Raw genomic sequence first — 144,179 nt, 5'->3', positions numbered from 1 at the left:
TAGTTTTGCTCTCCTCTACCAGCAAGTGTTTGTTGTGATTGCTTTAAGCTGTTCTAGGCTTGGCAGGCTGCTAGTCTGGCTCCGTCCCCCCTATTTCTAGTGGGTGGAGGGGTTAGATAGGCAGTTTGAATATGCATGCCACCCCAGCCAATCCCTGGAGAGGTGTGTCCAGATGGTCGCTGGGGAGTGTATGAATATTCTGGAGCCCACAGCCCAGGGTTCTTTTCAAGAAGGAGTCATTCCAAGCCAGGGAGGGCTGTCTGCCTTCCTGGCTAAATTGCTGAAGGCCCACCCTAATCTTCAGGATCCCAGCCATTGCTGAGAGGGTCTGTTCAGTCACAAAAATTATTTTAGGGATCAAGAGGGGGGAGAACCTCTTTGCTATAATCAGAGGGTAATATTCCAAGCTGGAAGGACACTGTAAATGCTGACCCAGAGATGGAGAGAATCGAATTCCCTTTTTGCTTTTATCAGCTCTGCTGCTCAAAGTACATGGCTTGTCTGACCCGAGACATTTTTATAGGTACCCCAATGCTGTCCAGATCCCAATGCAGAGCTACTACAAGGAAGAGTGTCCTCATTGTCCCAGTTTGTGTGGAGTATCCCACAGCTCCTTGAACCCATCCAAGTTAATGCTGCAATAAAATGTCCAAAAAGGATACAATTTTGGACTGTGTCCCTGAATCGGCGTGTGAAGTTGCTGTTTGCCTGGCTCCTGCAACAGTAGAAACAGAACCTGTGACTTTTAACTAGTGGTCCCAGTTTTGGGGTTCGCTACACTTGCATGAATAAGGTTTAACAAAAAAGGAAGTCTAATCATTGGTAATGGGAAGCACCATTTATGGATGATCCATTCAGAAAAACTACTGCTCTAAAAGTCTAAAGCGAAAGTGTATTTGCATACAAAGTTTAGGCTATATAAGAAGTGCACACAATGCTTTTCCCAAAAGTGAAAGTGTAGAGTACATTTTAGGGATCAACAAGTATTTGGGAACCCTAGAAACTCAGTGGAGGAATTAATAAAAAGTGTCCAAGTTCTATCCAAAAGCAGAGTTCCACCCAAAAGTTGAACTTACACTTTAAGGATTCCTGACCCCACATTTGGCGTGTCATTTTTTTTTTGGGGGGGGGGGGCGAGTACCTAGTTTTGACAGGTACCCAGCTCCCACTTCTGCTCGGGCCACCTAGGCAGCTCGAGCGGAAGTTCTCCTCTCCACCTCCCTGAAATCTTCTGGTACACGTCACAGGTCCCAGAAAATTGCCCGGCCATTTAGGACGCACATTGCGACTCACATATGGGCAGCGCGTACCTGGCTGTGAAGCCGCAAGCTGTCACAGCTGGGTGCTCACATTAGTGGTGCCGGCCCTGGGGAGAGAAAAGGGAGAGAAGCGAGGCTTCAGTCGGCCTCATCAATGGATCGTAGAATAGGTGAGTGTGGGTTTATTAAAAGTCAGCATCTACACTTTTTGTAGCTGCTCACTTTTAATAGATACACAAACGGCTGGAATTCTGCTTTCACTGGGACTGCAGTCCATAGCAGCCAGTTGGCTTCTATCTTTTCCTTATTCCAGACCGCATAGAAAATGAACATTTAAAGCTGATTGGCTGAGCTCCAGTTGAGACAAAGCTGAGACATAGTTTGTCTCGTACTCTATTTATTAATTGTTCCCATTTTGTCCAACTGTCATAAGCAATTGATTGCATAATAACACTGATCAGTGTGTTAAGTTGTTTAGAGAAAGTATAAACCCAAATATAAGATTGCAAAAGTGCAGTTTGAATATTTGCACAAATGTGTTTAAAAAAAATTGTCATTCAGTGCCCATAGTAACAATTCATTAGATATTTTGCCGTGTTTTGTTGGTGTTTTGCAAACCTGTGTAAGGGGATCTTCCATAGATTTTCGAGTAATTGGCTGTTGACAGTGGCATAGCGTGGGGGGTGCAGGGGGGGGGCGGCCGCACCGGGTGCAACATCTGGGGGGGGCGCATTCGGAGTGTCACTCTGTCTGTCTGACTCTGACATACACAGTTCACGCACTGTCTGCGGCTGCCTCCATCTTTAGGCTGGGAGATGTCCAGCGTGGCCGCCCTATGGCTGAAAATGTCGGGTCGGGGCGGGGCTGGACTGTGCCTCACCTGTCCATTGGTGTAGGGTGGGGTGGCATTGCAAGCCAAGCCCCGTCTATGCCGCCTCTCCTCACTGCTCAGTCAGTTTAGCAGCGAGTGAGTCAGCAGTCTGGCGCTGTCACAGAGTGGGGTTTTTTTTTTTAATCACCTAATTAGAGCCAGGGGCTCTAATAGGCTTCAAAAAAGGGTGGACCCGGGGCGCAGAGCAGTGCGCCTGAGCCCACCCATTGTGTGACAATAGCGAATGATTGGCTCAAAGGCGAACGCATGCCACTGGCCGAGGAGGAGGCGGGAGGACTCGAGGAGACGCGGGGAACTGAGGAGAAGCCACCGCTACAGGTAAGTCTCTCTGCATTGAAGGGGGCACGATGATCTCTATGCATTGAAGGGGGGCACGGCACGCTGGTCACTCTGCATTGAAAGGGGGCACGATGATCTCTCTGCATTGAAGGGGGGCACGCTGGTCATTCTGCATTGAAGGGGGGCACGCTGGTCATTCTGCATTGAAAGGGGGCACACTGGTCATTCTGCATTGAAAGGGGGCACGCTGGTCATTCTGCATTGGAAGGGGGCACGCTGGTCATTCTGTATTGAAAGGGGGCACGCTGGTCACTCTGCATTGAAAGGGGGCACGCTGGTCATTCTGCACTGAAAGGGGGCACGCTGGTCATTCTGTATTGAAAGGGGGCACGCTGGTCTCTCTACATTGAAAGGGGGCACGCTGGTCTCTCTCCACTGAATGGGGGCACGCTGGTCATTCTGCATTGAAAGGGGGCACGCTGGTCATTCTGCATTGAAAGGGGGCACGCTGGTCTCTCTGCATTGAAAGGGGGCACGCTGGTCTCTCTGCATTGAAAGGGGGCACGCTGGTCATTCTGCATTGAAAGGGGGCACGCATGTCTCTATGCATTGAAAGGGGGCACGCTGGTCATTCAAACTTGTATTTAGAAGCATTTTACTTTAATTACATCAGTATTTTCATACCAAACAATACATGTGCTTAGGGGGTAAGGGTTTCTTTAACTAATCTAGTGGAAGAGACTCGAGTGCTAAAATCCTGCAGGTTAGGGGGCACAAATTACTTGCCTTGCCCCGGGTGCTGACAACCCACGCTACGCCACTGGCTGTTGAAGAATTTATAGAAGATGGAGAGCATGTGGGGTCAGTGTCATTAGTTGTAAGCTTAAGAGTTCAGTTAAAAAAGAAGTATGGGAATTGGGGTTTTTCCAGAATCATACTTACTAGGTGAATGCAGCATTGGTCGGATTCTGCATCTTTCCCCCGCCGACTCTAAGACTGAAAACAGAGTGATCAAACACTGTTGATCGCTCGGTTCTCAGGGCTCCCTGAGCAGACAGCTGGTGACTGTTAGTCACCGACCCTCTGCTCTGCCCCCCCTCCCCCCAATGGGAGTGCTGGAACAGCTCTGTGATGTCAGCTCTGCTAAGAACGGGTCACAGGAGTGCAGATCAAACTGCACTCCTATGATCCACAGGAGATGTACAGCCAAAGGAGCTTTACCGGAACTTCTCCTTTAAGACCATTTAGGGATTAAAGTGTAACTAAACCCACAACAGTGAAATCAGTATGTATATGCAATAAATGATGCTTGTTACACTCACTTTGGAACCTAAATAGTTAATCCCCTGCATTGTGTAAAAAGGTTGTTTGATCCTCCCCTTCATAAACAGTCCCCAAACCATCTCCTGATAGAACAGAGCCTTGGGGGCAAGCTTAATATGCTCAGTTTGGTGTGTACTACAATTTTATTTATTTTTTCTTGGGAGAGTGCATGTGATCAGCACAGTGCCAATCAGCACTGTCCAGACAGAGGGTCAGGGATCATGCAGACTCATAGGACAATCAGGGGAGAATGAAAACTCCTCCTACAAGCTTTAAGCAGATATTGATAGAAGTCACAAGACTACTCTAACTTATGATGGGAAAAGGTATTTAGCTGTTTATATTTACTAAACCTATTGCATTTCCATTTTCTGTGTACTGTGGGAGACCAGATATAGTGAATGCAGGGTCCTGGGTCTTGTAACACTTTAACCTATTGCCGACCGCCCACCGTAGTATTATTGCGGCAGGGCGGCTCGGCTGCGCAAAATCACAAAGTACTACGTGATTTCGTGCAGGAAGTCTCAGAGGCACGCGCCGGCCTCTGGTGATCGTCAGAGAAACTGACAGAAGACCCACCTGCTTATGTAAACAAAGCAGGCGAGTCTTCTGTCAGACAGGCAGGGAGAGATCAGAAGTTTCAGCCGAACTGAAACCCCGATCTCTCTGTCCCTGTCACAACCATTCCCCTACACAGTCAGTAAGCATTTTAGGCACACATTAACCCCTTTGATCACCCCCAGTGTTAACCCCTTCCCTGCCAGTGTAATTTATACAGTAACAGTGCATTTTATTTAGCACTGATTAATGTATTAATGTCACTGGTCCCCAAAAAGAGTCAAAAATGTCAATTAGGGGTCCGATCTGTCCGCCGCAATGTCACAGTACCACTAAAAAAACGCTGATCGCCACCATTACTAATAAAAACAAAAAAATAAATGAAAAACCTCTTCTTTCCTCCTTTGCTAGTGAAATGTTGCACTGCCGGCTGCACATATTCAATACAGTGTACACTCCTGGCATCTGTGAGATAGTGAATAGTCAAATCTAGTGCTGTGGGGGGGGGGGGGCATTACACCAGTGTTAATTTAGTCAACGAAAATATTTTCATCGACTAAATTACCCTATTTTAGTTGACTAAAATACGACTAAAACAATTCAGATGACTAAAATATGACTAAAACTAAAATTACATTTTACTCAAAAGACTATGACTAAAACTAAATCGAAAATTGACACCAAAATTAACACTCCTCTGCTAGCCATTTCTAAATCGGCAATACAATTCCATCCAGAGCCTGTAATAATAACACATCAAAGTTTAAACATGTATTGCACTACCGCATAAGTAAGGGGCATCTACTAAGCTGCTGAAAGAGAAAAAATTAAGAAAAAGGCTTTTCTTATATTTTTTTCTTAATATTTAATGTTGGTATTATATTCAGGTAATATGTGCAGTGACAGTACAGCCAATAGAATTTACAGTTTTTGAGTTTTTGTAATTTAAAGTTGCACTTCTGTTTGTCAAAAAGCAATATTTTTGTTTGTTTATGAAACTTGGTTTTATTTATAAAGACGTTTGATATCACAATGGCTAAATCTGTGTCTGTAGTTCATGTTCAGCCCCTAATACCATAAATAATAACATGTTGTTAGATTTTTACTCCAGGAGTATATATATATATATATATATATATATATATATATATATATATATATATATAATTAGTTTGAAAATTCTAGAGAAATGTTTAAAAATACATTACAATCGACCTAAACCCATTTGATTTATAGTTGACTAAAATGTATAAGATTTTAGTCCACTAAAATGTACGTGGGATTTTAGTAGACTAAAATATGACTAAAACTAAAACAATTCAGATGACTAAAATACGACTAAAACTAAAATAGCATTTTAGTCAAAAGACTATGACTAAAACTAAATCGAAATTTGCTGCCAAAATTACCACTGCACTACTCCTTCAAACGGGATAGTTGAGTCATGATGGGCCAACCAATAAGTAAAAGAAAAAGATTCCAAGAGCAAGCGAAGCTTCAGAGAAGATGTTGATGACAGCTGTGGAGCAGTAGGAGTGAGTATGAAGCTGTACAAGGGGAACAAGACAAAGCCAGATGTAGGTATACCATTGTGCTACAAGCAGCATTATTGCAAGTGTCTTCCACCCCAACTCCTTTAAATCTGCTTTTTAAATAGTCTAGGAGCTCTACCCAAAGCCTACCATGAATGGCCACCCACAGGGCTGCTGTTAGAAATCACAGGACCCCATACAGACAACCTGATATGGGGCCCCATACAACCAACGCTCAGTTATGAATGAACACAGTGAGTGTTTGGTACTGATCACTCATTGTGTTCATTCAGGAAGGGAGGGGGTTGGCAAATATGACATATTTTCCTAACCCTTGCCCCACTCTCAATCTTGAAGGATCCTATTGTGTGCTGCCAGTGGGAAGAAGAGGAGGGAAGCCAGAAGCACTGTGGGGGTAGGGGGCGGACACAGGGGAGTCGGGGCAGAAGGGGAAAATGTATGGTTATGACTAAGCGAATGTAATTTCGTGAAACGCGTCAACTGTGTTTGTCCCCTGTCTCTGATTTTTGTCACTATGGATTATTTGGATCTTCAATAAATGGATTTTATTCATTTCAAACTTTCAAGTTGGAGTGTGATTGCCTACTTCTATTTTGTAAAGGGGAAAATGTATGGTGCACAGGGAGGGTGATTGGTGTGTTGGGGGGGGGGGGCAATTACTGGAACCAATCCTTTGTATAGCTCTCTGTGCAGCAGCTGAAAGCCAACGGGAGGGAGAGGAGAAGAAGCTGGCTTTCAGCTGCTGCAGAGAGAGCCATACAAAGGATTGGTTCCAGTAATTGCCCCCCTGCCGCACTGATCAACCTCCCTAACCACATCTGATTCACTCTGCTGCCTGGGCCCCCCTGCTGACCAGAAAGACTGGTGCTACCCCCTTATCTACAGCCCTGGCCACCCATCAGCTTTGAGAATTTTCAGCACCTGCATTTAACTTACTTCCCTGCCATCATCCTCAACAGAACTTGTGGAATACTCTACTGAGCACAGGGAATACTCCGAATCCTCCGAATCCCAATTATCTCCCAATATGCACACTCGGTTTTGGGTAGCGTTCATTTTAAACCTATCTCCAACAGTCCAAAGTTCTGATCAGCACAATCAGAAAGAGATCATTCCGGCTTATGTATGACAAGTATATTACTGCTCTTGTAACTATCACATTTTAAGTTTGAGAGTGGCCTCCTAGCTCCTCATTACAAGAATAAGTATTTCTTAATAGACAAATAGGAAAACAAACCACTTCCATTACAAAACATTGGTTAAAAACATCTTTCAGTGAACAATAACCTCTAAATATCTTTTAACCACATGAGTGTATTTTACATATGTTTTCTACATAGTTTCCCACACTGTTTCCAACCATCAATTACAAGGCAATTCTCAAGATACCGTTTGAATGTCTTTTAATTTCAGCATATGTCACTATTACATTTCCTGATTATTCCCTGTATTTGCTTTCTCTACTATTTGGAGAATATGATGATTCAGAGTCTATTTTTCTTTGGCTTTTTTAAAATGATTTAGAAGAAAATGTATCATTCTTACAAAATTGTATCCAAGAGTGGTAATGCTCAAACCTTCTGCTTGGTATTATCTGTTTTGTATTCACCTCTAAAGACTCCTACACAAGGGTCCTCATTAACCACTTTACCACCGGAGGATTTTGCTGTCTTACGTCCAGGCCATTTTTTGCGATTCGGCGATGTGCAACTTTAACTGACAATTGCGCGGTCTTGCGTCGCCACACCCAAACTAAATTGACGTCCTTTTTTTCCCACAAACAGAGCTTTCTTTTGGTGGTATTTGATCACCTGTGCGATTTTTACTTTTTGCGCTATAAACAAAAAAAATAGCGTAAATTTTGAAAAAATAACAATATTTTTCACATTTTTTTTATATGAAATTCCCCCCAAAAAAATGTAAAAATCTAATTTTTTTAAAATTTTTGGCCAATTTGTTTTCTGTAACATATGTTTGGTAAAATAAAATCACAATAAGCGTATTTTGATTGGTTTACGCAAAAGTTATTGCGTTTACTAACTAAGGGAAAGATTTCTGTCATTTTTGGTGTTTTTTTTTGTAATGGCGGCGATCTGCGTTTTTATTTGCGGGACTGCGACATTGCGGCGGACAGATCGGACCCTTGACTGACATTTTTGACACTTTTTGGGGGTACCAGTGACATTACTACAGTAATCAGTGCTATAAATATGCACTGTTACTGTAAAAATGACACTGGCAGGGAAGGGGTTAATTTTATTGGAGAGGGAGGGGTTAATGTATGCCTGGTGCTTACTAACGTGTGTAGGGGGAGGTGACTGAGGGACACAGGGACAGATCGCATGTTCAGCTATGCTGAACCCTGCAATCTGTCACTGTTTGTCACTTAGGAGATCCGCCCGCTTTGTTTACACAAGCGGGCGGATCTCCATACTCGATTCCCCGACGATCGGGGAAGAGCAGCGGCAATCGCCACTGCTCCTCCCCTGGCCCGACTCCCACTGTGACTGAATACAGCGGGAGCGAGCCTCCGGCGGCGCGCGAGCGCCGCCCACAAGGGGAGGAGTCCAGCGACGTAGGTCTACGTCGCTAAATGGGAACGAGCCACTGTGCCGCAGTAGAGGCACAGTGAGTGGGGGTAAAGTGGTTAAAAGCACCTCCAGGCAACAAAAAAATAATAATAATTTACTGACATGCAATTACTACCAAAAAACACTCCTACAATGCTAACTCGCTTTTTCTTTTCAAATTCTCTATAATTCATATTCCATCCATCCAATAGCAGCCAAATTCAGCAGACTTGTTACACTGCTTTTACTTGGGACTGAGGCCTCTTGTTACATGATTCTGAACTGTCATTGACCTGTAATTACTACCGAAAACACTTCTACAATGCTAACTCTGAAAGTGACTTACTTTTTTCTTTCAAGTTCTCTTTGATCTATATTCCATCTATTCAAAAGCAGCCAAATTCAACATATTTATTAACCTGCTTTTGCTTGGGGTTGTAGCCTCTTGTTACATGATTCTGAACTGAGCCACCTCTCCTTCTTTAATGTGTGTGTGCAATGCTGCAATGGGCTTACTGAGATGATGGTGCTGTAGGCTTGGAATAGACTGTGCTGCATTTTTTTTTTCAGGTTTTAGGATCTACATTTTAGCAACTGTATGGATTATGCTGGTATGGCAGCTGGACACACTAAAGAAATGTAAAAATGTATTTCTGAAAAAAGAAATCCTGCCTTGTGCCTATAATACTTGGGAGGTACCATGAGTAGCCTGTACTTTCCTTTCCATTCAAGTTTCAACTTTCTGAAAGTAAAATCTTACACAGGGCTATGCACACACACCATCACCAACCTTTTGTGGCAATGATCCAGCCCAGTATTTCTCAACCTTTTTTCCAGTAAAGGCACCCTTTTAAAATTAGAGACAATCTCAAGGCACCCTTTAAAATTATGGACAGTCTCGAGGCACCCCATTCTAAAACTTAAAAAACGATTCTAATAGTTTTACATAATGCAGCAACATTCACACGTAGGACACCCAACATTAGAGGTGATTTATGGGGCAGTAGGCAGGATAGTTCCACACAGGTCCCCAGATTAACATTAAAGATGTCCAAACCAATGTAGGACAAATGGGTGTCGTCAAAACGGTACAGACCTTTGGTACCACCTTCTAACTCCCTATGCCTAAACGAGAGAACACCCGCCGTGCGCAGCAGCTTCACCAGAGCCCTGTTAACTCTTTTACGGATTCTTTCCAGCGGTTTTAAAAAACAATGCTTGAACCAGGCAAGCCTGGGAATTATCTCAGAAAAAACCACAATCATGCGTGGATAAGATAATTTCAATAGCTGCAAATCGTCCCGAATAGCGAAAATGAGATCGAGCGTCTTTGCCCTACCCACGTCATTCCCCCCAAGATGAACGACTAATACACCCGGGGGGGGAAGAAACTGCAGCAACCTAAACACTTCAGGTCGGAACTCGGACCAGAGCATCCCTCGCTTGCTAAACCACTGGACACTAAAGTGAGCAGGATTCAGGCCAAGATTCTCCCCATAAGGTCTTCTCCTGGCGCATGACCCTGGAAGCAAATGCCAGGAAATCTAGCAGAGATTGCATCTCCTTCAAGGTAACCTTACGTTTACGAATCAAGCTCAAAAGACATACCTTAAGCTTGGCAATCTTCTCCATGGGAAGTTTGAACTCCATAGCTGCGGAATCAATCGTTTTACCTAGAAATTGGACGCAAGAATCGGCTTTACCTAGGGATAAGAAGTCGTCCAGGTAACGGACGATGTCATTAGATGAACAACAATCTGAGATGACCCATTCTAAAAAAGTGGCAAAACACTCAAAATAAAAACATGACAGTGAGCAGCCCATAGGGAGGCATCTGTCAAAATAAAACTTACCTGCGAATAAAAATCCCAGGGAATTGAACGCGTCCAGATGCACTGGCAACAAACGGAAAGCCGATTTTATGTCCGTCTTGGCCATCAGGACTCCCCTACCAAGCTTCCGTAACTTACCCAAAGCATCATCGAACGAGGCATACTGGACGGTGGCCAAATCCTGACTAATCTCATCATTCAGCGACTCCCCAAAAGGAAACGACAAATGATGGATGAGCCTGTAAGTATTAGGCTCCTTTTTTTGGACAATGCCCAAAGGAGAGATCCTAAAGTCACAAAAAGGTGGGAAATCAAAAGGGCCTGCAAACCTTCCTAATTCCAGCTCCTTACTTACCTTTTCCGCTACTACTGATTCAAGGCCATAAACCGACTTCAAATTATCAACCAATGTGCAACCGTGGCCGAAAAATCTAGGCAAAGGAAAGCCATCCCGGAAACCCTCAATTAGGAGGGTGGCCTTCACCCTGTCTGGATAACGTCGGAGCCACGGGAGCATGGCGGTGAGCTTCACTGGGGTTACCGCCTTTCTGCACAGCACCTGTAGGCAAGTTGCCCTGCCTTTTGAAACATTTTGCAATGGGGTGAAACCCAGAGCAAAAGGCGCATTCGTGCCTATATTTGCACGACCCAGGCCACCTACACACGGATTCGTTGTAGTTAAAACAGACGCCCTTGCGAAGTTGAAAACCTGCGTTAGATGGCTGCTGGGTCTGCTGGCTGGGAAAGGGCTGTCTGGAGAATATCGACCTTTGTGGAAGAAAAAGATCCAACCAAAGGCCGACATCTTTAAAGCTTCACTGGGGTTACCGCCTTTCTGCACAGCACCTGTAGGCAAGTTGCCCTGCCTTTTGAAACATTTTGCAATGGGGTGAAACCCAGAGCAAAAGGCGCATTCGTGCCTATATTTGCACGACCCAGGCCACCTACACATGGATTCGTTGAAGTTAAAACAGACGCCCTTGCGAAGTTGAAAACCTGCGTTAGATGGCTGCTGGGTCTGCTGGCTGGGAAAGGGCTGTCTGGAGAATATCGACCTTTGTGGAAGAAAAAAATCCAACCAAAGGCCGACATCTTTAACTCCCCACTTCATTGCTGGCTGAACTGCCAACTTCTGGCGGAACGCCACGTCATATTGGAACCATGAGGTTCCCCCAAAACTTTTATAAGCCTCCAGAATCATGTCGGCATGTCTGAAAAGCCCAATGCTTCTCTCAGGGTACTTTTCACAAAGTACAGAAGCAAAAATGAAAAATCCCTGAAGCCAATTGTTAATTGACCTGGAGATAGGACGTCTCCTCTCATCCTCATCCTTTTTATCTGTCTTGACCATAAAGTCTTTAGCTGAAGGCAAAAGAGACAATAAATCAACGAAATTGCCTTGCCAAATCCTTTCTTTGACAGTTTCAGACAAATGAAATCCCAAAGGAGAGACTTCACAAGTGATCGCCTCCCGCAATGATGTTTCAGGAAGATTCTGTGATTTCGCCAAGAGGTAGGCATTGGACCCCTCAGAGTGCAAGCTCTGTGGCCTAGTAATAGCCCCATAAACAAAATGGGCTATTGAGCCCATTTTATCTTTATTCTTCCAAAGCAAATACACCTTTGCACACTGGTACTGACTAGTATTCTAATGTTTCTCTTCTCCCTCAATTTCTCTCCATCAGTCAACTAATGTCACCCCAGTGTTGATGAATAGGGGCAGAGGTGGGTTAAACACGGATGCTGTGAAGGCAACTGACATCCTCCTTATTAACTGATGACGTAATTTGTTGTTAGGATGCCAGTGTCTAGAAGGTTGTAATGGTGCATAATGAAAACCCGTGGCTTTGTGTAGGCTTCAACCACCTGCTGGCTTGTATACAATTTTTGATACATTTTTAGGCATTTTGCCAAGGCACCCCTGAAGAAGCCTCAAGGCACTCCTGAAGAAGCCTCAAGGCACTCCTGAAGAAGCCTCAAGGCACCCCAGGATACCTGGTCACCCTGGTTGAAATAGGCTGATCAAGCCTGCTAGTTAACCACTCAAAAACCAAATGCTGTAATGTGGGAAGGACGAGAGGACTGTAATGTGCACCCCCTACCTAGAAGTATTTCTCGGGGTTCTGGGCAGGTGTGCAGAGACAAGCATCTTATGGCGCCTCCTAGTCAGCAAATCTGTTACTCTGGATCACTTTTTTGGTAATGAACTGCCACCAGAATACAGGACATGCCTGCACTTTGATTGAATTATTTACTAGAGCACTCAGGAAGCAGAGGGGGTTGTACATATTAGACCAGCATATCTCAGGGTGCTGAATTGGGCAAATACTCTACCTGGCCTGAAAAGGCTAAGCTCAGAAGCACCTTCTTTAGCCACTTACCACTCCCTATTGCCTGTTAAAAATAATTGGCAATGGTAATACTGACTAATATTTTGTAGGTGTGAGGGCAGGCGAGATATATTCCAGGTTTTAAGCTCACAGTGTGCACTGAAAATATAATCTTAAGGTGGTTGTAAAGCCTCAGTGCCTACTAAGAAAAAAGAAAGGGATGTAGCCATAGACTTTTTATAAATGTAACCTTTAACAAAATAATAAAATTGTCATTTATATATCTTTTTTTTCTTTTTTCAAAGTTTAACCATAGCTCATGTGATCACATTTTCCTCCACAAGCCTAATATGGAGCAGCTGGTAGACATGACTCTATGTTCTGTACTGCTGCTGCGTTTGACAGCGAGGCTCAGGTTGTAAGCTGCTGTCAATGAACAGTACAAGCCAAGTGGGGGTGCGGGGAAGAGGAGGATGCAGATCAGACTATGGAATATAAAGGCACTCTGTGCACTTGCAGAGTCCTGTACCTCTGAACAGTAAGCAATGTGATGTAAAATGACCATGGAAGCACGGATCGGCTTCAATGCTTTGTGTAGGAAGTTTGGAGCAAGGAAGAAGGGGGACTGGCAGGATCATCCTAAGTAAGGATAATTAAAGTGACACAAAAAATATATATTAAGGTATCAAACGCTTTACATTAAATATGTTTTTCCCTTGTTTTCATGTGGCAGTTTACAAACCTTAGGATATGTAGAAGAACCTTAAGTCCCGGTTCACACTACCGCAACTTGTCAGGCGACTTGTCAGCCTGACAAGTCACGGTCCATTCTGTGCTACGGGAACCGTTCTAATAGGAGCGACTCAAGTCGCTTCTCAAGTTCCTGTACTACTTCGGGGCGACATCGGAGCGACTTGCATTGACTTCCATTATGTGAAGTCCGTGCAAGTCGCGCCGAAGTCGCGGTGCACGCGACTTCACAGGTCGCCCCCGAAGTCGGATCGCCATAGTGTGAACCGACACTTAAAGCTACAATAAGCAAAGTCAAACAAGGTTAGGATGCCTTGGTACTGAGCAGTGTGACTAGTACACAATGATATTAAGCTCAACCTGTACCTGTATATGGACATACAGTATATAACAAACTGTTAGCTGTTAACATAACAAGATCACTATACAGGCATGCGGCTGCTTAACTGCTCTGCGACCGCCCCCCACACGTATACAGCAGCAGGGAGGCCGCTCTGTGCCAGATCACGTACTAGACACTTCTGGGTCTTGAGTGCACATGAGCCCCACCAGCGACACTCTCCTGCTGCGATAAGACACAACGGGAGCTGATCTGTGGGTACCATGGACACAATGTCCGCCGGCAACCCTCCTTCCCCTGGTAAAAGCACCTCCCACACAGTGAGAAAACATTGGTTAGGCAGACATTTAACCCTTTGATCGCCCCTGATGTAAACCCATTCCCTGCCAGAGTTAGTACAGTGACAGTGCATATTTTTAGCACTGATCACTGTATTAGTGTCACCGGTCCCTAAAAAGTGTCCAAAGTGTCAGTTAGCATTTCCGACCATCCCCTGCAATATCGCAGTCCTTCGATAAGCCGCTGATTGCCATCATTACTAGTAAAAAATAAATAAATAAAAATATCATAAAGCTTATGGACACTATAACTTTTGCGCAAACCAATTAGTATACGCTTATTGCGATTTTTGTTACCAAAATATGTAGCAGAAAACATATTGGCCTAAATTGATGAAGAAACTCGATTTTTACAATTTTTTTTATAGGATATGTTTTATAGCAGAAAGTAAATATTGTTTTTTTTTTTTTTTTTAAATTGTCATTTTTTTCTGTTTATAGCGCACAAAAAAAAAAAAAACACAGTGATGATCAAATACCACCAAAAGAAAGCTCTACTTGTAGGGAAAAAAAAGGACACACATTTTGTCTGGATAGTGTCGCACAACCACGCAATTGCCATTTAAAGTAACACGTGACGTATCACAAAAAAGGGCCTGGTCATGAAGGGGGGTAATTCTTTTGGAGGGTGAGTGGTTTTAACCACTTGCCGACCGGGCCATAGCCAAAATAGGGCTACAGCGCGGTCGTCTAGTTCTGGGAGGGTGTACATGGAGGTCCTCCCAGAATTGCACTCCTGCGCGCCCCCTGGGGCGTGCACACGGGAGTGTCCGTGCTCGCCAAGTCCCGGGGACCCGACGCATCATGGATCTTGGTAAAGGGCCAATGAGAGCGGTCCTTTACCACAATGACGGAGCGATCACTTCACAACAAACCGGCGCATGCCCGCTTCATTTCTCTCCTCTCCTCGCACGCTGTACATAGCGATCGGTACAGCGTGCAAGGAGAGGAGAGAAACTGCAGCTGCACGCCTCCTCTGCCTCAACCATGCCCCATCCATGTGTAATCTGTGCCCCATCAGTGCCTCATCCGTGCCCCATCCATGCATCATCTGTGCCCCATCCATGCATCATCTGTGCCCCATCCATGCATCATCCGTGCCTGATCCATGCATCATCTGTGTCACATCCGTGCCCACCGATGCCACCTCAGTGCTCATCAATGCCACATCCATGCCCATCCATGCCACATCCGTGCTCATCCATGCCTCATTCGTGCCACATCAATGCCATGTCAGTGCTCATCTGTGCCACATTCATGCCACATCAGTGCTCATCCGTGCGAAATCCATGCCACGTCAGTGCCACATCAATGCCACGTCAGTGCTCATCTGTGCCACATCCATGCCACGTCAGTTCTCATCCATGCCACGTCAGTGCTCATCTGTGCCACACCCATGCCACTTCAGTGCTCATCCGTGCCGCGTCAGTGCTCATCCATGCCACATCCATGCCATGTCAGTGCTCATCCATGCCACATCAATGCCACGTCAGTGCTCATCCGTGTCACATCCATGCCACATCAGTGCTCATCCATGCCACATCCATGCCACGTCAGTGCCAAATCCGTGCCACATTCATGCCACGTCAGTGCCATATCCGTGCCACATCAATGCCACGTCAGTGCTCATCCGTGCCACATCCATGCCACGTCAGTGCTCATCCGTGCCACATCCATGCGATGTCAGTGCTCATCTGTGCAACATCCATGCCCCGTCAGGGTGCTCATCTGTGCCTCATCCATGCCATGTCAGCGCTCATCCGTACCACATCCATGCCACGTCAGGGCTAATCCACGCCACATCAGTGCTCATCAGTGCCACATCCATCCCACGTCAGTGCTCATCAGTGCCACATCCATGCCACGTCAGTGCTCATCAGTGCCACAGCCATGCCACATCAGTGCTCATCAGTGCCACATCCATGCCACGTCAGTGATCAATAGAGCCACATCCATGCCACGTCAGTGCTCATCCGGGCCATATCCATGCCACATCAGTGCCGCTACAATGCTTATCAGTGCCCTACAGTGCCTCACAAAATTGTAATGGGAAGTCAGGAAATGACGGTGCTCCTTGCATGTTGGGCATCTGTATGTGGTAAGGCTGTTAAAAAGTCTCACACATGTGGTATCGTCATACTCAGGAGGAGTAGCAGAATGTATTTTGGGGTGTCATTTTTTGCTATGTACATGCTATGTGTTAGAAATGTCTTATAAATGGACAACTTTGTGTAAAAAAAAAATGCGTTTTGATTTTCTTTCCACATTTTCCAAAAACTTTTGGAAAAACATGACATGTTTAAAAGACTCATTATGCCTCCTAGATTATGTGTTGGGGTGTTTTCTTTCCAAAATGGGGTCATTTTGTGGGCGTTTCCATTGTCCTGGTGCTCCAGGACTTTCAAAATTGTGATAGGTCATCAGAAAATTATATGTGTAATTTTTGCTTCTGGAATGCCTGACGGTGCTCCTTGGATGTTGGGCCTCTGTATGTGGTCAGGCTGTGGAAAAGTGTCACACATGTGGTATCCCCATACTCAGGAGGAGTAGCAGAATGTATTTTGGGGTGTAATTGCAAGTATGCCTATACAGTGTGTAAGAAATAACTTCGTAATATGACCATTTTGTTAAAAAAAATTATTTTTTTTTAAATCTTAAGTTTGCAAAGAATTGTGGGAAAAAATTACAACTTCAAAAACTCACCATGCCTCTTACTAAATACCTTGGAATGTCTACTTTCCAAAAAGGGGTCATTTGGGGGTATTTGTACTGTCCTGACATTTCAGGGTCTCAAGAAATGAGATAGGCCGTCAGTACATCAGGTGTGATCAATTTTCAATGATTGGTACCATAGCTTGTAGACTCTATAACCTTCACAAAGACCAAAAAATGTATACTTATTTGGGTTATTTTTACTAAAGATATGTAGCAGTATAAATTTTGGCCAGAATTTATGAAGAAAAATTACTAAATTTGCAAAATTTAGAACCGAAACGAAGAAAAATGCATTTTTTTACATTTTTGGTCTTTTTTCATTTATAGCGCAAAAAAATAAAAAACCCAATTATGATTAAATACCACCAAAAGAAAGCTCTGTTTGTGTGGAAATAAGGATGAAAATTTCATATGGGGACAGTGTTGCATGACTGAGTAATTGTCATTTAAAATGTGAGAGCACTGAAAGCTGAAAATTGGTCTGGTTAGGAAGGGGGTTTAAGTGCCCAGCGGGCAAGTGGTTAAACATCCAGTTAGCTTTAGTGATATTGATGTGCATCTCATGCAGTCTTGTTTCAGAATGAATTGGCCATTCAAAATAGCTAATAGATGGCACGTGACAGAAAAAAATCTCAGAGAATAGGATTGGTATACTGTATGTGTGCATGGTCTATATCGGGCCCAGCAAGTCAACTAGTTATGGTGAGCAACACGACAATTCATATGTGCGCTTAAACGTATAATTAGTGAATTGTTTTTAGTGTACCTTCGCATTAATATGTAATACCTGTTTAATGCATACTGACACCTTTGTAGTTTTGCACATTGCAGATTACCCTCTCTTTGCAGCCAACATCATAAAACTCATTTTTTATGACATTTTTTTCTATTGATTAGATTCTAGTATCCTCTTGAGTAGGTTATGATGACAGGTATGATACAGCAGAGCCTGATTTGTTATAGTGTATCCTGAATTTCTTTGGAAGAGTGCTGGCACTACAGGGAATAAATGATTGCGCCATGACATCCCTCATATTTAATATCTCCTTGATGATAATGACTTTTGCTGCACACTAATCAAAAAAAATAAATCCTTGCCAAAGGACACCTAGGTTCTTATGACACTTAAATGGTGAATATTTATTGCATTTGTCCTTGGATTTTATGGCCAATAAAAAAATGGCCCAAATGGAAGAAATTCAATTTTTTTTTTTTTAACAACTTTTTTATTTGACTTTTGTCTGTTTTTAAATCTTTAGTGTAAGTAAATTATTAGCTATGAAATACAGTATATTTTACTTTATGAATCAAGCTGGTAAATAGAGTCAAAAACACTGAATGCTGCAAAACAGTATACACATAAACCCTTTTTATTTTACAGTATGTATGCATACATATAGCAATAAGAAAAAAAAAGTTTGTTCACCTTCTATTAGATGAGTTATCAAGTAAGTAGATCCCCGACCAGCTTTGGATGGTTTTGTTACCTGCTGGGTCTTTATGACTTTCCACGACCCCCAGCATACTCTCAAAAATCATATTCAAACAGAAAGGGGCAGTGCATACAGAAACCAGCCATAGCAACCTATTAGATTTCAGTTTATTGTAGTCTGATCAGTGAAAGGTATATTTTTAGTTGATGCTTTGGTATTATAATTCCTATTTGATGCTTTGGTAACTCTTTTGTATTTCTTGGATTTTTGAACTGGTCCAATAATACAATGAGACTATTGCAGGTCGCTTACTTATTGTAGACTTCTGATTGGATAGGTTGAATTAAGATCAGCAGGTGGACTAAAGATTTTAGCGGAGGTAGAAGCTTACTGGCTTTTAGTAATACAGGCTCCATCTGAGTTGGGACTAATGCTGGCCATACACTAGTCGAAAAATCGTTCAAAAAATCTATCATTTGGTCCGTTCGTTCATTTTTCATCTAGTTAATGGGCACAAATAGGAAATCAGTTTTAACTTTTCAGAGCGGAAAAATCGAAGGAACAGTTTGGAAAATTCTGCCGAACGAACGATAAATTGAAAGGTTAAAGTGGAGTTCCACCCTCATTTTATACTTACCTCCATCTTCTCGCTCCCGGTCACCTGAAAAACAAATGGCTAATCGCATTTTTTTTTTTTTTTACTTACCTCGTAGCGAAGAAAATATACTTACCTTACTTCCATCTTCCTCCTTTCTCGGCCGCGGCCCGTCGTCACTTCCTGGCTCTGCAATGATTCCTGGGAGCTGAACGTCATCCCTCCCAGGAATCATTGCGCCTGCACCGGCCCCGACGTCAGTTCCGGGGCGCGCGCGTCACCCCCTTCTAAACAGCTTCTGGGCATGCCCAGAAGCTGCGGAGGGATGACGCGCGCGCCCCGGAAGTGACAGCGGGGCCGGCGCAGGGCATTGTGGGACCGAAGAAGGCGGAAGAGGACGCAGAAGAGGACGAGCTGGCTTCAAGCTGCCCACATCTGAGATGGCAGCGCTGGACAAGACTTTTTCAAGGTAAGTATTTGTCATAACAGGTAAGTGCAACCCGGGACAGATCAGAGGCTAGCCATTGTGGAATGCACTAGCCCTGACTGTCCCGGGGGTATTTAAAAAAAAAAAAAATTCCAGGGTGGAACTCCGCTTTAATGTGTTTCTCGTCCGAACTGTTTGCACTAGGCATATGTGACAAAACAAACGAAAAACTGATTAATTTATGTCCATTGAACGATTTTTCAAAATGCGGTCATTACATGATGGCACGATCGTCTGCTCTCACGGACGAGTAATCGTTTTTCGTATAGTGTATGGCCAGCATAATACAACCCTTGTTCCAACAATACTAGTCTTCAGTGGAAACACATCAAAAAAGTGCTTTTTATATCATTATTATTATATAACAAACTGCAAACTCCAAGAAGTAAAAGTTTTAAAATGGTCTCCTGAAAAAATAAACGAGACATTTAATTTACAGGTCAGTTTAGCAGTTCACATAACATAAGAAAACATATCATCATAATTCAAGCCATGTGTTTACTAGACAGTAGAAAGTTCAAATTACGGGGCTGTTATATTTATGGATCCTGTCACTGGATCCTCTTCTGACCAGTTAGTCGTGGAAAGAATCACATCATAATATTAACGCACGCCGTGAATATAGATTAAGGGGAGGATATTTCCTATATGTTGGCATCTCAGGGACAGCTCGGAGCTCCTGCAAAAGACCAGAGGTGATTTCCCATCGGGCTCATAAAATGTCATACGCCCTCAGTTGCTCGTAGACTATGAAGTTTGCTGGTGGTTTTATGGCTCGTTAGGCCTCTCACTAAACTTTTATATCCACTCTACTCTATAGATCGAAAGTAAATTTGTTTTCATGTAATATAATTATCTATCAATATTATGCACATGTACAGTATGCAGCTTACCATATGCCACTTTTCTACGTGTGAATGGCTAACGTAGATGCATTGTGAACATTGTGCGTAAAGAAAAATAATAAGATCATTAAAGTCATGAGTTTACCTGTTCGCTCCTTTCTGCTTGTAATTGTATTTAAATGTTATAGGGCCTGAGTGCTGTCTTTGCATGTCTGTCCACCATTACCCTACACATAGGACAGCATGTACACTGGAGATCAAAATTAGAGAACAACGTACAATTTCCTAAATTTCAAGGACACTGCTTATTTGAGTTTATCTAAACAGGAGTAAAAAAGCAGTTTTGTTAAGCATATTTCATGAGTTGCATATATTTTGAAGCACAGAAAAAAAAAAACTTCAAAAGAACATTGTTCAAAATTAGAGAACACTTTCAGATACCTCCCAGTTATTAGTGTTAATCTGGCACTTTGTGCTAATTTCTTGAATTATCTGACAAACCCTATTAAAAGCGGAGTTCCGCCTCCCCCTCCAAAAATTAAAAGTCAGCAGCTACACATACTGTAGCTGCTGACTTTTAATATTAGAACACTTACCTGTCCTGGAGTCCAGCGATGTCGGCAACGCAGCCGATGTTTCCATCGGCTGTCGGGTGCTGCCGCTGCTATTGCCGGTAAGGGGACCCGGCAGTGAAGCCTTGCGGCCTCACGGGCGGGTCCTTACTGTGCATGCACGAAGCGCGCTACCCATTCCTACTGGCTCGTCGGCGAAGGAGGGAGGGGGCCAAGCTTCTGAGGGACGGCGCCGCATCCCGGAAGTGTTTTTGACAGGTACCCGTTCCCCAATCCCACCTGAAAGGTGCCAAATGTGGCACCGGAGGGGGGGAGGAAACAAAAGAAAAACTTTTGGGTGGAACTCCGCTTTAACTGGCAGCCTAACTTTCCAGTTTCCACTGACTTTACAAGATGGGGAGCCATTCTAAAGTGACTGAAACCCTCTAGCAGCAGGTTGTCCAGATGAAGGCCAAAGGGATGGCCCTTACAGCCATAGCAAGAGAAGTTTGTGTATGTGTAAGGAAAAATGCCTAGTTACGTATACTCCAATTTATAACAATATAAGGAAAGTAGTGCCTTCATAGTAAAAACCTCAACACCAATTTATTAGTTAAAGCATATGCAAAACTTTTCCTGAAACCTTTTCAGTTTTGAAAAGAATAGGGATGTATTAAACCAGTAAATAATGTAAAAAACGTGCAGCACTAGTAAACAATCAATGTGAAGTCAATAAAGAAAACCACGTGAAAGTGAATAGTCCAAATGATAATAAAGTCAGCATAAATCAACAAATCCCAAATGGTGTAGATGACATGAGTGTCCAGTATGGCGATGGTCACAGTGCTAAGCAGATCCCGACACCAAACAGAAAATGGAGATGTATTATGCTCACCACAACAGTAGGACACAGAGTGCCATATAGGACCTGGGTCAAAAACAGCTTGATAAGATGTGTGTTCCAAACCAGTAGAAGGAAACCATGGATGCTTAAGTATGATCTTGTAGCAGATGTCTCGTCACACAGAAAGCTCCCATTCGGCCAGGTATAACAAGTGAAAGCTGTAGAACACCTCCCCCTAAGAATGCCTGCTACTGTGAAAAAAAAATGTATTAAACCAGTGTTTCTCAACTCCGGTCCTCAGGGTACACTTATGGGCCAGGTTTGCAAGAAAACTGAAATACATCACAGGTGATATAATTTGCTGCTCAGTGATTGCAGTATTCTAGTCTGCATTTCCCCAAGGTAATACTCAAAATCTGGCCTGTTAGGGTGCCCTGAGGACCAGAGTTGAGAAACACTGTATTAAACATCTTTCAATGTTCTATTGCTGTCCATTTCACAATTGGTGAGATCTACATTATATGTCTTTCTACTCATTGTCACCGGAACAGAAAGTGATGGGAAATCCAAATGTTTACAGTTCACTGGAACAGGAGGTGAAAGGATTGGGACTCCTTTTTGGGTGATGATTCTCTAATCGGATTGGAACACCTTTTTCGGTGATAACTGTAAGACAGGATATCCTCTCAATGTTGTATTTTTGGGATAGGAAGTGAAGCAAAATTTCTTTTGCAAGTGAATACAGACAACAATAAAAAAAAAAACTGACAAAGGATTTCCTACTATATTCAAAGAAACGGTTTGGCTATTGATACGCTTCAAAGTAAAATACGCCTCAATATTTAACTCCCAATGTACATGGATACTCCAATGTGTATTAAGGGGTTTACATATGCCTGTATATGTAGATATACAGTGTGTGTGTGTTTTTTTGTGTGTGTTTGTGTGTGTGTGTGTGTGTGGTACATACTGTATGTATTTTACTATCTAGGCCAGGGATGTTTAACTCAATGTCCTTGAGGGGTTGATGAAGCTGCAGGAGAGGTGCAAGGGCCACATAAAATGGCCTGGAGGGCCAGATTCGGCCCACGGACCTTGTGTTTGACAAATGTGATATAGGCAGAAACTACACATTAGACAGTAGTCAAACACAGTATGTGCTAAATGATCTTTTTTTATTACAATAGTACAAAGACATTCTACCTCAATTTTTCCACATGCATTTCTGTTTGGACGGCCCACACTCTAAGTTCAATTATTGGGTCTTTTTCACATGGGCATACTTAAGCACATACACCCGTGTAAGGGCCATTCTTTGCCTGTGTGGGATGTAAATATGTTCCAGGCATCCCCATGCAGGCAGTCTCAGACACAACGGCTGCACGGATACATGGGTGTAGGTGCGTGACCCCACGGATATGTGGCTTTGGGTGTGACTGCGGGACCCCAAATGCAAATGTGTGAGTTTGGGGTCCTGCACCCACTTGGATATCAAATTGGGGGAAACAGCTGTGTCCACGCAGCTGCTGCATCCCAATAGACATGAATGGAACTGCCTGCATAGGGATGCAGGGAACACTTATGCACCTGTAGGCAAAACATGGCCCTCACATAGGTGTATACTTAAGTATGCCAGTGTGAAGAGGACTGTACTGGGAAGGAGTCAATTTCTTGCCTTTGTTCTCCAGGGCACCATATCACAACATCATATGTACAATGGAATCCATCATATTTGTATATCTCTGAATCAAGTTAAAAGGAGGTCTTTTGGTAGCTGAATTATTTGCCAACAATTAGTATCGTCTAATGACTGCCCTTACTCCATTTGTTTCTCAAGAGGGATCTCACAGTATGACACGAAGTGTAAATAAGGCCCACCCTAGTCTACATTGTTGACTAAAGTTAACTGAACATTGTAACAATACAATGAATTATAATGTATGTGGGTTTTAATCTTACTATCCTTTTAGTCAAGGTTCACACCTGAGCTGCTGTTTAGAAGACACGTGGGAACTGGGAACCGCACAGCACTATGCGGTTTCCCTGCGGCTACATTTTTGGAAATGACGCAGGGACCTTTTTCCTGCATTTCCATACGTATAGCATCCCATTTAAATGAAAGACTGCTGTGCCCACACATATGCGGCCTCCAGGAAACCGGCATAGTGTATATCTAGGCTAAGACACTTGTCATTTTTTGCTTTAGAACATTGTATACATTATTTGAGGTTTGTCTTTAATGTGTTTATTTGTACTCCAGCACAGGAAGTGGGTGCCTGGATCTGCCACATGTGTGAGATGCTTCTTTTATTCCAGTGTACCATCAACTTAAATATATTACTATATGACTTGTCAACAGTGCCGAATATGCTAATAAAAAACACTACCCAACTGTGAGACGTGTCCTGACATGACTTCTCTCAGCTTCCAGGACATACATATGATATTGATACATCCAGGCCTTAAATAAATGCTTTGTTTAAAGAAATACAATATCTTCTTGGTGTAAAGGTTTTTACTTTGAACCGTTTTTGGCACAGGCTTTTAGCTTCTCTTCAATGGGAACTTTTAGTTTTCACATTGTTTTAGTTGTACCTATAATAGTATGTTGTTCCAAACCAATCCATTTATATAAATTTTTCTTTGCTCATGTTTACGGATAATTTTGTGGTTTAGCATAGGACACTATTATTCTCACACGTCTTCAGTCTTTGGCACACTATGAAATGTCAGCTGTATTTATATATTTTTTCTGCTATACGAGTTTGGGTGTCTTTTGCGGTACTAAATGCACATCAATATAATTCAGGTGGTGATGACATTGTACAGAAACCTACACATTTTTGAGGTTTCTAAAGTAAGAACAAGGCGGTCTCAGGGGTACACATGCTCAGTTTAACAATATATTTGCCAGTTAAGTAGATCTGAAAGACCTCTGTGCTCAAGACATTTCTTCCATTAAGTTATGACCTAAAGATGGGTATTGTTACCTGTCATTGCACCGCGCTTCCCCTCACTACAGTTTTTAGGGGATCTGCTGACCTCTACTGTGTGTGTTTGTAAATGCCTGGGCTGCTGATATATTATGTATGCACTTCCTGTCTCTGGGTTGTTGGGTTGAAAACCCCAGAAGGAGGAAGTGGAGAGAGAAAGAGAAAGTGTGAGACACATTTACTGTCCATGGGAGAGCTGTTGCTGAACCCAGACCAAAATACAGGGATTACTAGGCAAGTGCTTTACTATTGTTGCCACAAAAAATAATCCAACCCAGAGAGTCATTCGGACTTTACTTGCTCAACATAGGAGACAACACATATTATTAAAATATAAACAACTTTATTGTACATGTTAAAAAAACACAGATATAAAAATGGGATAAAAAAGACAAGTTGTGAAGGTCAAGGTGAGTCAATGCGTTTTGCCAATTATCGTCTTCGTCAGGACGCAATGACGGTGGTATCACTGTATACAAACATAATACATTTTTAATAATAACATATATAATGTACATAATAAAAAAATAGTTATATCATAAGCATTGTCCTCCCACAGATGTAACAGGTCAAGGGGTGTACCTGGGGGCCCCGGGGGCGGACACGGTGGCACCAGGGCCACAATGAATCAAGGACAAGCGGAAGATGGTATGGCAGTGGCAAAGACCTGAATTGGCATGAAGTAGGCACTAAGAAACTATTAATGTAGGTATGTATAATACCAATACCGATCATTAATATATGTACCCAGTGGATTCAGAGAACAGGTGAAAGGTCTTGAAATGTATGGAGACCAAGTAGCCAAAAAATATACAATATTGCCAAATTTACACCGATTTACAATAAAAGTGTAAACCCACAACTAATTGACCAAACCAAGGATATTATATGCAAAGCATAAGTTTAATACTAGTCTCTACTGAACTTATTTAAAACCAAAGGTACTAACATGGAACAGTGACTAGTGTCCAGCATATATCAGAGCATCCAACACATTGAGGGGAAGGGGAAGTACCATCTTATCTAGAAATAGAAAAATAGTCCCACACTGCATGTGTCCACACCTGGGGTATGGGACTTTTAGGGCTAACACATTGAATTATAGCTTGAATATAATAAAATGTATTTGAAATATTGTGTAACATACAAGGTTGATGAATATATTCTGTTGAATTGACAAGGGGTATAATACATAAGGTGTATGGGTTATAGACCCATGGGTGGTAGTGAGAAAAAGTAAGGAAGAAGTGACATGGTGGTAGGGTGACAATAGTATATCTCTCTATTTGTCCACGCTTCTTGTATGGCGTCGGATCTATAGGGAGAGTATTCAAGTTTTCCTACGCGTTTCGGCGAAAAGCCTTTATCAAGGAAGTTATGTCAACCATCTTTGTTAGTGGGAATATTTTGCTCCTGGACCTTGCTTCTGGTCCTTATGTCCCCATAAGAATCAAGTGGACACTGCTATAGCCATACAGTATTATTTGGGCCAAGGAGGGGGGTGAGTACCGTCCCAGGTCTGGTCCAATTTTTGGGTATACAGTATGTGATTCCAGGGGCCTCCACTAGGGGGTCTTGGTTACAGGCTGATCCCCTTCCTTTGTTGTGCAGATATCCAAAGTGTCCAAGGAGAAGAATCTGAAGTAGTGGGCCCGGGCGTCCTCACAGTCCCTCAGCATTTCAAATAAATTTTATTGTATTCAAACTATGATTCAATGTGTTAGCCCTAAAAGTCCCATAGCTTGACCTGAGGCACCAAACTCCCTTTTCAAAATACCTTCTTGGTATGATGGCTAAACCGAACTAAATATTTCTTTGGGAATCACATACCTACACATTATATATGTTATTATTAATAATGTATTGTTTGTATACAGTGATACCATTTCTTGTCACTGGGCCCTGAAAAGCCAATAATTGGCGAAACACGTTAACTCATCTGGACCTTCTCACCGGAGATCTATAATACTGCATTTACATTATTACTACTACCTAGGATACATTTAAGTATATGTGATGTACGTGACGGTACTAACCCTCACTATGAGTGAAAGACAGATAATTAATGGTTTGGATTGCTTCAAGTGGGACAGTAATATTTTTCAACCATATCTTCTTATAGAAATATGAAGATTTAATACCAACTTGAACCTTCGTACTCCCTTGGATAATCACTAAGCTCTTGTAAGAGCTTGTGTAAGAGCTTGTTCCTGTTACTGCTGCACTCTGGGGAAAGAGAGGTTCACCCACTGGAACCTGGAGCCTTGTCTTAGGTCCAGGGTGGGTAGGAGATGGCAAGAACCTAACCAAGCTGTGGCGGTTCGTGAGGTCTGAGGTGTTTATGGTGTCTGGTGGAGTGCTTGGAGCCCTCTGGAAGCACTAAAAGCATCCGTCAACGGAGGTACCCAGTCGGGGTGTCGGTTGATCCATTACAATATAGTTCTGATTTCCATGTATCTATATATTTATGGTTAATGTTATATGCTGGTTTCATTAGTTCCTCTGCTCCCTATTACTTTTATTATATTACTGGTTAGTTTCCCAGAAAGGGAATCCCCTCTGTTCACAGAGGCCCTGACCCGGGTGGAGGCATTATAAACTTTATTATCAAACCCACTGTTCCACTTAGCGAAGTGGAAGTGTACTATCCTGTTTGGGGAGGGACATTTCTTGCCCCCCCCCCCAAGAGGGCTACTGTTAGGAACGCTTCCTCTGCTGTCAGGCTGCCACCTGAGCCCTAACAGCTAAAAGTTCATTTTCAAACTCCCTCAGTCATGGTGCCCATACCAGCTCTTAATACAGTGCATCTAAGTATTGCACAGATGCGTCTAAACTCTCTAACTGCTTAAGTAATAAGAGATTCATTTTATAGAACGATTTGCCCTACGTGAAGAGGTTAAAATACTGCTTGAATAGAAATTCACACCTGTGCAGAATATATAGAGGTTTGCCATGTATTTACCCTTTTAAAGATACGCTGTCAGGGAACTTCCCACAAGAGAGCTGGATCTTCCGCCCACACTAATGCAGCGACGCCCAGTGGCCTATTTAAACCAGCCTGCTCCAGCCATTAGTTGCTGGATGATCTTCAGCTTCCTGTTTCCTGCTTCCTGTGTTCCTGTTCCAATTTACTTGGATTACCTGATACCGACCCGGCTTGCCTCATCTGTCTTGTCTCTCCTCCTGGCTCCGACCACTGGCTTGTTTACCTACTCTGCTCCAGTCTGCTGTTCCTGTGTATGACCCCTGGCTTGCTCCTTCAGACTCCTCTTCTGCTTTATGAACTGTGTTTGACCCCTTGGCTTGACCTTGCTTCCTGTGTTCCTGTTCCTGTTCCAATTAACTTGGATTACCTGATACCGACCCGGCTTGCCTCACCTGTCTTGTCTCTCCTCCTGGCTCCAACCATCGGCTTGTTTACCTACTCTGCTCCAGTCTGCTGTTCCTGTGTATGACCCCTGGCTTGCTCTTTCGGACTCCTCTTCTGCTTAATGAACTGTGTTTGACCCCTTGGCTTGACCTTGACCTCGCTCTTGTCGCACGCCTGGCTACCTCCTCCAGTCACCTTCAAGGCAACCTGCATTTCAGCACGCACTTCGTGTCTACTACCATAGCAGTCACCTCCTCACCGGAGCTTGCCGCAGCCGGCAACCCCTGTTCCTTTGGGCACAGTATTCCCTGTCTCAACCTCCAGGGGTGCCTTGCACTTAGCCACAAGGGAAGCCCTCTCAGCACCTCGGCCTCTGATCAGGTACGTGATATACGCTCTGCATATTGAAAGATTGGAGAGAGTTTATCTGCAGTACTGCATTTATTGCATCACAGTATAAATAACCTATCATAAGATAAAATAATAAATAATATAATAATAAAATCTGAGAATTAAAACAACAAAAAAAAAAAAAACACCAAAAGTGACACCAATCACCAGCCTTCGCCCACATGCAATGCGCCCTCACCATAAAGCTTATGGGGATGGAAAATGTAGTCATTAATGTAGACATTATTCTGAAATAACCTTTATTTTCCTTTGAAGATCCTCCAGGGGGCAAATCCGCCATATGCCATAGGCAATAAATAGAAAGGTGCCATATAGTGTAGTATTTATTATATAGTGAAGGTGTCCAGATAAAACATTTTAACATGAGATAAAAGTAAACCATCAACACTCACATCTAGAGCTGCCACCCGGGTAATGGAGTAAAGGTTTTTCCAGGTTGATGTCTATATTTTCCCTATTTTCCATCCCCATGAGCTCTATTGCTGCACAGACACCTTGAAAACATTTATGGCAGTGAGTGCACATTGCATGTGGGCGGAGGCTGGTGATTGGTGGTCACATTTTGTCACTTTGAGTGGCACTAGATGCACGGGTAAAATCGAGTATACAGCAGCGCTCAAAATAATTCCAAACAATCCTCCAGTGACGTAAGGCATAAAAGATAGTGGAAAGGAAAACAGTTGATCCACCACCAAGAGGGAGAAACACTGTCTCTTACCAGATTCCAATGACTACTGGGTTGAGCAGCATTCAGAGTCAGCTCTTGGAAAGTCACTTGGTCAGTGAATCCAGATTCCTTAACAGCATGAAGACAGGCTCCAAAACGTATAAGTGAGGAAAAAAAAGGCAATCATTGCGTAGATATCTCTAAAAACGATTTATTAAACATGTAGAAACTACACACAGGGTACTCACACTCTCTCCATATGAATAAGCATGTAAACACAAAGGTGGTGATGTAGATCCGTTTCAAACCAAAAGTATGGCCGACCACCAGTGGTATGCAGTACCAGCATCACATGGCTAAGATCTTTCCGGCGTGTTTCATCATAGGTGACATCATCAGGGGATGCACGGGTGTTGTGTTCTTACAGCAGATGTGTAGCAATATTACACTATATGGTCTTCTTTCGTTTTGATACATCCTGAGTTTAATCTAAAATCTCTTGGGGTTTGGAAGTTACTAGAGGAGATATGAGTTGTCTCCAGGAGTTGTGGTTTACATGCGTTGTTGCTGCACTTCATTGAGCAGCCTGGAGTTCCGGTGAGTGAGATATCTAGCTGATTGATATGTTTAAAGATCTTACAAAATTTTTTTCATAGAAAGCTGTTGCACAATTTGACAGGCCAGCCACATAAAATAAGTGATTCTTTTACAAACAATGCCAGCATATGAAATATACAGAACATAGCTTTCTAACCCTTTCCACCGCAATTGTGCGTCACTGTCCTGTATTCATGGCTGATATTAGTAAGAGTGAAGCTATGTATCAGTAAGTACAGTAATCATATGATATATTGTAGAGTGGAGATTTTACAATATTTCAGAGATTCTCACAGTGGAGACTGCAGAGCACAGAATAATTTATAGGAGCAAAGAATTTACAATGTGATGACACTGGTCACACTATCAGATGGAATAGATAATAACAAATGAATAAGGGCCAGAGGTCTAGTTCATGCCTTTGGCTGTTCCCACTGTTTCATCCTGGTAAAAGAATGACTTACTAATGACTTTCAGCTGACATAGAATTAGCCGCATTTATGAAAACAAGACAGTAAGGAAAAATTGGAATAGGTTATGCTTTAGTACATGATGGTACAGGGTCTTCATACATCAAATATATGTATAAATAGAGTAAATAAAAAACATATGCTGCAAATTTAAATTCCACAATACTGTATGTGTTCCCAGTCATTGCTGATCCCCCATATAATGTATATTATGTCTCTATTATTTTTATTAAATACAAAACTCTGTAACCTGCTAGGATGTATATCCTGCCTATATCAATACACCAATCAATGACCATCCTCTCTATATCCATACCCCAATCAATAATCTGCCTACACCCAAAAATGTATGTATCTACAGTATATGCAGCATATACACTATAATACCATAAGCATTGGCATGCCTGCCTTTACACTCACCTGAACTTTAATGGCATCCCACTCTTAGTCCATAGGGCTCTATACTAAGTTGGCCCACCCTTTGCAGCTATAACAGCTTCAACTCTTCTGGGATGCTGTCCAAAAGGTTTGGGAGTGTGTCTATGGGAATGTTTGAACATTAATGTTGGATGAGAAGGCCTGGCTCCCAAAGGTGTTTTATTGGGTTGAGGTCAGGACTCTGTGAAGGGCAGTCAAGTTCCTCCACCCCAAACTCACTCATCCATGTCTTTATGGGCCTTGCTTTGGTAAATATAAAAGTAGAAGGTGAAGTATAGGCTGAAATCGTAAAGTGGAAGATAAGTCTAACTACAAACTGACCTTAAAAACTTTCCCTCCCCCTTCTTCTTACCTATCCTGCATACCCTGTAAAAAAAAGTGTACTTACCTTTTTTTAATTCTGTCCAGTCCAGTTATATGATCCAGCAGTTTCTGCTACCCTGCGCCAGATAGCAGCTGCTGTAGGGAAAGGAGGGAGCCCCAAACAACAGATGGGCCATGAGAGTCTATAGATGATATCATAACTACGGGACTTCATAGCCTTTGTCGAGCACTATCTCCTAACCCAGGCTGTCATAGACCCTCCCCAGACTCTGATTGGACAATGAAGGAGCAAAGTGCTGAGTTCAGCTCTCTTTCTTACTACTTTCTCTAACTTTCAGCAGACTCCTTGTCAGCATATGAATTCATTTCTACCCTGTTCTGTATCTTCTTCTTACAGTCTGTGTTCTGCTGTATAGGGACTACATGAGGCTGATACCAGGTCAAATTCAAGTACTTGCACTGACTGCATTAAAAAATACATTTAATAATGTATTCATGAATATAAAGGTGCATTATTTGATGTCTTTATTATCTGCCTAGAGTTTGAATTTGAATGCATACAGTATGTTTTCATCTGTGTTGTGCCAAATATTATGGTGGAGAGATGTAGCCAATGAAGCCTATTCACTTTAAGACCTATTCGTTATTTAAATTAAAGCGGTAGTATACTCCTTTATTTGACTTTTACCTACAGGTAAGCCTATAATAAGGCTTACCTGTAGGTACAATTAATTTCTCCTAAATCTGCACGGTTTAGGAGATATTCAACCTGCATGCAGCCACTGACGTCAGCGGCGCATGCGCTCTAAAGGTTCGGCGGACCTTCAGAGCTCCTTGTCGGGCATTGCCGGAAAGTGAAACTCCCGCACGCATGCGCGGGAGTGACGTCATCGCGGCTCCGGCCACTCGCAGCGCCGGAGCCGCCGAATCCCAGAAGAGACGCCGAGGTAACATTACAGCGCCCTCAGCATTCTCCAGACGACCGTGTCGGGGCTTCGTTCTAGGGTAAGTATTTCATAATGAGCTAGTATGCGATGCATACTAGCTCATTGTGTCTTTGTTTTTTTTTTTCTCGAGGATACAACCGCTTTAAATTAACAGTTTGACAGCATCCATCCCTGATCACTGAAGAGATAATGATCATTTACTGATAGGCCACCATGTTTTATCTTTTTTTTTTTTTATCTTCCTTTTAGCTTGATGAGCTCCAGAACACTGTGATTAGGCTAATGTTGTACAATTACTTACAAGGAACTCCACTTTTATTGGGAAAAAAACAAACCCCTCTGGGTGATCAAAGAACATTGTAGGAATTACACAAACTTTGTAGAGTCCTACCTGTTTCTGTTCTGAAGAAAAAGCTGTTTGTTGTCTGCAGAGTGAATCTGAATGGAAGTTACTTTTTCATTAGTAATCAGCTGATGCACTTGCAGTGTTCTAATAAGTAAAATGCAGAGTCTGCATCCCTTTAGAAGTGATTAACACTTTGGGGTCTCACCAAAAATGAAATGTTTTTTGCAGATGGTTCCTAAAATCTGGCTTGGATCTTTGTGCAGACTTATGGAACAATCAGTGAGACAATCACACAAGCAAGACAGTATTTTGTTTTTTACAAGATATTACATTACTTTAAGGTTCAGGCTCTCCGAAGAAGGTGTAAGGGAAGCCCTCTTGTCAGCTTGGCCTTTCCCTTTACCAAGTAGGTGATATGTGCAGGGCTGCTGATAGGGGGGGGAACCACCACTCCTCCTGTAGGGAACCCGGCCACACAGGAGGGCCCCAAAAGCATGGGGAATGGGTGTGGTTGGGTGGAGGGTCAATTACAGGAGGAAGCCCTGTGCGGCTCTCTGCAGCAGCTGAAAGCCAGTTTCTTCCCCCTGCCTGCCAGCTTTCAGCTGTTGCAGGGAGAGGCACAGACACAGGGCATCATTCCTGTAATTGCTTCTCCGACACCGATCCCCCTCCCTGTTCTACCTGCTTCTGATCCTCCCCCCTCCCTGTGTGCCTCCTTTTCACTGTGATGCCCCCCACCCCCCTCACAGTGCTGCAGGCTTCCCTGTCCTGTAAAAAAAAAACAAATTGTAAAAAAAATAATCATTAAACATTGTAATAAATAATTAAAAAAAAATGTAAAATAAAATAATTGTAAAAATTGTTAGCATTTAAAAAAATTATACATTGCTTGCTTTAAATTCTCAGTTATGTTTGTGTCAGCTAATAATGATTTTAGTGTATTTTTAGTGAAAATATTGTCTTGATAAATTGGTAGCCAGGTAGGCTGTAGATGTGATTTCTAACAGCAGCCCTGGATATGTTCACGGCAACCAATCAGCATCTAACCTTAATTTTCAAAGCTTAAAGTTACATTAAGGGTTCTTTTTTTTTTTAAAGAACAAATGTCATACTTACCTGCTCTGTGCAATGGTTTTGCACAGAGCAGCCCCGATACTCCTCTTTTCAAGTCCCCCACCAGTGCTTTTGGCTCCTCCTCTTTAGCCAGTGCCCCCAATAGCAAGCCGCTTGCTCTGGGGGCACTGATGCGGGCTTGCTCCTGAGCCCCGCTCTATTCGTCCACAAGACACACAGAGCTGCGGGTCGGCCTTGCCCCCTGCTCTCTCCTCATTGGCCCTCTGGCTGGGATTGATAGTAGCAGGAGCCAATGGCTCCCACTACTGTCTTAGCCAATGAGGGGCGAGAGACCCGTGAGAAACTCAGCTCTCGTGCACATCGCTGGATCAAAGAGGGCCTCAGGTAAATATTGGGGGTAGATTTAAGATGGATTACTGCGCTTACTAAGGAAGAAGAAAAGAGGCTGCAGGCACTCCAATACAACAATATTGTTACTAACCTATATAATCCTTATATGTGCTGCGCTCAGAATTTATAAAGTCAGATTTCTCTCACTTGTATATCAATTATTATAATGTAAACACTTAAAAAAAAGTGCTTAGTGCATATAATGTATAATGTAAACATCAAACCAAGCTAATTGAATATGTATCATCGCATAATAGGAAACATTAACCTCCCAATGCATAAAAACATATATTAATATTGGGTCAGAAGTCACCTTATTACATTTAAAGAAGATAGGTTTGTAAACAAATGTAAAAGTGCTTAGAGCATACAGTGCAAAATAAGAAATGATAAAGTGCAAAATCACCAAGGAGCTGAATATACCGTATATACTCGAGTATAAGCCGAGTTTTTCAGCATGTTTTTTCATGCTGAAAATGCACCCCTCGGCTTATACTCGAGTCACTGACTGGAGTGTCTTTTTAAAAATGGCGCCGCTCGGCGCCGACGTGTCACTGCGCATGTGCCGAATGCCCGGAAATAGCCGAATGTGTTCGGCTTTTCCCGAGCATCGGTGGCGCATTTGCGGTGACGTATGGCGGCGCCTGGTGGCGCGATTTTTAAATCGAAGACGGCGCCTCACCGACAGGTAAGTGAGATGCCTCCGCAGCCCCTGTATTTCCTCATGCAGTGCTGCGGGCATGGTACAGGACATTCTCCATGCCCGCAGCACTGCATCTCCTGTGCCATGCCTGTAATTACTGTGCCATGCCTATACCTACTGTGCCATGCCTATACCTACTGTGCCATGCCTATACATACTGTGCCATGCCTATACATACTGTGCCATGCCTGTAATTACTGTGCCATGCCTATACCTACTGTGCCATGCCTATACATACTGTGCCATGCCTGTACATACTGTGCCATGCCTGTAATTACTGTGCCATGCCTATACCTACTGTGCCATGCCTATACATACTGTGCCATGCCTGTACATACTGTGCCATGCCTGTAATTACTGTGCCATGCCTGTAATTACTGTGCCATGCCTATACCTACTGTGCCATGCCTATACATACTGTGCCATGCCTGTACATACTGTGCCATGCCTGTACTTACTGTGCCATGCCTATACCATCACCTGTACTATGCCTATACCATCACCTGTGCCATGCCTGTACCGTGACCTGTGCCATGCCTGTACCGTGACCTGTGCCATGCCTGTACTGTGACCTGTGCCATGCCTGTACCATGACCTGTAACATGCATGTACCATGACCTGTGCCATGCCTATACCTTCACCTGTGCCATGCCTGTACCATCACCTGTGCCCTGACCTGTGCCATGCCCTTACCATGACCTGTGCAATGCCTGTACTATGACCTGCGCCATCTCCTGTACCATGCCCGCAGCCCCTATTTTGTGTCTCGTGGTGGTCCAGTTGGGTCCAGTAGCTGCAGCATTTCCCACCCTAGGCTTATACTCGAGTCAATAAGTTTTCCCACTTTTTTGTGGCAAAAGTAGGGGTCTCGGCTTATATTCGGGTCGGCTTATACTCGAGTATATACGGTATATGTTCTATCTAATGTGGGGGTCATTATACCTTTCAAAGAGTATTGACCACCTCCACAACTTGAAGACAGCTCATACAATTCCACCAGAGCAAATTGAAAATTTGTAATAAGTGCAATTATAAAGTCCACTTGGTGAAGAAAAGTGTCCAAAGAGTGTAAATAATGATTTCCTAGCGTGTGTCCACCATATTTCAAGTGAAGGAGCAGGTAAATCTCCACCAGTGTAGCTACCACCACAATAGACTCAGGAGCGCTTACCAGAACTAGTGGACTCTTTATGCCTTTGGCACAGAGTCATACAGGCAGTAGGTTAGAAGTCTGGTAAGAAACGACCATCACCGATAACCTTTTCTTCTGGTAAACCACATTCACTCAGATATGCGTCCTTTCCCAGGACCCAGGTACTAAGAAAACAAAAGAAAGCCTCCACATGGTGTAATAACGCATGGATGAGTATATTTATTAACCACTTGCCGACCGCTCACGTTGAGCCTACTGCGGCAAAGTGGTTCGTTATCGTCCAGCGACGTAGACCTACGTCGCTGGACTCCTCTGCTTGTGGGTGGCGCGCGCGTGCCGCCGGAGGCTCGCTCCCGCTGTATTCAGTCACAGCGGGAGTCGGGCCAGGGGAGGAGCATCAGTGATCACCGCCGCTCTTCCCCGATTGTCGGGGGATCGAGTGTGGAGATCCGCCCGCTTTGTTTACACACGATCTCCTAAGTAATAGCCAGGGACAGATTGCAGGATTCAGCATAGCTGAACCTGCGATCTGTGCCTGTGTCACACAGTCCCCTCCCCCCACACACGTCAGTAAGCACCAGGCATACATTAACCCCTTGATCACCAATAAAAGTTAACCCCTTCCCTGCCAGTGTTATTTTTACAGTAACAGTACATATTTATAGCACAGTCGGGCTGGGGGGGGGATTTGCAGCAGACAGAATCTGGCGGAGCTGTGATTAGTAACCAATCAGCTTTTATGTTCAGCTTGTTCAGATAAAGGATACCAAGGAAACCAATTTTTTTTTTTTTGGGCTAAAATAAAAAAAGATGTTATACTTACCTTCTCTGTGCGACAGGTGTCCCCATCAGTCATCGTCACCTGTTTGCCATATACATGCAATCACTTACCGACCGCCTAACGACTATATGCGTCGGCCATTAAAGCTAAATACTGGGGTTATGATAGCAGATAGCTGCCATAACCCCGGTATTTTTTGAAACGGCGGGCGGTCGGCTTTCAGATAAGGGTGGTCCCAGTGGTGGATTCGCAGCGGAATTACCCTTACGGTGCAGGGGAAAAGGTGCCCCCCCCTCCTGCCGCGTCCCAGATGTTTTCCCAGCTTACCGGACCCGCCGGCAGCGGGGAAAACGATCCGGTCCCGGATCCTCAGAGACAGGAAGTCGAGTGAGGGCAAGATGGCCCTCACTCGACTCTATGGTCTTGGAGGACCGGAGCTACGTCAAAAGGCGTTGCCGAGCAACCGGTTTAAAGGGCCGCTTTTTTTTTTTTTCCTTTTTCAACAAATTTTTTTTGTCTTTTTTAGTGTAGTTGTGAGGTGTGAGGTCTTTTTGACCCCAGATCTCACAATAAAGAGGACCTGTCATGCCTATTTCTATTACAAGGGATGTTTACATTCCTTGTAATAGGAATAAAAATGATCAAAACATTTTTTTTTTAAACTGTGTAAAAATAAAAAAAATAATAAATAAAATAAATAGGAAAAAAAAATTAAAGCGCCCTGTCCCCGTTAGCTCGCGCGCAGAAGCAAACGCATACGCAAGTCCCGCCCACATATGTAAACGGTGTTCAAAGCATACATGTGAGGTATCTCCACGATCGTTAGAGCGAGAGTAATAATTTGAGCCCTAGACCTCCTCTGTAACTCTAAGCTAGTAACCTGCAGAAATTTTTAAAATGTTGCCTATGGGGATTTTTAAGTACCAATGTTTGGCGCCATTCTGTGAGCATGTGCAATTTTTAAGCATGACATGTTGGGTATCTAATTACTCGGCGTAACATTATCTTTCACATTATGAAAAAAAATTGGGCTAAATTTACTGTTTTCTTATTTTTTAGTTCAAAAAAGTGATTTTTTTTCAAAAAAATTGCATTTGGAAGACTGCTGCGCAAATATGGTGTGATAAAAAATATTGCAACGATCTCCATTTTATTCTCTAGGGTCTCTGCTAAAGAAAAAATATATAATGTTTGGAGGTTCTAAGTAGTTTTCTAGCAAAAAAAATGATTTTAGCTTGTAAACACCAAGTGTCAAAAATAGGCCCAGTCTTAAAGTGGATAAATGGACAACTTTGTGAAAAGTGCTACTTGGATGTTAGGCCTATGTATGTGGCCAGCCTGTGAAAAAGTGTTACACATGTGGTATCGCCATACTCAGGAGGAATAGCAGAATTTATTTTGGGGTGCAATTTTTGCTATGTACATGCTATGTGTTAGAAATATTGCATAATTGGACAGCTTTGTGTAAAAAAAATGTGTTTCCACATTTTCCAAAAACTTGTGGAAAAAAATGACATATTCAAAAGACTCATTATGCCTCAAAAATTATACGTTGGGCTGTTTGCTTTCCAAAATGGTGTCATTTTATGGGGGTTTCCATTGTCCTGGTGCTCCAGGGCCTTCAAAAGTGCGATAGGTTGTCAGGAAATTATATGTGTAATTTGTGCTCCTAGAATGCCGGACGGTACTACTTGGATGTTAGGCCTCTGTATGTGGCCAGGCTGTGAAAAAGTCTCACACATGTGGTATCGCCATACTCAGGAGGAGTAGTATAATGTGTTTTGGGGTGTAGTTGCAAGTATACATATGCTGTGTGAGAGAAATAACCTGTTAATACGTCAATTTGTAAAAAAAAAAAAAAAAAATCTTCATTTTGCAAAGAGTTGTGGGAAAAAATGACAACTTCAAAAAACTCACCATGCCCTTTATTAAATACCTTGGAATGTCTACTTTCCAAAAAGGGGTCATTTGGGGGGTATTTGTACTTTCCTGACTTTTTAGTGTCTCAAGAAATGAGATAGGCCTTCAGTACATCAGGTGTGGTCAAGTGTGATCAATTTTCAATGATTAGCACCATAACTTGTGGACTCTATAACTTTCACAAAGACCAAATAATATACACTTATTTGGGTTATTTTTACCAAAGATAAGTAGCAGTATAAATTTTGGCCAAAATTTGTGAAGAAAAATTACTCATTTGCTAAATTTTATGACAGAAACAAAGAAAAATGCGTTTTTTCACAATATTTTCAGTCTTTTTTTATTTATAGAACAAAAAATAAAAAAACCAGTAGTGATTAAATACCATCAAAAGAAAGCTCTATTTGTGTGAAAAAAGGACACAAATTTTTTATGGGTACAGTGTTGCATGACTGAGTAATTGTCATTCAAAGTGTGAGAGCGCTGAAAGCTGAAAATCAGTCTGGGCAGGAAGGGGGTGAAAGTGCACTGTAGGCAAGTGGTTAAATTACATGGCCCGATCCGCCCCGGGACCGTTGGCTCTCTTGCTGTAGGAGTCGCAGGCTTTCCTTCCCTGTCTCTTGCCGCCACGATTGAGTGACGTAGTCTCACGCGCCGCCTGCTTGGATTAAGCTGTCCGGTGCAAGTGGTCTCCGTATCGGTCCCTGCACCGCTTGTCCATCTGGAGCCCGGTCACATCCATTATCCATCTATGTGACAGCACGGACGCTTGCTTGCTACGTCGTCTGGCCAGAGACCCAGCGAGCAGAATAACATCAGCAGGGGGGCAAGTACACAGGCTCAGCCCGACACCCCATCAGTTGTTTCCTTTGGAGTGGAGCCTTATTCAAGCTACTTCCATAATATTTAACTATGCCCTTTGCCTTGATGTTATTGTGACTGATTCCATCATTACAGCTATAACCAGAAGCGCTCCCTAACTTCCAGCCTTTCCATTGATCAGACTCTGCACCCTAGCAGTCCCCAATGGAGCTGCTGAGGTTGTATACAGGCTCTTCATTCACCAGTTTTTTGGGTGTTGCATGTGTCCATGTGTGATTCATTTGGTCTGAGGGAGTGTCCCCACTGTAACCAATAGTGGAGCCTGTTGGACAGTGGAGGAAACCCAGCCAGTGATGCACAGGCTTTGTAACTGTTCCAGTGGGTTGGCACAGAGAGTGGTGCATCCTGGGATAGATTATAAAGCCATGGGCACAGGGTGTCTTTAAGTGGGAAGCCAGGTCCCAGGAGGAGGGCAAGGGCTGTCTCTCTTCCTGTTTGCTGATGAAGGTGGTCACAGGCAGTCGGCCTAGTGAACCAGTGGGGTGGCTGAACCCAGAGGTCCAGTGAAACTGACTGTGAAGGTGAAGGCAGAGCAACTCTGGAAAAACAGTGTCGGTGAGTACAGGGGAGGTTGCCAAAGGGTCTGCCCAGGAAGAAGACCACTCCAGTGGCTAGAGTCAGCGGACAGGTGTCAGCACACAGGCAGTGATAGTAAAGGGGGTGCCAAGTTGTTAACCCCGAAGAGAATATTCAAGCAGGAACAGTTTATTTATCTTCACTTCTGTGGCAAGATGAAGCAGCGGCCTTGCCGCACACTACAGATCGTTGTCCTCAAGTTTGTGCATAGTTCATAGTTGGAGTATCCCACTCATCCCTTCTCCCATCCCAGTTCTAAATAAAACACAAAAAACAAATCCCCTAGACTTATTATTGTTTGAGCCAAGAACTGTTACTGCCGTTTATCTACTGTCAGTTGCTAATGGTAACCCAGGGGACCCAAGAAAGTGTAATTCTCAGCAGCTCTCTAGGGGGCAGTGCTACACATACTCCTGACCAGTGAGTATGTGTTCATTGTCTCAACAGTTGCTGGTTGCTAAGTACTCTGTAACTACTTTAATGGAGTTAATCATGAAAGAAGGAGTATCACCATAATTTCAAGTCTTGGTGAAGCACTTGGTCCTGTTTTGACCTGAGCTACAGTCACTGAGATAGCGTGGTCAACAGAGGGACCACCCTTCCACCCACTGCTGTGCGACCAAGTTCCTTAGTAGGAGACAAATTTATAATGAGGTCTGACTGGCAGGCACAGAAAAGAGGTGGCAGTAAAAGTGGATTAGGGGAGACTCAGTATACATTTACAGGACACCAAGCACTTAGGAATCCTAAGTTAGGATGCCTGGATTCTTCAATAGAGTACCAACTGGCGGCTTGTGCTGTTGTGAAGAGATTAATCCATTGGATATGCCCACTGTGTCTGAGCCTATAGCATCTACAAAGACTATCTGTTATGGGCAAACCAATAATGCTTCTTATATAACGTAGGCTAGCTGCAGAAAAGAATATGTAATGGAAATTACTGTAATGACAATGTAATGTGCCTGGGAGACTTCACCTGTTTCACAGTATTTAAAGAGTAACTCCACTTTTGTTGAGAAAAAAACATTCCCCACTGGGTGATCTATGTATATTACATGGATTTTAACAACCTTTGTTGCAGATTCCTACCTTTTGTTGTTCTGAAGAAATCCCTGTGTTTCTCTGTGCCCATGTACAAAGTTAGTCTAATTGGAGTGGTTTAATTGATATGAATCAGCTGCTGCGCCTGCAGGCCTCTAATGGGAAAAGTTGCAGGGTTAGACCCTTTAGACATGATTTCCTATTAGGAGTATCCCACCAAAAATGACATTTTTGTTGTAGGGGATGCCTGAAATCTGACTTGAAACTTAATGTAGACTTCTGGGAAAACCAGTGAGCCAATCACACAAGCAGGAAATTAGATATCTGGGAGGCATTCTGTACACAAGCTGTGTACATAATACCCCAGGTAGCCATATTGCATTCCATTTTACAGAAAATTGCAGAGCTGCAGATAAAAAGGAACTAACATTCAATTACAACATGACTTGTCAAGAACAAAGACAAAATAAAAAACAAAATTAAAAAGTTGGGACTTTATATGAGGCACTGCCCATCTAGGGCTAGAGGTCTCCATCGCTATTATTCATGTGGATATAAAAGGGAGGGGAATAACGTGGTTATTACCAAGTACAAAGCAATCGGCATAATAGGTTAAATAATGAAATAAATGAATTACATTATTTTACCTATTATGCAGATTGCTTTGTACCTGGTAATAACCACGTTATTCCCCTCCCCTTTATATCCACATGAATAGGGATGGAGACCTCTAGCCCTAGATGGGCAGTGCCTCATATAAAGTCCCAACTTTTTAATTTTGTTTTTTGTTTTGTCTTTGTTCTTGGCAAGTCATGTTGTAATTGAATGTTAGTTCCTTTTTATCTGCAGCTCTGCAATTTTCTGTAAAATGGAATGCAATATGGCTACCTGGGGTATTATGTACACAGCACAACATGACTTGTGTCGCAATTGTATACGCTATATTATTTTTTTTGTTGCCATTTTTTTCCCATGAAAGTGGAGTTACCCTTTAAAGCATATTATGCGAGTAAAGTAAATGGTGCAAATGTGTGCTGTGTATACGGTGAGTAGGCTCAGGTTTTTTCAACCATGCCCCTCCAACTTTTAATGCAAATAGGCCACAATCACCATTTTCCGCAGTGCGTTACTTGTGGAAGAGGTCCATGAGAAAGGAGAGGAGAATGGCATATTGACAAACAGGAGGAGGGAGAAAAAGCCACCATGGAATACAAACATTAGTCATCAGAATCTTCAAGTCCGACACTACCCTTTTCCCAGAATGACAATGTTGATGTCCAAAAGTGTCTCCGTTGCTCCTCCATCTAGAGTGGAGACACCTTAGGACAGGAAGCATAAATCCAACACACATGCATTGTGTGTATATGTGTGTGTTTGTGTGTGTGTGTGTGTGTGTGTGTATATATATATATATATATATATATATATATATATATATATATCTATAGGCATAGACATACGCATATATACTAAGGGCTTTTTTTCTCAAGGAATAGGTGCAGGAACATAACCCTGCTTCCCCAACTTAAATGGGGCATTGGTAAATACCAGGAGTGCTTTGTACATAGAGTGCAGAGTTCAGGAATGTGTTATGTACAGAATGCATGGTTCTGAAGTGTTCTATGTATAGAGTGCAGGGTTGAGGAGTCCGCTATGTAGAGTGTAGGCTTCAGAAGTGCGCTGTGTACTGAGTGCAGACTTTGGGAATGCACTGTGTACAGAGTGGAGGCTCAGCGATTGTGTTGTATACAGAGTGTAGGGTTGGGGAGTGCGCTACGCATAGAATGAAGTGTTGAGGAGTGTGCTGCTTACAGAGTGCAGGGTTGAGAGGTGCGCTGCGTACAGAGCGCAGGGTTAAGGAGTGCCATGCATACAGAGCGGAGGGTTAGAGGAGTGTGCTGAGTACAGAGTGCAGGGTTGAGGAATGTGCTGCCTACAGAGTGCAGCATTAAGGAGTGCGCTCCGTACAAAGTGCAGGCTTCAGGAATATGTTGCATACAGAGTGTAAGCTGTGGGAGTGTGCTGTGTTCAGAGTGTAGGGTTGTTGGAGTGTGCTATGTACAGAGTTCAGCTTTGAGGAGTGTGCTATGTACAGAGTTCAGCTTTGAGGAGTGTGCTATGTACAGAGTGCAGCATTGAGGAGTGTGCTGTGTATAGAGTGCAGGGTTGAGGAGTGCGCTATGTACAAAGTTCAGCATTGAGGGGTGCGCTGCATACAGAGTGCAGGGTTGAGGAGTGTGCTGCGTACAGAGTGCAGGGTTGAGGAGTGTGCTGTGTACAGAGTTCAGGGTTGAGGAGTGTGCTGCGTACAGAGTACAGGGTTGAGGAGTGCCCTGTGTACAGTGTGCAGTGTAGAGGAGTGTGCTGCATACAGAGTGCAGGGTTGGGGAGTGCGCAATGTATAAAGTGCAGTGTTGAGGAGTGCAATATGTACAGAGTGCACTTTTGAGGAGCATGCTGTGTATAGAGTGCAGGGTTGGGAGCACTTTCTTCACCACCTTGAAAGTAGAAGCGTGGCTGCTGCACAAGAGCAGCTACAACTTGCAACAGGCTTCGGCTTTAAGAGGAGCTTCCGCCCTGAGATTAGAGTGGCTATGTACTTCCCCTTCCCCTCCCTCAACCTCTGTCCTAGGGATATGCACGGCAGAGGGAGTTCTTTGAGCCACCAGTGGAGGAGCGCTGTTACTAGTAAATACAGAAGCCATGGTTCTGTATTTACGAGTAATGCTAGTGAACGGAGAGCCAGGGACCAGTGCTGGACATTCCGACTGCAAAAAGCCTTGGATACAGCTCATGTGCTTGGCATATCCGGAAATGTGTTACTGGCCAGATTCCCAGATAAAGATAAAGGTTGGGAGTACAAGCAAGTATGGAATTTATCATTCATTGCATGCCTTAAATGGAACTGTTTTGGGAAACAGTTACATTTATGGGTTAAGTTTTGTGTTTATAATTTGCTAAGTTGCAATATTTTACATTTTTGTTTTTAGGTTTAATATCGTTTCAATTATTAACTATTAAACCATTAGGAAAATGTAAAAATGATACCTAGAATATCAGTGAATCACTGCAAACATGCAAATCTCTTCTATCTCAACTATCTACTATAAAATTGCTACTATCGCTATGTTTCATTGACAAAATCTGTATAAAAGTAGTGTTTTGTGGCCTCGAGCATCATCTCAACTCTCTATACAAATGACTCAGTTTTATATCCATTCACTTTATACTTTACTTTTGTGCATGTCCCCGTTTTTTTCCCCAATAACCGTACTTGAATCCATTTCTTGGTAATAAAAGAGTTTTAGCTTTCACTATAAAATGAGAAAGACTAATTCAACAATGTCAGTGCTCCTGAAACGGAATCACTTGCATGCTACTGCCATCTTGTGGTGTCCTTATGAAAAGTGCCCACTGCAAAGCAAAACCAGCTGAAATATCATTAATATTTAAAGCTGAGCTCTGGGCAAATATAAAAGGCACAAATTAATGAAGCTCTGTCATAATTGATGCCCCGTTCGCACTAGTGCTATTTTTCCTGCATCTGTCATCGCACTGCATTTCACAACAATGTTACCTTTTTTTTTTTTTTTTTTAACCACTCGAAGAGCAGGTTTTTTCTGATACTTTTTGTTTACAATATTGGTATTTTTTGCTAGAAAAATACTTAGAACCCCCAATTATTATACATTTTTAGCAGAGGCCTAAGAGAATAAAATGGTGGGGTTTGCATTTTTTTTTTTTTCGTCACACGGTATTTGCGCAGTGGTTTTTTTTATGCAAATTTTTGAAAAAAAAATACACTTTAGTGAATATTATTGCACACAAACACAATAAAATACCAGATTATATGGTAAAATATAAATCTAAAAATCTCCTTAGGCGACATTTAAAACTGGTTACCAGTTTAGGGTTACAGAGGAGATCTTGTGCTTGAATTATTGCTTTCACTCTGACGTTTGCGCCAATACCTCACATGTTTGGTGCGATCGTCATTTACGTATGCTTGTTGGATGGACCAATGCGTGTATTCGCCTTTGCAGGGGGGGGGGGCGGATGTGGGGGTGTGCTTTTGTTTTTACACTGTTTCTTTGAAAACATTTTTAGCCCTTTTATTGTTGTCACAAGGAATGTAAGCATCCCTTGTGACAGCAATAGGTAGTGACAGGTACTCTTTATGGAAAGGTCTGGGGTCTATTAGACCTCGGATGTTTACTCTGCCCTTAAAAGCATCTGTTCACACCAAGATCGGTGTGATCAGTTGCTTTTACAATTTAAAAATGGCGCTTTTTTCATGTGGGGAAACTGGAAGAGAATAAAATGCTTGTCACTTCCAATTTCCAATAGCATAGAAAGCATTGGGGACCTTCTGGTCCTTGACAAGCTCTATGGTAAGCCTGTGGAACTACCGGCTTTCATTCTTTGCTCGCTGGTGGGACGATAAAGCCTGGAGAGAAACCGGCAGGTAGCAGGAGGGGTGACCCAAAAGCCAATTGCCTGCAGAAAAAATAATACCATATGATGTCTGTATCTGCAGCCATCATCCCGGTATAACCACTTGAAGTCAATTACTTACATGTACGTGATTTGGCAGCAAGTACTTAAATACAAGCAGTGTAAGTATTTGAATTTGACCTGGTATCAGCCTCTTCCAGGCATTCTACAGCAGAGCTAGGGTGTGAGAGCAAGAAGCAGTCCATGGAGCCAATCAGTTTATGTGCTGGCAAGAAGCATGCTGATAAGAGGAGAAAGAATTGACAGAGAGATGAGCTCATCATTGTGCTGCTTCTTCTTTCAATGTGCAGTAACTGGTCGGGGAGAGTCCATGATGACTTGACCTCCAAGGATGTGGGGTGAATTATGCTGGCCATCAGGCAAGGGACATCTAGTAACAGAAAAAAAAGTATTGTGGAGAAAATCTCTGGACTGAAGACAAATACTGCAGCAAAACTTGGTTTTGCTATTTTATCTTTTGATGGGCTATTCATTATTATCTTTTTTTTTGGCTGGAGTTCTGATTTAATAAGAATAACTGATATAAATCTACATATTAGTAAGAAGTGTATACAATAAATGTTACATTTTTAAACTACATGTTGGATCTCTAATTTATTTTTCACTACTGAGGATGCTGCTGCTGCAGCAGAAGTGAGACTCCTCCTAGTGAAGAAGAAGAGCTCCTTGCAAAGAAGTGTCAGTCAGAAAAAGGTGGAAAGAGACATCTTACCATAATCCATGGGAACATAAGAAATAGGTATATGATTCAGCCCTTTAGGATGTACCTGTAGCTGAACTATATAGTTTTGTGTTTACTGCTCCTTTAATTAATTCAATTAATAGACAAAATTAATCTTGCGCTTGAATATAAAAGTGCATCAAAAAGATGTAAAGTCATTTGAAAAGGACGTAGGCGCTGGTTCTACAGGTAAACAAAAGATGCATTAATGGCACTCACACCTGTGTGACTCAATGTATTTTTTTAACACTTTTTTTGCAATTTTGTCATGTGACAGTATAGGGAAGCTCATCCACTTGAATAGGCTGTCATACGCATGAAAAACATGCCAAAGTAGCTCCAGCATCTTTTTTTGAAGTGAGCCTGCTACCTAAGTTTAGGCTGCCATTACAAACGAATGGTACCGTAAATGCAATACTAATTTTAAAACTGCCACAAAGTGGACCTTTACCTCCTGAACAGAAGAAATGTATTGTGCATGCATCACTGAATGGCCCCCCATCTACCGTGTTTCCCCGAAAATAAGCGCGGGCCTTATATTAATTTTAGTGTATAATCAAGTACAGCGCCACATTTATAGATGACAATGAGAAGGCAGTGAATAAACAGAGTCTATAAAGTCCGTGAAACCAGATGCTGAAGTGCAGAAATGAATGCAAAAGAATTCCAACACCATGAGTGAAGACACAATCCTGACGATCACCACGTGCACACATAAGGTGATTCCCTTACCAGAACTTTAGACCCCCTGTTACGGAAGGTCCACCAAGCGTAGAGCATGAAAGCAACCACCAGGGCAGGGTCCACTCCAAAATTCAGCACCAGGTCCACCACGGAACTTTCATTAAAGACAATACATCCTCGTATGCTCAAAGGCCACAAATGTTGAATGTTGGTATCCCTCCAAAAAACAAGTGAGGCTCACATAGTGAAGTATGTACATTTATTAAAGTAAAAGCAAAAGTAGAACACTCACATGACATCTGTTTGATTCAGGCATGTAATAAAATAGGCCGAGGCTGGAGGCGTGTCTGCATGGGAGCTGGCGTCTGACGCGTTTCGTCTTACCGTCAGACGTTGTCAAAAGGCGTTGGAATTCTTTTTGCATTCATTTCTGCACTTCAGCATCTGGTTTCACGGACTTTATGGACTCTGTTTATTCTCTGCCTTCTCATTGTCATCTAGAAATGTGGCGCTGTACTTGATTATACATTGCTTTTTGGTTTGATAACACCTTTTGTACTGGCAGCCTATACATATGTTTGTGTACTGAGTGCAGCTATCTTCCATTTATTGTTTGCTTATATTAATTTTAGGTACGAAAAATGCTTTAGGGCTTATTTTTGGGGGATGTCTTATTTGTCCCCTGTCTTCTCTCCCCCCCTCCCTCCCTGTCAGCTCAGGAGTCAACATCCCTATAATCTCCAAAATAAACTCTAGGTAAAGTCCTTGTAAAATAATTTATTCTGTAAATGGATTATAAAATGTCCAGTGTGTGTCTTTATGTAATGTTATAGAAAATACCTTATTTACAGCTTTGCCGGGCGCTCACATGACCTGCCAATAGGAGCTACAGTCGCTCTGCCTCGGTGGAAACAGGAACTTGTAGTTTTTCATTCACAAAACCTTTTGAGGGTGGGGGAGCCAGTCATGCTGACCCTGGTTTATGAATATGGATGTAACATGAAACATGGTCAGAAAGTTGGAGTTATCTTGTAAAGCCCACCTTCATCCAAAACTGTATTTTGGTTTGCAATGGGAGATTGGGGAAAGGGGGGAGGGTGCCTGTGAGAAACTTCAGGGGCTGCTCTGGGCTCTGCAGGAGGACACATTGTGGAGAGCAGCTTATCACCTTGCAGCTTATCGGCTGCAGCGTTTTAGTGCATTTAATCTATTTTTCAAAAATCTTGTTTATATGCATTCCTTCAACAGGGACCTTCCCTTGTAAATTTGGATGTTGTAGGAATGATCTTAAAGCCCAAGTCTAGCCAAATATTTGGTTTGTATAAAATGGGATGGAGCTTGAGTCTCTGTTAGATTTTTATAGGCAAACATAGAAAAAATCCCGCACTCCAACTAAGCTTCCAAGGTGGCTGTTAACTGAAGTCTTATATAACTAGAAACACCAACATTCTGAGGGTACGTGGATCCTTTTCTCCAAGGTGGTGAATTTACTGATAAAGGACTTCAGTAAATAGCCATCTTGGTAATTCATTGTTAGAGTGCTGGCTTTTTTCCATGTTTGGATTTCCACAATGCCACCATTTAGCCAAGCACCCACCCCTATAGACGGGTTTTGGAGACTCGTGTGGTGTGGTTTGATGTATCGCAGGTTTTCATTTCTATCTGTTGGGAAGATTTCCCTTCACTTCCTGCCAGGACAGGAAGTGTTTAGGACATACTTACCTATTGCTGTCCTGTTCCAGGTACAACCACACCCCTATTTCTTGTACAGTTATCAAAGGATAGGAAGTGCACTGCTGGGTGGGCTTTGGGACATTCTGAAGGAATGGGGAAAATTACAAGCTGCCCATTTTAACTTATTAGAAAAGGTCTCAAGAAAAAAGTTGGAATAAGAAGTCAGTGGGGTTGATTTACTAAAACTGATGAGTGCACAATCTGGTGCAGCTCTACAAAGAAACCAATCCGCTTCCAGGTTTTTTTTTTTTTGTCAAAGCTTAATTGAACAAGCTGATGTTACATGCTGATTGGCTACCATGCACAACTGCACCAGATTTTGCACTCTCCAGTTTTAGTAAATCAACCCCATTGTGTCCTTTATAAAGTTTAATATAAGTCACACTTCAGGGAGGCTTGATCAATAATGCTCCATCATGCTCTCGCTGCACTCCATATAATTGCTAGAATGACTGAACACTCGGGAGATGAAACTTCCTCCCTGTTTAGGGGTTGTTCAGAGCAGGCACATTCTCTCTGCACGAAAGGTACCCCACGTGCATGGCAAAGGTGACCCTGGCTACAGGCGGATTCCAATCCAAATGCATTGCTTGCATTTAAAAATACATTCATTGATGTTTTAATGATGACAGAGCTGCTTCTGATTGGATCGCTGCTGCTGAGCAACCAAAATTTCTCCTCCCTCATCCCCAACCTTCTGGGACACATCAGGGGTTCCAGAAGGCTGCAAGACCATTCACAAAGCGCAGTACAGCTTGCGCATGTGCAGTAAGAAGCTGGCAGTGAATAAAGATTCACAGCAGGCTGCCCACTGGTAACATGCCAGTGACATGGACCCAAAGACCACTGAAGAACCGGCCTGGGTGTATCTTTGGACATGTGAGTGTCTGTTTAATAAAATCCAGCAGTTACAGTTTTAGTAGCTACTGACTTTTAATTTTTGCACCGGTGACTGAAGCTCCCCTTTAAGGTTCATAGCTTGGTATGTACAAGGGGCTCCACTGATTATGGGTGCAATACTTCGCAGGCTCAAATGCAAAAAAAATACAAACCCGATTCAAAAAAGTTGGGACACTGTACAAATTGTGGATAAAAACAGAATGCAATGATGTGGAAGTTTCAAATTTCAATATTTTATTCAGAATACAACATAGATGACATATCGAATGTTTAAACTGAGAAAATGTATCATTTTAAGGGAAAAATACGTTGATTTTAAATTTCGTGGCATCAACACATCTGAAAAAAATTGGGACAATGCCATGTTTTCCACTGTGTGGCATCCCCTCTTCTTTTTATAACAGTCTGCAAATGTCTGGGGACTGAGGAGACAAGTTGCTCAAGTTTAGGAATGTTGTCCCATTCTTGTCTAATACAGGCTTCTAGTTGCTCCACTGTCTTAGGTCTTCTTTGTCACATCTTCCTCTTTATGATGCGCCAAATGTTTTCTATGGGTGAAAGATCTGGACTGCAGGCTGGCCATTTCAGTACCCGGATCCTTCTTCTACGCAGCCATGATGTTGTAATTGATGCAGTATGTGGTCTGGCATTGTCATGTTGGAAAATGCAAGGTCTTCCCTGAAAGAGACGACGTCTGGATGGGAGCATATGTTGTTCTAGAACTTGGATATACCTTTCAGCATTGATGGTGCCTTTCCAGATGTGTAAGCTGCCCATGCCACATGCACTCATGCAACCCCATACCATCAGACATGCAGGCTTCTGAACTGAGCGCTGATAACAACTTGGGTTGTCCTTGTCCTCTTTAGTCAGAATGACATGGCGTCCCAGTTTTCCAAAAAACAACTTAAAATTGTGATTCATCTGACCACAGAACAGTTTTTCACTTTGCCACAGTCCGTTTTCAATGAGCCTTGGCCCATAGAAAATGCCTGCGCTTCTGGATCATGTTTAGATATGGCTTCTTTTTTGGCCTATAGAGTTTTAGCCTGCAACGGCGACTGGCATGGTGGATTGTGTTCACTGACAATGTTTTCTGAAGTATTCCTGAGCCCATGTTGTGATTTCCATTACAGTAGCATTCCTGTATGTGAGGCAGTGCTGTCTAAGGGCCTGAAGATCACGGGCATCCAGTATGGTTTACCGGCCTTGACCCTTACGTACAGAGATTGTTCCAGATTCTCTGAATCTTTGGATTATATTATGTACTGTAGATAATGATAACTTCAAACTCTTTGCAATTTTTTTCTGAGAAACTCCTTTCTGATATTGCTCCACTATTTTTCGCCGCAGCATTGGGGGAATTGGTGATCCTCTGCACATCTTCACTTCTGAGAGACACTGCCACTCTGAGAGGCTCTTTTTATACCCAATAATGTTGCTAATTGACCTAATAGGTTGCAAATCGGTCCTCTAACTGTTCTTTATATGTACATTTAATTTTTTCCAGCCTCATATTGCTACCTGTCCCAATTTCTTTGGAATGTGTAGCTCCCGTAAAATCCAAAATGAGCCAATATTTGGCATGACATTAAAAAATATCTCACTTTTAATATTTGATATGTTATCTATATTATATTGTGAATAAAATATGTTTATGAGATTTGTAAATTAGTCCATTACTTTTTTACTCACAATTTGTATAGTGTCCCAACTTTTTTGGAATTGGGTTTGTGTATATATATATATATATATATATATATATATATATATATATATATACACACACTTTTTTTTTTTTTTTTTAATGGGTACATTTATTATTTTTTGCAAAAGGTGGAATTCTCCTTTAGGACCCCATAGACATTAGATGGCCGTTTCTTGATTTATCTATTTTCAATTAATCTCAGCAACATTCTAAAGTTTATGAGCTACCTTCAGGGACCACCAGCTGAGACGAACCATGGGAAATGAAATGGGTCATGTTTAGGGACAAAGACACAAATACTGTTGAATCATGACTGTAGATCTGACTGTACTGTAGTGTCTATAGCCAGCTTTAATTGGAACACAATTTAAATGTGAATATTGAGATTAACTGAAAAAAAAAAACATGAGGTCTTTGTCAGACTTGATTACCTTTACTGTTAATGACTCACAGCCTAACACATCCACTACATACATTGGCCAACAATTATTCAACATGTTTTGGTGACAGAACGCTCTGCAGTTTCACAAGAGTGCTCTAGGGTCGCGGCTCTCTGGAGTGACTGTGTTGCACAAGAGTTTATTTTATAATGCCTTTATCGGGGGGGAGTCATTTCTTGGAAACTGTGTTTAATGTGAAATCAAAATAACAGAAATACACAAAGGGAAACAATGGTCAATTATGGAGCTAATGAGAAACAGATGCACACTGCTGAATGCTTAGTCTACAGTACTCCGGCTGTCTTAGTTCATAGAACTCTTGTCCACAGCCTCTGAGGGGCTCCCTCTCGTCTTCCATATAATTGTCTTTTGTTTTAGGGAAATAGGTGGCAGAACATTTCCTCTGGTAATGTCTGTCCATAGATTTTAGATGGATCAGCATGTGGAGAGCATAGGCGAGGACTAGTAGAAGAATGAGTGACATAACTAGGCCCATAAGAATAGCTGGAGAAAAGTAAGTTGTACAGTCTTTGGCATAGGAAAACTCTCCTTCTTCAATGTGAAATCCTTGTATCTGCAATACAAAATATGCATCAAACTCATATATTCATACATGCACTGGTCACCTGAAAGAACAAACGATCTTAGAGTAAATTTATGATTTCTGCTACTGTGTATACATGCACATTCCACGTTTTTTTATGTTTGTAAGTGCGAGCAAAATCTTCTCTACATGTCACACCTGAGCAAGTCTAAATTAGGAAGTGACAGGGTACAGTAGGAGCTTGCTGGATATGCGGTTTCATAAGCTGAACTTGTGAAAGGGTGCAACATGGCACGCTAACAGTAACTCACAAACAGTCCAGATGCAATATAAAGAATTTGTATTGTAGTCAAAATATAACAATTCACAACAAGCCCAGGGGGAATGCAGCCTGACCAGGAGCACTCAGAGATGAACAACTGATTGTAGCAGAGCAGGTCTCAGTCAAACTGACAACGTCTGTCTTGAGGGGTAGAATGGGGCTTGGCCAGTCCGTGCCCAAGCGGGGAAGTTTCCAGGAAGAGTGGTGGATCGCTAAGCTTTCCTGAATTGACTGGAACCTCTCCCTGACCGAAGGGTGACCTTTCCCTACACTACCCACACACTAAATGCACACTAAACTCAGGAGCCAGGGTGTTGAAAAAAACTCTGCCTGACCCAAGATGGCCGCCAGAGTCACATGGGCTATCAGCATCCAACTGGATCAGTGCCCTAGTGACCTAGGAAACCATATCTACCACGTTCCTCTTGATTTACTCTCTCTCTGCGCTGCCACTGCGGTTGAGCGCCCCCTGCAGAGGAGAAAATAGAGTGCACCTACCTACAGACTGCCAATTAGTTCAATTTAATCTAAGGTTTGGGCATAAACATATAGGCCTGCAAAAGAATCAGATTGATAGCTGGTCATTTTCAAGTTAGCTGTTCACTCACTGCAACGAACATACTTTGGAGTGTTAGGCCCCTTTCACACAGGCGGACCGTTCAGATCCGCCTGTCCGTTTTTTTGGCGGATCTGAACGGTCCCCACATGCATCTCTATGGGGGATCGGATGTCAGCGGAGACATGTCCACTGACATCCGATCCGATCCGTCAAATCTGGACGGATAGAAACCCTATTTTCCATCCGTCCAGCGGATCGGATCAATTGGGATCGGATGAGAACGGACCGACGGTCCATTCCCATCCGATTTCCCCCATAGAGATGCATGGGGAACTGACAGCTGTGTCTCCGCACACAGCCGGAGACACAGCTGTCATCCTCCTGCTCAGCGGGGGATCGGCAGATCGATCCCCCCACTGAGAAAAACGGAATCCGTCCGACGGACGGATAGTGTGAAAGGGGCCTTATGGATGGGTTTAAATATGTGCGAATTGGATGTGGGTTTCCATCCAATTTGCATGACATGCGAGTGTGACTGGCTCTCAATGGAGCCGGTTCAAACAGGTCTGAAGCCTCCGCTCATTTACTGAACTGAGGGAAACATTTCACCATGAAGTTCTATTACATGCCACTTCAACATGCAGTGAGGGCCCAGGGGGGAATAGACCTGTGGGTATATTCGCCCACCTCGGTGTTTCATTTTATGAAAGAGGTGGATACATAAAAGGGTTTTATAATGCACTGTTATTCTCTACTATTGAATAAAAGAGTATCCCCTGAATGTGTCTTCCCATTGGGAGAGAGATGTATGGCCACTTGAGGAGGAACAGTGGGAGGAGGCACTTCAGGTGGTCCAGCAGTGTTCTCTGAACGTTGCTCAGCGTATTTCCCAACTTTATATTTTACATAGAGTTCACTACACCCCAGTTAGACTACACCGTGTGGGCAGAAGGGAAAGCCCTACCAGAACAAGATGTCACAGAGACCATGGTGATCTAATACACCTCATGTGGAGATTCCCAAAGCTACATATATATTGGAAGGGAGTCATCCACACCCTAAATAGGGAATATGGGGTCCAGTTGTCTGAGGATCCTAAACTATGCTTATTGGACATCATAAGCAATGTTCCTGCGGCAGATATCACTGTTTCATGCCTGGAAATGAATACACTGGATATCCTCTGACCAACCCCAAAGCCCCCCCCCCCCCCCGCAGTCAGGAAATGGGTGGCTCAAATGGGAGATACCCTTAAAGATTGGAGAGATACATTTTTCCGCATAGGGGTAACTCGAGTAAATTTGACAAATTATGGGCCCCGTGGCTGGCCGTACCGGGTTTAGCCATGGTGGACCTGATCCTTGGCAAGCTATTGGTCGGAAGGGGGTGAAGCACTATTGACCTCCTCCAATATGATAAAGCCATGAAGGGATACATACAACAAATGGATTTATTATCTGTCTGTTTTTTATTTGATGGTTTTGATAGCAGCATGGGTAAACTCACCACTGTTCTTTCGTGAATGGGCTTACTATAACCTTGGGATATATGTGACTTGATTGTACATCTGCTCTGGAATCTGAACTGTTTGTGCACAATGTTCAATAAAGTTCTTTGATATAAAAAAAAAAAAACACAGGTCCGGATCACCCGTGGAGCGAATTGCAAAAGGCTCCTGTGCTTGTTTGAGTCTGGTTCAGGTGCAAATTCAGGCAAAAATTCGGACCTGAATCGTACCTGAACTGGTGAACAGACATGCACCGGATCCCAGGCACGAACCCACGGGTGCACATATGTGAACCCGGCCTAAAGGCCTGTACAAAGTGATTTTTAGTTTTGTTGAAAATGTGCAACCCTTCCAGGTCAGATTTTACATTGCAAGAAAGTTAACATTTATTGCAGATCCTTACCTCTTTTCTGGAGATACTGAGTTAATGCTTTAGGACTTTATGGGTACCTCTACTTTTCTTTAAAGTGGAAATAAACTGCATCAATTTTTATTTTTTTTTTAAAAAAACCCTGCAAAGTAAAGGCATAATGTGCTAGTATGCATCGCATACAAGCACATTTTTAAATACTTACCTTAGAACGAGCCCTGCACCACCACACTGTGAGCTCTGACAGACACTTCCATCTTTACCTGGTCTTCCTTCCAGGTTCGTGTCCTCCAGCTGTCTTATTTGCCGCACCGAGATCACGTCACTCCCACTCATGCGCACGGGAGTCACGAACCACGGCACGGAGCTCTGAAGCAACGGCACGGATATACCGTCTCTTCTCGTCTCTGACATCACCGGCTGCATGAAGTGTGAATAATATATATATCTCCTTATTATAGGCTTACCTGTAGGTACAAGTCAAAATAATGGATTTACAGTATCTCACAAAAGTGAGTACACCCCTCACATTTTTGTAAATAGTTTACTATATCTTTTTATGTGACAGCACTGAAGAAATTACACTTTGCTACAATGTAAAGTAGTGAGTGTACAGCTTGTATAACAGTGTGAATTTGCTGTCCCCTCAAAATAATTCAACACACAGCCATTAATGTCTAAACCGCTGGCAACAAAAGTGAGTATACCCCTAAGTGAAAATGTCCAAATTGGGCCCAAAGTGTCAATATTTTGTATGGCCACCATTATTTTCCAGCACTGCCTTAGTCCTCTTGGGCATGGAATTCACCAGAGCTTCACAAGTAGCCACGAGATCATGGAGCTTATGGATGTTAGAGACCTTGCACTCCTCCACCTTCCGTTTGAGGATGCCCCACTGATGCTCAATAGGGTTTAGGTCTGGAGATATGCTTGGCCAGTCCATCACCTTTACCCTCAGCTTCTTTAGAATGCAGTCTCTGAAGGGAGGGGATCATGCTCTGATTCAGTATGTGACAGTACATGTTGGCATTCATGGTTCCCTCAAGGAAATGGAGCTCCCCAGTGTCAGCAGCACTCATGCCGTCCCAGACCATAACACTCTCACCACCATGCTTGATTGTAGGCAAGACACACTTGTCTTTGTACTCCTCACCTGGTTCCTGCCACACACGCTTGAACCATCCGAACCAAATACGTTTATCTTGGTCTCATGAGACCACAGGACACACTGAAAGGCTGACCCCCCCACCCCTTCAATCTCTGCAGCAATGCTGGTAGCACTCATATGTCTATTTCCCAAAGACAACCTCTGGATATGACGCTGAGCACGTGCACTCAACTTCTTTGGTCGACCATGACGAGGCCTCTTCTGAGTGGACCCTGTTCTGTTAAACCACTGTATGGTCTTGGCCACCGTGCTGCAGCTCAGTTTCAGGGCATCTTTATGTAGAGCAAAAATTCTTTTTTTCCAATCCTCAGAGAGTTCTTTGCCATGAGGTGCCATGTTGAACTTACAGTGACCAGTATGAGAGAGTGACAGGGATAACACCAAATTAACACACCTGCTCCCCATTCACACCTGAGACCTTGTAACACTAACGAGTCACATGACACCGGGGAGGGAAAATGGCTAATTGGGCCCAATTTGGACATTTTCACTTAGGGGTGTATTCACTTTTGTTACCAGCGGTTTAGATATTAAAGGCTGTTTGTTGAGTAATTTTGAGGGGACAGCAAATTTACACTGTTATACAAGCTGCACACTCACTACTTTACAATGCAGCAAAGTGTAATTTCTTCAGTGTTGTCACATGAAAAGATAGAATAAAATATTTACAAAAATGTGAGGGGTGTACTCACTTTTGTGAGATGGTGTACATTCACTTTAATAAACGTGTCAGTATTTTATTACACTATGGAGTCTTCCCTTCTTTCTTCTATTGTGCAATACTGCCTGGTCTGATTTAACTGGAGTTCATGTGCGGGAAAGCTGCATCCTTGCTGCCTGTTGTTTTACACCACTGACATTAAGCACATTTAGACCTCTTTCATTATGGGGTCTAGGCATCTGGTATGCAGCGTTATGTCTGGATGTGTATAAAGAAAGAAGCATTTCCATAGAGGATCACTGACAGTAGTTTTTACTAGACTTGATTCACCCAAATTGTGTTTGAGCACTGATTTCACTCATGCCATAGGGGTTTGTGTTCAGTTATTTGAGTTTTTGGACACCATATTAGCTTTTGTGAATATTCATGATTTAAATAGAGTGCAACATTATTTTCCTTTTCAAATGTCTGACTATTTGATTTGTATTTTTGACACTGAATGCAGATTATTTAGTAAAAGGTTTAATGTACTAATTCACACTTATGTTCACCACCCCCAATTGCTGCCCTTAACCTCCCTGGCGGTCTGATTATGTCAGGATTTCTGTGCTAAAAGAGGTACATTGTTTTGCATGGAAATCTGTTGTTTTATATTTTAAAACTCACCTTCCCCTGCAATCCCCCGCCGTCCTCCCCCTCCGTCCTCCCGCTGTGTGCTCAGCCGATGCCGGCACCTGCCTTCCGGTTCCCTTCCCTGCGAGCATTGCGACACAGAGGGGTGGAACCGGCGGCAAATTCAAAAGTGTAAATACACTAAATGACATGATACAAAGTTGTGATCCTAAAGGATTACACTGTATCATGCCATTTCACCACAGGATTGCACCTGGTGACTTTTCCAGTGCCCTACCTGTGCTTTTCCAGCAGAATTAGCTGTACACTGATGACAGATGACCCCGCCCCTTTTTTTATTTACATTCGGCACTGGGAACCGGAGCTGTCAGTCGGTAAGGGGCTTAGCGACCTTAAAAACAAAGGGGCAGGGTCCCCCACTGTCACCAATGACCCGCCCCTTTGTTTATTTACCATCAGTGGGAACCGGACATGTCAGATGCTGGGAGGCAAGCAACGGTGCAGACCATTTTTTTTTGGGGGGTGGGGGCGGTGGCGTTTATCATGATTAGTGCTGGATTTACTTCAGGGGACATTATTTTTTTGATTTATTTTTTTTTAATAAAGGTCATGTCAAAAACTGTGTTCATGTTTTTATTTATTTTGACACTTTTTTGGTGAATGAATAGGAGTATAATGTACCCCATACTCATTGACATGTGAGGGGACAGAATCTGGGGTCTCCTTTCTTATCGAACTATATCAAATGAATTTGAATCATTCATTTCATTCGGATGCTTCAAACATCCGTGTAAAACAAATGAATTTCCTTATTTTGTTAATATTTATTTTGGATTCGTTGAAATTCATTACTGTTATGTTCAGAAATTCAGATACATCCGATTTTCCTAATAACAAAAATTTTGTGCAAATTGTGATTTGGAAAGAAATGAACCACACATGTCTATAGGCCACTTAATGGCCAACTGAAGAATCATCCCTTTAAACCAGGACACACATTAATTACACAGGTTCTGTGGCTGATTAAGGTGGTAATTAAACTCACTTGGTACCTAAGGCTTCTTTCACACGGCCGCTCCAGATTTCTTCTCCCCTCTGGTGCTTTTTTTTTTTTTTTCACAGAGCGGATGACATTTGTGTCATCTGCTCCGTGTGTCCTCATATCATCCCATCCGTTTGCCGATGATATACGGACATAATGTAAGTCTATGGCATTGCGGATGTCAGCGGATGACACCGCTGACATCCAATTTTCCTTCCTTTCCGTTTTTTGAACGGATGAAAAAATAGGGTTCTGTTCTGTTCCAAAAAACGGAACAGAACTGAAAGGAGGCAAATCGGATGTCAGCGGATGGTATTCCGCTGACATCCGCAATGCCATTGACTTACATTATGTCCGCAAATCATCCGCAAAAAAATAGGATGATTTGCGGACACACGGAGCGGCCGTGTGAAAGGACCCTTATGAGCATTAAATTAGCCTCAGATCCTGTGTAATTCATGTGTCCTGGTTTAAAGGGATGATGTGGCAACCCTAGAAGAAACACTTTAGGCTGACAACACTGGTGCCAATTGTTAATGGCGGGATCTCCAGTTAATAATCTTTGCAACAGATTCAACAACAGATTTGCGTAAGAAAACTTTATACAGTGAAGCAAGATGCCTTATACAGTAAAACCTTGGATTGTGAGCATAATTTGTTCTGGAAACATGCTTGTAATCCAAAGCACTCTTATATCAAAGCGAATTTCCCCTTAAGAAATAATGGAAACTCAGATGATTCGTTCCACAAGTCCTTCAGTTTATAAAATGTCCATCCACAATATGCAGCCTTCCCAATGGGATTAGAAGCAAAATCTAGCAGAGCTACAGAATATAAGAGAGATGAGAGTGTAGCAATATGATTACATTTAACCACTTCCATACCAGGCCTATTTCGGACACTTTGTGTTTACAAGTTAAAACCAGTATTTTTTCCTAGAAAACTACTTAGAACCCCCAAACATTATATATATTTTTTTAGCAAAGACTCTTGAGAATAAAATGGCGGTCATTGCAATATTTTTTGTTGCGGTATTTGCGCAGCGGTCTTTAAAACGCCATTTTTTTGGGAAAAATTACATTTCACTGCATTTAAAAAATACTAAACAGTAAAGTTAGCCCATTTTTTTTGTATATTGTGAAAGATGATGTCATGCCGAGTAAATAGATACCCAACATGTTACGGTTTAAAATTGCGCCCCCCTGTGGGATGGCGACAAACTACGGTCAATAGAGATCTCAATAGGCGACACTTTAAATTTATTTAACGGTTACCAGTTTAAAGTTAGAGTGTAGCTCTTTTTTTTAAATTATTGCTCACGCTCTGGCGATCGCGGCGATACCTCACATGTGTGGTTTGAACAGCGATTTCATTCGCGGCTCGACTTCCGTATACGTTTTTTTTTGTGCGCGAGCTAACGGTGATCAGGGCGGCTAAATTTTTTTTTTTTTTTTCCCATTTATTTTATTTATTTTTTTAACTTTATTACAGTTTTTTTTTAAAAAATCTGATCACTTTTATTGCTGTCACAAGCAATGTAAACATCCCTTGTGACAGCAATATGCAGTGACAGGTACACTTTATGGAGGAATCGAGGGTCTAAAAGACCCTCGACCCCTCCACTACACTTCCCTGTATGCAAAACGCCGAAAACGGCGGTTTTGCATACAGCCGTTTTTCAAATTTGGCGCCGTTTTGCAGCACACTAACCCGGAAGTGACGTCATGGACGCCGCCTCCGGCTTACGTCATCGGAGACCCGATCGATGCCGTTTCCGGCATTCATCGGGACTCCATCCAGCCGGCGGACGCGCCGGCTGGGTGCTCGGGGCTCCCGGTGGGACGGGAGCCCCGGTAAAAGCCGCGGAAGGCGGCGGGAGGGGGGGGACGTCCCCTCCCGCCCCCCAGGGTAACGATCGAGCGGCTCCCGAGCCGCATCGATCGGTACCGACGGAAAGCCGACCGTCGGCTTCAAACAACGGTACCGGGATGATGCCTCTAGCTAGAGGCATCATCCCGGTATACCCCCGCAAAGTTTACGACGTCATATGACGTCGTCCTAGGGGGAAGTGGTTAATGAAGGTTCAACATTTAGCAACTCACATGGTTAATGATTAAAATAGGCACAACTAAGTATGCAGGCATTCGGGGTAAAGCTGTCCACATAGACCATCTTCTGAACCACTGTCAGTCTGCAATCATGAACGGGAAGAATAGCCTGCAGTAGAGTGATCTGAAAGTGAGGCTTTGAATCACTCGTGGAGTGCAGCGGGGAAGGGATGATGAAGATGGCTGTGCAGAAGATGGTCTATGTGGACAGCTTTACCCCGGATGCCTGCATACTTATATGTGCCTGTTTTAATCATCAACCATGTGAGTTGCTGAATATTGAGCCTTCATTAAATGTAACCATATTGCTACACTTTAGAGGCTCCTCTCTTCTTTTTTATACATGACGCTACTTGCATATCAAGTCAAAATTTATTTTAAAAATTTGCTTGTCTTGCAAAGCGCTCTCAAACCAAGGTTTTACTGTATACTGAAAAGGAGATTCACAGTTTACACACACTACACATTACTGATTTTTGCTAATGAACACATACCTGCACTTGTTTTTTTTTTTTTTTTTTTTTAATTGTCCTGGAGTTTAGGTTTAAACAAATGCTCTTTTAGGTATTAACTTAATATCTCCAGAAAAAAACAGGTAAGGATCTGCAATAAATGCTGCTAAGTTTTGCAACGTGTATAGATGAACTAAAGAGGGCTGCACTTTTAAAACCATTGACTGGAATCATTCTGGTCACATAGGTACAAAGTATTGATGATCATGATGGAGTTAAGCTGCCCACAGGCACAGTGGATGCCGATAATCTAAGCTGTCTGGAAATGACCGCATGTCTGTGGACACTCATTGACCTCTCCAGACATCACCTGACAAACTATTACTTGTGGGAAGAATCAATCAGCCGAGCTAGATTTTCCCAGTTTTCTCTTGAACTAATGGATGTCTTTTTCTTTCATCCTCCCTTCTTCAAACCAAAAACTTGACCACCAAGAGCATTCAATATATGTTTTCTGAAAAATATTTCAGTGGGCAGACTGAACCTGAACATCTGACCACAGTCTTATGTCTGTAAATAGTCATACTGAGCAGATTACCCTCCGGCTGTCCCTTTCCACGCAGGTTACAAAATGAGGGATACTGTGACTTCGATTGCAATAGGCAACTGTCCCGTTGAGCCATTTCCCTATTTTTGCAAACCAGTTACAGGTATAACTAATCTACACATACACGGTGTCCTATTGTGCACTATGAGGGAAAGGAGGTTTCAGATTGGCAATCATCACCGCCTGAAGAATACTATAGCAGGATTTAGGGTACTAAAAGACTTGAAAGCTGTAGCAGAAATGGCTACCATTTGTAGCATCATCAATCTGAATCCCACAAAGCTTTTACAAGAAAGTACAACATAATACCCCAAGCTACTCTTTAGCTCTATTCTTCTCATTCTGAATACACTGGTGCAATAGTTCAAATAAATCGTATTTTTCTGTAAGGCTAACCATCTTTTATTACCTGAAAATCCAGAAAGGTGACATCCCAGAGTGCCGAGCTGTTGTCTTCAGAGCTGGGAAATAACAGAGAATCGTATTTCTGTAGGCTGCTCACATGCTGACAGTGGTAAGAATAGCTGATTGGAGCAAATATTTTGGTGCTGTTGAATGTCGCTTGCACACTATGGTTGAAGAGGATCTGAATGCTTTGCAATTGATACCAATTTTGGACTGTAAGTTTGTAGTAATTTTTTACCAGTAAAAATCTTGAAAGATAAAAATAGAAAACAAAATAATTGAATAAGGAGATCAAATAAAATATAAAAAAGGTACTATATTATATAGGACAATCAAACTTTTGAAAGACACAAACAATCTGCTAAATGCCTGTTTTCTACAAATATAGATATAGTTAATCATTTCTTGTAACCAAGTGTGTATCTATTGGCTAAACCAGTCTGTTCAGCTAGGCTGTCATGTGTTTTCAGGTGTGTCTGTTGAGCTTGGGGAGTCTCCCCACTGTATCCAATGAGGGCTCTTATTGGACAGTGGAGGAAACCTGACCAATAGCACGCCAGGGCTTGTATCTATCCCAGAAGGCAGTAACTGCCGCAATGCATCCTGGGAGGGGGTATAAGTCTGAGGGGAGCATATGACAGGGCGTCTTTGGTGGGAAGCAGAGTCCCAGGAGGAGGGTGACGGCTGGCTCTCCTCCTGTCAGCGCTAGTAAAGGCCTCCTGTCAGCGCTAGTAAAGGTGTCCTTGGCGATCGGCCTGAAGGACAGAAGGTTGAGCTGAGCTGCAGAAAGAGATCTGGTGTGCTGTGAACCGTATGGAGCTGCTGGGCAGGAGTTTTCGGGAATGCAGTCGTGAGTACTGGAAACTACCCAAGGGTCTGCCTAGGATAGGGGACTACTCCAGGAGGTCTGAGGGATCCAGAGCCAGCTAACCAGTAGAGAAGGCTTAGAAAAGGGGGTGCCAGTATCTGAGCCTTGAAGATAAGTGTAAGAAAAGGGGTTGCTGGTTTTAACCTTTTCTCACTCTAACAAGAACAATAATAAAAAAATAAAAAAAGGATTTGGCGTAAGGCAGTATTAAACCCAAAAGCAAAAATTTATTATATTGCAGATTACCAATTATATATAGTTACATAGTAGGTGAGGTTGAATAAAGACAATAGTCCATCCAGTTCAACCTGTGTAGGTGTGTGTGGCTGTAATCATCTCACATACCCCTGAATGTTCTGATCCTTGAGATGCACGTCCAATAGTCTTTTGAAAGCCACCATACTACCCACAGAAACCACCTCTTGTGGTAGAGAATTCCACAATCTTGTAGCCCTAACAGTAAAGAACCCCCCACGTTGCCTGAGGTTAAAACGCTTCTCCTCTAATCGCATTGTATGCCCCCGAGTCCTCATGCAATCCCTTCGACTGAACAGCTTTTTTTCTAAGCTGAGATCCCCATTGAGATATTTAAAAAATGCTATCATGTCCCCCCTCAGGCGTCTCTTCTCCAGGTAGAATAAATCAAGCGATTGCAGACGCTCTTCATAATCAAGGTCCTCCAATCCCCTAATTAGTTTAGTTGCCCTTCTCTGGACTTTCTCCAGCTCCAACACATCCCTTCTGAGGACTGGCGACCAGAACTTGACAGAATACTCCAGATGCGGTCGGACCAGAGTTTTATAAAGTGGAAGGATTATAGTCTTATCTCTGGAATACATCCCTTTCTTTATGCATGCTAATATTCTGCTAGCTTTGGCAGCTGCCGCTTGACATTGCATGCTGTTGCCTAGTCTATCATCAACCAAGACTCCCAGATCCCTCTCCATTTTTGATTCCCCCAAGGGTTCCCCTCCTAACGTGTATTGTGCTTTTATGTTTCTAGTCCCCAAGTGCAAAACCTTACACTTCTCTACGTTAAACCTCATTTGCCAAGTCGTTGCCCACTCCGTTATTTTGTCCAGGTCATTCTGTAGGATATCTGCTTCATGCTGTGCAGTTATTGCCCTGCCCAATTTTGTGTCATCTGCAAAAACTGCTATTGAACTACTGACCCCGACCTCAATGCTGTTTATGAACAAATTGACAAGGTTGGTCCCAGGACTGAGCCTTGGGGGACCCCGCTTACTACCTCAGACCAGTCTGAGTATGCGCTGTTTATTACCACCCTTTGGACACGCCCTTTTAGCCAGTTCCGTATCCAAAAGCAAACCCTGCTGTCGATACCTGCAGACCTTATTTTATAAATTAAGCGCTTATGGGGAACTGTATCAAACGCCTTAGCGAAATCTAGGTACACCACATCCACTGGTCTGCCCCTATCTAGCTCACAGCTCACCTCCTCGTAGAATGCTAATAGATTGGTTTGACAAGAACGCCCATTTGTAAACCCGTGCTGGTTATTACTGATGATGCTGTTGTCTTTAGCAAACTCTACGATATAGTCCCTTATCATCCCCTCCAGAAGTTTACATACTATCGATGTCAAACTGACAGGCCTATAATTTCCCGGGACATGCCTATGACCCTTTTTGAATATCGGAATCACGTTAGCTTTCCTCCAATCTCCTGGTACATCTCCTGTCCTAATACTGTCCGAAAAGATCAGGAACAGTGGTCTAGATATAACCTTACTGAGTTCCTTGAGTACTCTCGGATGTACGCCATCCGGGCCTGGTGATTTGTTTGTGTTAAGTTTATCCAGCCTTTCCCTGATTTCACCCTCTGTTAGCCATAGTGGCAAGTCCTGTGTATTACAACTAACCAAACAGTCATGGTCAGTGTACCCCTCCGTTTCCTGTGTAAAGTCTGACGAGAAAAAAGCATTCAGCATGGTTGCTTTTTCAGTGTCCTCTGTAACCATCCCCCCAATTCTAAGATGTTATGGCTGCATTCGTTTTATTTTTTAGGCTTTCTTTCTTCTGTTTCCACCTGGTGATCCAGACAGTAGGTCTGTTGTTTTTCAAAAGAACAAGCTCTCTTCCAGATGTATCAGTTACAGAGATGAAATAAACCATTTTACCACTGACAGGGAAGCTTACAATACCCAGCTTTTATTTATTTATGTAAAATCTTTATCCCAAAAGAAATAAAACAGTTTGCTGTAACTGCTTATAAACTGTTAGCTGGAATTTGGCTGCAATTTGTTAGTGCATCTAAATCTGCTTGCCCATCTAACACCCCCTGACTGACAATGCTGCTGTTTGCTGTGCCCCCTATGCTCCTTATCCAGAGGTAGGGCACTCTACTACAGGGGGTGTTCTACTTGTCAGATCATCAGGTGCAAACGGAGGAAAAACAGTATAAAAAAAGAAAACAAATGCAGCCACCACATCTAAGGATTGGTAAACTGCAATATATAACATTTTGGGTTTTATTGTTGGATAAAAGTTAAAGAAGACAGCTTTACATGGGAAAAGAGTCACAATATAAAACAAAATAAGGGCAATAATATTAGTTGGCAGTAAAATGTAATAGCAAGCTTTTCCAGCAATAAAGCCCAAGAAATACAAATTTAAATTTATAACAAAGTAATTAAACATTGAGTTGTTATAAGATTGGCAGAAACAGTATTGTCAGATCCAATAATAATATTGCAGCCTCAGAACCATGCAAAACAAAACTGGCAGTTAGCTGCTCATTAGAGCTTGCTATGCTACAACTAAAATCACTTGAAGGAAAATGTCAAGAAATATGATGAACATTGCCTAAAACTCTTCTTTAGTAAAAAAAAAAAAAAAAAAAAAAAGATTTTGCTAGTTTATAGATATGAAATAAAATCGTCAAGCTTCTGTTAAATTTCAGTTTCTTCATTTGCTAAGGAAGAATTTGTACTCAGTTACTTGCTACCATTCGAACAAGGGTTTCAGCCTTTCCCATTCCCACAGGGCAGAGCTGCTACTTTAGTAGGTGCACTGTGCTGAATTGAAAATGCATCCCAATATATAGGAATAAGTGCGAAAGCTCTTAATCCACATAAAGGATGCTGATGGTATCATAGATTCAGCCTGATGATTTCTAAAACTGTTCCTGCACTAAACCAGGGGGACTAGCACAATTTGTCAAAGCAGTCCACCTGTCTGCAAGGAACCTTCACCATGCTTCACTGTTGCCTACATTTTTCTTCACCCCAGTTCTTTTGTTTTCGTGTACAGGACATGGAAAAAAGGCTAAGCGACTCAACTATGCACAAAAACATAAGAAATGGGGTGCAGAAAATGGCAGCAAGTGCTCTGGACTGATGAGTCAAAAGTTAAAATATTTGGCTGTAGAAGGAGACAGTTTGTTGGCGAAGAGAGTGCTGGAGAGTGGTACAATAATGAGTGTCTGCAGACAACAGGGAAGCATGGTGGAGGTTCCTTGAAAGTTTGGGGCTGTATTTCTGCAAATGGAGTTGTAGATTTGGTCAGGATCAATGGTGTCCTCAATGCCAAAATATATAGTCAGATACTTATCCATCATACTATCAGGGAGGCATGTGATTGGCCCCAAATGTATTATGCAGCAGGACAATGACCCAAAATATACAGCCAATGTCATTAGGAACTATCTTCAGTGTAAAGAAGAACAAGGAGTCCTGGAAGTGATGCTTTGGCCCACACAGATCTCTGATCTCAACATCATCAAGTCTATCTGGGAATAAATGAAGAGACAGAAGGATTTGAGACAACCTCCATCCACAGAAGATCTGTGGTTAGATCTCCACGATGTTTGGAACAACCTACCTTCCAAGTTCTGTCAAAAACAGTGTGCAAGTGTACCTAGAAGAATGTATGAATTGATGCTGGTTTGCAGCTAGGGTGGTCACACCAAATATATTGATTTTATTTGGATTTCTCCTCTATTCATTTACTTTCCATTTGGTTAACTGATAAAAAATAAACTATTACACTGCTATTTCTGAAAGCATTCTTAATTTACAACATTTTATCTCACCCGCCTAAAACTTTTGCACAGTACTGTAAGTATTTCTTCAGTTAGCTGTTTGTCTAGATTTTAGCTTTAAAGTGATACTAAAGCATAAAATTTTTGTTGGGTTAAAATAAAAATGATGGTATTCTTACCTGCCCGAGGGCACTATCTGCTTCTCCCTCCTCTGGGTGCCCTCTTGGCAAGACAAATGCAATATCCCCCACGCACATGTTCCTGAAAATGGCTGTTCAGTAATGCTAGGTGCTGTAATTATCACAGGCTGGAAACCATAGACAGTCAGAGTGAAGAAATGTCATCAGCACAACAAGGATTCCTCAAAAGGGTCCAAAGCTTTATTATCATGGTCACATGGTACACATACGGCAATGTTTCGGAACAGGCAGGGTCAAGTCACTTGCCTGATGTAGGGTACCTGCGTGGCTCCAAAACATTGCCGTATGTGTACCATGTGACCATGTTAATAAAGCTTTGGACCCTTTGGAGTAATCCTTAGTGTGCTGATTACATTTCTTCACTCTTGGCAAGCCAGGTACACACACGCAGTGCAGTAGGCCACCCCCAGGCTCCCTCGTTATAGGAGTTTGACTGACAGCAGCAGGAGCCTATAGCTCTCGCGGCCGCAAGCGTCTCCTGTGAGACCAGGAAGTGAGGGGAGTAAGGCTGCAGCCGAACCAGCCCTGGAGTGGTGACAGGAGCCAAGTAAGTGTTTAGGGATGGGTAGAACAAGCAGTGAGGCCTTTTTTATGTCAATGCAGGAAATGCATTGAGGTAAAAATGCTTTGACTTTAGAACCACTTTAAGCCTGACTACCTCATCATTGTGGTTATATCAACTACTCTAATCAATAGATAATCAATTGGTGATTTTTGATTCTACATCCCTGTCCTTTTTTATAGTGTGCCATAAAAAAGCCATAAACAGTTTAGGAAGGGAACAAAAGGAGAACCCCAAATTTATGTCACCCCATAGGGTATTTCTTACACAAGAATCTCACATTGAATATCACATCAATGACAACAAAAGTATCAGAAATTGTAAGTACCGTATTTTTTGCCCTATAAGACGCACTTTTTCTTCCCCAAAATTGGGGGGGGGGGGGGAGTTGGTGCATCTTATACGACAAATACACATTTTGCTGTTGCCACCCCGGCCCCGCTGGCGCCTCGCTGAAAATATACGCTCAGTCATAAATAACATTAGCTGCCCTGAAGTTGAACGAGTGGGCGCCTGCAGCGCCTAGTTCTCCTGACTCAGACTGACTGACTGTGACTGTGACTGTCTGAGCCGAGCGTGGTGAGCAGCAGCAGCGGGTGGCGCCGTGAGCCGCTGCACAGCTAACCAATCACGCGTGCCTGCACACCTGATTGGTTCGCTGTGCTGCTACTCACAACGTGATTGGTTCGCCTGTGCTCACCGCTCGGTCAAGAGAAGAACTAGCTACGGGCCGGGGATGGATGTCACTGTGTCACGCTGTGTTCTTCACTTCTTCTTCTACCTGTAACCGTTACCTTAGGTAAGTCTCTCTGCCTCTGGTGGTCTCTGCATGATTGAACTCTTCTAATAGATTAGTCACCTCACACTTCCCAGCTCATGGTTCTGTAGAGCAACTTCCCCCCTAATTTCAATGAAGGGGTACCTATTTGGTACTGTGGTCCCTACACTCACCAGTGCCCAGCCTGTTCAGAATCTTTTTTTTTTCTAGATTTTCCTCCTTTAAAATTGGGTGCGTCTTATACGCCGGTGCGTCTTATACGGCGAAAAATACGGTAATTATAATAAATTATTATTGTTAACATAATTATCAGTGTATGTTTGTATGTTTTTTATAAGTCACAATGCACAATGATTGAAAATTTCAAGTATTATACCAACATAAAAATTAATATAATTATTATTATTATTATTTAGCAATATTTTTTTTGTTCTCTACCTTTCCTATTTAAAATTGTGTTGGGAAACCTACCTTAAAGTAAGTCCTTTCATACGTGCTGCCTTTTGAAATGTCAATGAAAGTCTAGAAATCAGAAAGAAAACATTCATTTTAATACATAGTGTATTCATGCCAGCCATGATTTTTATCCCCTTCCACATAGCCTGGTACTGTGATGATAGTCACCAAGTCAGAAAACAGCTGTTGTTCATGAAGTCCATGGTACATTATTATAATGGAATCTCCTTCATAAACATACCCAACGTGTTGGTCCAAGCAAATGTGTTTAACAATAAAATTATGTTGTTGTGTATTTCTTGCTGATAAGTAACGAAAACCATTATCATTTTTTGTGGTTGACATCATATCCCAAGTAAAAACAAAACATTTACAGCCATGCATTGGAAACCAATGCCCTCCTACATTACATACCACAGTGAGGCTGGACACACTACAGGGCCATAAAATCACTGCCTTGTAGTTCTTTTCCCTAATGCACATTTTGTCGCAGTTTGCTGTACTTAAATTTATGGTTGATTTATTTATTTTATGGTATGCTTGACTTTTGGTGTGTTTTTATGCATTTGATGCACTTTTGACTTTTATGTTGCTATGTAAAAAACACACAAAAAAAGTATACTGGAGCACAGTGAAGTGCAGCAAAAAGTCCATTAGGGACACACTCTAAATAGCAGAGTTTTTATAACATTATAGCATATCACAAATTCATATTATAGAATGAATGGTTAGCTGTCTACATTATTTCAATCACTCGCTATAGCAAATGGTTGAAATTGCCTGAAAATCATTACCTGTATAGCCAGCATTAGAACCTAGAAGGTTCATTATTTAAAGGAATCCAGGCAAATGTCTATCTAAAATCAATCAGTGACTACCAATGCTTTCCAGGACATTTTTTAACTGTGTTAAAAGTATTCAACACACTGAAATAATATTTCATCAGAGATGAATGTCTAGATAGAAATGGCAGTTGTCAATGTGAAAATTAAAGGAGCTCAGTGGGCAGGTTGTGTCCCCTAAGCCAGGTGAAAGTAAAAGTTAAGCCCCGTACACACGTACCGATTGTCGGCCGTAAATATTCGGCCACCGACCGATCGGCCGATTGTAGGCTTGTTAGTATGATGCTTCCGACAGCCGACAGCGCATTTTTGGTCGAACAGAATCTGTCGTGCAGGCATTAAAATTTTTGTTGGCCAACACCAGAACGGCCGATTGTTCGCCAGTCAATACAGAATTCGGCCGACAGACAGCAGATTAGCAAGACTGGGCATGCTCAGAAAAGAAAAAAGACAAGGAAAGTTAACCATCACATGACATCACTTCTGCAGTCGGCTGTTGTTGGCCGACAAAATTTGTGTTGCAGTTTTCAACAGACACGACAGCCCTGGACAAAAGACGGCCGATCGTTCGGCCGACGATCAGTACGTGTGTACGGGGCTTTAGAGCACTAGAATAAAAGCCTTAGCTATTAGATACAGTATAACTCTGAGAGGACCCCTCCGGTGTATGCAAAGAAACTCTTTAATTTAAAAAATACATTTTGAAAGAATCATAAAATTGTTTTCTAAAATCATGTCACACAATCTGGCTGGTTTGCTTCCAAACCATTAAAATACCGAAGCATAGGAGGAAGGGTCACTGCAGAAGCTCAAACTGGGAACATATGATTTAATCACATGACACGGGAAGGAAATATATCCTGCAAAACACTCCTTAGGCATGACACAGGTAGGTTTTCTATAACACACATAGAGGTATGTTCATGTGAAAGCAGAATACATTTTGGGGAATTTATCAAATATAAAGCAGCTAGACTTATACTGATGGCCTAGTGCTGAGGTCTTTTGTGTTATGTGTGTTGTATTATGCCTGGTTGTCTTTGTTCTATGTGTTTCTTTGTTTGCTACTGCAAAATTAATAAAAATACATTAAAAAAAAAAAGATGGAGCAGCTGTGCATGGCAACCAATCAGCTTCTAGCTTTCATTTTCAAAACTTACCCGAACAAGCTAAATATAGAAGCCAATTGGTTGCCATGCACAGCTCCCCCAGATTCCCCTCATTGTATATACAGTATATAAAAAAAATATTAGATTTTGAGTCAGTTAAGTACTTTAATAACCGTTTATGTGCTAAGGTTTTCAATACCTTTCAACAATGGAATCTAAAGGTGGCATTTACAAAAGTACTAAAAAGGTAATATAAAATGTTATGAACTGAATATCACACACAGTACACTCTATTATCTGCCCATTGGTGCAATTTTTAATATAAAATCTATTATAAAATTGTCATAGTTAACCTTTTGGCCCCTTTCAGATAGAGCAGAATCAGTCAAGTGGATCCGCCTGCTTAGCAGGGGATCTGTCCACTGATCCCTGCTGAGCAGGTGGACGGCAGGTCCGTGTCCGCTCCGCTATGCAGAGCGGACCTGAACACAGCCAGCTCTTCTCTATGGGGCGGTTGGATGGAAACAGATTGACTGTCCGTTTCCATCCAACTGTCATCCAATCCGATCCAAAAGGATCCCCATCAGTCTGTTTTTAGCAGGTCGGATGCCGGTGGGTGTCAGAGGAGACATGTCAGCTGACATCCGCCACTCCATAGAGAGCAATGGGTTGCCTGATCGGGTCCGCCTACAAAACTGACAGATGGACCCGATCGGTCCACTGGTGTGAAAGGGGCATTATTATTATTGCTTTATGATACACGAATATCTAATTTTATATTTACATACCATATACCAATAATATAATGAACAAATGAAACTATATGCTTTGTGGCTGGGAACACCTTGTGCCAACATGATTGGAGTAATTTCAATCACAAAAATTTAACCAAGTTTTAGGAACATGGTTATAGACCTCTGTTAAATACAAGTACATTTACTATGATGAATTCAATTAAATTTACCATTGGTAGTCACCCAAGCCATGATACATGCTAAAACGGAAGCGATACTGTTGGACAAACTGACCCCTTATGAAAAACTTTGGAGGCCCTGGATTGACAATTGCCTGCCTCCAGGCTTGGACGATTCCCCCGTACTTTCTTGAACTAAGGTCCTCACTACCTCGCCCTACATACCCACCTGGGCCCCCAGTGGTGGTTCGGGACTCTCTCCAGGCACCTGATATACCCTCCCCTCCTCAGCCCCTTCCACTCCCCCTGATTTCCTCCCCCCCCCTTTCCCCCCCTAATTGCCTCAGGCATTCCTGTACCTGTTCTTGTCACCTATTATGGCTGGGTCTCATTCCTCAGTTATTCTTCAAACTTCATTACCACATGGCGACCTAGACCACTCCTGCACCTTGTGGTCGTCCTCTATATATGTTTGACGAGGCTACAAGGCCACCTTTTATTCAATCTTAATGTTACTTGTTACATGGTTGTTATATACTTCCTTTGAATTTTTTCTGTGACATGTTCAATCTCTATATGTACTAATTCTACATACCGACATTGTCTTGTCTGCCTTTCATTACGCTTCAATAAAATTGTTTGAAAAGAGAAATTTACCATTGGTACTGGTTATGGTAACATTAACCATGTTTAAACCTTGGTGAATGTGATGGCTGTGAACGATCAAACCACTGAATGTGCAGTGAATGTTTAATTTACAGTAGGAGCATTTCAGTACAATAAGTATAATTTCATTGTGTTATCAGTTCAAGGACAATTCATACTTGCTTACGTGGTATTTTCTTCATTACAGTTCGAGTCCTCCATGTCCACAGAATCATACAAGCTTAAGTTCGTATTTGTCAAATCCAGTTGCGTCTGATTCTTGAATCTGATTATTATTCTCTTGAATCCAAAAAGAACACAAGTGGTGCCGTCTATGGTGACATTGACAGTGTTCCTGGCATGGACGTTATTTTCATAGTTCACTTCTTTGGTCATTGTCTCCTTTTTTATTATGTTGTAATATAATTCCTGTATTATAAAATAATATTTATTACCAGCCAGGTGCCAAACGTGAAATATATCGGCTGATCCACCCCCCTCCCCCCCCCCCCAAAAAAAAAAATCTGCTCCCCTAGCAAAAATATGTAACTCCAAACATGTAAAAGGGATATGCTTGATGTAAATGAGTCTATCTATCTATCTGTAGATATGAAAATATAGTACACCAGCCCACCTTTTTCAGCCCTGCATGGCGCAACTGAAAATCTTGTTCCATGTTGTGGATGTCAGGATACCCTGAAAAGACAACAGAGGATACTTTAAAACCGAATGTAATCAATTTGACAATTTGCCACAACTTATTTAAAGCCGAACTCCAGGCAAACATCTGCATACACCATTGAGTCACATAAATTGAAACAGTTTACCTGCCAAAAAAATTGTATTGATGTAGCACCCTCCTAGACAGGAGCTAGGTAAAAGCATCTATTTTGCTCCTGCTGCTTATCAGGGGAGCTGATCAATTAGTTTGGCCTGTCCAGGTGTGATTCACAGGGTCTGAGGGAGTGTCCCCACTGCAGCCAATGAGGGAGCTCATTGGACAGTGGAGGAAATCTAGCCAGTGGCACACTCTCTTTTATGTCAGTTCCAGTGGGAGGGCATTCCTGCAATGCATCCTAGGATTGGCCATAAATAGGGCGGGAGCATGTGACAGGGTGTCTTTTGGTGGGAGCAAAGTCCCAGAAGGAGGCGGACGGCTGTCTCTCCTCCTGCAGAGTGGGGAAGGTGGTCCAGGCGGGCAGCCTAGGGATCAGGAGTGGAGCTGGGCTGCAGAGGATCCAGTGTGCTGACCAGTGGAGCTGCTGGGCAGTGGCCTATGGTAAAAACAGTATATTGAGTACTAAGGGATCTGCCCAGGGGACCACTTCAGAGAAGTCAGGGGATCAAGGAGTTAGCTCACACAAGGAGTGTATCAGTAAAGGGGGTGCCGTGTAGTAAACCCTGAAGATTAGGAACAAAAGGGGGTGCCAGGAAAGGCCCTGGACATTGTTCAGCAGTACAGTACAGTTTGCTTCAGAGTACAGATTACATCAGAGAATTGCTTCAGTGCTGCGTCACAGCAGTGGCAGACTGAAACCAGCGCCCTAGCCTTGACTAGCTCAATTTCAGTGTTACTCAGCATTAACTAGCGTCAACCAGCATTTATTCAAGTCGTCCCTGCTCATTATGCATAGTTTGTTTAGTTGGAGTATCCCACTCATCCCTTCTCCTATCCTAGTTCCTAATAAAACATAAAAACCCCATCCTACGCCAACTTATATTTAGGAGCCTGGGAAGAAGATTTCCTTACTAAAGAAGAAAATGCACAGTTTGCAGACAACATCCTTCTATGGCAGCGCTATATAGACGACATTCTGATCGTTTGGACCAGAGAATCAGATAGACAATCTGAAAGTTGCGTTAAATAACAATACATACAACATGTATTTCACCTTGAACTACAGTGACAAGAAAGTACCGTTTCTCGGCACATGGATTTACAAAGAACAAGATGGACGAATAAAAACCACACTATATAGAAAGGAAACCGCAGGCAATTCAATCCTGCATGCCACAAGCTTCCACCCATCTCCACTAAAAAAGGCAATACCCTACAGTCAATACCTGAGGATAAAGCGGAATTGTACCAACACACAGGACTTCAAAAAAGAAGCCGATGCTCTCACCACCAGACTGATGGAAAGAGGTTACACCAAAACCTCACTCAGGAAGGCTTACAACAAAGCGAATTCAAAAGAAATTACTATTACTATTACTATTCAAAAAACCATCCCAGGATCCAAAACAACAAGACCAAAAAACGTGAATCATTTCGCGATACACCAACGAGCACACAAAAATAAAAACTATTTTGGAAAAACATTGGACAATCTTGAAAGAGGATCCCACAGTGAAGGAGTTTGTTACCGAGCATCCCCCAATTACATATAGAAAGGCTGGATCAGTTAGACAGGGACTGGTCCATAGCGAGTTCAAAGAAGGAACACGCAAGGATCCATGCAAAACCAAAGGCACATACCCAATGCGGATCATGCAATCAGTGCAAAGTCATAAGAAAATGCATTAGAACGACTCTACCCAACGGGGAAACATTCAAACCCAAACATTTTGCCAATTGTCGAACAAGAGGCGTTGTATATATGATGAGATGCGAATGCAATGCCTTCTATATAGGCAAGACAAGACAAGAATTTGGGAAGAGAATAAATAAACACGTTAATTCAATGAAAATGTGCAACTTCCATCTACCGCTAGGTCGACACGTGGCCTATAAACATGTCTACAAGATGCCAGACATATCTTTTATGGCCCTAGAACGGATCCATATCCCAGGAAGAGGGGGCGATTGGAATAAAACCCTGCTTCAACTGGAGATGAGATGGATTAAACATCTCAAAGCAACCACGTTTCCAGGCTTAAACGAATCAGAGAGCTATGCCCCCTTTCTAGAAGGCTTCGCATCAGGGAAGACGGATTAGAAAAATATCCACAGACTAAAAGATATATAAAAAAAATCTCAGAAAGTCCATTCACCAAAACTCTTGTCCCATATACACACTAGAAAAATATCACTTAACAACACTCCACCAAGAGGTGATACAAAGAGTTATCATGGGTATATCAGGTGCTCACACACCATTACCCATAATACTATCTTGATAATTCACTCGTAAAGATCCATTCACAAAAAAACTTGTCGAACGATCGGCACCAAAACTTTTCTTTGGAAAACAAAACCATACTGACATCATGAAGGAAACTCCTTCTGAAGACAAGAGAAAATATGTTTTTCCTTTAAAACACCCCGGATGTTTACATCCCTGTGGGTGATAATCAGTGATCGCAGAAAACAAAAGATTCAGCAATAGAGGAATGTATCCTCCTGTTTTTAAAGCCGTTTTTAAAGCCTTATTTAAACTTTCTGACGGACCACCATCCGCATGTCCAATGTAGACACCACCCCAACCTTCCCCCTTCCTGCCTTTATCCCGATCAGAATGATACTGCTGTTAAGATTAGACTTGATTATATGGCACATTGAATGTCGATTATGTATTTGTTTATATACCATTACTCTCTATGTACAAAACAATGTGTAAAAATCCCTGTATGATAATCCTCCCAAAAATAGCACACCCGGCACGGTAAGCCCCTGTGAGGATCCCCCCCCTCCAGGGACATTCTTGTAGGCACAGCCAACCGCCACCAACATCGGCTCCTCAGACTCCTCAGTCTGAAATCCCTGTGTCCCATCCGTGTCGGCGGCCGCGCCAGTGAACACCAGTGGTGGAACCTGGAAGCGCACTCGTCCACCCGACGCAGGCGCACCAGAGATACACACCAGCTGTGTAGGATCAGGCATCAGATGTGCGGCGCCTACGGCGCATGCGCGAGCCTGACAAAATGGCCGGGGAACCACTGCCTATCTCATTCCCCTGCAGAACGGGGAAGAGAGAGGACTGAGAGCGGAGAGACTGATTAAAATGTACGTTTTTCAAACACCTCCTTGAAATAACTTGTATATACTGTGAAGCAAAACAAACATACCTAGTAACCAGGGATTTCTCAATTAAGTGCGATCTGGCGGTAAACACCCACCTCGAGGGAACCCCACAAATTGCTGTATGAATAATCGCCTGAAATCAAGACCTAAGGTATCCACACCACCTCTCCTGAAATTAACCCCGTAAATCTCTTTCCAATCTGTATTTCAATTGCGCAAATATCCCTCTCACATAGATCAGTACAACTTAAAGGCAAAGAATATTTATGAAAGGGACCGGTCTGCTATATACCGAACCCAAATATCCATTGGGGGAGATCTATATGACCCACCCCTAACCTTGTACACTGCTGTATGTAAGTCCAACATATAGTATACTTTTAAGTGACTGAATTTGAAAGGAATCTTGAAATTGAATCTTACACAATTTTTCAGGAAATCGCATAGGTTCTCGCTGTGCTAAGAAAGGGAGCTACCCCAGCATACAAGGATTTAAAGAGAAAATATGTATGTATTAACCCACAAATTACCCACCACAATTAAATCAAGTGGTGGAAATAATAATATCTAACACCATATCTGTATTTAACCCACAGAAATGGTGACTGTTAACCTTGAAAAAGGCTCCATAGGGGCCGAAACGCGTAGGAACATAGGAGACATCTCTGATCTGGAAACCCAAGCTTAAACAGCATGGAATGACAGAGATATAACCTTTAAAGTCACCATTAACCACGTGTCATGAATTTTCTATCTACTACACACTATCACAAGGGTCTATAACCCAACCACGTAATGTACTCAACTGTACATGTGTTTTAAGTATTAAATACCACTTCATTATTACCATTTATTTTACTTGTACTTTTTTCGTGACAAACCTTACCTGCCTCCAAAGTCCCACCCTTTTATTTGGCCTGAGGTACCAACAACCCACAAAACTTTAACCAGGGACGACGGCAAACCCGACTACACACAGGATCATAGAGATCAAAAAACCCCTCCACCAAAACATAAAAACCAAAGAAACTGGACTGGTCCTTGTCTGAGGTAGAAATCACTTGGAAACATGTCTGAATGTTCTACTGTTGCTAATAATAACCCAGGGGAACCCATCTTCAGCAGCTCCCTTGGGAGTAGTGCTACATTTGTTTTCATCCAGTTCTGAGATTTACACAGCCATGCCATGTTTTTCCGCTGCAGTGAAGCAACACAGTTTGTTCGCCTCCAGGCAAACATTTATATAAACCATTGAAATAAATATATGGGAACTGTTTACCTTCCAAAGAATTTGTATTTCTTCCAATGCAATTCAGAGATTAACACAGCAGAGTCAACTCCCTTACACACACACTCCGCACCTGTAATTGAACAGTGTAGGAGTAAGAACAAACTAATAGGATGGGTCATCTTTTTTTGTTCTCTCCTGTGTGCACATGTGAATGAAGAACACCTGATTGGCCCTTTGTGTTGCCCCATCCCACTTCCTATATAAGTGCTGCTGTACAAAGAATTTTAAGTCAAATTCAGGTATTTACAGCATTGCAAGTAACAACACGTTTCATTTGTTTAATTGCAGCTTTAACCACTTGCCGACTGCCGCACGACTATTTACGTCAGCAGTCAGCCCCTCACAGGCAGATCGACGTAGTACTACGTCACTAGCCTGTAGCCTGTGAGGGTCTAGGGAGCGAGCGCGCGCTCCCGCTTCCGCGCGGTCACTCGGCGATCGTCAGTGCAGAGGGAGAAAGGCAGGCGGCTGATGTAAACAAGCCGCCTGTCATTCTCCCCTGTGTAGGAATAGTGATCATACGGTTCTACTATGTTAGACCGTTGATCACTGTTCCGACACCTCAAGCCACAGCCAATCACAGTTAGAATCCCGCCCCTAGGGACACACATAACCCCTCCCTCTCAAAAAAAGTTAACCCCTTCACTGCCAGTGTCATTTTACAGTAACAGTGCATATGTATAGCACTGATTACTGTAGAAATTTCACTGGTAACCCCAAAAGTGTCAGAAATGTCAGTCAAGGGTCCGATCTGTCCGCCGCAATGTCGCAGTACCGCAAAAAAAATCGCAGATCGCCGCCATTACGCGTTAAAAAAAAAACAACAAAAATGGAAAAAATCTTTCCCTTTGTTAGTAAATGCGATAACTTTTGCGCAAACCAATCAAAATATGCTTTTTGCGATTTTTTTTACCAAACATATGTAGCATAAAACAAATTGGCCGAAAATGTTAAAAAATCTTGATTTTTACATTTTTTTGGGGGGGGGATTTCATATAAAAAAATTTGAAAAATATTGTTATTTTTGCAAAATTGACGCTCTTTTTTTGTTTATAGCGCATGATCAAAAAATCGCACAGGTGATCAAATACCACCAAAAGAAAGCTCTGTTTGTGGGAAAAAAAAAAGACATCAATTTCATTTGGGTACAGCGTCGCTCAACCGCGCAATTGTCCGTTAAAATCACGCAGTGCGAATCGCAAAATAGGCCCTGGTCAGGAAGGGGGTAAAATCTTCCGGGGCTTAAGTGGTCTTAAGAAAATGTAGTTATTTAAATGTTGCCAATAGCCCTGAGGTGGAGAGTGTGACATCACCATCCTGCCTCTACACCTTGTCCAGTCAGGGAATGCTTTGGATTTTCTCAATGTTCAAACTCTGAATGGTGCATATGCCAAGCATCCAACATCTTGTGTTCAGAATGCAGCAGGGCGACTCCTTGACATGGGATTTGGAAGCTAGTGGAGATCACTGGAGTAGCAGGTCCTACTACAGTGATTTTCAGTTTCTAGAGGGATCCTGCCACGGTGTTAAAAGGGTTTTGTATCACCAAGGATTTGCATTAAGGCAGGTTGAGGGGCTTCAGGGTGCGCACGCAGAAGAAAATGTTTTTCAAATTTCTCTAGTAACTGATAAACCCGGTTGGGACCTGGAGTTCAGAGACTTTGTAGAGTCTAGCGTTTCGATGAAGTCTCCAATCCTGGGATCAGGTTTTGGAAACAACCATCACACTAATTGGACAAGGGTGCTAGGCTTTTAGTAGAGACCTGACTATGGTTCTGGGCTCCACCCCGACAGACAGAGGAAGTGTGGGAAGTACTTGTGTTCAAAGTAGCTGTACTTAGGAAATTGCAATCAGACTGAGTATGATTAAAATTAAGGTTATTAATGCACAGAACACCAATCCAACATCCAAAAACAATAAGAAAAGCAAAAGTGTAAAATAAACGTGACAATGAAGCAAAACCAAACTAACAACCTAACTATAATACACTATATACAAATGGAGAGAAGATGACATAACAAGGCATGAACAGGACTGGGACTGGGAGCAAGGGGAGCAGAGATAAAGTAACAGGATACAGGGAACTACAGTAGATGCAAAATACAGGATCATGCAGAGATCAGGATAATCAGCAAGCAGATAAATGGCTAACAGGAAAAAAACTGAAACATTAATGAAAAGTTAAGGAAGGGGTTATATACCCTTCCAGCAGCCAGCACCAGGTGGACCCTAGTTCTTCAGATCTGCTGCCTGCTGGGAACCACAGTGACACCAGCAGGTTATCCAGGTCCTGACAGGAGGTTTCTGACAAGGAGTCAGAAGGGCTCCACCTAGAAAGCAGGTGGGAGTCAGAGCAGCAAAGGGCTGCCAGGTATGGACAAAGTTAGTGTCTGTAGGACAAACAAGGCCAGAGCAGCAACGCTGCATGTGTAAGCTAGGAGGCTGATTGAGTATTTCTTTAGATGGAAGTGAACTGCTGGAAAAACCCTGTGAGGGAAACCAATGCATTGATTGTGTTTTGTTGAACTTTCTTTTAATAAAATTGGACACGAAAAGAAAAAGAAAAAAAAATTAGGCAAGAGTCTGCGTCCTAGAGCCGGTTCACACTATTACGTAGTACAGGACCGGTTCTAATAGGAGCGACACAAGTCGCTCCGACTTAGAAAAAAGGGTCCTGTACTACTTCGGGGCGACCTGGAGGCGACTTGCATAGACATTCATTTTATGAATATAAAACAAAAGAAATACTGCGCTCAAACACTCACAAAACGCAATAATGTGCTTATGTGCATAACAATCCAAATTGGTAATAAATAAATAGTTAAATGTCCTTATGTAGGTGAATAAATAAGTTGGTCCTTAAAGTGCTCGGTGCAAGAAGGATCTTTCAGCAGAACCGAATATCTTGGACTAGATGTGAGGGACCTCCACCAGTGTATCCACCCAGTGCTTTAGAATAGGTACTCCTTACCAGAGCTGGTTGACCCCTTGATTATAGGGGGTCTCAAACAGCGTTTGATCTCCACATGGATTTCCAAGCTATCCTTGCAATATCCTCATTGGTAAACAACCTCCACTATTATAAGAGACTCCAGGGATCAATGGTACCATATATATAGAAAATAGAAAGGAAAACTCCAATGGTGTAGTATGTCTAATATTCGGGATTTATTAGTATAAATTGCACTTACTCCATTCCGAAATAAGATAAGCCTTCATTCCAATAATACAACGCTCAGGATCTGGTGGATGGGACGCTGCTCCGCTCCTGCGTTCCACCAAACCGGAACTCTACGGTCTCACGTTCCCGGCGCACGTTTCGTCAGCCGTGCTGACGTCATCAGGGGATCAGGTGGGAGCCAGAGCAGCAAAGGGCTGCCAGGTATGGACAAAGTTAGTGTCTGTAGGACAAACAAGGCCAGAGCAGCAACGCTGCATGTGTAAGCTAGGAGGCTGAATGAGTATTTCTTTAGATGGAAGTGAACTGCTGGAAAAACCCTGTGAGGGAAACTAATGCATTGATTGTGTTTTGTTGAACTTTCTTTTAATAAAATTGGACACGAAAAGAAAAAGAAAAAGAAAAAAAAATTAGGCAAGAGTCTGCGTCCTAGAGCCGGTTCACACTATTACGTAGTACAGGACCGGTTCTAATAGGAGCGACACAAGTCGCTCCAACTTAGAAAAAAGGGTCCTGTACTACTTCGGGGCGACCTGGAGGCGACTTGCATAGACATTCATTTTATGAAGTCCGTGCAATTCGCGCTGAAGTCACGGTGCACGCGACTTCACAGGTCGCTCCCTAAGTCGGAGTGACCTAATGTGAACGGGGGCGGAAGCTCTATCATGCCACTTCCAGTATGCCACTTGCAGCACCCAGCATGTTTCCTCTCCTGCTGGCTGTGTTGGCCCCTATCTTTTGTTTTATACCGTTCAGATAATACTTACTGTAAACATTATGCTTATGCATTTTTTAGAATTGTATTTTTATAAGGAATCTGCAGCAATATGTTATTCTTTGTAAAACACATATTTAAAGTAAAATTCCACTTTCAGTTAAAAAAAAAAAAAGTGATATAATACATTTTTGCAATTTAATTTAATCAAAAATACTTTTCAGTTACCATCTGTGATGCAGCTGCTGTGATAAAATGTAAAAAAAAAAAAAAATTAAATAATGTGGCTTTCCTGCAATGTGGAGCACTGGAGGTGTTCCATACAATGTATGTGCACAAAACTCCCAGTGAAAGTGTTATTTCCTGCTTGTATGACTGGCTCACTGCCTATTGAAGAGGCTTGCCCTGTAAGAGCTCATGTTGATAGATGTTTTCCCTTTGAAATTAAAGGAAAAGTGTACTTCAATCCTGCAGCACTGGTGAGATGCTGCAGCTGTTCCACATCAGCTCTAAGCCAGAGAACTGAATGATCACATGACCGATGATTGCTCACTTCTTGGTCTGCTCAGAGCGGAGAGTGGTGACTGTCAGTTGCTGCTCTCTGCTCTGCTCCTCCAGTACTTACTGGAGTGCCAGGCTGAAGAGGGGCCAGCCACAGATGGCTTGTCAGAATCCTTCCAAAGCCCCTCCTGTGACCCACAAGAGAAGGTTTTTTGGCAATACTTCTCATAGCATCGCATACTAGCACTTTATGAAATGCTTACCTTAGAACGAAGACCTCCAGCGGCGAGTTGTCACCACTGCCAGGGCTTCCCTCTTCACCCAATCTTCCTTCCACGTTCGCATCCTCCGACCTTCTGACCGGCCTGCTCTGCAAGTACATCACTCATGTGCACGGGTGTCATGGACCGCGGCAAGGAGCTCTAAAGGGACAGCACAGGTTGGGAGATTTTCAATGTGCCTACACAGGGTTTATTTCCACTTTAAGCAGTACGCATGTCAGTTCAAAGATTGTTCAAAGATTGTGTTTTAATACTTTGGACACAGCATGTATTTTAAGGTGTACAAAGAGCAAAAGACTCCTGCGCTTGAGAGGTGACCTTGCGGCTGGTATCCTGAAAATGCAATTCAGGTCGAATTGTAGTAAATTCAGGCTGTGCTGGCACTCTCAACGGGTCGTGGTAACCCAAAGCAGATACTAGAAAAGAGAAATGGACAGAGGGCGCACCAGCCTAGCGCATTATCTTTAAAACAATTTATTGTAATAGACATGTATACATATTATACTCACAAAACGATTATGAAACACGGGCAATAAACAACGAGGGACCACCAGGGGTCTCTACTGGGCATCCTCAGCTGCCGCAGGCCGTGGAAGGATGTAGACCTCCAAAAAAACTCTTACGCGTTTCGGGGTGTTCCCCCTTCATCAGAGCTGTATTTTAAGGTGTGCTTGAACTAGGGGGAAAGCATGCAGCAATTCTTATCAATAGTTACATTTCCCTTTAAACACAGCTGCATGTATTCAAAAGGTAAATGTAGAATTTGACTAGATTGTCCATCGACATGAACTAAAAGTTTCCTTACAGGTACCCCTGATTTAGAATGTTGGTTGGAAACATTCTTGTTTAACGGTTGAAGGCACTGCAGGTTTTTGTTCTTTTTTGTTTGTTTTTTTTATTTAGAGATGAGCTTGGGCGTGGACCCTAATCTGAACCTACCTGAGGGAACCCGCTGGGAAGCTGTCACTATACTGGACCAATCATAAGCAACCAAGGAATTCTCAGCCCTACAGCCAAAAGTATACACGCCTTTTGTATAAGTGCAGGTACTGGACAGGAAATGTCCCAGCCACAGATGATTGGCCTGTACAGGTGACAGCTTTCTAGGGTTTGGATCCTAGTCTGAACAGGCTCCAGCTCATATAGTGATAATGAAGGTTTGCTAAAATCCTTGCAACGTATGAAGTTCATATGGTGGTGATAGTTTTCCCTCAATACAATTAATTAGGGTAGGCTACATACACTCATAATATGAAGCATTTGCCAAAATATTTTACAAACAAAACACTAGACTAGTCTGAATGTATGGGATATCTCTACATATTACACTTACCATAACGCCAAGATAATTCTTCACCTGAAGTTGACTGTAAATTATACCTGTCAAAAAAAAAAATATATATATACAATCACAAATATACTGTATATATTATGTGCTGCCTAATGAGTGATCAGGGTATAGAGAAGTTTCAGCTTCTGATCTTTAGCCCCCTTTACTTGTTTGTTTTACTTTGATCCAATAAACCCTGATTTTAAAGACACTTGTTTAAAACACACATTCTGACAAATGTAAAGGGACGGGCTGAACTGGTATTGGCAGCTTTAAACCATGCACTTTTACCCAACAAGGCAGAAACCACCATTTGAATTAAAGAGGGATTTGTATACCAAGTCTAAAGCATAAAACAAACAAGACATCTGCGTATATATAAGCCAGTAATTACCAAATAGGCAGCATGTGTAGCTTTTCAGTGTTCTGTCAGTACTCAGCCTTTTCACACAGCAGCAGCTCAGACAGCAGAGAGAGAGAGAGCTCTGAGCATCACCCAGCTTACATACACTCATTGGCCACTTTATTAGGTACACCTGTTCAATTGCTTGGTAACACAAATTGCTAATCAGCCAATCAAATGGCAGCGACTCAATGCATTTAGGCATCTAGATGTGGCGAAGACAACTTGCTGAAGTTTAAACCTAGCATCAGAATGGGGAAGAAAGGGGATCTAAGTGACTTTGAACATGGCATGGTTGTTGGTGCCAGACAGGCTGGTCTGAGTATTTCAAAAACTGCTGATCTACTGGGATTTTCATGCACAACCATCTCTAGGGTTTACTGAGAATGGTCAGAAAAAGAGAAAATGCCTTGTTGATGTCAGAGGTCAGAGGAGAATGGACAGACTGGCTCGAGATGAAGTACAGTACCTCATAACAACCACTCATTACAACCAAGGTATGCAGAATACCATCTCTGAATGCACAACATATCTCATCTTGAAACAGATGGGCTACAGTAGCAGAAGACCATGCCGGGTGCCACTCCTATCAGCTAAAAACAGTAAACTAAGGCAACAATTTAAACAGGTTTACCAAAATTGGACAATAGAAGATTGGAAAAATGTTGCCTGGTCTGATGAATCTCGATTTCAACTGCAACATTCAGATGGTAGGGTCAGAATTTGGCATAAACAACATGAAAGCATGGATCCATCCTGCCTTGTATCAACGGTTCTATCTTGTAGTGGTGGCGTAATGGTGTGGGGGATATTTTATTGGCACACTTTGGGCCCCTTAGTACCAATTGAGCATCGTTTAAACGCCACGTCCTACCTGAGTATTGTTGCTGACCATGTCCATCCCTTTATGACTACAGTGTACCCATCTTCTGATGGCTCCTTCCAGCAGGATAATGCACCATGTCACAAAGCTCAAATCATCTCACCACTGGTTTCTTAAACAGAACCATGAGTTCACTGTACTCTAATGGCCTCCACAGTCACCAGATCCCAATCAAATAGAGCACCTTTGGGATGTGGTGGATTGGGAGATTTGTATGTATATAAAGGTTCATAGAAAGCTGAGACTTACAATGAGGTCTGGAAAAAGTTGTCATCCCCCAAATAAACCAATGTACAATCTGGTGATATTCAGGTAAAGGAAGCAGCGAAAGCTCAACATCAACTCTACCCAGGGCCCCTGATAAGGCAGTACAGCCAGCCCTCCTATACTGGACCCAGGCCTCATCAGTTCAAAAGGGGGGCCCAGGCACCTGTCAAACAGGAGAGCCAGCAGTACTGATACATTGCTGATATTTGTGACTATTGTGCAGTGTTGCCGGCTTCTACTTTTCTTTTCTTCCTCCGGCTGTATTGCAGGGGGATTGGTTCTAATATTGGTGCCCCCTTCCCCCTGCTGTCTGGGACGCCAGTGTGCCCTTGCCCCTGCAGTTCTGCCATTTTCCCTGCTCTCCTCTCCTGCCAGCAGCTGCTGATGGCACACAGGTGGGTTATTTCAGGATGGTAAGCAGGGGGTACCTATTGCTCACTGTGGGGTGCAGATATTGCCTTTTAGCTGCTATTCACTTGGATGGGTCTTGTTCAATGGGGGTATAACTTCTGTCATGGCTGCAAGGTCTAGCTGCTAGCATCATGGCGTTGCATTTTAGTAAAAATATAAAAATGTGATATTTTCAGAGGAGGGGGGCTCTTTCAGGTAGGCTGTATGGGGCCCCGTGATTTCTATCAGCAGCCCTGACTCTACCACACATGTTTATTACCTAATGGTAATCGATCGCAGTCCACAATGAAATAAAATGGTTCAGAAATGTAAATTTTGTATAGCATAATGAACTTTTTCCTCCTGCAGCTGCTCAATGTCAACAGAAGGAAGAGGAATAGAAGCCAGCTTTCAGCAGTTGCAAGAGGAAAATGGAGATCAGCCCCTGCCGTCCCTCCTGTCAAAGTGTAAAATAGAAAGTGACAGGGAGGCCTCAGAGGCCCCCTGCAGCATGGGACGGGGTCGTCATCTCAACTATGAGGGTTTTACCTCCCCCCAAACCGCAAACATAAATAAGAGTTACTGTCCTGAACCCTCTGTAAGGCTGCTTTTATAGTGACGCCATTTACACGCACCGCAGCTGCAACGTAGTGCCCCTGTGGCTTTCCTGTGGGTTATTTGCGCTTTCCCATTAACTTTTATTATACCTTGCAGGGGTGGAACTGTCTGAAAGTACACCAAACCCACAGGATATAATAGAAGTCTATGGGTCAGGGCAGCTAACCCACTGGAAAGCTACAGGTGCACTGCACTGCACCCGTGGATCAGTGTGAAAGCAGCCTAATAATCCTTTTTTCTAAAAGTGTTCATATATGCCCATTGCCAAACTATGATGTTTAACACATAATATGCCCATTGCTAAAGTGTGATGTTTAACCACTTGCAGACCAGGGGAAGCTGATCAGCGGGTCCGGCTGCAGCAATTGCTTCCAGGCACCCGCAATCGCTCCCCGTGGAGACAGAACGGCGGTCTGCCATTGTAAACACGGCAGACTGCTCTTCTGTCAGTTATGAACACAGGGATCCTGTGTTCCTTTTATTTAGGAACACAGGTCTTTGTGTTCGTTCAGCAAGCCCATCCCCCCCATAGTTAGAAAACACCCCCTAGGGACACATTTAACCCTTTGATCGCTCCTGGTGTTAACCCCTTCCCTACCAGTGCCATTATTACAGTAACAGTGCATATTTTAAGCACTGATTACTGTAGTAATGTCACTGGTCCCCCCAAAAGTGTCAAAAATGTCAGTTAGGTGTCCGATCTGTCTGCTGCAATGTCGCAGTCCCGCTAAAAATCGCTGATCGCTGCCAATACTAGTAAAAAATAAATAAATAAATAAAAATGACAAATCTTTCCCCTAGTTTGTACACGCGATAACTTTTGCGCAAACCAATCAATATACACTTATTGGGATTTTTTCTTACCAAAAATATGTAGCAGAATACAAATTGGCCAAAAATGATGAAAACATTTGATTTTTAATTTTATTTTATTTTTTTATTGGGAATGTTTTATAGCAGAAAGTAAAAAATTTTGTTTTTTTTTCAGAATTGTCGCTTTTTTTGTTTATAGCGCAAAAAATAAAAATCGCACAGGTGATCAAATACCACCAAAAAAAGCTCTATTTGTGGGAAAAGAATACATCAATTTTATTAGGGTACAGCGTGGCACTACCGCACAGCTGTCAGTTAAAATAATGCAGTGGCGTATCACAAAAAAATGGCCTGGCCATTAAGCGGGTAAATTCTTCCGGTCCAGAAGTGGTTAATAAACTGACCTTTTATCTTTCGCAGGCCACAGTAGAGGTTTCTGCAGGCCACTGGTTGTACACCCCTGCTGTGCACCTTTCTTATTTTTCCAGAAAATAGAACTTTTGGCTGTAGTACACACAAAGTTGTACCATAGATTTTTTTTCCTTTTTAATTGTGTGCATATTTATTTTATATTAAGATGGAGCCCCTGTATTTGATTACTTGATGCTGAAACCCTCCTAAAGTATAAGCATTGTCTGAGGTGAGCCCAGGAGCCAGCTAAGTACTCACACCTACAGTATGTCCCCAGCAACTATAAGTTCTGGACTAGTAACAGAAGTGTAATTGTACACAGTTCATAAAAAATGTAACTACTTAAGGACCAAGCCTATTTCTGACTCATGTTGTTTACAAGTTAAAATCAGTATTTTTTGCTAGAAAATTACTTACAACCCCCAATCATATATACAGTATATTTTTTTTGCAAAGACTCTGGCGGTCGTTGCAATATTTTAAAAAATCAGAAAACAACATAAAATGCAATAATAGTGTAAAAGTCAGATAAATAAAAACATGATAATATATAAATAGGTGCAAATCATGCTAAAAAATAACAAAGGTGATAAAGTAATCCCACATGTGATGTACCATACAGAGAAGTAAAAGGTAAAATCCTAAAAATAATAGTTATATAGAGTAAATAGCACAATTCAGATGTCCATATAATCTGAATCAAACTTGTGTAAAAAAATGGAGAAAAAAATAGTTATTTTTTTTAAAAAACATCATGTGAATAATAATGTCAAAAGTTGAAGGTGTCACCAGTGTAGAATCACAGCAAACCACTATCCAGCATCAAGTGCAATGGCCGCTCACCTTAATATATAGAAATGAATGCGGATGGTAATCAGCTTGGATCAATAAAAATACGTAAGAGGCAATCCTAGTAGAGGGATAACTCCGCAGCAGATAATGCTCAGCTTATGAAATAACAGATAAGGGTCTCCAAAGTGTAGTAAGTAAAAGTAGTAGTTTAATAAGAAATATAAATAACTTACATATGAGTAAGAAAATGCAGGTGTACAGTTCAAAATAGGACTGAGGGGTCCCCGTAGAAGTACAGCGTGTAAAACACGGAACTTCCGGTCTCCGGAAGTGACGTGCCCCAGCTGGGATATCGATAGATGTAGGGATTCCATTCTGAACTTCTTTACCCGCGCAAAGCAGCTGAGCGCCTTGAGGTCCAGGATTGGACGCACTTTGACTTCCTTCCTGTGGACTGTGAACAGGTTTGGGTAAAAAACCCTGAAAATGTTCTGAAGTTGGAACCGGGACAATCACCCCTTGAAGGAACAGGTCTTGTACCGCCTCAAAAAGTCCATGTAAGTGGTCTGGGAACAGGCGCAAGATGGAAGGAAAAAACCTTGCCGGGGGACAAGAGCGAAACTCGATCTTGTAGCCGGACCGAATTACTTTATGGACCCACTTATCTTACACCAGGGAAGTCCACGGATCCGGTAACCAGCGAAGACATCCCCCCACCCCCAATAGGGGTGAGGGCGCACCTTCATGCTGAAGGAGCCTTATCCACGGGTCTGTAGAAGCCCAATCTTGGCTTGCCAGACCAGGGTCATTTGGATCCTCTTAAAGAGGCCCTGAAAGGCTTCGAGCTCTTGTCAGTCGACCCTGAGGGATGAAAAAACTACTCATGAGCTGAGAAGGAAGGCCCACATCTACGATGAGGTTCCTTGCCCTTAGTAGTCTGTGGAAGAAAATTAATCTTTCCCCCCTGTGAGACCTTTAGTGATGTCATCCAGGGTAGCTCCAAACAGACAATTTCCTTGGAAAGGAAGATCAGTCAAGGCCTTTTTTGAAGTCTGATCCGCAGACCAGCACTTGAGAAAAAAGACACGCCGAAGGACCACTGCCAAAACAGAGAGGCGAGACATCAGGAGAGCCAGATCCAAAAAGGGAACCACAGATAATCTGCAGCCCCTGGACCAGGGGGGAGCTGTTCCCCATCCAGGTCACGACGTAAGAGCTTAGCCCACTCGGTCAGAGTTTGCAACACTAGGGCAATGGTGAATACCGGCCTCATTGCCGAACCAGCCAGAGTGTACGTATTGTGCGGGCCACAGTCTCTGCCTTCCGGTCAGTTGGATCCTTAAGGGCCCGGGGATTCTTCAACTGGAATCACGGTTGCCTTGTTTATTCTGGAAACTGGAGTGTCCACCACGGGTGGCACAGGCCACTTCTTAAGAAGAGACTCCTCATAGGGGTAACGCCTAGTAAAGTGCTTAGGAACTCCACGGGGACACTTTGGTCATCCCCACTCTTTAGCGACAGTTTTGTCAAAATAGGCATGGAAAGGAAACAGCTTTGCCGCTCTGGATGGCTTGTGAGTGCCAAAAGGTACCTGCGCCTCTGTCGCAGCTTCAGCTGCGTCCTCCATCTTTAGGGTCTCATGCACAAATTCAATCAGTACATCCAACAGCTCCTTTTCGTGCGCGGTTGCAGACATGGAGGAATCATCCTCACTATCTGAGGATTCCAGGCGCGTGGTTGCCACCCAGCAGGGTGACCCGTGTCCGCAGCGGCTGAATCAGATTTAGGATCTGATGAGACATATAATGCAGGGGAAGGTGGAGGGCACTTTTTGCTAGCCCATCGCCTGCAAGCCAACTTCACCCGGGACACAAGGTACTCCAGGACTGCCGTCAGTGCAAGGATAGATGGTTGGGACCCGGAGGGACCCGCAACCCCAGAGAGGGGATCAGGTGGGGAAAAGTGCTCCAAATGCTCCATGAGTCACCAGGGGGACCCCCACAAAAGGTGTAAAGCACTGCTAAGGGACAACCCCCACTGCGCTGGCAGCCCCACCCAGTCGCCAAGCACAAGCACCAAGCGATCCTCAGCAGAGAGGGAGAGGACTCCACCAGACTCACCACCCGCAGAAATAAGCGCCTGCAGCCACCAGGATAATTCACTACACATGCGGCGCTCAGGAAGTAAAATCTTCCAGGAGTCAGTGCCAGGCGATGAGGGGCTCCCACCACCGAAATTGCCGCCCACTGGGCTCCACTGTCAAGGCCGCTGCTATTTTCAATGGCAAACCACAGCAAAATGGCCACCGGACTACACAAACATGGCCGTTGAATATAGGAATACACAGGCTACAGCAAAATGGCGGCCCTGCGCAGCATCATGAGGCATACAGGGACCCGGGAAGGAGATCAGGCCTCAGGGACAGATTCAGGCAGGATGGGGGGCAGTGGCAGGAGCCGCCACCAGATACAACCCCCCCACACAGTGGATCAGCCGGTTGCCGGCGGCACACACCCCCCCCCCCATCGCTAGTAAGCGCCTTGCCCCACCCCAGGAACAGTGGCCAGATCACCCAAACAGCCACAGCGTATGTGGAGGGGAGGGGGGGGCAGGTGAGAGACTCAACATAGGGGGTGCCTGCGGGAAGGAGGAGAACCAAGGGGTTAGACTGTCCCAAGGAGGGGCCCACATCCACCCCAAAACCCACCAGGGGGAGAGGGGGTAAAGCTACTCACCATACCAGGAATCAGGCGGGCACAGCTCCAGACAGAAACCCTCTCCATCGAAATGGGGGGGCTGTCTGCCAGGAGGAACGCTTGCGACTTGGGCCGAGACCCGGTCGTATGCGACCTTGTGAGGAGACCTTGCTAAGGTCTGCGTGGGCTCACTGGCCGGACTGAGGTGACCACTGGATCTAGATTATCCAGCCTGTCACCCAGTAATGGCAGTTGATTGTAGATCTCACAGGAAAAATCCAGAAGAAAAAAAATCTATCCAAAAAGAAGAAAAAATTCCTGGGACCAAAGATCCCAACAAGGAACTAGGTCCTTACTCTTGACTAGGCAGAAGAAAAGTGGCTATAGCAGAGAGAGAGAATTTACCCCCTGGGACTGCCCATGGGTGTAGCCAGAATTATTTTCTGCCTAGTGTCCTACTCCTGCAGGGAGCAGTATAACTCAATGGTTATGAATACCAGGAGCTGTGTCCGTCAATGAACAAAATTACATTTTTTTCCCCTATTTATTTTATTTTTTTATTTTTTTCACTGTTCCTATAAAAAAAAAAAAAATCTGATCACTTTTATTGCTGACCCCAAACCCCTCCACTGCACTTAAAAGTATTCAAAACACCAAAATCTGCATTTTTGTTTACTATAAATTTTTTTGAAATTGTCACCATTGGCAGCCGAGTAAACCGGAAGTGACCTTGGGACGTCTCTTCCGGGTTACTTCATTGGAGACCCGATCGAAGCCGAACCTGGCTTCGTTCGGGACTCTGACCACCCGGCGGACGCGCTGGCTGGTCGCTCGGGTCTCCCGATGGGACGGGAGACCCGGGCAGAGCGGCAGAAGCCATATTGGTTCCGGAAGATCACTTACTGGATCTAGACAAGATTTGAGGCCCCGCTGATGCTATTCATCGTAGGGAGCACAATTTCAGCCCCTTGTCTACTTCCAGCCTGATTGGTACCTTCACCCATCCTGCTGTCCTAGGCACAGTCCGGTGTACATCAAACCCATCCCTGCCAGTGTTTCCTACACTGTCGAGTGGATTTTTGGCTGCTGCATGGTGCTGTTACCTGCATTCCGTCCAGGCTCAAAAATCAAATACGATAGGTTTTCTATGATGTGAAATGTTTGTAGAAACAATTTAGCCAAACGATGAACAGTATGTTCCGCAAAACGTGTTGGCCTGCCTAAATATGTTTCCCAACAAACTAAGCAATCATAGTTTGTATTGAAGCTGATGTAACCTCTGCCTTTATATGAACATTCTCTCTATGAGAAAATGTTACCTTTGTATTATGAATAAATCTGTTTTTTTACCCAAATAAGTTCTTGTTGAAGTGCTCATCAATTTGTGACTCCACATCCTCCAATGTCCAATTGTTTGGAGAGAGATATGGGAAGGTCATTCCTTGCCTCCCCTTGTCCTCCCCCCACTTTTATTGTTCTATAGTATATTTATGGATGTTGATGTGGATAGTTGCCCATAGAACTGATTAAGGAGTCACTATAATTACTCTATCGCCTCATTCGCTTAGGGATATCTATCTGTACACCTGTACAAAGGTGTTCCGTGTCTATTGGGACGCAGTGGCTGCACAGGCACAGTCACTGGACCCAGTTTGACAGTCGTGCGCACGGTCTGATTAATTCTGCCTGTAAAACTTCCTGTGTTGAAGGTGAAAATGCTCCCTCACTCTAATCTAATGTATCTAAAGAGGAGCTATCACCCTAAGGCAGGACTACAGAAATCCCTCCATCTACATAAGATAGGTGGGGAGGTATTTTGTATCCCACAGTGATAGCTGAGAACATTGCTAACTAATACGAGCACAGTACAACAGAGGCAGAGTGTAGAGAAAGTTATGAGATTAGGTTTGCATACAGCTTGACTATAGCATTCCACAATCAATAGTAGGTGATGCTTTTGTCATGCAGCTCACATGACTGGAATTGGCCTCAGAGTGGAGATTTGATAAAGAGCTTACATTTAGTTAAAGTAGACATATAGGCATCTGTAACAAAGACGGATCTACTATAAGCTTACATGTATTCTAATGCTATAACTCATTTCCTCTTAACATTCATTCAACAATATAAAGCTAGATGTCAGAGAGAGAATCTGGTCCAACAAATACAGGAGAGAATCTACATATTAGTCTATAAAATAATCATACATACTGTATATTGCACAGCAGGGATATAAAATGTTAAAATCTCTGTAAGAATAAAAATTGCAAACAGGCACATTTAAAAAAAAAGCACAGTTAGGTGCCCTAGGGCTTACGCTGATGGGTGTGCTTTTCAAAGTCAGTGTTTGATAGAGGCTTCATTTGACCTACGGTACATTGCCTGCAGTTCAAACGTATCTCAAAAGGACATAGTGGGCTTGATTTACTAATACTGGAGAATTCCAAATCTTGTGCAGCTTTGCACAGGAACCAATAAGTTTCCAAGTATTATTGTCAGAGCTTAATTTAACAAGCTGAAGATATAATCTGATTGGCTACCATTCAGAGCTTTGCACCAATTTTTGCACTCTCAAGTTTTAGTAAATCAACCCCACTGTGTCTAATCGGCTTCAGGGCTTTTAAATCAGTGTATCACAACAGAACCGAGTGAAAGTTCTGAGAAACAAAAGAAAGCTGGAAATGAGCAGAGGTAAAGTCAGCACGGCCTGAATTTTATGAATGGGTGAGCTACGGCTTGCATAGTAAATTAATTTAACAAGCTGAAGTTAGAATCTGAATGGCTACCATGCAGAGCTTTGCACCAATTTTTGCACTCTCAAGTTTTAGTAAATCAACCCCACTGTGTCTATTCAGCTTCAGGGCTTTTAAATCAGTGTATCACAACAGAACCGAATGAAAGTTCTGAGAAAAAAAACAAAGCTGGAAACGAGCAGAGGCAAAGTCACCACAGCCAGAATTTTATGAATGGGTGAGCTACGGCTTGCATAGTGAACTGGAGTATTCCAATCCTGTCATGCGGTTGTGAGATGAGTCCTAAAGCTGGCCATACATTATACAATTCTCTTATTCAATTTCCTTTAAATTTACATAGTGCAAGGACCTGCCTGATTGCATACAAATTGAAAGTGATTAGGTTTCACCTCATATTATATGGTTTTAGTAAATGTAAAGGAAAATTGGTCAAGAAGATTGTATAATGTGTGACAAGCCTTATTTCTGTGTATGCATCAACTGTCTCAAAGCATACACAGGGCCTACACATCGCTGCTTCTGGCAGTTTTGGAAGCTGATTGGACTAATGTGGTGGGGTTGAAGAGCAGTTGAGTACATGATGCTGGGGAAGGGAGCACTTAAATTAAGCTGTTTACACTTACATGAGCCAGGCCCATACTCATTTTAAAGCTCAACTCCAGGAAGAAAATCTTCCCTTTTGCCTCGTTTCCACTGAGTGGTACGGTACTGTTCAATTCAGTACGGTACGGTTCGGAACGGTACACCTTGCGTTCCAGTGCCAATAGTACCCTTTCATGATAGGTGTGGTGTAGCAGGAAAGCTGTGATCGACGATTTTCTGTCAACCAATCAAAGTTCTGCAGAGTGTAGCTCCACCCTGTTGGTACGGTACTGTGCTTGGCACCCCAACGAAAGGGTCCCAAAAAAGTGGTACGGTACGGTTCGGAATTAGGGTACCATTCACAATGGAAACGGCAAAAATTGCGTACCGTACCGAACCGTACCGTACCGCTCAGTAGAAACGAGCCTTTATGGTGTGGATGGCCCGGCGCTGAACTGTTCCTTGACATCCTCACGTCCAATGTATTATACAGCTTCCCATTGCTTTACAGTGAGAAAGTTATGCCCCCATTCCTGAATAGTTAATGAAACATAAGAAAGTAGCCCTCAAAATGGGACTGTATGGGGCATAAACGTAGGGAACTGAATTTTTAAAAGTATCAAAGATTTATTATTACACAATTGAATGAAGTACATAAAGACTAAAAACACAATCACGTCCAGTGCAAGACTATAGGCTCTGCACTGGTCTTGATGACCTCAGAGGTCCTGAAAATTACAATAAAGGTATTCTATGTCACCTTACAGTGGATCTTCAGTGAAAGCACTGGTTTCTCATTTGTGTGTCAGTACAGGTTACCACTAAATACTTGCTTCTCTAACCTCCACTTAAACCTCAGCGCCAAAAAATGTAAAACTGGAACTGGAATTTTCACATAAGCATAATAGCATTAAAAAACATTACTAAAATAAGCATAGTAATCCAATAACTAGCAATGCTTTGCTTTTTTATCATGTATTAAAGATAAAGACCAAAAACATTAAAAAAAAAAAAAAAAAAAGGTTTATTTATAAGCGGACACTGCTGGAGTTCTTGTGGGTGGCAGACGGTGGAAGACAAATGTTATAAACTGTGGCCTGTGGAATGATTTACAGCTGGGAATCTGGCATGTAATCATAATGTGATTACTATTGCTAGCCTAAACCAGTGTTCATTCATAGAGGGGTTTGACTTGAGGACTGAAGATTACTAGGTGGTTGCAAGTTGATATAATTTTCAAAGCAATTAAGAATTTCAATCTTCAATTTATTTCTGGAGAATGGATGGACAGCCTTCAGATTAGGAAGTAAGGAATTTCAAAACATTTGTTCTTCATCTTGAATAGGGGCAGGACCCGTAATTTTCTCACCGAATTTGATTATCAAGTCTTTTAAATCTATAAGGATGCTTTCCTTTTCTTCTGTTTCCTTTGTCTTCGGCTTTTTTAACCGCTGTTGCTGGACCTGAGATGTTATCATTAATTCTTCATTCTCTTGTTTAGGGATGATGTCTTCATCTGAACTAGCCCCAACAGAAGAAGTGGCCCTACAAAATGATTGCTTTGTTAGTTCATATTTAAATTATGATTTTAAAAGCATTTTATTTACACAAAGCAACTCAACCACATATGATGCATAACATAATATTGTAGAGGTAATTAAAACAATGTATAAATGTGTCTAACTTTTTAGATTTTCACAGCAGGAGGAAAATCTTTTTTTGGCCTGACAGTAGGTAATGTTATGTTGCTGGATATAATAAGTGGATTGTTGCATACCCAATTACTTTTATATAAGTGACAGATTCCCTGTAATGCAAACCTAAAATTATAAATTAAATAATGGTATCAATCTGTGCTGCTGTCACACATGAAAACCGTTCTTTTAAGATTTAAAGCATTCATACGTGCTCCTGCTGCCCCCACTATGTAGTGCATATTACTACAGGGGCAAAGTCACCACGCCTGAATCTAAAGAGTAGCAGTTTACACTAAATAATTACAGATTTTCAGAAGTGATCTGCCTTTTCAGAAGTCTGCACTCAGGCCATTCGTTTTTCAGGAGCATTCTGCCCCAAATGTTAGTACCGCAGTGCACTGTCCAGCCAAAGCAGCTTTCAGTCTCTTATATAGAGCTGTACAAGCTGCCTGACTAGTGGGAGTAGATGGTGCAACTGTGCCTTCCACCCCCATAAAAATGCCAGGATCTCATGCACATGGGCTAAACGGTTTAAAGTAATTATCAATCCGAACATTTGACTATAGTGATGTAAAGTAAAGTAATTAAAACATTTCAATACACAGAAGTGAACCCAATACATAAAAAATAGTCCTACAATTCTCTGATATAAAGAACCAAGCAAGCTTTAAAACATAAAAAAACAAAACAAAAAGGTAGATACGTCTGTTTGTCATTGAGTCAGTATATATATTAATTAAGAGATAGTCACTGAAACAGCCAGCAATGAAGACATATTATTCTCACATTAAAAACAAGCAGGAATTCTAAAGTATGGTGACCACAACTGGTACATGCCAACCCAACTGTTCCTGTACCCAAAACTCACACTAAGATTTAAGCACAATATTGTCAAGATAAATACTCTTTACCTACCAAATGTAATTTTTTAATTAGCCAAACTCTTAAATCAGATTTCCACCCATGTTTTAACTGTCCAATCATTGTCATGCCTATCCGGAATGCTATTATAAATGGCTACATATAGATTTTTTTTTCCCCTATTTCCAAATATTTCTGCAGTACTTTCAGGGGGGTATCAGCATCATCTATTCCAGGTTTCCATGGGAATCGCCTAATACCGAAAACTAGCATTATTTCCAAACCGGAAACCTCTGATTGACAGGCTGCGATAGTAATGGGATGGGATATTTCATCGACGCCGCCATTGCTATGGCAACCTGTCAGCTGGGTAGCCAGCTTGCACAGAATCCCGGAAATGAATACAAGAGGGCTTCAGATGCCCACAGCAGAGATGGACCCTGCCTGCTTCCGAGATCAGGTTAGTTTTGCACGATTTAAACATAAATTAAAGGACCGCATTAATCACATTATCTAAATGTTACAATTAAAGTGCACACAATTACGGCAGAGTATTTAAAAAAAAAAATGAATTGGGGGACTGGAACTCAAAATGGCGTAGGAAATTGTGCTTTACCAAATCGCATTGCAACCAGAACAGTCCTTCATAATCCTGTTTCTAAACACTATCTGGCTTCCGCTGCTGTTGTTTACTTTCCTTCCTGGCCAAGTGACTCCACTTCAATGAGGGTGTAGTACTATTTAAGCACTACTTGTGGGAAAGACCACTGAAAGGAAAGTTATATATGAGGATCACAGAGCATCCACACTATTTGTTAAAAGTAAACTTTATTCCAAAGTTTACAAAATGATTTTTGTAGATTTTGGAAAAAAGTTTGCCTTTGATAGATAATGTGGATGCTCTGTGATCCTCATATATAACTTTCCTTTCAGTGGACTTTCCCACAAGTAGTGCTCTGACATATGGAAGTTAGAGGATCACCCCATAAATGGGGGCATGAGCACATATTGGAACCCCACTATTTTTTATGTTTGTATTTGTAGTACTATTTAAGCATATTGAAACCAGAGTTATATGATTGTTATGACTAATCGAAAAAGCAGAGATGAGCATGATGCACAGCAGTGAGTTAAATAATGACATTTTAAGGGTCCATGCAAATTGGGCTTGAAAAAATGTCAGTTCTTTTGGCAGAAAAAATTTTTTGTAAAGAGCGTTTTTGTACAGACGCTTAGGAGCGTTTAGTATTTTTTTCTGCCAGAAAACTCCTCTCAAAAACACAAACCAGAAGAGTTCTTTCTGCCTCTAAATGCGGAGCTCAAAATATGGCTTTAAACTTCCTAATGTGCATGGACACATAGGATAAAATTGAGCTGCTTCTACAGGCAAAATGTAATACTCCTCTAGAAGTAGCATTTTTTAAGCCCAGAGTGCATGGACCCTAAGTTGAGAAGATATCTCTGAATCTGAACCAGCATTATGACAGTGGGAGGAGTGTTCCTTACACCAGCTTCTGAATGACTAGGTATCTTCCCCTGTTTCAAAAAAGATATTAAAACAAAAATCTACTTACGGACGATGTTCCATAATAGGAAGAAGAAACTGGAGCTGCTCCCAGTACTTGTATCTGCGTCTTGTTGATGATCCTGCCCCACTCCTAGCTTCTTCTCTTTGTGCTTGAAGTTCTCTTCTAAACAAGTACTTCATAGACTTCCAACATCTATTTAGCTGCTGGACTAACTAAACAAAAAGTACAAAAGTGTGGATTCCAGTTTTTTTTAAATTATCAACATGTTTGATTGATAAAAACATATAAATAAATGTTAATGAATGCAAGTGCAGCTTTACGCACCCTGAATTCTGCCTGACCCCCATACCAAACTTCAAAAATGCTTGTGCACACCCCAAATCAGACTACAATGCCTGGCTAGCCCAAAGCTAACACAGCACTTTTCTTATACAGTGCTTTCAGCCTTCTTTGAGTTCATTCACATGCAACGAGGCCTGCTACAGAGAAAAATGGGCAAATACTGAGCCAGACAGATATAGCAATAGTCTATGACCAAGCCTGGAGCATACAAGGGAATTCAAAGAAAACAGAGCATTAGAGGAGAAAAACACTGTTTTAACCTATGTATAGCTTCCTCAATTGGAGGAACTGTTCCTCCAAGGTGAAGTGGAGAGGAACAACAGGCACTTATGGGTTTAACCCCTCATTTTCAGTATATTAGTTTAGTGGTCCACATAAATGGGGGCGTTCTTTGCCTACGTAGCCTGTGCTAAAAGGTGTCATCTTAGAAAGCTGGGAGGTAGGAAGGGTGGACAGTGTAAACTGCAATTTCTGCCTTTTTGTGACATGCATACCCCTTTAAAAATGTGGTGCAGCGGATGGGGCTGAACCCAGTGTACAATTACTCTTTAGGCTTGGATATTCTATAAAGTAGCATCTACTTAAATTCATAATTTTGTTTCCAAAATTATGTAGTGAACATTAACGTGAAGGGTCGGACAGGAAAAGTATTTCAATCAGCATAACCTGCCCCATTAAATTGATAAGCAATTAATAAACTTTTAGCACTAAGTTAAGCAGGAATAAAGAGATTGCTGCATATACTACCGATTTATCTTTCAGGCGATTCTGGTTGGCAAAAACAAAATTATAATTCATAGTGGCGGTCATCTGGAAAACAAGCAAACATTAAGGTCTACCAATGTTCAGATGGTATCAAGTGAAATTTTCTATTGGTGAAATTGGACAAAGATTTTGATCATTATTTTAAATGCTTAAAAAACATTTTCCTAATTTGTTAATTGTTTCCTAATTATTAAACATGGTTGATCTTTCATTTTCCTTGGTATTATACTAAAACCTATTTTCAAAGTCAGTCCTGATAAATACCACCCTCCTTTTGATTGGGCATTTCTGATTGTTTCAGGAGTTCTGTGCTTTTGTCCATTTTACTGCTGGAAAATTGATAAACAGCACAATAAACACCCTGTTACTACTGAAATATTTGCTACTTCCCTCTTTAATAAAAATCATATTACTGTTTATTACTATTCTGTTACTTTACCCATTATTAATAATCATATTCCTGTTTATTACAATTCTATTACTTTCTTCTTCATTAACAATTGTATTACAGATTATTACTATTAAGCTACTTTCCCCTTTATTACTCTTTTTTTTTTACTATCAGGAAACTTTCCCCTTTATTAACAATTCTACTACTGATAAAAAATATTGAGGTACAATACTCCTTATTAACAACTATATTATTGTTTAATAATATTGAGGTAATTTACCTTTTATTAACAGTTATAATACTGCTTATTAATAATGTGTTATTACTCTCTATTGACATTTTTTTTGCAGCTTATTAGCATTGTTCTACTTTCCCCTATAATAACATTCCTTTTACAGCAATTTACTATTAGGTGGATTTCCCTTAAAGTGGTAGTAAATTCTCATTTTTAACTTTAGTAAGTCTAACCTGTAGGACTAAACTTGTGTCATTTAGGAGATATTCGCATAGGCTTCAGCCAGTGCTTTACATTCAGGGCACACTGAGTATGCTATGAATGCAGAGAGCGCTGTGCAGCATGTGCAGGAGTGACATCATTGTGGCCCAGCCATTCAAATGGCCGGAGAGCGCAAACTCGGAAGGAAGACCAGGCAAAGATAAAAACACCAGGAGCAGTGACAGTGCAGCATTGGAGGGATGTCATAATGTACTAGTATGTGGTACATACAAGCACATTATGGCATAAATATGCAGGGGCACAATTAAAAAAAATGTATGTTGAGTTTAGTACCGCTTTAATCAACAATCCTACTAAGGTTTTTTTAAAGTGGATCTTCCATTAAAAATGCTTGGGGGCAGGAATCCATACCAGCGCCCACCGCCCATATAAATTAGCTGTGAAAAAAAACCTTTAAAAATAAAGATGTTAAAAAAAAAACTGAGAATAAAATACTTACCTTAAGGCCCGTACACACGTACCGATCGTCGGCAGACAAACTTCGGCCGACGAACGATCTGCCGATTGTACGCTTGTTAGTATGATGCCTCCGACAGCCGCCAGCGCACATTCTGCTGACAAGAATCTGTCATGCAAGCATTAAAATTTTTGTATGCCGACACCAGAACGGCCGATTGTTCGCCAGTCAGTACAGAATTCGGCCGACAGACCGCAGATTTGCAAGACTGGGCATGCTCAGAAAAGAAAAAACATAGGGAAAGTTAACCATTACATGACATCACTTCTGCAGTCGGCTGTAGTCGGCGGACAAAATTCTTGTGCTGTCTTTGCACTTTTCAACAGACACCGACAGTCCGGGGACAAAAGACGGCCGATCGTTCGCCGACGATCGGTACGTGTGTACGGGCCTTAAGTCCCAGCTTCTAGCACTTCTGGGAGACACCAGTAATTCCAGCCCATTGCAGGAGATGTCAGCCCATTGCAGGAGTGCATTATCAAAGGATTTTGAGTGCCAGGAAGCAGCAGTGAAGGGTTGCTTCCCGGAAGCTGGGACCTAGGTAAGTATGCATTTTTTTTTTTAAACATCTTTATTTTTAGTTTTTTGCAGCTAACTTTGTTTGGGCAAAGGGAGACGGTCAGGAAAAGTTAACCATCTTGTAACAAACAGGGACCCTAAAGCTTGTGTCAGAAGAAATGTCATTTTCCACTGCATGCGGTCAGCAGTGCTAACTCATTCAATACAGGTTCCTCCCTTTAAGGCCAGCACACACCTCAAATCAAATAATATTTTGTGACATTCCATGATATTGCAATATGAACGGAATTCTATATTTAGTTTGTGATCGAGTTTTAATCTAATTGGTCATTAGTGTCAGATCCCGTTTCTTAGAAAATATTTGTTCTGGATAACCTCATGCCACAAGTCCATTATTCATTTCCAAATGTCAATCTTTCCTAATCGATTTGTTTTGGACCATCCAAGATACACTCTGCAATTAGCTCCTCGAGACAGATTTAAATACTGATGGTGATTATGGTCTGTAGGTTTAATAAAATATCACTATGGAGGCAGCCATCCTGCATGTATACCCTGGAACCAGAAATGAGATAGAAGATGGCTCCTACAGTATATGATATTAAAGTGGAGGTTGGGAACCACCAAATTCAAATGCTGGTGAAACATAAGAGTGACAAGGTTACCCTGCAAGATAGCAAAAACATTGTCCAAAAACCTTGTCCACGTGAGACAATATTGTTTAAGCAATGGATGTGGATATACATATTTCTCTTCAACCCACATCACAAAAGCATTGGCATAATGTTGTGCAGCAGGGGAACCCATTGCTGCCATCTTTAATTGTAAAAAATAATAATTTTCAAACATAAAATAAATTATACAAAAAAATTGTAACCTTTTTGTCTGAAGAGCATTTACTGTAAAATAGGGTTTACGTATGTTACAACCCCTGGTTTTTGATCCGTGATTATATATATATATATATATATATATATATATATAGCCTGCCTTTACACGCACATGAACTTTAATGACATCCAAGTTTTAGTCTGTAGGGTTCAATATAGAGTTGGCCCACCCTTTGCAGCTATAACAGCTTCAACTCTTCTGGGAAGTCTGTCCACAAGGTTTCGGAGTGTGTCTATGGGAATGTTTGTACATTCCTTTAGAAGCGCATTGGTGAAGTCATGCACTAATGTTGGATGAGAAGGCCTGGCTCACAGTCTACACTCTAATTCATCCCAAAGGTGTTCTATTGGGTTGAGGTCAGGACTATGTGCAGGCCAATCCAGTTTCTCCACCCCATAGCTCGTTCATCCATGTCTTTATGGACCTTGCTTTGTGCACTGGTGCACAGTCATGTTGGAACTGGAAGGGGCCATCCCCAAACTGTTGCCACAAAGTTGGGAGCATGACATTTTTCAAAATGTCTTAAATGCTGACGCCTTAAGATTTCCCTTAGTTGAAACTAAGGGAAGTCAAGCCCAACCCCTGAAAGACAAGCACACACCATAATCCCCCTCAACCAAATGATTTGGGCCAGTAAAAGCAGAAGAATTGAAGCTGTGATAGCTGCAAAGGGTGGGCCACTAGTCTTAGTCCGTATTGACGGACTAAGACTAGGATGCCATTAAAGTTTGGAAAACTTTTTAATGAGAGTAAAGCATCAAGTCAATTAAACTCCTGGGATATTGATCTGGTCAGAAAAGTAGCAGAGGGGGTTGTTAATTGGTTTTAGCTGCTTTGGTGTTAATAAAATTAATAACAGGTGCACTAGTTGGGCAACAATGAGATGACCCCCAAAACAGGAATGGTTTTACAGGTGGAGGCCAAATATGTTTTTTTTTCCCTACTAATCTTTTCTGACTGTTTTTCGTTGGTTTTGCATTTGGCTAGGGTCAGTGTCACTACTGGTAGCATGAGGCGATACCTGGACCCTATAGGAGGTGTACAGGCAGTACAACTCTTCCAGGATGGCACATCAATACATGCCATTGCCAGAAGGTTTTCTGTGTCTCCCAGCACAGTCTCAAGAGCATGGAAGAAATTCCAGGGGACATGTAGTTACTCTAGGAGAGCTGAACAGGGCCATAGAAGGTCCTTAACCCATTAACAGGACCTGTATCTGCTCCTTTGTGCAAGGAGGAAAAGGATGAACACTGTCAGAGCCCTAAAAAATGACCTCCAGCAGGCCACTGGTGTGAATGTCTCTGACCAAACAATCAGAAACAGACTTCATGAAGGTGGCCTGACGTCATCTAGTAGGCCCTGTGTTCACTGCCCAGCACTGTGGAGCTCGACTGGCATTTGCCATTGAAAAACAGAATTGGCAAGTCCACCACTGGCACCCTGTGCTTTTCACAGATTAGAGCAGGTTTACCCTGAGCACATGTGACAGACGTAAAAGGGTCTGGAGAAGCTGTGGAGAGCGTTATACTGCTTGCATCATCGTTTAGCATAACCAGTTTGGTGGTGGGTCAGTGATGGTCTGGGGAGGCATATTCATGGAGGGACGCACATACCTCTACAGGCTAGACAATGGCACTCTGACTGCCATTAGGTATCAGGATGAAATCCTTGGACCCATTGTCAGACCCTACACTGGTGCAGTGGGTCCTGGGTTACTCCTGGTGTACAATGCCCCGCCTCATGTGGCAAGAGTATGCAGCCAGTTCCTGGAGGATGAAGGAATTGATACCATTGAATGGCCCCCATGCTTGCTTGACCTAAATCCAATAGAACACCTCTGGGACATTATGTTTTGGTCCATCTGATGCTGCCAGGTTGCACCTCAGTCTGTTCAGGAACTCAGTGATGCCCTGATCCAGATCTGGGAGGAAATACCCCAGGACATCATCCCTCGTCTTATTAGAAGCATGCCCAGATATTGTCAGGTAAGCATACAAGCACATGAGGGCAATACAAACTACCAAGTATCATTTTGAGTTGCTGCAATAAAATTTCAGCAAAATGGACTAGCCTACAGCATCATTTTTTTTCACTTTTTGGGGTGTCTTTGAATTCTGCCCTCTGTAGGTTGATAATTTTCATTTACATCAAACGATGTGGCAAACCTTTCGTTCCTAACACATTACCCAGCCAATATCAGTATAGATATCCAGCACAATATTTTTCCCCATTGAGATCTGATGTGTTTTCAAAGTGTTCCTTTAATTTTTTTGAGTAGTGGGTGTGTGTGTGTGTGTAAATACAGTGCATTGCGAAAGTATTCAGCCCCCTTGAACTTTGACCTTTTGCCACATTTCAGGCTTCAAACATAAAGATATAAAACTATAATTTTTTTGTGAAGAATCAAAAACAAGTGGGGCACAATCATTAAGGAGAACAAAATTTATTGGATATTTCAAACTTTGTTAACAAATAAAAAACTGAAAAATTGGGCGTGCAAAATTATACAGCCCCTTTACTTTCAGTGCAGCAAACTCTCTCCAGAAGTTCAGTGAGGATCTCTGAATGATCCAATGTTGACCTAAATGACTAATAATGATAAATAGAATCCACCTGTGTGTAATCAAGTCTCCGTATAAATGCACCTGCACTGTGATAGTCTCAGAGGTCCGTTTAAAGCGCAGAGAGCATCATGAAGAACAAGGAACACACCAGGCAGGTCCAAGATACTGTTGTGGAGAAGTTTAAAGCCGGATTTGGATACAAAAAGATTTCCCAAGCTTTAAACATCTCAAGGAGCACTGTGCAAGCGATAATATTGAAATGGAAGGAGTATCAGACCACTGCAAATCTACGAAGACCTGGCCGTCCCTCTAAACTTTCAGCTCATACAAGGAGAAGACTGATCAGAGATGCAGCCAAGAGGCCCATGATCACTCTGGATGAACTGCAGAGATCTACAGCTGAGGTGGGAGTCTCTGTCCATAGGACAAAAATCAGTCGTATACTGCACAAATTTGGCCTTTATGGAAGAGTGGCAAGAAGAAAGCCATTTCTTAAAGATATCCATAAAAAGTGTAGTTTAAAGTTTGCCACAAGCCACCTGGGAGACACACCAAACATGTGGAAGAAGGTGCTCTGGTCAGATGAAACCAAAATCGAACTTTTTGGCAACAATGCAAAACGTTATGTTTGGCGTAAAAACAACACAGCTCATCACCCTGAACACACCATCCCCACTGTCAAACATGGTGGTGGCAGCATCATGGTTTGGGCCTGATTTTCTTCAGCAGGGACAGGGAAGATGGTTAAAATTGATGGGAAGATGGATGGAGCCAAATACCGGACCATTCTGGAAGAAAACCTGATGGAGTCTGCAAAAGATCTGAGACTGGGACTGTTGTCTTCCAACAAGACAATGATCCAAAACATGAAGCAAAATCTACAATGGAATGGTTCACAAATAAACATATCCAGGTGTTAGAATGGCCAAGTCAAAGTCCAGACCTGAATCCAATCGAGAATCTGTGGAAAAAACTGAAAACTGCTGAAATGCTGTTCACAAACGCTCTCCATCCAACCTCACTATGCTCGAGCTGTTTTGCAAGGAGGAATGGGAAAAAATTTCAGTCTCTCGATGCAGTGCAAAACTGAAAGAGACATACCCCAAGCGACTTAAAGCTGTAATCGCAGCAAAAGGTGGCGCTACAAAGTATTAACTTAAGGGGGCTGAATAATTTTGCACGCCCAATTTTTCAGTTTTTTATTTGTTAAAAAAGTTTGAAATATCTAATAAATTTCATTCCACTTCATGATGGTGTCCAACTTGTTGTTGATTCTTCACAAAAAATTACAGTTTTACATCTTTATGTTTGAAGCTTGAAATGTGGCAGAAGGTCGAAAAGTTTAAGGGGGCCGAATACTTTCGCAATGCACAGTATATATATATATATATATATATATATATATATATATATACACACACACACACACACACACACACACACAGTATCTGACAAAAGTGAGTACACCCCTCACATTTTTGTAAATATTTTATTATATCTTTTCATGTGACAACACTGAAGAAATGACGCTGCTACAATGTAAAGTAGTGAGTGTATAGCTTGTAGCTTGTGTAAATTTGCTGCCCCCTCAAAATAACTTAACACACAGCTATTAATGTCTAAACTGCTGGCAACAAAAGTGAGTACACCCCTAAGTGAAAATGACCAAATTCGGCCCCAATTAGCCATTTTTCCTCCCCGGTGTCATTTGATTCGTTAGTGTTACAAGGCCTTGGGTGTGGATGGAGAGCAGGTGAGTTAAATTTGGTGTTATCGCTCTCACTCTCTCATACTGGTCACTGGAAGTTCAACATGGCACCTCATGGCAAAGAACTCTCTGAGGATCTGAAAAAAAGAATTAAAGAATTGTTGCTCTACATAAAGATGGCCTAGGCTATAAGAAGATTGCCAAGACCCTGAAACTGAGCTGCAGCACGGTGGCCAGGACCATGCAGCGGTTTAACAGGACAGATCTCCATACCTAAACCCTATTGAGCATCTGTAGGGCATCCTCAAACATAAGGTGGAGAAGCGCAAGGTCTCTAACATCCACCAGCTCTGTGATGTCGTCATGGAGGAGTGGAAGAGGACTCCAGTGGCAACCTGTGAAGCTCTGGTTAACTCCAAGCCCAAGAGGGTTAAGGTAGTGCTGGAAAATAATTGTGGCCACACAAAATATTAACACTTTGGGCCCAATTTGGACATGTTCACTTAGGGGTGTACTCACTTTTATTGCCAGTGGTTTAGACAATAATGGCCGTGTGTTGAGTTATTTTGAGCGGACAGCAAATTTACACTGTTATACAAGCTGTACACTCACTACTTTACATTGTAGCAAAGTGTCATTTCTTCAGTGTTGTCACATGTCACATTAAAAAGATATAATAAAATATTTAGAAAAATGTGAGGGGTGTGCTCACTTTTGTGAGATACTGTATATAATCGATAGAGAGATAGATAGATAGATAGATAGATAGATAGATAGATAGATAGATAGATAGATAGATAGATAGATAGATAGATAGATAGATAGATAGATAGATAGATAGATAGATAGACCAATTAGAATGGCGGGAAACTGCCGGGTGTTATGAGATACTCCCTACTACAGCTTATCAAGAGACTTGTTAGAAAGCCAGTCAACTTGAAATCCGAGACTAGTCAGCCCTAAACGATCTTCTTCACAACATACATTTTGCTGCCCAATCCGTTCAAACATGGCAAAAAGAGGGACAGTCTACACATAGCAACAAGAAGGAGAAACTATAAATCTGTATATAAAATATGGCCTTAAAAATTTGGAATGGCAAGCAACTAAAAATCTGATAGTACCATAAAGAATGTTTTATGTTACATTTAGGCTTTATTGACACCTGAGTGTAGCGCTTTTTTTGTGTTTGTTTGTAGAGCGTTTTTGGAGTGGCACCATTCATTTGAATGGGCCTCCCTCTGCTTCAAAAACACTTTAAAGAAGCTCATGTACCAAATCTTGGCACAGAGCTAAGTCCCTGTTCACATTTGTGCGATGCGCGAACGCTGCGAATATGCAGCGTGATCCCACATCGCATCCGCACCTCTGGCAGTTCACACTGCCATATGCGATACCCAGGGGGTGTCAATTAAAAGTTAACGACACTCCCAGTTGCGATCGCATATCGCAGTGCAATCTGCAAGTTCGCACAGAATCGGATCACACTAGTGTGAACCACTAAGCGATCCGATTCTGCTGCGGATAAAACAAAAGCCTCATGTGCGAGTTTAGTGTGGATGCGGTGCAAATTCAGCCATACAAAGTGTATGGCTGAAATTCGCACCGCACATGAGATCGCATGTAATTTAGGAGCAGTGTGCTCTGAATTACATGCGATCTCCGCGATCGCACTAATGTGAACCGGGGCTAAGAGTGTTTGCCGCAATTGCACCGTATTTGGGGTGCCATTAAGAAATAATGGCATCGCAAACGCATCCCGAGTTTTGCCGCAATTCTGTAATCATGGCGATTCCGCCCACAATTCAAATCGCCTAGGTGTAAACAGAGCCTTAACAAAACATTTATCAATAATAACTCAAGAAAAGTTACCTATTACAATATAGTTTCCGTTTAAGAAAAATAAGCCATGAAAATAATTTAAAGGTCATTGCAAACAGCAGGTATACCAGCTTTGGTCTTTTGTATGGTGCCCTGGGATTTCCAATGCCCCTGCACTCTATATTAAAAACATAGCTATGGCTCTGGTCCTTTCACCTTTTTTTTACCTTACTATTAGTTATTGATGGGAGTAGAGCCAGAGACCTCAGAAGCTGGTTGATGTCTTTACAGTATAACATTGAGCCATGAGTTTTAAGAGTTCCTGTGTGCCACAAGGCATCTGGAACGACCTGGTTTTTGGAGTTGGTGACAGTAACATTCTATTTTATTCTTTTTTTATAAAGTAACTATAAATTCTGTATATTATAGGTTCCTGTACAGAGGATTAAACAGTGGTTAGCAATTCCACAAAGAAATGTAAAGCTTACATACCTTTGTCAGCTTTTTCACCACTGTCCAGTCTGTTCCAGTTGTTGAAGACAGCACAGCACACGTCTTCCCAGAGATGGTCTTTTACAAACTTGGTTGAATAAACTGGAGATTTGAGATCATAGAGTCCTGCCATGGTTTGGATCTCAGCGATTAACTGGTCTTTATCTAAATGGACACGTGAATAGGCCATTTTGTTAATGGCTGCAGTTTAACCTGTTTTCAGAATGTTCTGGGTGGTTGCAGATTACCTAGGAGACTTGATATTCTGTTATTAGCAGAATAATAACCATGTATTGTTTAAACGTTGGTAGAGTTCCTGGATTGATGAAAATTCAAATTGATACAAATTGTATTGATGCCGATAAAACAGTTGCACATTTTCTTTGCCTCCTAGCTTCTTCAGATGGTTGGCAATAAGCGGAATGCCAATAAACTGCCTGAATGTCAGCAGAAACGTTGGACTGTCTGTTGACTTTTAGCTTCATTATGGAACAGCATGCAGTATAAGCCTACTGCGTTTTGGGTACATTCTTGAAGCGTCTTTTCCACGTTATAAAAAATGGAACCTGACCAGGGAGTAAGCCCTTGTGACAAGGTTATTGAATGAAGTTAAAAATAACCTAATAACGCTTGAAACCTAGACAAAACATCTCTCAGAAGGTGACCAATAACAAAATCTATTTGAAACAACCCAAATATAATCATATATTATTTCACATCTAAAGACTATAAAATTAGTTTTAGTTTGTGTGACAAATAATTCATTACATTAAGCCAAAGTGGACTAACTGAACTGGTGGTATCTGATCTGTGAGATGTGCCGAGAGCTCTATGTTTTACAGCATTAGGAATAATAATGAGAGCTGTTCAAAGAGCTAAAAAGGTGCTGGAGCAAGTGTATGGATCAGGTAAAAAACTTGGGTAGAGTAGGGTGATATTGCTTATTTCTAGTTCTTAAAGCGTTTGTTACCCCAAAACTTGGAGTATTCTGTCCAGTTCTGGTAACCAATCCTGAGAAAGGATGTGCTCGAACTGGAGAGGGGTCTTTTTTGAGCATTCATACTCCAATAGCCTTCAACCCTGCATGTTTATAATACAACAACAATAATTTATTTTCAGATGCACACTTACACCCCTGACGAGTGGGCAATGTGACCCACGAAACGTGCGTCGAGTTTCAAGACAATTGTATTGATGTGCATATTGTTACTGTTACGAGATATTTTAATATATTTGTATGACTATGTTCTGTTTTGTGTATGTCAAACATTCATGTTGTTTTACTTTTGTATATTGGTTCTATACAATAAACCAGATACATTTCAACTTGAGTTTTATGACTATTGGGTCCACCTCATCTAAAGTCCCGTGGGCAATTTTCTCTTTTTTATATCGAACTGGAGAAAGTCCAAAGAAAGGCCACTAAACTAATTAGGGGATTGGAGGACCTTAATTATGAGGAGCGATTACATTCTCCTTGGAGAGGAGACGCCTGAGAGGGGACATGATTGCGACCTACAAATACATCAATGGCAATCCTAGCATAGGTAAAAAACAATTTAGTCCCAAGGAGTGCAAGAAGACACATGGCCACACAATGAGATTAGAGGAGAGGTGGTTTAACCGTATGCTGCGTAAGGGGTTCTTCACTGTAAGGGCGGTGAGAATGTGGAACTCTCTTCCACAAATGGTGGTAGCTACAGGGAGTATGGCTACTTTTAAAAGACTTTTGGACGTGCATCTCACAGATCATAACATTCAGGGTTATGGGAAATGATCAGGCCACAGACACACACACACACCCACACACATATACAGGTTGAACTGGATGGACGGATGTCTTTATTCAACCACATCTACTAGGTTGAACTGGATGGACGGATGTCTTTATTCAACCACATCTACTATGTAACTTCATATTCCTGATATGGGTCTGCTGTACCATGTACTTGTCTGAGAAAGTATCCTGTTATCTTTGTATTGCTTCCTTTATGTGAAATCTCTGGTGTTCCTGCTAGTCCTCTTGCTTTCCTAATAAAAACTGACCCCACTAACCAGAAGAGCACACTCTGGTCAGTTCTCTAGGTATGCTGGGAACAAAGTGTGCTCTCCTCCAATGATCAGACTTCTCCTGACACACCCCCCGCTGCACAGCCATTCACTGGCAAGCTCAGTGTACTGCTGCTTCTCCTGCCCCCAGCTCTTATGCAGCTGAGAACAGAGGGAATGTGATCACTTATAAATAAGGGAAAAATTTATTTATATTGTTTTTTTTTATATCTATTAAAAAATGTTTTGCCGTTCATTTTTTTTTAAACTGAATGGGTTGTTTTACAAGACGATCGTTTTGTCCCATGTCAACTCAACCCTTTTAAGGGTATGTCCAAAAAAATTAAGATTTAGCAGTTTTGGTTTGATGGTGGTATATACAATAACTTGATGGCTTTTGAAAAACAAAACTTGGATTGCAGAGGTGAAATCCTTCCTTAACATGCCATATATTATTAAGCTTACTGATTCGCGGTGCCACCATTTCCAGCTGGATTATTCACAGGCATATTTGGAAAAAAAAGGCAATGAAAGGGTATTCGCATGAATTGCCATCAATTTGAACCAAATATGAGGACATAGGGTAAATCTAAAGCTTATGAACCACCAGTCAATGCAAGAAAGTTTATACTCAAAACTGACCAATTCGATTTCCAGATAGTTACTTGATAATATACCTAATAAAACATGAAATAAACTTAAGCTGGTCATACATTATACAATTTTTATGCTCACTTTTAGATTTAGTTTCAACTATATAGTGCAAGGGCCTGCCTGATTGCATACAAATTGAAAGTGATTAGGTTTGACCTCATATTATATGGTTTTGGTAAATCTAAAAGAAAATTGTATAATGTATGGCCAGCCTTAATAAAAGAAGAAAAACTAATTTCGTAAGAAGCGTAACCTAAGTTGTTAATTTTAGATTTTTCACAAAATAATATTTGCTGACTGTCTTGCTTATCTGTGTCACTGACCTGGATCAAGTAGGCAGCAAGTAAAGTCCGAACTGCCTAACTGTTCTTAGCCAGTGACTCAAAAAGTAATGTGCCACCGGGTCGGTTCAATAGCCAGAAACTTTATTTTTTCGGTCACGTCAGTATTAATAGTAGCATTCTTAATCCCTCTTTTGACCCCCATAAGAATAATTTACATTCTATCTGTCTTGTGTATATGTGCTTACCGACACTGCCCCACACCTAATAGATAGCAATAAATGCAATACATGAGAACGGTATTTTGTATTTGTATACTTAGGCTGGCCATACACTATACAATTTTCTTGTTCAACTTTCCTTTAGATTTACCAAAACCATGTAATATAGGGTCAAACCTAAACACTTTCAATTTGTATGCAGTCAGGCAGGCCCTTGCACTACATAGTTTAAGGTAAATCTAAAGGAAATTGAATAAGAAAATTGTATAGTGTATGGCCAGCCTTAGTCTACCAGCAGATGGTGCAGCAGAAACACAATACAGTATGCAATAGCTGGACAAAAGTGTAGGTCTTATCCAAATCACCCTAATCGCTACACCGAATCTGGTTAGGAAGGCTTATTAGTGCTATTAAGTGTCAAGTCCTGCTTAATAGGCTGTGTTATCCATTAAGCAGGTTGGTTTTGTAGCTTATCTTATTCCTGAACCCTAGAAACCCTTTAAGAAAAAGAGGATTTATTTTATTATTAACATGTATTTCTATAATACTATTAGATAGGACAGTAAATAGAAACTTAAACCAAATATACCCTTTAAGCAGTAAATGAAAGCATGATATAAACTAATGTTCTGGATTAGTTTGTCCTTCCTTATCTCCTGCATCTGCACAGCAGTGATGTAGTCTGAACACAAAACAGTTTGCATATTCTGCAGTTCGTAAGATTCCACAAGTTAGCAAAATTTTCAATGTTTTTAAGTAAGTAGTAGGTATGTATTTATTAGTAGTAAGTATGTATGTATTAGTTACAGTTAGTAAGTATGTATTTATTAGTAGTAAGTATGTATGTATTAGTTACAGTTAGTAAGTATGTATTTAGTAAATAAACGAAAGTATTTCCAAAGTAGATCTATAGGCAAAACTTTTTTTTCATCTTGTATAAAGCAAGGGAGAGTTATAACCCCTGGCAGATTTTTTTTTTTTTTTTTTTTGCTATCTGTGTCCCATTGCAAAGATTTCCTTTGACTTCCTGTCCCATAGCTAAACAGGAAGTGAGAGGAAATCCCTGCAAACTAAGGAACTTCCTTGGAGACCCCCAGGTAACCAGAACTAGTGTCCTCATTGGAAATTTTCACTCTATTTCTTTTCTGGGGACACTCCAAAATTAAGGATTTTCTTTTACTTTTAATGATAATGGTAAACAGGACAAATAGAGAGGGTGAATATCCTTAATGGGACACAAAGTTATACTTTAAAGTAAAGTGCATGGCAGGGCAGAAAAAAAAGAAATGAAGTACATCTCAGTACACATGCACTTTTCACCATGTTTTATCTTTTTAACCCCTTGTCTACCATAAAAATTTGCAACTGCCACTATTTTATTCTACAGGGCCTCTGCTTTCAGAAAACATATATATACATATATATATATACATATATATATATATATATAATACATAAAATTTACATAAAATATATATATAATTGTTTGGGGTTTAAGTATTTTTCTAGCAAAAAAAAAAAATGGGTTTTTAACAAGTAGAAAACTGGTTGAAGTCCCTGCAAGTACAGAAAAACAATAAATACAAACTGTTCTGCTACCCATTTAAAGCCAGTGTCTATAGAAACATACCTACAGTATCTCACAAAAGTGAGTACACCCCTCACATTTGTGTAAATATTTTATTATATCTTTTCATGTGACAACACTGAAGAAATGACACTTTGCTACAATGTAAAGTAGTGAGTATACAGCTTGTATAACAGTGTAAATTTGCTGTCCCCTAAAAATAACTCAACACACAGCTATTAATGTCTAAGGCAGAGCAACAAATCTTTTTTTCAGATCCTCAGAGAGTTCTTTGCAATAAGGTGCCATGTTGAACTTCCAGTGATCAGTATGAGAGAGTGAGAGCGATAACACCAAATTTAACACACCTGCACCCCATTCACACCTGAGACCTTGTAACACTAACGAGTCACATGACACCGGGGAGGGAAAATGGCTAATTGGGCCCAATTTGGACATTTTCAGTTAGGGGCGTACTCACTTTTATTGCCAGCGGTTTAGACATTAATGGCTGTGTGTTGAGTTATTTTGAGGGGACAAGAAATTGACACTGTTATACAAGCTGTACACTCACTTCTTTACAAAGATAGAATAAAATATTTACCAAAATGTGAGGGGCGTACCCACTTTTGTGAGATAGAGGCTTCTGTATTTAAATATCAATAAAAATTTGTAAATACGTGCAACATGGTTTCAGTGCAAAATCGCAATAAGTGTATATTGATTCGTTTGTGCAAAAATTATTGCGTCTACAAACTAGGGGAAAGATCTATGTAATTTTTATTAATTATACTAGTAATGGCGGAGATCAGAGATTTTTAGTGGGACTGCGACATTGCGGCGGATAGATCAGACACTTAACTGACATTTTTGACACTTTTAGGGGGACCAGTGACATTACTACAGTAATCAGTGCTATAAATATGCACTGTTACTGTACTAATGACACTGGCAGGGAAGGGGTTAACACTAGGGGTGCTCAAAGGGTTAAATGTGTCCCTAGGGGATGCTTTCTAACTGTGTGGGGGTGGACTTATGGAATGAACACAGGCACCTGTGTTTCTAAATAGGAGGAACACACGATCCCTGTGTTCGTTGCTGACAGAACAACGGTCTGCCGTGTTTACAACAGCAGATCGCCGTTCTGTCCCCACGGGGAACAATTGCAGGTGCCCGGCGGCAATTGCGGCCACCGACCCCACAGATCAGCTTTCCCTGTGGTGAATGGGTGCACGTGGACCCCCCACGGTCGCTTCAGCGAAGCGACAAACGTTGTGTACGTTGTTTCGTGGGAACCTGCCGCCGTATATCTGCCGCGACTGGTTGAAAGTGGTTAAACTGGTTCTAAAGGCAGAAGGTTTTTTACTTTAATGCATTCTATGCATTAGGATAAAAAGCCTTCTGTGTGCAGCAGCCCCCTCAGCCCCCTAATACTTACCTGAGGACAATCTAGATCCAGCAATGTTGCACGGCTGTCCAGGACTCCCCTCCTCATTGGCTGAGACAGCAGCATGGGGCCATTGGCCCCCACTGTTGTCAATCAATATCAATGAGCCAGTGAGGAGAGAAAGGGGGGGGCTCTGCTTGCTGTGGGGGCACCCAACAGGAGGGAGGGGCCAGGAACACCAAAGAGGGACCCACGAAGAGAAGGATCTGGGCTGCTCTGTGCAAATCCACTCCATAGAGCAGGTAAATATAACATGTTTGTTATTTTTAACAGAAAGAAAAAATAGACTTTAGCATCACTTTAAAGCATTCTATGCATTAAGGTAAAAAAAAAAAAAAAAAAAACCTTGTGGCTGCAGCTACCCCCCCCCCCCCCCATGTCCATTCACAGGAGCTCAGCTCAAGAGTGGCCCTGCTCGAGTGCCCCCATAGCAAGAGGCTTGCTATTGGGGCAATTGACAGGGATGAGGAGCAGGACCGCCGATAGAGGACCCACAAAAAAAAAGACAATCCAGCTGTTCTTGGCAAAGCCATTGCACAGACCGGGTAAATATTTTTTTAATTGTAACCTTTAGAATCTAAATTTCATTAAATGACTGGTGCCCAAATATTTTTACCACCAAGTGAAGGATCCTACCCTCAGGTTTTGAATGTTAGCCCTCTGAGCACCTGGGGTTGTGGGAGTGCTACACTTATCTTGCATGTCTAGATTGTACCGTGTGTATGGAAGATTTGCTGAACTGGCATCTTTGCTATCATTACTAGAAAGTGATCAGAATCTACTTATTTCCTGCCCAGGGGTTCCTCCAGAGGTTGCTAGGGGTTCCCTGAACAATGAACAATTTCTGCCTCTCAGACATCTTCCCACTGACACCATTGATCTTTTTAGCAATCTGTAAGGGGGTAATTCCTCCCAATGATCTCAAGTGTAAGGAGCATTCTTCTCAGTGACCATCACACTAATGTATCATGGGTTGTAGTCATTTTTAGCAGGGGTTCCCTGAGAATGGAAAGTTATTTTAAGGGTTCCTCTGTGTTAAAAAGGTTGAGAAAGGCTGAACTAGACCATTACTAAGCACTGTGAATGACCACTGCATGGGTGACCACTGCCGCTAGACCACTTCTAGAGCCAAGGAAAAACCAGCATTACAGCCAGGAAACAACCTCTAATAAATGAAGATCGTCATCACCACAACAGCCAAGAAGTAAACACAGCCAAGAGTGATATTACTGTGACATGAACACCATTACCACGTGTCGGTATATATATATATATATATATATATATATATATATATATATATATATATATATATACACACACACACACACGCACACACACACACACACACACACACACACATATATATATATATATATATATATATATATATATATATATATATATATATATACACACATACATACATACATACACACACACACACACACACACATGACAATTCTTTAATACAAAAAAATAAGTTAACCTATAAAAAAAAAAAAAAGAGAATTGTTGGCTATCAGTGTTCCAACCATCTCCCCTCAAATACTCAATCCCTTACCATCTACATTCCCTACCCCTTCCAAGCACTAGAAGGGCAGCTGGACACAAAAGAATGATTGGAATGTGGTTGGTTGTGAGATCCAACATGGCGGTGTGCATGGCTGATGTTGGAAAACTTTGGCTACATCCTGTACACATGGGGAGGTTAGACTGATCTATACTGTGATGTGTTCATGTAAGAAGCTTTCCTTTAGGATAATCACCTTATAAGTCTCAGCATCATGTGTCTATATGATCATGGAATTCTGACGTAACCTCTAACGTTTGCTTAGCCTACAACAGAAGGATTCCTTTCTATAAATAGGTATTCATCTGCAACCAGGATCATTGGCTCTGTATATTGATGCCTATACCTAAGAGGTAAATTTTATTTTATTACACGTGAAGTCTATCAAGGTACACTTTCTGAATGTTACATTTTTTTACAGTATTCACATTAGTGTGATGATGTAAGTTACAGAAGTATACCATCACTATTCTACAAATAACCATGTCTGAAACACCAGGATATAGTGTATTCGTGTTCACATTACTGGTGCATCATATACTGTAACTAAAATCTACAATGGGTTTGATTTACAAAAACTGGAGAGTGCAAAATCTGGTGCAGCTCTGCATAGAAACCAATCAGCTTCCAGGTTTTTATTGTCAAAGCTTAACCACTTGCCGACCGCCGCATGACTATTTACTGCGGCGCTCAGCCCCTCACAGGCAAAGTGACGTAGGACTACGTCGCTAGCCTGTGAGGCTCTAGGGGGCGAGCGCGCACCGCCGGAGGTGCGCTCCCGCCCCCGCTCGTTCCTGCACATCCCCGCGCGTGTGACCGGCGGACCCAATATCGGCCGGCCACTCGCTCTCTCCCGGTGGAGAGGGAGAAAGGCAGGCGGCTGATGTAAACAAAGCTGCCTGTCATTCTCCCTTGTGTAAGAACAGAGATCATACGGTCCTGCTATGTAGGATCATATGTCTCTGTTGTTACACCACAAGCCACATCCCTTCACAGTTAGAAGCACGCCCCTAGGGACACACTTAACCCCTGCACCACCAATAAAGTTAACCCCTTCCCTTCCAGTGTCATTTTTACAGTAACAGTGCATATGTATAGCAGTGATTACTGTAGTAATGTCACTGGTACCCCCAAAAGTGTCAAAAATGTCAGTCAAGGGTCCGATCTGTCCGCTACAATGTTGCAGTCCCGCAAAAAAAAAAAAAAAACAATCGCAGATCGCCGCCATTACTCATTAAAAACAAAACAATAAATATTACAAAAATCTTTCCCTTAGTTAGTAAACGCAATAACTTTTGCGCAAACCAATCAAAATACGCTTATTGCTATTTTGTTTACCAAACATATGTAGCAGAAAACAAATTGGCCGAAAATGTTAAAAAATTTTGATTTTTACATTTTTTTTGGGGAATTTCATATAAAAAAATGTGAAAAATATTGTTATTTTTGCAAAATTGTTGCTATTTTTTTGTTTATAGCGCATGATCAAAAAATTGCACAGGTGATCAAATACCACCAAAAGAAAGCTCTGTTTGTGGGAAAAAAAGGACGTCAAATTCATTTGGGTACAGCGTCGCACGACCGCGCAAATTGTCCGTTAAAGTCACGCAGTGCCGAATCGCAAAATAGGCCCTGGTCAGGAAGGGGGTAAAATCTTCCGGGGCTTAAGTGGTTAACTGAACAAACTGAAGTTAGAAGCTGATTGGCTACCATGCACAGCTGCGCCAGATTCGGAGTGCTCCGTTTTTAGTAAATGAACCCCAATGTCAGCATTAAACAACACCTGAATGGATGCCACGTGTTCGCCACACTTTCTTGCTCTCACATGTCTATTAAGCAGGTTTAAACAACTGCTAATTAAAACTGTGCTGGATATGCAGTAGCAAACATACTAAAGCTTTTATCCGTTATTGACCCAAAGTCGTCTTAATAGAAGATTAAACAAATCACCACATGTCCACTCTGCCCTATATCCAGAGCTCTGACTCTCTGCGGTGCCTACTTCTATCATCACATATTGCTATATAATTAAACAACCTTGTGAACTGTAACACTGCCCGGAGAAGGAAGAGATGAGACCTAAGCTAATGCAGCAATAAGAACCATTACATACATCAGTTGGTGCTACATTCAGAAACTGTGTGTTATAAATGAAGCAAACCGGTACAAAACTTATAAAATATTCAATGATTCGGGAACAGCGCTGTCCTTTAATCCCAGATCATACGGTTCTATTTTAATTAAATGAAACTACCGGAAGGCAATGACGAAGATCTAATATATCTGCTAGCTGCAGTAAAACAGTTCACAGAGGCACGTTCACAAGTCTTTACACTCTTCTCTTATTAAAAATCGAATATCTTCCATAGCCTCAGTGCAGGACACATGATCACAAGATGAATTCTATTGCTCACCTGTCCTCCAGGCCTGCGGAAACCCATGCAATGGAGCGGAAAATTCCCATCCCGATAATAGCTACAATAAAACAGAGCCTATTCCTTTCCATTGAGGAAGAGCTGATCTTGTCAGATCCCGTACATTTGTTAATCTGTGGTAGCAGAATGAAAGAAGTGACCTTCCCATCACGTGTGACAGGATACACACCAATAGGAGGCAGTGTGTGACAGGAGGACTATGACATGGAACTTCATCCTCATTAGTGCTACCCCCATACTTCCTCCCAGCTACACTGAATTCACTTAGCACTTTTCAGTCCCACGTCTCTTCTGCCATTATCACTGTGTTAATCTTTAATTATCTTTACAGAATTAATTGCTCTACTCAGACAGAGGGAAACGTGGCGATTTTTTTTTAAATTCTATATTTATTTGTTACATGTCCATGATTTATCAGGATTTGTAAATGATCCATCACTTGTAACGATCACGCAATAAGTGTATTTAAACCAAATTTAAATAGGCAATGCAAACATCAGAAGTGTTCATTGGTGATGTATCGCCACATAGAAAATTTGTGAGAGTTTGACAATGGCTGTTTTTTTTATCCAGACACAATAGTCAATTGCAGTGTTAAATTTGGCATTGAATTTTGATTTAGTTTTAGTTATAGTCTTTTGACTAGTCCCATTTTAGTCATCTGCATTTGTTTTAGTTTTTAGTCGTATTGTAGTCAACTAAAATCTCCAGTACATTTTAGTTGAATAAAATCATTGTAATCTATTATAATCTAATGTGTAATGTATAATTTAGGCATTTCTATAGAATTTCCAAACTCATTATATACTCCTGGAGTAAAAAAATATATTATCCTGTTATTATTTATGATGTTAAGGTTTGAACAAACTCACAGATACAGATTTAGACACTCTGGATGGTCTGAGGAGGTCTGTAATGCACACAGTGCTCTGGATTGTGGTCTGAGGAGGCCTGTAATGCTGCACAGTGCTCTGGACAGTGTTCTGGGAGGCCAGTAATGCTGCACAGTGCTCTGGATGGTGGTCTGAGGAGGCCTGTAATGCTGCACAGTGATCTGGATGGTGGTCTGAGGAGGCCTGTAATGCTGCAGTGATCTGGACGGTGGTCTGGGAGGCCTGTAATGCTACACAGTGATCTGGACGGTGGTCTGGGAGGCCTGCAGTGCTGCACAGTGCTCTGGATGCTAGAGGTCAGAGGAGGCCTGTAATGCACACACAGTGCTCTAGATGGTGCTCACTCTGAGGGATGGCCTGTAATGCACAGCGCACTGGTGGTTAGAGGTGGCCTGTAATGCTGCACAGTGCTGGATAGTAGTCTCAGGTCTGAGGGATGGCCTGTAATGCACAGTGCCCTGGATGCCATTAGTCACTGGTAAGAGGAGGCCTGTAATGCTGAACATTGCTGGATGGTGGTCTCAGGTCTGACTGGGATGGCCTGTAATGCACAGTGCTCTGGATGCAGGTGGTTAGAGGAGGTCTGTAATGCACCCACAGTGCTCTGGACTGAGGGTGGTTTGAGGGGAGGCCTCAGGCCTGTGATTGTAATGTACACACTCACAGAGGGTGCTCTCTGCTCTGGACGGTATTCGGCGTGTTGCGTGAGTCAGTACTGGGACTCTCGTCGGGACTTGAGAGGCCTGTAATACACAGTGCTGCTTTGGATTGTCATCTGAGGACTCGGACGCCTGTAAAGCTGGCTGCACAGTTGCTTGCTTACTGGGAGCGGAAGCAGGCAGAGCTCAGTGGGAAACCGGAAGTTAGTTCACGAGGGTAAACGTCCCTGCCTCACATTTTCATTTCATTTTGTTTTCGTTCATTAAACAGGATTGATTTTCATCATAGTTTTCATCAGTGGATGAAAATGTGCTGTACTCTTCGTTTTGTTTTCCTCACTGTAAAAATGCCGCTGACGAAAACGCTGATTAAATTAACACTGCTCCTGAGTCTAGGAGAAAAAGAACAGACTGTGACAGTCTGTAGCTGAAATAAAGACAATTCTTATAAATTAGAATCTAATTACTAATCTTCAGGCCAAAATTGTGAATTTTAACATGTATGCAAAACCTAAATAAAATGCCTCTGGTAAAAAAAGAGAATAAAGAACATTGGAGTTTAGGGTCTCCCCCTGATACTTTGGAAGGTAACTGAAAAATGTCTGTCGACACCTTTAGATGCCATGATTTGTAAGACGTAATTACTTCTCCGGTATAAAGTGGTAAATGGTTGATAGGCTTGAAAATTTAAACTCCCAACACATTAGTGGCCATGTTGGTATTTAGACAGAATGTGTGATCGATCATTACTGTCTATCAAAATTAGTAAACACACCATTTTCAGTGGAATGCCAGGAATCCTGTAAAAAACCTTTGACAGAAGTTCTATTTGAAAAGGTCAACATAAACAAGTGACTGAACTACAATGGTATTAACAAGCCCCTATTCCTAATGGTCTTTAGATTTACCAAAACCATATAATATGAGGTCAAATGTAAACACTTTCAATTTGTATGCAATCAGGCAGGCCCTTGCACTACATACAGTTCTATTCAAAATTATTCAACCCCCACTGAAATTTATTGTTTTGGCCAGTTTGACATTGATTTAATTGTAAGCAGGATGACTGAATGATCAAAATCAAAGAGGCACGTGTAGGTCAGACAAATATAACATAACATTTATAATGAAATAACCACAAATGTCTTTTCTGTGCTCACATCATTATCAGTTTTATTCAACCCCCAAGTGCCATTCAATCTTAGTACTTAGTACAACATCCTTTTACAGTTATAACAGCTTTTAAACGTGAAGCATAGCTTGACACAAGTGTCTTGCAGCGATCTACGGGTATCTTTGCCCATTCGTCATGGGCAAAAGCCTCAAGTTCAGTCACATTCTTAGGTTTGGGCACTGCAACTGCTTTCTTTAAGTCCCACCAGAGGTTCTAAATCGGATTTAAGTCTGGTGACTGTGATGGCCACTCCAAAATGTTCCAGCCTTTAATCTGCAACCATGCTCTAGTGCAGGGCTTCCCAAACTTTTTTGGGCCAAGACCCACTTCTGAATACAGTTATTTTTCGGGACCCATTTGCTTGTAATTGAATATTGTAAAGTGCTACAGAATTAATTGGCGCTATATAAATGCAAATAATAATAATGCATATTTTAAAGGGAGGGGGATGTTAAATTAAAAATATAAATTTACTACTTTTCAATTTATTATTGAATACACTTGCCAGATGTTCTAAGTGAGGGGTCAGAAACCTGTGGCATGCGTGGCATTTAAGCGGAGTTGTAAGTAATCCGCACCCTCATAGACAGTATAAGGCAGGCAGAGGACAGAAATCAGCCACTCCAGGACAGTGATTAGCAGGCTATATGGAACTCACCCTCCTTCATCTCCCAGCGGTCCACAGTGAAGATGAAGCCCCTGTTTGCCCTCTCCAGGGCCCCGCACACCTCACTCAGAGTCTCCATGATGAGGAGCTCTATGCTGGTCTTGGTGTCCTGGCTCTTCTCCTTCAGATCCTCTACTGGGGTCACAGAAGCTGCTATGAACTCCTGACACTGCCGGGCCACCTAATCAGCCTATGACACTGAGGCTGCCATCTATGCCCACTATAGCTGAGAGAATCCCGCGCCAGTCTAGCCACCACCACCACCGAGGAGCTGGCTCTGCACCCCATGAACATATCCTACATATCCTACATAACAGCCCACATACGTACTCACTGATGCAAGTATCCTCCTCGCGGGAAATGCAGACCTCCGTAAACTGCATGGGCAGGGTCCTGAATCCATCGCGATTTGACTGCTCTGGCTCTCTGTAATTTACGCGGGCTCGCACAGCACAATATAAGCAGACCCGCTCTTAGTGATTTCCGGCTCATCGCGTCCCACTCAAACGCAGCTCGCGACTCACCAGTGGGTCCTGACCCACAGTTTGGGAACTCCTGCTCTAGTGGACTTGGAGTTATGCTTGGGATCATTGTCCTGTTGAAAGGTCCAACGTCTCCCAAGCCTCAGGTTTGTGACAGACTGCATCACATTGTCATCCAATATCTCCTGGTACTGAAGAGAATTCATGGTACCTTGCACACGCTGAAGCTTCCCTGTACCTGCAGAAGCAAAACAGCCCCAAAGCATGATTGACCCCCCGCCATGCTACACAGTAGGCAAGGTGTTCTTTTCTTCATAGGCCTTGTTCTTCCTCCTCCAAACAGAGTTGATCCATTGTCCCAAACAGTTCTAATATTGTTTCATCAGTCCACAGAACACTATCCCAAAACTTCTGTGGTTTGTCCACATGACTTTTGGCATACTGCAGTCGACTCTTCTTATTCTTTGGAGACAGCAAGGGGGTGCGCCTGGGAGTTCTGGCATTGAGGCCTTCATTACGCAGTGTGCGCCATATTGTCTGAGCAGAAACTTCAGTACCCACATCTGACAAATCTTTTCTCAGTTCCTCAGCAGTCACACGGGGACATTTCTCCACTCTACGCTTCAGGTAGCGCACAGCAGTCGAAGTCAGCATCTTCTTTCTGCCATGACCAGGTAGCGTTTCAACAGTGCCCTTTGCCTTGAATTTGCGAATGCCGCTTCCTATGGTGTCTCTTGGTATGTTTAACATCTTTGCAATCTTCTTATAGCCATTGCCCTTCCTGTGAAGAGTAATCACCTCTTCTCTTGTCTTCCTGGACCATTCTCTTGACTTCACCATGTTTGTAACCACACCAGTAAATGTCTAGAAGGAGCTGAGTATCACAGTCATTTTAAAGCTGCCTAATTGGTGCTTATTAGGCTTTATTGCTGCTCCCTGACATCTACAGGTGTTTTCAATACCTGATTGAAAACACTTCAATGAACCTCTGTTCTTCAGAGTGGTAGTCTTTAAGGGGTTGAATAATTGTGTCAATGAAGAATTTACAAAATAAACATTTACTACTGTATTACAAAACCAATTGATGTCATTTTAGTTGCATATGGTTCTTTAAGAAGTCCTTGTAGGATTTCATTCTGAATACAATTACAAATGTACACTAAATTCCCTAAAACCCTTTACAGCATTGGGGGGGTTGAATAATTTTGAATACAACTGTAGTTGAAGGCAAATCTAAAGGAAATCTAACAACAGAAGTTGTATAGTGTGTATCAAGCTTAAGGTCCTAACATACTGGCATTTATTCTACTGTATATTACCTTCCATTATCTCTAAAAATTAAAAGAAAAAAAATTTCACATGTATTTTACCCACTGTATGTGTTGGTTTGACTCCAGTTATGGGGGTTGGAATTAATTAACCACTTACCGACCAGCCGCTGTACTTAAACTGCGGCAGGTCGGCTCTGTCCCGCAAAAACGACGTACCTGTACGTCGTTTTGCGGGACAGAGAGTGGGGGCAGGCGCACATTCTGAATGACCACAGGGGGAGCCAGTAAGCTGCCGTGAGGTCTGCCGGGCACCTGCGATCACTCCCCGTGGAGACAAAATGGCGGTCTGCTTTTGTAAACACAGCAGACCGCTGTTCTGTCAGTAATGAACACAGGGATCCTGTGTTCCTCTTATTTAGTAACACAGGTCTCTGTGTTCATCCAGCAAGCCTATCCCCCACCCAGTTAGAAAGCACCCCCTAGGGACACATTTAACCCTTTGATCGCCCCTGGTGTTAACACCTTCCCAGCCAGTGTCATTAGTACAGTAACAGTGCATATGTTTAGCACTGATTACTGTAGTAATGTCAATGGTCTCCCCAAAAGTGTCAAAAATGTCAGTTAGGGGTCCGATCTGTCCGCCGCAATGTCGCAGTCCCGCTAAAAATCGCTGATCGCCGTCATTACTAGTAAAAAAATAAATAAAAATGACAGAAATCTTTCCCCTAGTTTGTAGACGCGATAACTTTTGCACAAACCAATCAATATACACTTATTGGGATTTTTTTTTACCAAAAATATGTAGCAGAATACATATTGGCCAAAAATGATGAAAAAAATAGATTTTAAATTTTTTTTTATTGGGAATATTTCATAGCAGAAAGTAAAAATTAATTTTTATTTTATTTTTTTTTGAATTGTCGCTCTTTTTTTGTTTATAGCGCAAAAAAAAAAAAAAAAAAAAAAAAATCGCAGAGGTGATCAAATACCACCAAAAGAAAGCTCTAGTTGTGGGAAAAAAAAGGACATCAATTTTATTTACTTAGAGTGTCGCCCGACCGTGCAATTGTCAGTTAAAATAATGCAGTGTTATATCGCAAAAAATGGCTTGGTCATTCAGGGGGGTAAAACCTTCCGGTCCAGAAGTGGTTAATGATTCTGTCTCATGGTTCTATATAATATGGCCAGTTACAATTGTGTTAGGAAATGATAACTGATATGGTAGAATGTTTTCTACTATCTACCTCTTCCTAGCCTCGCAAAAATAAAACAAGGACACACATCATTTTACATATATCTGGAGGGAAATCATTTATACTAAGGGATCCTGTCACCAAATTATTGATTTCATCAAGAAAATTCCCATTAGATTATTTGTTCCTTTACTTTACGCATGTATTTTTTTTACCTGTAAAAGCTTTCCTTGTATGGACACCAAAAAGCCTTGAGACTGCGGGCTGAGCACCATCTTACTGGGTGTAATAACAGCAGCACCAGCAGATCCAGTGATTAGTGATGGACGAACATCGGCCGGGGCGGTTCGCGAATGCCAGCCGCAAATTTTCTCAAAAGTCTGCGAACCGCGAGTTCGCGGCTGGCCCCATTGACTTTAATGGGAGGCGAACTTTTAAAACCTTTAGGTCATATTTGCAGCCACAAAAGACGTACTAGCTGTGCACAAATAGTCCCAGCACATGGACAATGTCATAACAGAAGTATTGCAATTGAAAAAGTTGCCCTAAATTATTATTTTTTTTTTTTTTTACAGCAAAAAATATATATATTTCTTTCATAAGTCAGCCAGAACTGACAACAGCCGGTAAATACATTGTCTAATACATATAGGGTCCATTTACACATCTGTAAAATGGGTCCGCATCCATTCCACAATTTGGCGGAACCTTTACAGACCCATTGCTTTTCATTTCCAGTTTGAAAAATTAGGCATTCACAGGATAAAGAAGTAAGTGTCGGCCATTCCAGGCCCCAAAAATTAGCCCACATGGGTTTACCTGACAGCTAAGAATGTAGTATTCTGTGGCTGAAGGTACTTTAGGCATTCACAGGATACAGAAGTAAGTGTTGGCCTGTATAGGCCCCAAAAATTAGCCCACATGGGTTTACCTGACAGCTAAGTACGTAGTATTCTGTGGCTGAAGGTACATTAGGCATTCACACAGTATACAGAAGTAAGTGGCTGCCTGTATAGGCTGCAAAAATTAGCTCACATGGGTTGAACTGACAGCAAAGAACTTCGTTTTTGATGGCTAGAGGTACGGTAGGCGTTCACAGTATACAGAACCGTAAATGTCGGCCTGTATAGGCTCCAAAAATTAGCTCACATGGTTTGAACTGACAGCAAAAAACTTCGTTTTTGATGGCTAGAGGTATGGTAGGCGTTCACAGTACATAGAACTGTAAGTGTCGGCCTGTATAGGCTCCAAAATTTAGCTCACATGGTTTGAACGGACAGCAAAAAACTTAGTATTTGGTGGCTGGAGGTACATTAGGCATTCACAGAAAAAATAACTGTCGGCCCTGAAAGGCTCCAAAAATTTGCCATTCAATTGACATGAAATGCCTTTTATGCCGCTGTATGTAGCGAAGCCAAGGACCAGGAACTGTTGTGGGTGGAGGAATTTCGATGAAACCTGGTCTACTGGTCACATGTGTTGAATTCCTCAGAGATCCATGCCTCATTCATTTTTATAAATGTGAGGTAGTCTACACTGTCATGAGCTAGGCGAGTGCGCTTATCGGTCACGATCCCCCCTGCTGCGCTGAACGTCCTTTCGGACAGGACACTGGACGGGGGCAAGCCATCAGTTCCATTGCAAATTGTGCAAGCTCTGGCCAGAGGTCAAGTCTGCCTACCCAGTAGTCCAGGGGTTCATCACTCCTCAGAGCGTCCACTTTGGCCGTTAACCCGATGTAGTCAGACACCTGTTGGACACCTTTTTTTACGCTTCAACATTTGAGCCACAGAAGCCTGCCTTTTTCCAGAACAACGTGACGACGGCATCATGGAAGGTGGAGTGTTGGACAACTGTGAGGAGACAGGAGAAGGAGAAGAGGCTGGACTGTGAGAGCATGGAGTGTGGCTTTGTGGGTTCTGACAGTTTTGCTCCCACTGGGCTTGGTGATGGGATTTCAGGTGCCTTCTTAATGCGGTTGTCCTTAGGTGAGTGTTGGGCTTACCGCGACTTATACGTTGACTTCAAAGGCTGCAGATGGCAACACTAGTGTCAGCAACGGACACATTAAAAAAAGCCCACATGTGACAGCGTCCTGGGAGCGCCAGATGTGACTGTACATGGTTGATGGCTCGCCCCTGATACATTTGCAGTCTGCTTTGTACTTCTTGTGCAATGCAAGTTCTGCCTGCCTCTCCTCCCTATCTGCCGGTCCGTCAGTCCGCCAGTTCTACAAATAACTGGCCAGTAACTGTTGTCACTGTGTGTAGCACAGTTAACACAGCAAAATAGGCCAAATGTTTGCAGGACTAAAATACAATCTTAGAAAATTATACTTTTAAATAACACCCCACTTCAATGTGTGGAATTGGGGGGGGGGGCACATGTTTATTACACCAGTTCTACAAATAATTGGCCAGTAACTGTTGTCACTGTGTGTAGCACTGTTTACACAGCGAGAGGCCAAATGTTTGCAGGACTAAAATACACTCTTAGAAAACTATACTGTTAAATATCACCCCACTTCAATATGTGGCATTGGGGGGGGGGGGGGGGGGTCATTGGTGTAGCACACCAGTTAAAAAAATTGGCCAGTGAGTTTGGCGCTGTGTGTGCCAGACTTCACTCAGCAAACTAGGCAATATTGTTGCATGACACAAATACACTTGAAAAAGTTTACTCAGATAACACCCCACTTCAGTATGTGGCATTGGGGAGAGGGGCAACTGGTCTATCACACCAGTTATAATACATTATAAGTGCTTTTGTCACTGTGTGTAGTGTTGCTGCAGAAACGCTCAGTCTCACCACCACACCTGTCACAATGATGCATAGTGCACAATAATAGTACTAATCCACTATAATATGCTTTCTACAAAGTATATTATACTGTGGATTATCCCCCCTCCCCCCCCCTCCCTCTTTTTAGTGCACTGCACAGCAATACCAAAAAAGCCGATCTCTAACTGCCCCTAAAGCAACCACTGGATACCTGCACCTATAGCAAAGAGACTGTAATAGACCCTATAACAACATTGGAGTTTTTTTAAATGACTTTTGTGGACATTGACAAAGTGCTTTCTGTGTGACTGCAGCCAATCTCTAACTGCCCCTAAAGCAACCACTGGATACCTCTCCCTATAGTAAAGAGACTGTAATAGACCCTAAAACGACATTGGAGCATTTTAAATGACTTTTGTGGACATTGACAAAGCGATTTCTGTGTGACTGCAGCCGATCTCCGACTGCCCCTAAAGCAACCACTGGATACCTGCCCCTATAGTAAAGAGACTGTAATAGACCCTATAACAACATTGGAGTTTTTTTAAATGACTTTTGTGGACATTGACAAAGCGATTTCTGTGTGACTACAGCCGATCTCTTACTGCCCCTAAAGCAACCACAGGATACCTATCCCTAAGTTCAAAAGATACTAGACCTATACCGAAATATACCGAAATCGCTCTGTCAATGTCCACAAAAGTCAAAAGGACTTTTGTGGACATTGACAGAGCGATTTGTGTGTGACTGCAGCCGATTTCTAACTGCCCCTAAAGCAACCACTGGATACCTCTACCTAAGCTCAAAAGATACTAGACCTATACCGAAAAATACCAGCCCTGAAAAGGACTTTTGTGGATCTTCACAGCGCTATATGTGTCTAGCAAACTCTCCCTGATGAGCACAGAAGACCTCTCCCTACACTGGCAGAAAGCGGAATGTGAAATGGCCACCAGATCGGGTCTATTTATAGGGTAGGGGGACTGTCCATGTGCTGGAATGTTTCAATTGGCTGTCCCGTTCCACCTGACGGCTGTGTCACGGGTCAAAGTTCTCCCCAATGTAAACAAATATGGCCGCCGCGAACGACGCCATGTGTCCAACAATTTGGCGGGTAGCGAACAAGCAAAATTTACCGCGAACCGCAAGGCCATCTCTACCAGTGATCATTCACTTTACCGGCAACCAGTCAATCAATATCTACTTGTCAATCGCGACCCCACCATGCCAACCCCCAGCTTCTGACCCTGCCCACTACCTCTCAGACGTCACTCTTTCCCTCAGGTTGCCTAACCCCCTGGGCGGCTCTTCCTGGCACAGAACTCCCCCAGTGCCACTTTCTGCTGTACCTTCAGTGCTCGCTATACGGCACTGACTTGAGCGCAGCAAATCTATCCAGCCAGTGGGAATGTGGAAGTGCAGCAAGGAGGCAGGAAAGAATCTGAACTCCCTGTTGAAGAATCATTTAAAACCAGTAGGACAAATTATATCAGTGTTCAGATAAGTGAATGGGCAGAGGGAATTTGTACTGTGGAACTCTGTTACTTACTACTTACCCCTGCACTCTGCATCATTTATGCCTGGCCTATGCATTATTTCCTGCAGACCTCTGAGTCACTTACGTCTTACCCCTATACTCTGTGTTACTTACTACTGACTCCTGCACTCTGCATTACTTACTCCTGGCCCCCGCAATCTGTTTTACTTACTCCACAACCCTGTACACTGCGTTACTTACTAATGACCCCTGTACACTGCGTTACTTACTAATGACCCCTGTACACTGCGTTACTTACTAATGACCCCTGTACATTGCGTTACTTACTAATGACCCCTGTACACTGCGTTACTTACTACTAACCCCTGTACATTGCGTTACTTACTAATGACCCCTGTACACTGCGTTACTTACTACTGACCCCTGTACATTGCGTTACTTACTAATGACCCCTGTACACTGCGTTACTTACTACTGACCCCTGTACACTGCGTTACTTACTACTGACCCCTGTACATTGCGTTACTTACTAATGACCCCTGTACACTGCGTTACTTACTAATGACCCCTGTACACTGCGTTACTTACTAATGACCCCTGTACACTGCGTTACTTACTAATGACCCCTGTACACTGCGTTACTTACTAATGACCCCTGTACATTGCGTTACTTACTAATGACCCCTGTACACTGCGTTACTTACTAATGACCCCTGTACATTGCGTTACTTACTAATGACCCCTGTACACTGCGTTACTTACTAATGACCCCTGTACACTGCGTTACTTACTACTGACCCCTGTACATTGCGTTACTTACTAATGACCCCTGTACACTGCGTTACTTACTAATGACCCCTGTACATTGCGTTACTTACTAATGACCCCTGTACACTGCGTTACTTACTAATGACCCCTGTACACTGCGTTTATTTACTAATGACCCCTGTACACTGTGTTTACTTACTACTGACCCCTGTACACTGCGTTACTACTGACCCCTGTACATTGCGTTACTTACTACTGACCCCTGTACATTGCGTTACTTACTAATGACCCCATGTACACTGCGTTACTTACTAATGACCCCTGTACACTGCGTTTACTTACTACTGACCCCTGTACACTGCGTTACTTACTACTGACCCCTGTACATTGCGTTACTTACTACTGACCCCTGTACATTGCGTTACTTACTAATGACCCCATGTACACTGCGTTACTTACTACTGACCCCTGTACATTGCGTTACTTACTAATGACCCCTGTACACTGCGTTACTTACTAATGACCCCTGTACACTGCGTTACCTACTAATGACCCCTGTACATTGCGTTACTTACTATTGACCCCTGTACATTGCGTTACTTACTAATGAACCCTATACACTGCGTTACTAATGACCCCTGTACACTGCGTTACTTACTAATGACCCCTGTACACTGCGTTACTTACTAATGACCCCTGTACACTGTGTTTACTTACTAATGACCCCTGTACATTGTGTTACTTACTAATGACCCCTGTACACTGCGTTTTCTTACTAATGACCCCTGTACACTGTGTTACTCACTAATGAACCCTGTACATTGCGTTACTTACTAATGACCCCTGTACACTGCGTTACTTACTAATGACCCCTGTACATTGCGTTACTTACTAATGACCCCTGTACACTGCGTTTACTTACTACTGACCCCTGTACACTGCGTTTACTTACTACTGACCCCTGTACACTGCGTTACTTACTACTGACCCCTGTACATTGCGTTACTTACTAATGACCCCATGTACACTGCGTTACTTACTACTGACCCCTGTACATTGCGTTACTTACTAATGACCCCTGTACACTGCGTTACTTACTAATGACCCCTGTACACTGCGTTACTTACTAATGACCCCTGTACACTGCGTTACCTACTAATGACCCCTGTACATTGCGTTACTTACTATTGACCCCTGTACATTGCGTTACTTACTAATGAACCCTATACACTGCGTTACTAATGACCCCTGTATACTGCGTTACTTACTAATGACCCCTGTACACTGCGTTACTTACTAATGACCCCTGTACACTGCGTTAATGACCCCTGTACACTGTGTTTACTTACTAATGACCCCTGTACATTGTGTTACTTACTAATGACCCCTGTACACTGCGTTTACTTACTAATGACCCCTGTACACTGCGTTACTCACTAATGACCCCTGTACATTGCGTTACTTACTAATGACCCCTGTACACTGCGTTACTTACTAATGACCCCTGTACATTGCGTTACTTACTAATGACCCTTGTACACTGCGTTACTTACTAATGACCCCTGTACACTGCGTTTACTTAATAATGACCCCTGTACATTGCGTTTCTTACTAATGACCCCTGTACATTGCGTTACTTACTAATGACCCCTGTACACTGCGTTACTTACTACTGACCCCTGTACATTGCATTACTTATTACTGACCTCCGCACTCTTTGTTACTCCTCACTCCTGCGTCTACTGACCTCTGCATTACTTACTACTGACTGCTGCACTCTGTGTAACTTATTAATGACTGCTGCCAGGTCAGAACAGTCAGCGTTACTTACTCTTGTCTTGACCCCTGAACTTCATGTTACTTACTACTGATTCCTGCATTACATACATATGAACCCTGCACTCTGCATTAGATACCCTTGACACTTGCACCCAGGGCCGGTGCTAGACTATTTTCGCCCTAGGCGAGACCAGCTACTCGCGCCCCCCCCCCCCCCCACGCGCCCCCCCCCAAAAAAAAAAAAAAAGGGAAGGGTTTAAAAACTCCTCTATGTCATATTCAGTGACCCTGATCTGATGGTTCCTCCATGTAATTCTTTCATACCCAGTGACCCCCATATTCCTCCATGTCACACCCAGGGACCCTAATGTTTCCCCATGTCACATTCTGGGATCCCAATATTCCTCCACGTTGTGCTGTCATACCCACTGACCCCGATGTTCCTCCATGTCACACCCAGGGACCCTGTGTTCCTCCATGTCGTGCTGTTATACCCAGTGACCCCAATGTTCCTCTATGTCACACCAGGGGCCCCTGATGCTCCTCCATGTCATACCCGGAGACCCTGATGTTTTTCCATGTCACACCTGGGGACCCTGATGTTCCTCCATGTCACACCTGGGGACCTCAATCCCCCATGGCATACCAATTCTCTTTCACACCAGGGATCCTCCATGTCACACCCAGGGACCCTGATCCCCTGTTCTGGGGACACTCACTGGGCAGTATGAAGAGAGTGGCCCGCACTCTGCCCTCCTTCACTGTGATCCTGCTTATTCCTTCTCCCAGGACGCTCCTCTCCAGGACCACAGTGCTCACCACAGCTCCAACTGGCTCCAGGTGGAGGAAGAAGCAGCAGTCAGAGAGCGCCGCACATCCTTCATCACCAACCTCCTCATACCATTCCGGTACCTCGTCGCTTCTGCTCCAGTAAAGGTGCCGCCCTCCAGTGCCGAGCTCCGGCTCAGGTTCAGCTCTCCTCCGCTCCCTGCTTAATACTGACCCAGGGAAATGAACAGCTGCCCACCAGCTCAGTGTAGAGAGTCACGTCCTGCCCAGGGTTTAGGCCGCTCAGCTCCAGATGAAGAGAATCATTATGCAGGCAGCACTTCTGTGGGCTCCCTTCCTGCCTCTTGGGCCCCCCCCCCCCCACAATGGTGGAAATCCAGGGCCTGGTAGTTCCGCCATTGCCCCAGACACCTGGCATCTTCCTCTGTCCCTTCTTCATCCCCCACTGCCGCCCCTCCCCTCAGCTCCCAAGGATCCTTCATGATGGAGAGAGCTGCTAGTTTGCCTAGTGGAAGCACCGGCCCTGCTTGCACCCAGTATTACATACTATCAATCTCTTACTTACTCCTGAGCCTGCACTGTTCTGACCTAAGGCTGGGTTCACACTGATGTGAATTGGATGCGGTTTTTCCCCGCATCCAATTCGCATGAAAGGAGACTGTGTCCGGCTCTCAATGGAGCTGGTTCACACAGTTCCGTGGCGGCCGCGGGGCACACCGCAAAAGGGCCCTGTGCGTCTTTGGCTCTGTTTCAGGTGCGAATACAGGCGAACATTTGGACCTGATTTGCACCTGAAATGGTTAACAGGGATGCACCGGAACGGACCCCAGGCACGAACCTGAGGACGCAACAGTGTGAACCCAGCCTAAAGATATACTGCTCTGACAGGCTAAACCTAACCCCATCCAGCTAGTCAAGCCGAAACCAGCCAGCTAGGCCAGTATCTATCCTAGCCATCCAGTCAGGGCAGAACTCATCCAAGCTAGCAAGTCAGACACAAACTCATCCTAGCCAGCCAGACCCGCCAGAACTCATCCTAGCCAGCCATGCCAGAACTCATCCAAGCCAGCAAGCCAGCCAGGTCAGCCTGATCAGGACTTATCCCATTCACCCAGATCAGGACTTATCCCATTCACCCAGATCAGGACTCATCCCATTCAGCCAGATCAGGACTCATCCCATTCAGCCAGATCAGGACTCATCCCATTCAGCCAGATCAGGACTCATCCCATTCAGCCAGATCAGGACTCATCCCATTCAGCCAGATCAGGACTCATCCCATTCAGCCAGATCAGGACTCATCCCATTCAGCCAGATCAGGACTCATCCCATTCAGCCAGATCAGGACTCATCCCATTCAGCCAGATCAGGACTCATCCCATTCAGCCAGATCAGGACTCATCCCATTCAGCCAGATCAGGACTCTTACCATTCAGCCAGGTCAGAACTCTTACCATTCAGCCAGGTCAGAACTCTTACCATTCAGCCAGGTCAGAACTCTTACCATTCAGCCAGGTCAGAACTCTTACCATTCAGCCAGGTCAGAACTCTTACCATTCAGCCAGGTCAGAACTCTTACCATTTAGCCAGGTCAGAACTCTTCCTATCCTGCAAGCCAGAACTCATTCCAGACAGCCATGCTAGAAATCAGCCTACCCAGCCACGCCAGAACTCAAACTAGCCAGCCAGGCTAAAACTCAAATCACAAAGCCAGGCCAAAACTCAAACCACAAAGCCAGGCTAGAACCTTAAACTACAAAGCCAGGTCAAACCTCAGACTATCCAGCCATGCCAGAACCCAAACCAGTCAGCCATGCCAGAACCCAAACCAGTCAGCCATGCCAGAACCCAAACCAGTCAGCCATGCCAGAACCCAAACCAGTCAGCCATGCCAGAACCCAAACCAGTCAGCCATGCCAGAACCCAAACCAGTCAGCCATGCCAGAACCCAAACCAGTCAGCCATGCCAGAACCCAAACCAGTCAGCCATGCCAGAGCCCAAACCAGTCAGCCATGCCAGAGCCCAAACCAGTCAGCCATTCCAGAACCCAAACCAGTCAGCCATGCCAGAACCCAAACCAGTCAGCCATGCCAGAACCCAAACCAGTCAGCCATGCCAGAACCCAAACCAGTCAGCCATGCCAGAACCCAAACCAGTCAGCCATGCCAGAACCCAAACCAGTCAGCCATGCCAGAACCCAAACCAGTCAGCCATGCCAGAACCCAAACCAGTCAGCCATGCCAGAACCCAAACCAGTCAGCCATGCCAGAACCCAAACCAGTCAGCCATGCCAGAACCCAAACCAGTCAGCCATGCCAGAACCCAAACCAGTCAGCCATGCCAGAACCCAAACCAGTCAGCCATGCCAGAACCCAAACCAGTCAGCCATGCCAGAACCCAAACCAGTCAGCCATGCCAGAGCCCAAACCAGTCAGCCATGCCAGAACCCAAACCAGTCAGCCATGCCAGAACCCAAACCAGTCAGCCATGCCAGAACCCAAACCAGTCAGCCATGCCAGAACCCAAACCAGTCAGCCATGCCAGAACCCAAACCAGTCAGCCATGCCAGAACCCAAACCAGTCAGCCATGCCAGAACCCAAACCAGTCAGCCATGCCAGAGCCCAAACCAGTCAGCCATGCCAGAGCCCAAACCACTCAGTCATGCCAGAACTTAATCCAGACAGTCATGTTAGAACCCAAACCAGTCAGCCATGCCAAGTGGTGGATGGTTAATTATACTTGGCCGGTTATGAACAGCGCTGCTTAAAACACCTGTTGAGCAGTCAGGTGCATGCCCGTACAGCAACATAACACACAATGGCTCACGCTTTGACAAACATAACTGTAACATATTAGACCGTTGAGGTATACAGGTATTCACAGTACCACAAGACCATTGACTGCTAAATGTAATACAAGGGAAATCTCCAGAACAGTCAGAGCTGTGATTGTGGCAACTCCTTTACACTGGATGTGTCAGGTGCAAAAGATTTTCCAGCAAGTTCATCTCTTTAAGACAGAGAAAAGCAACGCAACATTTTAGGTATTTAGGGCTTAGTCCACCTTCCTGACCATGTATCATGTTACACCCATATTCAAGGTGTAACATTAAACATGGTCAGATTTCACAGTTTCCCCCCCAATCCCAGACTTACCTCTATCTCAAGGGGTTTCTGCAGTCTTCTGTCCATTTATAAATTTGGCACGGCTTCGCCTAGTCGTCTATTCACAAGGATCTGTAAATGACAACTACAATTCCCATCTTCCACCGGGGCAGAGGGACCCAAAGATCTCAATGGAGCACAAGTGTGGTGACATCACCACACTTGTAATCCATTGTTTACTTTCTCTGGTAACTGTACACAACAGGGGCTGGCATGGAAACAATGTAGGAGCCCGTGCATTGCCCCTTCAACAAACTGATCATGGTTGCAATGCTCTGCAGACGTGAATGCAAAAAACTAATAAATGCCCTTTTATCAATGTGGGTGGGTTTGACTTAACACGGGTGGGGACACACATGTCCATGGGAAATACACACTCACCGGTCACTTTATTAGGTACATCTGTTCAATTGCTTAGTAATGTAAATTGCTACTCAGCCAATCACATGCCAGTAACTCAAAACATTTAGGCATCTAGATGTGGTGAAGACGACTTGCTGAAGTTCAAACCCTGCATCAGAAAGGGAATAAAGGGGATTTAGGTGACTTTGAACGTGGCATGGTTGTTGATGCCAGATGGGCTGGTCTGATCTCTAGGTTTACAGAGAATGGTAAAAAAAAATAGAAAATATAGAGTGAGCAGAAGTTGTGTGGATGAAAATGCCTTGTTGATGTCAGAGGTCAGAGGAGAATGGGCAGACTGGTTTGAGATGATAGAGAGGCAACAGTAACTCAAATAACCACTCATTACAACCAAGGTGCAGAATACCATCTCTGAATGCACAACACATCCAACCTTGAAGCAGATGGGCTACAGCAGCAGAAGACCACACCAAGTGCCACTACTGTCAGCTAAGAACAAGAAGCTGAGGCTACAATTCGCACAAGCTCACCAAAATTTAACAAAAGACAATTGGAAAAACGTTACCTGGTCTGATGAGTCCAAATTTCAGCTGCGACATTCAGATGGTAGGGTCAGAATTTGGCGTGAACAACATGAAAAACTGAATTTTTGTAAAATCTTACCTGTAAAATTCCTTTCTCTGAGTCCTCCGACAGTCGCCGCCTCTTCATATTCGTCACATATGGGGTATTAGACTTTGCTCCGAAGGAGTAGCTAGGCAACAGAATATGTTAACAATGAAGCTTTTAACATATCCCACCCTCAAGGGGTGGTCCCCTCAGTCAATACCCTCCTACTTCCTGCAACCATATCTCAGTTTTAGTGGAATAGCAGTAGAGTATACAACCAAACCCCAAAAGAGGGGCGGGGGCGGCGACTGTCGGAGGACTCAGAGAAAGGAATTTTACAGGTAAGATTTTACAAAAATTCCGTTTTCTCTTACGTCCTCCGACAGTCGCCGCCTCTTCATATTCGTCACATATGGGGACGTCCCAAAGCAGTGCAAACATGAGGGGTGGGAAACGCATCCGCGCCGAAAAGGCAACCAAGTCTCCGCATCAAAGAAAGGAACCTTACCAAAGGAAGGAAACCAGCTGGGCAACAGCAAAAAACGAGTGCTCAACAGGAGCAACAACCCAGGAGAAGACAAAAAACCAGGGGATACAAAAAACTATCCCAACAGCCAGGAGTCCCCAACAAGGGACCCTATGGAACAGCCGCACTAAGAACCTTGCGGCCAAAGGAAGCATCTGCCGATGCCTGAACATCTACTTTGTAGAATTTTGTGAAAGTGTGCACGGTCGACCAGGTCGCCGCCTTACACACCTGGGCTACAGAAGCCCCATGACGACAGGCCCAAGACGTACTCAAAGATCTAGTAGAGTGCGCCTTCACAGGGACAGGAGGAGCCTTACCCTGCAAAGCATAGGCCTGTTCAATGGTCTGCCTGATCCATTTGGCGATGGTAGAGGCCGAAGCCGCCATGCCCTTCCGAGGACCCTCTGGAAGAACAAACAAGGAGTCAGTCTTACGAAAAGACTCAGTCGATTTAAGGTAAACCCTTATCGCCCGAACAACATCCAGAGAATGCAATCTCACCTCCTTCGGATGTTTAGGCTTCGCGCACAGCGAAGGCAAGACAATATCCTCATTAAGATGGAATTCCGAAACTCGTTTCGGAAGAAAAGAAGGATTAGGTCGCAAGACCACCTTATCCAAATGAATAACCAGGTACGGAGACTTGCAGGACAAAGCCGCCAGCTCCGACACTCTGCGAGCCGAAGTGATCGCCACCAAAAAGGCGACCTTTTTGGACAACATAGACATCGAGATCTCCATGATCTGTTCAAAAGGAGCACGTTGTAACACAGATAGAACGAGATTCAAGTCCCAAGGGGGCAAAGGATCCCTCCTAGGAGGAACCAGATGCCGCACACCCTGAATAAAAGTGCCAACCAAGGAGTTGGAAGCCACGGGACGTTGAAACAGAACGGCCAGCGCAGACACCTGACCCTTTATCGTAGCCAGCGCCAAACGCTGATCAACACCCGTCTGAAGAAAAGACAGCACACGGGAAACCGAGTACGTGCGGGGTGAAAACCCCCTGGACTCACACCAGGCAAAATAGGCCTTCCAAGTACGGTAATAAACCTTCCCCGAGGAAGACTTCCTAGCGTTGATCAAAGTATGAACGACCTCTGGAGAGAGACCCTTCTCCTTCAGGACCTCTGTCTCAACAGCCAGGCCGTCAAAGCCAGCGACTGTAAAGCAGGATGGTAAATCGGTCCCTGAGACAGTAGATCGTCGCGAAGAGGTAGACGCCAAGGGGCGTCGACCGCCAGATTCACGAGGTCTGCGTACCAGGACCGGCGAGGCCAGTCCGGTGCCACAAGAATCACCGTGCTGCGTTCCGAGAGTAACCTGCGAAGGAACCTGGACAGCAACTGAATCGGTGGGAACGCGTACATCAGCCTGTACTGATGCCACGGGGCCACTAACGCGTCTGACGCGTCTGCCCGAGGGTCGCGCGTCCTTGCCACGAACCTTCTCACCTTGTTGTTGAGACGAGACGAGAACAGGTCCACATCTGGAAGACCCCACTTCGCGCACAACATCTGGAAGACAGCCGGGTGAAGAGACCATTCCCCCTGATCCAGGGTCTGGCGACTCAGATAGTCCGCCTGCCAGTTCTCCACCCCCGGAATGTGAACTGCCGTTATCGCCGGGACATGAGTCTCGGCCCAAGACAGAATGTCGGCCACTTCTCGAGCCGCCCGGGCACTCCTGGTGCCCCCTTGGTGGTTGATGTAGGCCACCGCCGTGGCATTGTCCGTCTGCACCCGAACCGGGCAGCCCTGCAGCCGGTCCGTCCAGCGATGAAGACAGAGATTTATCGCACGTAATTCCAGAATGTTGATCGGAAGGGAAGACTCTCCCTCCGACCAAGTTCCCTGGGCAGACAGAACGCCCAGAACACCACCCCAGCCCGACAGGCTGGCATCCGTGGTGATCACCGTCCACGAGATAGGACGAAACGACTTGCCCCCGGACACCATCGGGGACTGGAGCCACCACAGAAGGTTTCTTCTGGTGCGATGACTCAACGAGATCTGAAGATCCAGAGATTGAGGTCGCCCATCCCACTTGGACAGGATCTCCGCTTGGAGACCCCGCGTGTGGAACTGGGCGAAGGGAATCGCCTCGAAGGCCGAGACCATCAATCCCAGACATCTCATGCACGTGCTCAAAGAGGAGTGCGGAACGTCCCTGAGGGACCTGACTTCCTCCTGAAGAGTTCTGAGTTTGTCTTCCGGCAGGAAGACCTTCGCTTGTACCGAGTCCAGAATCATTCCCAGGTAGGGAAGACGAACCGACGGACTCAGCGTCGACTTTGGAAAATTTATCGTCCAACCAAACTCCTGTAGAGTTTGCATCGTGACAGACAGGTCCTCCTCCAGACCCTGGCTGGTCGCAGACCGAACCAGGATGTCGTCTAGATACCCCAGGACAGAAATGCCCTGGGCCCTCAACAATGCCAGAACCGGTGCAAGCACCTTGGTGAAGACCCGCGGAGCCGAGGCGAGACCAAAAGGTAACGCCACGAACTGGTAGTGATCCTCCGCAATGGCGAATCGAAGGTACCTCTGGTGACCTTCGAAAATGGGGATGTGAAGGTACGCATCCTTCAAATCGATGGAGGCCATGAATTCCCCCGGAACCAGGGCAGCCACCACCGACCGCAGGGATTCCATGTGGAACTTGCGAACCCGCACAGAGCGGTTCAGAGCCTTCAAGTCCAGAATTGGACGAACCTTGCCCTCCTTCCTGGGCACGGTGAACAGATTGGAATAAAACCCCCGAAATCTGTCCCGATGAGGCACCGGAACCACCACTCCCTGAGCCCTCAGGTCCCGCACCGCCAGGTGCAGGTCCCGCAAACGCTCTGGAGACAGTTGAAGATTTGAGGGAAAAAATCTGCTCTCCGGCCGAGAGAGAAACTCGATCTTGTAACCAGATCGAACGATTTCCTGAACCCATCTGTCCCGCACACGGGCCAACCAGGGCTGAAGAAAACCGAGCAAGCGTCCCCCCACCCCAAAACTGGGTGAGGGCACCCCTTCAGGCCGCACTGTTATGGGCTGCAGATCCGGATTGGCCAGACTTCTGTTTACCAGACCAGGGCTTCTTCTGAGAGCCTTGACCTTTGAACGGCTTGCCCTTGTAGTGCGGCCGAAAGGCACGAAAGGACCCCTGAGGGGGCCGAAAATTAGCATGCTTCTTCCCAGAAGCCCCCTTAGCTTTGGGGAAATGGGGCAAGAGAGTGCTCTTACCCCCGGTGATCCCCTTAATCAACACATCCAGGGACTCCCCAAAAAGGCGAGACCCATCATAAGGTAGATTGGCTAAGGTCTTACGTGAAGACTGGTCCACCGACCAACATTTTAACCAAATCAGGCGGCGAGACAACACCGCCACACTGTGCACACGTGCAGCCAACGGAACCAGGTCCAGGTCCGCATCACACAGATACATGACACCCTGGTGGATTTGATCCACCATATCCAGGGTCGCCGGTGAGGCCGAATCGGCCACTAGGACGCGCCTAAGCATCTGCGTCCAACTTGCGATCGCCTGGGCCGCCATGAGAGAAGCAAACAGAGCCTTAAGCATAGAACCCGTAACAGAATAAGTATGACGGGTAGGAGACTCCAGTCTCCTATCCGTGGCGTCACGGAACACCGGGGAATCCTCTGCAGGAATCGCAGTGGCTTTGTTTAAAACCGCAATTGCGTGATCCACTGGGGGTGGCACACACCACCTTTCATCAGTGGAAGGTGAAAAAGGATAACGCAGCTTGAATCTACTTGGTACAGCAAAAGGTTTGCGTAGATTGCGCCATTGTTCCTTAACAGCGCGCTGAAAATCATCATTGCAGGGAAAAACCTGCGGCGTCCTGCGTTTTCTCTGCATCCCATAAGCCGCCAAGGCGGCGGGGGGACACACCTCATCCTGCAAACGCAGCGTTTGCTTTATGGAAGCAATCAACTCATCCATGATTGCAAGCTCTACAGGCGAGCCAGGGGGAGAATTATCAACCCCCTCAACATCAGCCTCCACCTCAGACCCTATTAGATCAAGGAGCGGGACCCCGATAAGGAGGCCCCCGCCATAACAGCCCTATCACCCTCACCCTCACCCTCAGAATCAGAGGAAAGAGCAACTCTGGGCCTTTTAGTAGATTGAGCAGCCACCAGCATCTGCACCTGAGCAGCAAGGCCAGCCACAATAGTGGCCAAATCCCCCCCTGGGGGGGAGACAGCGGTCCCCTGGCTTTCCACCAAGGCTGTAGGAAATTTTCCCTCCTGAGAGTCCATTGCCCCTGTAATGCCAGACAACAAAGGGTTAACTGCCCCTTTTAAGCAAGCGCGGCAAGCGCAGCCCACCGCACCACACTCAGCACAATAAGACCCCCACAGGGAATATGCAAACTGAACACAGGCAATGGATAGCAAGAACAGAAGGGTAAAACCTGAGGAGACCCTCGCCGCTGCTGCTGCCTCGATCGGTGTTCCAGGAAAGAGGAAGTGATGCTGCCAGGGCGCTCTATGTAAGCCTATGGAGGCTACAAGAAAATGGCCGCCATGCATGTAAAACATGTGGCCGGAGTGGGAGCAGGCAAAATGGCGCCGTTTGGCGCCGAAACCGCCGCTCCACAGTGCAGTAAAAAACACACATTACATTCCAGTATCAGAATACATGTCAGATCGCCGCAGCGATCGCTGTACAGTGCCCAAACATGCCAAAAAACATGCCCCACAGCACACAGCTTCACACACTGATCAGCCTGACACAGACAGTGTCACACATCTCCCCCCCCCCCCCCTGCAGTCCACAGCATGCAGCCGAGAGATAGGGAGACAAGCAGTGTGATTAAAGGCAGGTTACACAGTCCCAGACTGACACCCCCCCAGACAGACAGGTCCCCACATAAATACACTTACCTCACATGGCGTGGGGAACCCGCACAGGCGAACAAGCCGCTGCACATGAGGCAGGGAGAGTCGCATTCAAGACGCACAAAATGGGGGTTAAGAAACCGCACAGCGTCCAGTGAGGTAGCCACCTCACCAATCATCCCTGCACCGAACAGGGATGGGTCGTTCACTGTGCCAGGAGCGTTACCTGGCTGAACGCTCGAAGGCAGACTGGGAAGCCACTGACCCACGACCTGCGATCAGGGGGATCAGCCCGAGACCCAGTCTGCATGATCCTCTTCGTCCGAAGAACTAACTAATGCTGACAAAAATAACAGCTAAGTAAAGGTAGAGAGAAAACTCAAACAAAATTTTAAAAAGAAGAAAGAGTCTGGGGCAGAAAGCCCCAGCACAGAAAAAGCCAGCCACTCCTGACAAGCTAGACATTAAAACTGAGATATGGTTGCAGGAAGTAGGAGGGTATTGACTGAGGGGACCACCCCTTGAGGGTGGGATATGTTAAAAGCTTTATTGTTAACATATTCTGTTGCCTAGCTACTCCTTCGGAGCAAAGTCTAATACCCCATATGTGACGAATATGAAGAGGCGGCGACTGTCGGAGGACGTAAGAGAAACATGGATCCATCCTGCCTTGTATCAACGGTTCAGGCTGGTTGTGTAATGGTGTGGGTAATATGTTCTTGGCACACTTTGGGCCCCTTAGTACCAATTGAGCATTGTTTAAACACCAGGGCCCACCTGAGTATTGTAGCTGACCATATCCATCCCTTTATGACTACAGTGTACCCATCTTCTACTTCCAGCAGGATAATGCACCATGTCACAAACCTCAAATCATCTCACCACTGGTTTCTTGAACATGACAATGAGTTCACTGCACTCCAATGGCCTTCACAGTCACCAAATCTCAGTCCTATAGAACACCTTTGGGATGTGGTGGAATGGGAGATTGGCATCATGGATGTGCATCTGACAAATCTGCAGCAACTGCGTGATGCTATTATGTCAACATGGACCAACATTTCTGAGGAATGTTTCCAACACTTTGTTGAAACTATGCCATGAAGAATTAAGGCAGTTTTGAAGGCAAAAGGAGTCCAAACAGGTACTAGCAAAGTGTACCTAATAAAGTGGTCGGTGAGTGTATATAGACACTGAGTGCCGGTTCATATTAGTGTGATCACAGAGATCGCATGTAATTCGGGGCGCACTGCTCCTAAATTACATACGATCTCTGTGCGGTGCAAATTCAGCCATACAGTTTGTGAATTTGCACCGCAATCGCACTAAAACACGCACAGGACCCTTTTTTTGGTCTGCAGCAGAATCGGATCGCATGGTGGTTCACACTTGTGCGATCCGATTCTGTGCAAACTTTCAGATCGCACTGCGATATGCGATCTGATCTGGGGGTGTCCTTAACTTGTAATTGACACCCCCAGCATATCACATATGGCAGTGTGAACTGCCAGGGGTGCGGATCCGATGCGGGAACACGTTGTATATTCGCATCGCACAAATGTGAACCGGCACTTAACCACTTGCTGACCGCCGCACGACTATTTACTGCGGCGGTCAGCCCCTCACAGGCAAAGCGATGTAGTACTACGTCGCTAGCCTGTAAGGGTTTTGGGAGCGAGTGCGCACCGCCGGAGGCGCGCTCCCGCTCTGTCACAGACCCCCCCCCCCCCGCACGTGTGCCTGGCGGACCCGATGTCCTCCGGGCACTCGCGATCGTCCGTTACACCGGAAGAAAGGCAGGCGGCTAATGTAAACAAAGCCGTCTGTCATTCTCCCCGGTGTAAGAATGGTGATCAAACGGTTCTACTATGTAGGACCGTTGATTTCTGTTCTTACACATGTAGCCACAGCCAATCACAGTTAGAAACACGCCCCTAGGGACACACTTAACCCCTCCCTCTCCAATAAAGTTAACTCCTTCACTGCCAGTGTCATTTTTACAGTAACAGTGCATATG

General features: G+C 43.1%; 2 protein-coding genes across 3 annotated transcripts; both read right to left on the bottom strand.

Moving 5' to 3' along the window:
- Window positions 1–51,075: 51,075 nt before the first annotated feature.
- LOC309565117 (V-type proton ATPase subunit S1-like protein) lies at window positions 51,076–118,882 on the bottom strand. Of its 2 annotated transcripts, XM_082269897.1 has the most exons (7): window positions 118,662–118,882; window positions 83,297–83,343; window positions 72,667–72,728; window positions 72,220–72,461; window positions 68,539–68,589; window positions 61,662–61,905; window positions 51,076–51,853 (listed from the first exon to the last, which is right to left on the bottom strand). In XM_082269897.1, exons 1-7 carry the CDS (start codon window positions 118,751–118,753, stop codon window positions 51,527–51,529), a joined length of 1,065 nt encoding a protein of 354 aa, XP_082126023.1. In that variant the 5' UTR covers window positions 118,754–118,882; the 3' UTR covers window positions 51,076–51,526. The 2 variants fall into 2 exon arrangements, with proteins under 2 accessions (XP_082126023.1, XP_082126024.1); XM_082269898.1 differs by lacking the exon at window positions 83,297–83,343 and having other exon boundaries at window positions 118,662–118,812.
- LOC309565131 (uncharacterized protein) lies at window positions 94,916–108,765 on the bottom strand. Its single transcript, XM_082269915.1, has 3 exons — window positions 108,456–108,765; window positions 98,034–98,196; window positions 94,916–95,446 (listed from the first exon to the last, which is right to left on the bottom strand). The coding sequence occupies exons 1-3, from the start codon at window positions 108,643–108,645 to the stop codon at window positions 95,218–95,220; spliced, it is 582 nt and encodes a 193-aa protein (XP_082126041.1). The 5' UTR covers window positions 108,646–108,765; the 3' UTR covers window positions 94,916–95,217.
- Window positions 118,883–144,179: the final 25,297 nt, after the last annotated feature.

This window comes from Pelophylax lessonae (genome assembly GCF_965119305.1).
Source record: "Pelophylax lessonae genome assembly, chromosome: 1".
Taxonomy (NCBI): domain Eukaryota; kingdom Metazoa; phylum Chordata; class Amphibia; order Anura; family Ranidae; genus Pelophylax; species Pelophylax lessonae.
The sequence above is the reverse complement of the archived record's forward strand: the minus strand, read 5'-3'. Positions and strand labels throughout refer to the sequence as shown.

Excerpts from the sequence above, each read along its gene's own strand:
- LOC309565117 (XM_082269897.1), bottom strand. The coding sequence starts at position 118,753 with ATGGAAAGGAATAGGCTCTGTTTTATTGTAGCTATTATCGGGATGGGA. Across the intron at positions 61,906-68,538 it reads ATGAAAGGACTTACTTTAAG|ATTTTTACTGGTAAAAAATT; the intron begins GTAGGTTTCCCA and ends TTATCTTTCAAG. Across the intron at positions 51,854-61,661 it reads TCACCTTTCTGGATTTTCAG|ATACAAGGATTTCACATTGA; the intron begins GTAATAAAAGAT and ends TTTGTATTGCAG.
- LOC309565131 (XM_082269915.1), bottom strand. The coding sequence starts at position 108,645 with ATGGCCTATTCACGTGTCCATTTAGATAAAGACCAGTTAATCGCTGAG. Across the intron at positions 98,197-108,455 it reads TGGTGAAAAAGCTGACAAAG|TCCAGCAGCTAAATAGATGT; the intron begins GTATGTAAGCTT and ends TTGTTTAGTTAG. Across the intron at positions 95,447-98,033 it reads CCTATTATGGAACATCGTCC|GGCCACTTCTTCTGTTGGGG; the intron begins GTAAGTAGATTT and ends ATCATTTTGTAG.